We start from the raw sequence: 124028 nt of genomic DNA on the forward strand, positions 1-124028 counted from the left end.
GTAAAATTTGAAAGTGATTATCCATTACATTTATATTGTTTTACTATATATTTTAGACGATTTACGCATCCTAATTTGATTATATTTAGGAGTAGTGTTTTTCCAACTAAACATATTCTAAAAAATTAAGTTTCCAATGTTGGACTAATTTATGCTAAAATATGGAAATTTCTATAAATATTAACTCCAATAGTCATCTATATCATAAGCGTGCGTTCTCTGGACAATGCAAACACATTAACAACATCATAAATATTTTTTGATAATCTCAGTAACATTTTCGAAATATCTTTTTGTCACCTAAATATTAGTATATGACGTTAAACATTTTCGGTATGAAAAGAAGTTCACAAGCACATGTTTCAGATAAAGTTGTCCTCCAAGAATAATTTGTTATTTGCGATTCAAACAAGATAAAGTTTTCCTCCAAGAATAATTTGTTTATTTGGGATTCAAACAAGATAAAATTGTCCTCCAAGAATAATTTGGTAGGTGATATTCAAACATGAAATGTACATAGTATTATTGTTGTGACTTAACGTCGCGACGTTGTGACTTAACGATCGTTAAAACAATACATTGTTTCCTCCATTAGTTTGCAATATACTTACTCTTTTTTATAATATTTTTAATAGTTTTAAAACGAGTAAATATTAAATTAAAAGAGAGAGTTCATTTACGTACTTTTACAAACATTTTTACTCATGCCAGAGACCAACTCTTACTTTATTATTGTTATCATATGTTGAAGAAATATTTACCTTTATGTCCTATCCTAGTGTACTGTCCAAATCTCTTTAATTTCACCTTTTTTAATTGAATGATTAGGTAAGATAGCACTACTAGTCAGTGCCTTTTTGGAATTGATGGAAAGAACATAACCAGATGTTACTCACTTTTTCTTTTTCAAGTTGCTCCGTCTCCTTTCCTCTCTAGTCTCTACTGCTATGTTTTTTAAATAACACTAATCAGATGGACATAAAGTTGACGATTGGACCTAGTTATCTTTTTGCTTCCTTTAGTGAAAAAGTGGAGCGGAATTAAGGGGTATTAACTTTAATTAAAGAAGACTTGAACCTTTTATGTAGCGACTCAATCAGCGATGGATTCAATCATTGAAGTACAAAAGACTAATTTTATATCATGACCAAAAGTTGAGTCCGACCTTAATTTTTGTTTTTTGAACTAAGTTGCCTATTGATCTGAAACTTATAGAAAAGACTGTAATCACAATATTTTATGTTAAATTGATCTGAAAATGTTTGAAATGCATAGCAGGAGAAATTAAATTAACTAGCCATATATTAATAGTACCGTATAGAAAGGTAGCATTAATTTTATATATATATATATATACAATTATTACTTTCCCAGAAAAGAAAAAAGAAAAAAAGTAACAAAAGTGGTGTCAAAATAAAGCTGTAGTTTGAATACGAAGAGATGCCTGCTGACATAGAATGCATCATATACATAAAGTTAGAAGAAATTTCCAAAGATTAGAGAACTTTTTTTAAGGGCTTTTTTCTTATGGAGTATATATTTTTTATTCCTCCTTTGATCCTCTTTCTTTTTTATTTTTTTAAATAAGGTGGAGACTTGCAGAGGTTATTATCTTTTTGCTTTATGTTGGGAAGATGCAATTATTAACTCAATTACTATGTAATGCCATCGGTTAGTTCGAATACGCTCTCTCTATTTTACAAAATAAGATGAATTTTTTTTTTTTTTTTTTTAAGTTATAGATGGGGGCGTCTTGATCTGAAACTATTCAAGAAAAGGTTATATAAATCCTTAACATTTTGAAAACGTTTAACACTCAAATATATGAGAAGCTTATACACATAATTAACTACATATGCGCGTATTTTACATTTTGCTTTTCCTTTGGTATGAAACAAAATTAGAAATTCGGTTTCCATTTAAAAAGGAAAATGATCAAATTCATAGGAGTGAAGTGATAAAAGGAAAATGATCAAATTTATACTCGAATTATTGCGAAGGGTCTAAATTTACCTTTTTGGACGCTGGGGTTGGTATACAAAGCTGGGGTTTAAACTTTGCCACGCTGTGCCACTACTAAAAGGAAATTTTCGACTGGATAGGTCGAAAACGATATCGAGAAGTCAATTTTTGAGGAATTTTTTATCGGACGTTCGTCGGAAATTTCCGGATTTTTCAGTAATATGAGACATGTGACATTACCAGGTGATAAACATTGTAATTAGAGACTAACTAGTCTGTTAGCTAATGCAATTTGAAAATAAGGGTATAAGTGAGCCATTATTTTAACGTCGATTATTCATTTGATCCCAATTATAACGGAAAACAAAACCAAATCATTTCGCATAGTTAAAAGTTAAACTTGAACCTTTCCCTTAAATATATGAATGGTACAGTACAAAATTGCTATTTCGCGTTATATTCTTCTGGTTAGCACTCAATTAATTATAATATTTTAGTAAATAATATGCACTTCTGGCAAAAGTGATATTAAAGGAACCGAACATTTATCCACTGCTTGAGGGTTTAAACCCTTTCTTTTGATAGAGACTAAAAAGTAAAACAGCTGTAATTCTGGGAGATACCGGTGGTTTCTGAAAATGTTTCTTTTTTGTTGAAAACTTTGCATGTCACAACTCCACTTTGGAATTCTAATTTGTCACTGTATCGAGGAAAGGTAGTATCTTCCAGAAGATATCGAGGAATAAGATGATATTGGTTGCTTGGCTAGAAATTAAAGAAGAAGTTGGTTAGGTTGTAATGAGGTAGAATTACACTCAAAAGCACCACCATATTTGGGGAAAATAACTTAGCTGATGATTACACCAAATACTATTTATTTTTAGGGAAAAGGGTCAAAAATGCCTGTTGATAAGTTGGTGGGCTCGAAAAAAGTTCCGGTAAAAATATCATCTTTGTATAAAAAACGTGGATGACTCAAAAATAGACGGCCAAAAAGTTTTCAAATGTGAGCCAACGCCTTGAAGCCATCTGAGATGAAATCTCTGTATTGAAATCATACATGAGTTGGTGAAATTGCCGGGCATTCAAGTTTTAAGTTAGACACCTAACTAAATAAAAAACGCATATGGGTCTCCCCTGTGCTTTTTGGTAGTTTCGGGGATGTAAGGCTAGCTTTCAATGTTAGTGAGAAGAGGAGATCACATATGAGTTTTATTTATATAGTTGGGTCGGTTTAAATGAAGCGGGTTTAAAAATAAAATCGGTTTATTTTGGGGGATTTCGGGATTTTCGTTAAGATAGAGGTATATTTGAAAACTTTAATGACGGGAGGGGTATTTTTTACCCAAATTTATAATAAAGAATATTTTTAGCCCTTTTCCCAAAATAGAGAGGCATTTTTGACCCTTTTCCCTAAGTTTTATCGTTAAATGAAAATTTGAGGTAAAAATGCATATAGGTGATAAAGTATATGTAGAAAAGAATTATATATTCATTTTTTAATTTACAAAACAATGAGTGTAAGTCCTTTACTATTCATGACATGCATTGATGGTTCATTTATTGAACTCATGCATTCCACTTAACTTGATGTAGCTCAAATTATTAAAAAATATTGAGCGGGTGAAACACGTTTTTTCTATCATTCTTTAAAGTAGAAGTATCTGATATATTATATTCGGATCCCTATTATATTTCATAATGGCCACGTTTTTTCTCTCTTTCTTTTTTATTTATTTAAAATAAGTTGATCATGCTCTCTTGACTGGCAGTGGCTATGCATGAGGGTCCTATCTAGTCATGTTATGTTGGGAAGATGCGATTTTCAACTTGCAAAGACGGCCCATAAACAATAGCACTATGTAATACACTCTCTCTTTTGGTTAGTTCGAATACATTCTCTTTTTGCTTTAAAATAAGATGCCTTAATGTTCAAATTCATCATGCTCTAAAATTGTAAAAATAAAAAGTTACTATAAAAATTTAAAAAGTTACGTTAATCATATATACCACAACAGTAACTATTACTCATTCTCAAACTAATTCAAGTAATTAGGTTATATAAATCCTTAAACATTTTACTTTAACACTCAAATATATGAGAAGCTTATACACATACAAACTACATATGCGCGTGTTTTACATTTTGCATGGTAGTTGCCACTTAGAATAGACTGCAGGCATTTTAGTTTTCAAATAGTTGCATAGTATTTAGTCGTCGTTTGGTTGAATTTGGCAAATTTTAGTTAGAATGTCGCAATAGTACTGCTGGCGTATTATATTAAACAACATTGTGGTCTGAAAATAACCGATGCATAACACTTGGCATGTGTCGTACGGACGTATATATGTACATGACGGATTTAAATGATATATTGCGTAAAGATCATCATATCATGTTTATCATGAAGATCTATTTATTGTTATTATAGGTCAATTTTACCTGATAATATAGAAAAAATATTATCAATGCATACAACTTAAACTCCCACAAGCACATATGCTCGCTCGCTATCCTTGCATGCTTCCATAATTAATGTACCATGAAAGCTCATTCTCGCAAGAGAAACTGCAATGGCTAGCTAGGAACAAGCAAAATTTAAAGAAAGGGAGAAACATATTAATTTGTTAGTTCAAGTAATACACATAGTCACAGGCCAGTCTAAATAATTTTTATACCATTATGTTATCTTTACCCGTGTAGCAGGTAATAAATCTGATTTTACTTGTAAATATCTGTGATTGTGTAAAAATTATTTATACAGAAACTTACAATTTATTTGGTTACCTAAAAGGGAAAGAAGGAAGATCTCCCTTGTCACAACCTCCATAACATTCTCTTCAAAGTTCAAACATACAAGCCTATATGCCAAGCTTTTGTCTTCTTACTCTCATCCATATATGTTACACACACCTAAATCCCCTCTTTATTATAGACTGTGCTTCTCCTTTCTTTCACTTAAGAATTTGATATCTTCCTCCACTCCGACAAAGGGTTGATTAGCTAGTTGTGTTCCGAGTCACCAAAATGCAAAACCCCGAAGATCACCACCACTCTGACAAGGAGATTATCGAGAATGATAATAACAACAGTCCGTTAAACGCCAGCACATCTAATGATGACACTTACGTTGAAATTACCCTCGATGTCCACGACGACACCGTGGTAGTCCACAGTGTCAAAAATGCCACTGGGAATAAAGGAGAGGAAGCAGAGCTAGAGGTGCTGGCCAAAAGTCTGCAGAAAAAGCGCAGCTTTGCGGCCTCGATCATCAAAAGCACTTCGATGAGGATGCGGTTGGCTTCTTTCAAGAAACAATCGCGTCCTTCTCGGAGATTTGATAGAACTTCAGTAGCAGCTCAGCATGCTCTCAAAGGCCTCAAGTTTATCAGCAAGACTGATGGTGGCTCTGGATGGGCTGCCGTCGAAAAGCGCTTCCACGAGCTCACCGCCACCTCAGATGGTTTACTTCCTCGGGCACAATTTGGAGCATGCATAGGTAAAAGGATTGAGAGTTTAATTATTCTGCAATGACAACGTATAAGTATTTCATATCAAGTTAAATTATCAACAACTGATTATTCATAGCACGTCTGATATAATAACATATAAAAAATAGAGTAAATATCATGTTGTAACAGCCTAACAGGTCATCATATATATAAAAAAATTATACTGTCAGTGTATATAAGTTAAATCCAAGTATCAACTAAACAAGAGGACAAGAGAAGTATACATGTTTTTGTTCATAATTTCTTGTTTAATAATAGTTTATGTTTTTACTTGTAAATTTAATTTTCTTGAGCTTGTTTAATTATTTGGAAAAAAGGAATATCCTTATGGATTTACAATGATAGGTATGACTAGGGAATCTGAGAAATTTGCACTAGAGCTTTTTGATGCGCTAGCTCGGAGGAGAAATATCACCAGTGATTGCATCAGCAAAGAACAGCTCAAAGAGTTTTGGGACCAAATTGCCAACCAGAGCTTTGATTCTCGGCTTCGAACCTTCTTTGACATGTAAGTATCAAATTCTGACACTACGTGTATTAGTCCAGTACTTGTAAGATCAAATAAATTACTGCTATAACCAATTTTCGGATTCTGAATTTTGTGAGGGATGTAATGCAGGGTTGATAAAAATGCAGATGGTAGAATCACAGAAGAAGAAGTCAGAGAGGTATTTGGAATTCCATATATTTATCTTACTTAGTAGTAAGGTGATCTTAATGGTGTGAGACATTGGAAAAACCGTGTTAGCTTGGTCTAAAGCAAATAGTATCACACTATGTTTAAAGAGTGTGTTTGAGTTGACTTAGCCCAACATGGTCTTCTTTAGCTTGAGCTTACAAGCCGAACTTGACAGATTGATTGACAAAATATATCCTTTTTTTTTTTTTTGCAGATAATTAGCCTAAGCGCATCTGCTAACAAGCTGTCAAATATCCAGAAACAAGCTGAAGAATACGCTGCATTGATCATGGAAGAGTTAGACCCTGACGACTTGGGATACATCATGGTTAGACTAGTTTTAGTCTCAGGTTCTATAATTTCAATTTGAAATTAAACATCCTTTCAACTGTTGATCATCTGATTCGGCAGATTGAGAACTTGGAAACACTTTTATTACAAGCCCCAAATCAGTCAGATGGAGCAAAAGACCTGAAGAGGAACCTAAGTCATATGCTAAGCATGAAGCTTAAGCCAACAGTGGAGACTAATCCCATAAAGAGATGGTATAAGAATTTGAAGTACTTTTTGCTGGACAATTGGCAAAGAGTTTGGGTACTGTTATTATGGATTGTTGTCATGGCTGGCCTATTTGCTTATAAGTATGTCCAGTACAGAAACAGAGCTGCATTTGATGTCATGGGTCACTGTGTTTGTATGGCAAAGGGGGCTGCTGAGATACTTAAGCTCAACATGGCACTGATTTTACTCCCAGTCTGCAGGAACACTATCACCTGGCTTCGAAACAAGACCAAGTTAGCTGCTGCTGTTCCCTTCGATGATAACCTCAATTTTCACAAAGTAAGCTATTCTTGTTTTTCTACTTTTCCAATTTTCCGCTTGATTCATATAGTATATACAATAACGACTATGCTCAATCTCAAGCAAGTTGAGACCGGCTATATGACTCTCCATTTAATCTCGTCTTAATCCAATATTGTCCAAAAGAATTCTGTATTGTGAGAATTTCTTACAAATTGACTAGTTTTACGTCAACTACCAACTTATCGCCACCATCCTCTATCTAGGCTCGATTAGGGGCACAGAATCCCCCTAACTTCTTCATGTGTTTACTTCTTTATATTCTGGATCCCCTCAATGAAAATCCTGGCTACCCAGCTGGGTTTAAGACCGGCAATATGAGCAAGCTCACACAAAAGAAAACTAGCTATTGAATACACTACAAAATAATGAGTAATTCGCGGAGGTTGAAAGTTGAAATTCGCGGAGGTTTTAACCTCCACTATTTGCTAGTGAGGGTTAAAACCCAATTACAACTTTGAACCTCCACAAATTACGCAGTTTTTTTGTAGTGATAATGGTTTTTTTTCCTGAAATTTTGTATTAATTACTTGGTTTTCTTCCCCCTTTGTTTAGACGATGGCAGTGGCAATCGCAATTGGTGTTGGAATACACATACTTGCTCATATGACTTGTGATTTTCCTCGGCTTCTAGATGCTAGCCCTGAAAAGTATAAACCAATGGAGCCATATTTCGGTGATCAGCCAACAAACTATTGGCATTTTTTGAAGGGAGTGGAAGGAGTGACAGGGATTACAATGGTGATTTTGATGGCAATAGCTTTCACTCTAGCAACTCCATGGTTTAGAAGGAATAGAATCAATTTGCCAAGACCCTTGAACAAGCTCACTGGTTTCAATGCCTTCTGGTACTCCCACCACCTCTTTGTCATTGTCTACACTCTCCTCGTAGTCCATGGTATCAAGCTTTACTTGACCAAAGAATGGTACAAGAAGACGGTTAGTCTACTCATCTTTGAATTTTACATTTTAACAATCAGCACTACTTTCATAATGAGTTTTAACATCTATACAATGTCAGTGAAAGAAATTTATATTATTGGATCATCTAAAAGGTAACTACAAGTAACTTCCGTAAACTTATTAATCTAAAACTAAGGCAGGTTGTTAAATTATATTGACTTACCATGCGAGCATATATAAGTTAAATTCTTTGTTAATATAAGAATAATTTCTTCTACAATGAGATTAATTTCCCATTGGCAGACATGGATGTACTTAAGTATACCAATCATACTTTATGCTGGTGAAAGATTACGAAGGGCATTCAGGTCAAGCGTCAAGGATGTTAAAATATTGAAAGTAAGTTGAGTCCAAATCTATACATGCAGAATATAATTTAGTTATTCATGATCGAAGTTGTTGAGACAAATGAGAAATTTACATTATTATACTTAACATGGTGCTAGGTGACTGTGTATGCTGGAAATGTGTTGACGCTCTATGTGTCAAAGCCACAGGGCTTCAAGTATAAAAGTGGGCAATACATGTTTGTCAACTGTGCTGCAGTTTCTCCGTTTGAATGGTAGGTGATGCTTAATAGATGTAATTACTAAGAGCAGTGGCGGAGCTAGGATTTTCACTAAGGAGGTTCAAAAATATAAAAGAGTAAGAAACGAGGAAGCCAGAGGTTCAACATCTACTATTTATACAAAAAAATAATTTTAACGCTTGTGTATACATGGTAATTTTTTGCCGAAGGGGGTTCGGATGAACACCCTGGCCAGCCCCTGACTAAGAGCGTGTTTCTTTCTGTTGTTTTTTAGTTGTACTCTTGTTTCTTTTCTTAGGTGGGGAGGGTGAGGAGAAATGAATCTTCTATCGTCTATCTATATTGATTTGAGTTAAATAATTTATTCAATGACGGTATAAACTATATTTACATCACAATCAAGTAACTTGGTAAAAATGTTAACTTCTCCCTCCGTTTCAATTTATGTTGTTTTAGTTACTAGTAGTCACAATTTTGATCTTCATTTTCTTGTCCTTTGATTCGTGCAACTATATGTTGGTCCTTGTACCACAATTATCGTATTTATCTGTGGTAGCTACTATTTCTTTTTTCTCGATCGCTTTATCAAAGGCTTTTTTCACTTTTCTTTAGTTTCATTTTCGTATTCTTTGTTGTTGTCTTTATCCGACCTTTTCTCATCATGTTTTCTTTTGAGTAGGAGTCTTCCGGAAATGCACCTCTTTATCTTCCTATGGGGAGTAAGGTCTCGCAGTACATTTTACCCTCCCCACCGCTGTGTGGGATTTCACTGGGTATGTTGTTGTTGTTGTAGTTACTATTTGGAGAGTAAAATGATATTTTCTCTGACCATAATTTTTCAAATACTTACAAAATATTTTGGACTGTTAATTATTGTGACTTTAATACTTATGATGTACTTTCTAAATATATCAATTTAATTGCAAAAAAAAAAATTATATATCCAAATTTGCACTGAACATGAATTAATTTAATTCTCGTAATCCGAATCAAACCACATAAATTGAATCAGATGGAGTAATATATACTGATTCTGAGTATATAACTGAAGATACATACTGATCTAGTGTGATCTACACATGTTATATCAGGCACCCATTTTCTATTACTTCAGCGCCTGGGGATGACTATCTCAGTGTCCATATTCGAGCTCTTGGTGATTGGACCAGAAAACTCACAGCTATTTTCTCAGAGGTAAGCGTATTATATTCGAGTATAAACTCATGTTTCCACTATTTTGAAAGTCAATCATTGAACTCTTGCAGTAATCATTCATTTTATTGGTTAATCTTATTAGGTGTGCCAGCCACCGCCAACTGGGAGAAGTGGACTCCTAAGAGCTGACTGCTTGCAAGCAGAGGGAATAAAGTGAGTCTTTTCCATTCTGTAGTCCCCCCCATTACACTCATAATGGATTCATTTTAACAGCTCATTGATTAGTTAAACTTTCACTTTCACTAGCTTATTTGTTTCGGGAAAGCCATAATATTTCAAGTACTTAACAGTACTATAATGTTAGATTAATTTAAATTCCCCACGATCATAAAGGACAAGAATTTTATATACTTATGTTTGATATGCCATATATTATAGAAGTCATTATGGTGTTTAGTTACCGAAAAATATTTTCTTTTTGACCAAGAAAAAATGAAAATGCTTTCCATTACTTACAACTGGAAGTCTATTTCCTTTGCAATTATTCCAAGTCTATTCAATATCATTTGCTTTAATTAACACTTTAACATTATAATCAATCTTTGAAACTTAGAATTTTCATCAAAACATAGTCTAATTTTTCTGATATTATAATTATTATTATCAATCTTTAATAAACATTTTTTTCCAGAAAATTAGTTTTTCACACATCATCTAAATATTGGAAAGTAAGTTGAGTACATTTTCCTTCCTACAAACAACTGTTTTGTCTCCCTTTACGAATAAGAAAGCAAAATCTTCAGGAAGGGTTTGTCTGCGTTGGTAATTAGCTACACATGAATCAAGATTCAATAATTCGTAATCTACCTTTGCTCGCAATCACAAGCTATTACTTAAAAAATCTATTAGCAAAGCTGATTATGATCACGTGTAATCATTTCAGTTTCCCAAAAGTGTTAATTGATGGCCCATATGGAGCACCAGCACAAGACTATAAGAAATATGAGGTGCTTTTGTTGGTAGGTCTAGGAATTGGAGCCACCCCTATGATCAGTATCGTAAAAGACATAGTGAACAACATGAAAGCCATGGAGGAAGAAGAGTATGATTTGGAGAGCACAGGACAAAATAAAAAATCAGGGTCAGGGAGTGGAAGAAACTTCAAGAGCAAGAAGGTATATTTCTATTGGGTTACTAGAGAACAATGTTCATTTGACTGGTTCAAGGTTATAATGAACGATGAAATGGATCCTACTGGAGTGATAGAGATGCATAATTACTGTACAAGTGTTTATGAAGAGGGTGATGCTCGCTCTGCTCTCATCGCTATGATTCAGTCCATCAATCATGCCAAGAACGGCGTAGACGTTGTCTCTGGAACAAGGGTTAAGACTCACTTTGCTAGACCTAATTGGCGGAATGTCTACAAGCGCATTGCTCTTAATCACACTGATGCAAGAGTTGGTATGTACTCGAGACTTCGTATAATAACATACTTTTAAGAATTTCGAAACTATATATAATTCGAACCAAAAGAAATGAGCAAGTCCTCAGTCTTCACTGGTGAATAACTTCATCCACGCATGCCTGCCCAATTATCGATCTTTCACTTGTTGGATGACCTTTCAACTTAGGTGACATTTTTCCATACTAAAGTTGAAAAAGCGCACCGAAGTGATAAGTTTTCTTTTTCTGAAAACAATTGGCACTATAGGAATCACTTTCAAGTTCTAGTCACCCAAAATAACCTGTTTTTGATTTGCAGGGGTTTTCTACTGTGGGGCACCAGCACTGACGAAAGAGCTAAGACAGCTGGCCTTAGATTTTTCCCACAAGACAGACACAAAGTTTGATTTCCATAAAGAAAATTTTTGACCAATAATGGACGAACAGAGGATCAAACCAAACAGATAAGAACGATTTTTTTTAAAGAATCCACGTCCACTACCTTTTGTGTATAGAAAATCTTACAGATTTTGTTAATAGTTGGGTTTTGTATTGTTATACGAATAACAATTTTTTCGATGTAGGTCCATCTACCACTGAATTGGGTTACCAACTCTAATATTAGATTAGTTCTGCATTGTGACTATGCAGGTGGTTGGGCTCAATTTTGTTATTGCTGACCCCAGCAGCATGTATATAGTTTAATAACTTTCCAGTAATAATTGTACTCTAGGCCTCCTTTACATGATTAGAAGTTCTGAATCACAAACTTTATGACTAGCATCTTTTCTCTTGGGGTATTAAGCAATGTAATGACTCGAGTTCCTAAACCAAAAAAAGTCAATTTTAGGTTCAAAACTCTTTATTTTTCGTCAGTTTCCAATGCAGAACCAGCCTTTGGGCTTAGGCATATGCACTTTACAAATACATGTGTTTCTCCAAAGAAAATTAAACAGAACTAAATAGACATAACCAGGAACTTTATTCCTACCTGTTTATTATAAACAACTAAATCTAGATCCCTCAACATTCATGGAGCAAGACTTGCATCAGATCTACATATTTACTATAGTTCGAGAAAACAGAGAAAAAATTTCCATCAACTAGCTGCTAAAGTACGAGGTTTGGAAGTTCTACAAAGTACGTATAAGTTTCCATATATTAAGAAAATACTCAAGCCAACAAGGGTGATTTCATAAGTAAACTTAACCATATTAACATCTTGAAGAGCTAGCCATATCAACATCTTGAAGAGCCCCTGGTGGCTTTCAAGGGAATCCAAAAGAATTGAGGATTATCTTAAGAGTTTAACTTATACAAGTCCCGATTACGGTAGGAGGGACCAGCCCAACATGCATACGTGGAAGGCGCGATACAAGTCCCAGAGACGGCCACCCAGCCATCACGATTACCTATCATCCACGATCCACCTACGACCTACCTACGTCGCTTGCACAATTAGCTCTGGATTAACACAACTACAATGTTTACAACTCCGAGTCACTCAACAGAATCTGGAATTCTAGCAACCATTTCCCACGATTCAAAAAAACTGTTACCTACAATTCAGCAATTGTTTCAACCCTATCAGCTAGTCGTTGAGACCTATTAGTCTTGTATAAATGGGGTCTCCCTCCTTCAACAAAGGATCATCGAACTTCACCCGATTATACTCAATCTCATCTTACTGAGCTCGACTTTTTCTTACAAATATTTTTTAAAGCTTATCTCTTGCTGCTACTTGTAGCAACATCCACGACTTAGCTCGTTTGGAAGTTTATCAACGATTACCATAAAGGTCATTATAACTTTCATTCCCTATTTTATTTTTTTGTCTTTACAATTTATCTTGCATATTATACAGATACTGACTTTTCTTCATAATTGTTAGCATCCAGGATATTATAAAAGAACTTTTAACTTTTCAGATCACTTAAAAGCAAAATACACACACTTCATATAGCAAACAAGAATTGGTTACCTACAACATGGTAAGCTACCTATTAGGCTATTACAACTGATAAAGTATACTAACGGTGTAAAAATCCCTATATTGTCATTCGCCTTTAACAGAATGAGCAAAAAAGTTAGATATATTTATTAGGCTTTTCATGAGTTAAAGAGTTATGAATCCTGCTTTCTAAGTTTTATTCCCTATAGGTTTTCTACGTACCAGTCAGTACTTTAGGGTTACCTTGTTGCCAGGGTATCCAGTAGCTAGGACTAAATTGTAGCATAAAAGAGTTTGAAATCTCCATTTAAGATAGAGAAGTCAAAATTCAGAACTTCCCTAGAAAATGTCCTTATAGTAAATTAATCATCCAAAAACATTACTCCCTCTTTTATTGACATTGTTTGACTGTGTAGAGAGTTAATAAAAAAAAGATTTTTGAAACTTAGGATCTTAAGTATGCTATGACATTTCTGTGGCTATAAAAGCACATTATTAAGGGTAAAATGGGAAGTCTAAAGTTAATTTTTTCCAAATATATATAGAAATTTGTCATTCTTTTTGGAACAATTGAAAAGTAAAGAGTATCACCTTAAATGGAAATCATTCTTTTTGGAACAATTGAAAAGTAAAGAGTATCACCTTAAATGGAACAAAGGGAGAAATAGATTGCGGTCTGAAGATCATTTCCTTACATGGCAGAACATCTTGTGCACATGATGTTATGAACATCTTCCAAAAACACAAACATGCTAGAAAATCAGAATAGCAGAACAACGAAGACAGCGAGAGGACTGACCTCATGGACCATTCGATTTCCTGGTTATCGTTTCCTTTTGGGCCTTTGAAAGTTGGGCTTTATAGGCTGGCTTGCAACAATGTCCTTGTCCACATTATTAACAGCCTCATATGAGATCAGAGGCTTCTTTATAGAAGAACGTGCATCAAGAGGAATACTGCCCGACACTGGGGGAAACTGCTTTCTTTTCAGCTGTTTCGGTACCTCCAGCCTCTCAATGATTCGTGAAGTTTTATCATCTAGTTGCCTTGTACTTTGAGAGGGATATAAAATATGTTGATCCAACTTTGGCTTGGAAACACAAGTGGGAGAACATATCTTAGGTATCTCTGTTACAATTAGCTGTTCCCATTCTTCTGTAATTTGTGAACCAGTTTTCTTATCAGTCGTTCTACTGTCCAGCATGTTGTTTTCTTCGACTGCCACATTGGCAGCCTGCACAGATACTAAATATTCCAGAGAAGAATCTTTCGCAGTAGTGTTTGACACATTGGCTTGGCAGGTATGGCCCTTCGAAAATTAATGTTTAAGGTATAAATCCACAAGACTGCAATGAAGCATTATTCAACGAAGTTATTAAACTAGAAAATGCACATACAGATAACGTTTATAAGATCATCATGGACAGAAAAATTAGTACATCAGAGAGAGCATGCGCTAGCAAAATTCAGAAGCTAGGTGGGATGGCCCTGTGGAGAGAAAAAAAAAAAACAAATTGAACTTAAAATCTTTTTTGGAGATGTCCATTTTCCTGGCAAGACAGATAAGACATCCAGACATAGCAGCGTTTTGATACCATCAGGGAACAGGAAAAAGAAATTCCAAGGAATCCAAAAAAGTTGTAAATCGGATCTATGTCCAATGGATTACACCTAGTAAGATAGGTTTTTGTTCTTTTTATAACCGTGGTGAAAGGTTTTTTGTTTTAGTTCGACCTGCCTTGTTCTACGACTTTTGGAACTATATTATACTCCATGTTGTTAAAAGCTTGTAACTCAGTAGATGACTTGTTAGGTAATCGAATAACAAAACAACTTTTAAAGCGTAAAAAATGGAATTCTCTAGTTTGAGTCATGAGTCACAGACTCACAGTCAACCCGGGTTTGAACACTGGATAAAGGGGTTCATAAAATCTTTATAAAATCAATAAACCAATAGTCACCGTTAGAGAGTTTACACTTTACCAAGCACGTTTAAAAAATGTGATAATGATTGGCAGCGAAGACGTGAATCCAAGCATGAAAAATGAAATTGCAAAATTTTCGAATTGTGCAACACACCTCCTCACGTAAGCTTAAATTGTCAGAGACGGACACACTTATTTATTTATTTTGGATCTGCAACAACTACATCTACTTCTAATGAATTAACAAGAAATGCTCCAGAAACAATTTTCTGAAGCTAAGGGACAGTAAATTTGATTCTACAAGCTAGTCAACAGTTCACCACCTACAAAACTTTAGGCAGTATCCTCAGGATAGCAGAGGATGAAAATGAATACACTCCCATTTTTTAGCACAACCAATGTATAGACAAAATGGTTTTTTCTCTGTACTCCACTCCAACATATATGTGTCTGTGTATTTTGAATGCGTAACAGAGAATGGTAAGACGTTATTTATAATTGGCGATGGAGAAAGAATACCAAGGGAGGACATAAAATAACTGCCCAAACTGTAGGCTTTCTTTGACAAGTAAGTCCAGTTTTTGATGGAAGCCTCTCTCGTGCTGAACTGAATCATAATCTCCAATATCCATCTGGGGGTTGCAAAGAGTGTCAGGACAAAAAACTCAAGAAGAACCAAACGTAAAATCTACTAAATCATGAACGAATCACAAGCTCAACCCTTTCAAAAAATTGCAAGTGGATAAGACATAGAGCCGTATTCAAATTCACAAAACTCAAAACTGCAAATCCTTAAGCGAAAGAAAATGAATTCAAAATTCCAGAATACATCTTTGTGAGATTCTACTTTGAGGAAACCTATTGACATACTTGTAGGTGGATGCTATTTCATCTTCAATCAGTATTAATAAGTCAAATTTGGCAAAGCTCCCAGGAAGAAGGAAGCTTCATGAAATGTATGTCAAGAAACAACTCAAACAATTAAACTAACCTTAAGCAAGAGGCTAGAAGAGAGTTTTCACTATCCTTGGCTACAGTAGCATAAGCAAAATGACTGGTGTCAGCGACAGGCAAGACCTCCTCTGATCCAGCAAGTCGCTGCAATTGACAATTTTAACACAATTATTTGCAGCATCCTGTCAACAAGCCATAAAATTTCTTTAACTGAGATCCCAGTTTCTTCTGGCTGGTAGAAAAACAATATTATTTCTTGTTCCATATCCTTCTTTTAAAGATGATTTATGAAACATAATATCAAAGTCTTATTATCTTCCAAAAGCTGGAGATGGAAGTTAAACTGTTAATGGTATGTAATCAACAGAATAGACGTCTCACCATGAGAACCTTCTTGGCAGCCCATCCATTTTTTCAAATATGTAGGAACTAATCAAAACCACCTTTCTCGTAATATATTTATCATGTCCTCCCCATGAGTATAAAACTCTGTCATTTAGGACATTGGAAAGTTTCAGATCTGCCAGCAGTTACCAGACAAATTGTAACAAGAATGATTAATCTGAATAGTGCTCGCGTATGAAGTAAAACATAAATTTAGTTTCAAACATCCAAAAAGAATGTAAGCATCACCGCTACAACATAGAGCTCCAGAACTGGTGAACTCAGGTGAAAAAAGCATCAGAAGGCAAATTGTTCACAGCATGGTGGAAAGAGGGAAGATTAAAATTGCCTCGTGGACCATATGCTACTTTCAGCTATAAATAAACGTCAAGTGTCAGTTTACCAAACAATAAATAAAACGGAAATTTTCAAAAATATATAGCCCAAAATAAATTATTACACCACGTAATACAATATTATACAACATTATACGTAATGCATCAACCTTGTGTATAAGTGTATAAAAGGTGTTTATACACAAATATGGGCTAAACCGGGTAATAAACTCAAAATATGGGCTACGTGGCGTAAATATTTTCTCCCAGTAGACATAGAACGTAATTTTCGCTAAATAAAAAGCATCAGACATAGTCAAGGACAGATTAGCTCAATCATTATATAGGTAAATTCTGCAATAATACGAATTTCAACTTGTAATCATGTGTAAATACAGAGTACATGGGTGTAAATAGTGTAGAAGTATATACTCACTTCATTGGCGCATGACTACATGAGAGTGAATTTTTGAAGACATAGCACAATCCAATTCGATCAAGCAGGGGGTCTTGATCTCCATGTACAGGTACTAGTTGAAGATGTTTTGCATACTGAAATTGGAGAAGATACCGCTCAGAGATCATGATAAGGATGATATTCGAAGATTATGCAAAAATAAAGGATCGATCAAACTAAGAAATGGAAAGCCATTCTAGAAATTATGTGTGTATTTATGCAACTGCAGCAGGAGGACATGTATATATTACCTTCTAGAGATGGGGAAGTAATGGAGGTGAGATCCAACAAGAAGCAAAGCATCACCATTTTTATGGAACTCTTCGCCCGCGTTTTGTTCATTCCGAGGGTGTCCAACGTGAACGGTAATGCCATAACGAAATAAGCACTTAAAAAGTTTCATGAATGTGTATGAGTAGAAATTAGTATCTATTAAACATAAAATAAAAGCTTTAATTTTTTAGAAAAAATAAAATAAAATAATATAGTACTCCTCTGTCCAAAAAGATTGCCTTCCTTTTTTTTTTTTAGTCCGTTACAAAATATTGGCACCTTTCTATATTTAGAAATAATTTAACTTGTATGAGATAATTTACGACCATACAAATATCTAAGGCTTATCACACAAATATCTAAGGCTTATTTTCGACCACACATTTTAAAAGTCTCACTTTGTTTCTTAGATTTTGTGTTAAGTCAAATTAAGACAATTTTTTTTGAGACGGAGGGAGTAGTTATTTTGGTATAGATTAAAGAGGAAGTGAACTTTTTACAAAATATCTTCATTTTTTTATACATAAGAGATTTGAAAAAAATACATAAGAGATCTGAAAAAGACATTTTCTTCTATTGAAATTTTAAGAGGCCTAGAGATTTTATTTCCGCAGAAAATATAAAATTTGACACATGGCACTTGCTTATTTTTTTGGTTAAGAACACATGTGACGTAATGAAAGTGGCATGCATTAAATTCGGTTGGACAAAGATTTGGTGTATAAAAAAGTTCAAGCGAGATGGAACTTCAGGTCAGTAACATAGGAAACAATACCCACTCTTTCACAAACTACAGAATCTTCAAGTTATTTCCACTAATTTTGCTCGTAAAAGTGCGTCAGAGGGATTTCGTTACAAATTTGAACAACATAGGAGTTTCTTTTTCTCTTTTCGTAGTGGTATCCACTTTTTTCCTTTTTATTTCTTAACGAAGCAGTAGTACTTTTTAAATGTACTTATATTTAATATAGAAATAACAGTTATGTCATCTTAGTTTAAATTTTTTATAAGCAAATTAAAAGCTTGGAGCATAAACTTTTCAAATGAAAATATTGTAGAATTGATTAGAGACCAAACATTAAAGTGGTACTCCTCCTGTTCAAATTAAATAAGTGTTCACTTGGTCATTTTCGCGTCTTTTAAAGAAATACAAACTCCTTAAAAAATTAATATTTTATCCTTAATTATTAAGACTCTTGCTTGTTATTACATTGAGTAAATAGAGACAAATTTTAAAAAATAAAGTAAATAGGAGTAATTTTGTAAGTGAATGCTAATTTTGAACCAAATTAAAAGGCACACTTATTTTGAACCGTAGGAAGCACCGCAAGAGCAAACATATAAAACTTCACACAGAGGAAACAGCAAAGAAACGGAAAGGCATAGTCCTCATGGCTCATTACATGGCTAACTGCGAATGCCACACGTGTCACTCGCTAACCACGTTGACACCACTCTTCTTTCGGTCTTTCCATTATAATAATCCACGTTCCTCGAACTGTTTCTTGTCACTACCCTGTTATTTGCTGCTCCATTTTATTCATCATTCCATTAGGATATTGGATTTTGCCTGCATTTCCAAAAATATGGTACACTCTCCCACTTCTCCCTTTTTATCATCTCTTGCTTAATTAGGAATTGCGTTTCTGCTGTTTCATTTTTGTTTACTTAAATTGGTACAGTACTTTTGACGCATTTACATGCTACTTGCTAATGCACTACTATATGGAGTGTATGTAACTTCTTGTTTAATTACCGCTGCAAGCTAGAGTCCAATTCCTCGTCAATGCATTTGCTAGCTTGTGGATAACATACGTTAGAACTGCTGAATAACTCCTGAATATAGTTTTGTACTTTAAGAACGAAAATACCATACTAGAAGGTGAAGAGTTTTAGGCTGTATTCGGCAAGTAAGTGATTTTTATATATTTTCTGATGTCTGTGCAACAGTGCAAGTAAGCACAAAATGCTGTCCTAAAAATATTCTTATATAGTAACATTTTTATATAAGGTAGGCAAACACTATGGTGGTGGAGTAGTGGGGGTTGGTCGGTTGGAGGTAGGGGCTACGGGGTGTGGGGGTGGAATGGGTTGGGTTGGGTTGTGTTGTGTTATGTTAGAAGATGGGAAGTAGTGGAATGTCACTCATGGGACGAGTTATTTTCCCTGGTTTCATCGGATTAGTCATTTCCTCATTTTGAGAAAATCTTTTACAAAATTTTGACCAACCAATCTGAGCAAATTGAAAATGTTTTTGTCCATGCCAAACGCACCCTTATGAAGAACTTCGTAAGTCGCACCCAGCATGTTGTTGTAAAGATTGAAGCTGAAAATGTGCTTAATTAAAAAATGGTTAAGCAGGTTAATTTGTGTATCTTCTTTAATCAACGAACTATGTGTTTCTTCAGAACTAACATTTCTAAAGCAGGTCAGGATTTATAGAATGTTGTGCAAAATTTTACCACAGAGCACCGGGGGTTATTCCCGGGAATTCACCTCAAGGTAGCACATTCGAATTTGCAGTCCATGATAAAGCTAGTGGTCTCTGTTATATGTTTCCTACTTTCTGTTCAATATTCTTTAATCGATATTGCTCAGGACAGTGGGAAATTGGGTCCTAAAAACTGCGGCGAACACTTGGAACAAGCCAAAAATGAATTTCCAGTATGTAAATGTGGATTCGATATGTTGGATGCTGGCTTTTTCGATGACTGTAAGGTACTGTGGCAGTGTTAAATTCACTTTAACTTTTTTGTTTGCACTCTTGCCATTAATTGGAAAGTAAGAATGGACCATTTTTGTATCTGGTGTAATTTCTTTCAGAAGCTTGAAATACAAAAGGGTGCAAAAGATTATAACATTCCCATAATAAGATCAAACCGGAAGTTGGTTGCTACTGCGAATGGAGGTTTGCGTAACCCTTCTGCTTTAGTTTTCAATTCTGCATGGAAATCCCAAGAAGCAAAGCAAGCAACAGACAAGTTCAACTACCCGGTATCCTCTGGTATTCAAAGGCCAAAAAATGATGAGGATATTGCCTTCATGAGTGTAAGTGCACCCTGTAGTCCCTTTAACTTATAGTGATAACAAAGGAACTATGTGTTTTCCATTTTTAATTTTATTATTTATTACTGTTGTATCAGATTCTTGAACTCGGGCAACTTCTCAGGGCAAAACTGATTACATCAGAGGAACTCACTGGAATTTTTTTGAACAGATTAAAAAGGTATGGTGAATACTTTGCTTCCATTTTTCTGATTTGCATACTATTGAATAGTTTGATTCTCAAAATGACTGCTATGCCGAGTGTCACAGGTACGGTCCTGTCCTTGAATCCGTTATCACAATTACTGAAGAATTAGCTTTTCAACAAGCAAAAGAGGCTGATCAACTTCTTGCAAAAGGCAAATATTTGGGTAATATACAATTAACTTTCTCTGAATTTGAAGGGATTAGATACATTTATTTGATTATGCTCTTTATAGGTCCTCTTCATGGGATTCCGTATGGTCTGAAGGACATTATTGCAGTACCAAACTATCCCACGACGTGGGGTTCCAAATCTTTCAAAGATCAAGTTCTTGATGTTGAAGCTTGGGTCTATAAGAGGTACTGACAAATTAATAAAATATAGAGGCCATGTTCAGAAACCACCCTACATTGTACATGTCTTTGTATAATTTGTAGATATGGTTGATGCAGGCTGAAATCTGCTGGTGCAGTCCTTGTTGCAAAATTAGTCTCTGGTTCTTTAGCATATGATGATATCTGGTTTGGTGGTAGAACAAGAAACCCCTGGAATATTGAAGAATTTTCTACTGGTTCATCAGCTGGGCCAGCGTCCTGCACCTCCGCAGGTATATTGAGTTAGCTTTCTCTAATAGGTATTTCCATGGAGGCAAATAACATTTTCCATTGTAGAAAGTATGATATTTGTTCTGTTAGATACATGGGTGGATTTAGAGTTGTAGTTACAGGCTCGGTAAGAACCTAGTAACTTTGGCCTAGACCTTGTATTTGTGTTAAGAAATTCACTTCGTATGTCTAAATAATCTATCCAGAATTTATTAAGCAAAAAGGGGTTGGGGTCCAGAATTCTTAGACTTAAAATTTGGGATCTGCCTCTAGCTAGATACCTACATTTGTTTCTTTATCTGCACGGGTGAAAGAATGGATGATTTATACTAACTTTCATTTTTTTCAGTGATGCAAATCAATAGAATTTAAAAGATCTTCCATATTGTGCCCAATCCTGAAATTGGTTCTATACATATGGCAGAGAAAAATAAATGCAATAGATAAATTGCGATGGGCAATATCATCCTAGCATGAACTTTCCGTTTTTGAATGGAGCCCCTGAGAAGAGTTAGAATATGCGGTGCCAAATAAGATTTAGTTGGCACAGTATTATTGTTATGACAAAAGAATGTCCATAATGCAGGTACAGTTCCATTTGCAATTGGTTCAGAAACTGTTGGGTCTATTACCTACCCAGCTTCTAGGTGTGGTGTTACTGCATTACGGCCCACTTTTGGAGCTGTTGGTCGTACCGGAGTTATGAGCATATCCGAAAGCTTGGTATCTTATTTCTTCCAAAAAATTTGATTACTTTTCATATTTTTTTATCCTTATTATAGAGGTGTTGACCCTTAAATTTGGTTGTTCATTAGGACAAACTAGGCCCTCTTTGTAGAAGTGCAGCAGATTGTGCAGTCGTTCTTGATGCCATTCTGGGAAAGGACCCAGACGATCTTTCATCCAGAGACATCATGTTAGCCGATCCGTTTTCAGTTGATATCACAAAACTCACTGTTGGGTATCTTGAAGATGCCGACAAGGAAGTAAGTGATTGCTTTTCATTACCAGAAATTCGCTATGTGACTAGTTCAATTTGGTCCTTTATCCTATGTGTATGCAGTGCTGTTTAATTATGTTAATGACAGGTTGTTGATCTACTTAAGTCAAAGGGAGCGAATATGGTTCCATTTAATCTGGATTACACTGTTGATAGTGCTCAAGGCATTGTCAGCTTCACTATGGATATTGAAATGCTAGCGCATTTTGATGAGTGGCAGCGGTCAAACAAGGATGATGAATTTGAAGCTCAAGACCAATGGCCTATTGAACTTCACCGTGCCCGAGTAATATCTGCTGTAGACTATATTCAGGTATATGTCGTGATCTAGAGACATTTATCTAGGTGTTAAAACACTTTGGCCTCGGATAGAGCCTGATCCACTTCACCAATCAAGTTTTTCCTTTAGTGTTAAAGAACGAAGTTGTACTTCACAGGCACAGAGAGGTAGAAGCAAATTGATTCAGGAAGTAAAAGAGAGCTTCAAAGTTGATGCATTTATCGGAGATGTAAGTGACTGGGAGAAAGTTTGTGTAGGCAATCTCGTGGGTATGCCGGTAATGGTGGTTCCAACAGGTTTTAAGAAGATATCGAATGCACCATCCAATGATACTCGCAGGAAGACAACAATAACTACTGGCATTTATGCTCCTCCTGACCATGATCATGTTGTAAGGCTCTAATACTCTCTCTTGTTTTTCTTGGGATTTTCAAGGGACATCTGTCACTATAGGCAAATTTAGGATCTAGAGTCCGCATATTCAGGCGAGAGTGATCTTATTATAATTTATGTGTATACATATGAAAACACATAGTTCGAGTTGAAAGTAATGAGTTCAGTTGAACTCACCCACCTGAATCCGATTCTTTATATTGATGGTGTGTTCCTTTTACTCGCAGGCTTTAGCATTGGCAATGGCATATCAGTCGGTGACTAATTATCATAAGCAGCGTCCTCCAATTGATGACATTGGGCCAAACGATTCGATTTCAAACCCACCTACATCCACTGTACCTGCAAGACAATTACGTGGTTATTAATCTTTGTAGGGTGTTCAATGTCACTCTGCATGTCCTTTAATTATTATAGATGTAACCGCTAGTTGTAATAGTCAGTGTTGAATCATCTTCTCTTAGTGACACATGGAAAAGAATACTTCACTTCCTCTTTTTTTTTTTTTTTTCTGCTAATTGGACCATGCAGGAGCCTTGGTTCATATATATACTAGTTAATTTGCCCGCGCGAAGATAAAGCAAATCAAAGAAAGAATAGATAATGTTATGTATTAATTTTTGTAACTTAAAATTTTTATCTTTACTTTTGTCTGGGTACTCCCACCATAATACTATGTCAATTGTTCTAATAATATTCTCAAAACTGATATCAAATGGAAAAAGAAAATTCAGTCTAGCACACTCAACACCGTTGCTTTTGTCTACACTCCCATTACCGATTGTTTTCATTTCATATATTCCATTGTGTATTATATTGGACATCTTAAGACATAAACTAACATGCATTTGGAGTTAATTCATACATTAATACATATGTTTGGGATATAAAACCTATATTTTTATGTAAAGTATAATTATATAGGTACTTTTATGTAGAATGTGTTATTATACATTACCGATAAAACTTATAAAGAATAAAAAGAGTAAATGAAATTGTTACACTACTAATTGCATCCAAATAAGAAAATTAGACAGGACATGACCTTAGATAGAAAGATTTGGAGATCGAAGATTAGGATAGAAGGTTAGTAGGTAGTTGAGTTTTGTCGCGTTGTGTATGCGCGGGTGGAGGGCTAGCCATTTCCATCTCCTTTTTTTTTTTTTTTTAGTGGTGGTATATAGGTATCGCGTAGAGTATTATCCTTATGTGTGTATTACTATGTGTTGCTCCATTTATTTTCTACCTTGATATTTTGCTGCCTGCATTGACTATGTTTTTAGCCGAGGGTCTATCGGAAACAGCCTCTCTACCCCAAAAAGGTTGAGATAAGGTCTACATACATCCTAACCTCCCCATACCACACTTTATGGGATTACACTAGGTTGTTGTTGTTGTTATTGTGCTTTAAAAAAGATATATTTTTATCATTTCCAGCCAATTCCAATACCACCTCTCACCATTTATCACAAATTAAGTTCAATAAAAACATTACGAAAATTATAATATTCAGATAGGAGTTTGCAAATACGACATCTAATTAATATAACCTCTGATTAATCCAATAAGAGCCAACACCACCTGTAATATGAAAAAAGAAATATATAAAGAAAATATAGAATGGATAATTTGAGTCTGGTGCCAATAAGAAAATAATTTTCCAAGGCAAAAGGAAAAATGTTTACTTTAGCAGAATGTCATGTCCACCACTTTGTTAAACATCTACGTTCCACAAACAATGCCATCTTGCTAATTTCATGCTTTAGCAGAGGGGAAGTTAAAAATAAAGCCACCTCCCCCCACTCCCCAGGCCATGTTTCTATCACGCAGGGAAATGCAATTTATTGAGAACGACCAAAAAGAAAAAAGGAAAGATGCAATTTATAACACATAAACAATTAGGGGTTATGGATTTGAAAAGTCATAACCCCCCCCCCCCCTCCTCCCCCCATAAAGAGGTGTGTAACGGTCCAACGGATGTAATTTTTTTTACAAATAGGATAAATGAAAAAAAAATGAAAAAGATGAAATAAAAAAGTAAAAAAAAAAAAAAAAAAAAAGAAGAAGAAGAAGAAGAAGAAGAGATAAATGGGATTTGTATCTTATGGGAGATGCCAAGTCACTTTTTTTAATTTTTTTATTGCCGAGTAAAATACAAATTTAACGCATAATATAATGAGTTTATTAGAATTAAAAAAACAACTATTTGAACTTGTCAGTCAACTTTGGCTAGAAGAAAGTATAATAATATCAACATTATTTTCAAAAACTTAAATCAAGCCTTTTGCTATTTAAATGCTTTGAGAAATAATGTCAATGAAAGCAATACTTTCAACTAATTCTACACGGTGAGAGAATATTTTTTTCAACATTACTATTCATGGACAATTTATATTCCCATGATCACCCAGGAAAAACAAAGAAAGAAAAAAGAATTCTTACACCCGTGATTACCCAGGAAAAACAAACAAAGAAAAAGAATTCTTACATTATCTAATGAACAAAAGAAAGGAGCACATATGACACGTATTAAGTAAAATGAAGAACTGTAAATATCTAAATAATAATATCTAGAAGCCTAACCAAAGAGATATATTTGACATACTCATAATGTGGTATGATAATAAATATGCTCCTCGTGAAACATACAAGAACAGACTCATGCAGTCGCACTTGAATCCATTTTCATCTCGACATTGCTTTTGGCACATTTGGTAGTACCAGCTAGCTTTTGCAGGCCCTTTGTTTTTATATTCGGTTGGCAATTACCTTTGAGATCAAGAAATCGGTTTTCCCATTTTGAATAGTCGAGATTTAGATGAATGAAGCCCCACTGGATGACGTCGTAACCATTAGCTGCAAAAATACACCATACATGACAAAACCAACAGTTAAGGAGTAATCTCCTAAAACCAACCCTCATCTATTGCTCCGGAAAACAAAAATAGAAGCAAAACAACCCTTTCAAGGGTGAGCACAAATTCTAGAATCTAAGTTGTGACAGAAATTAGAGACAAAGGAACTTTTACGGTATACTAAAAAGGTATATACAGTGAAAGTTAAGGTATACTAAAATGTATGTACGATGAAAATTAAACAGAAATGATTCATAAAGATGAAAAGTTTTACCATAGTCCACAAGACAAAAAAAAATTGTTGCTGAAATATGCCTTCTCTGTTTAGTCCTTCATGAAGTATGTCATAGAAAGAGTTTGCCTAGAGAAAGATATGGTAGCAGAATTAATATAATATCCAAAATCCACACAACTGAATGCTAATACCTACCACTTGGAAAATCACCAAAATTTATAATCGGATTAAACGTTCCCATGCACCATGTCCATTCCATTATGGTTTTACTGTTTTCTATTTAATGGTTGGAAAACAAAAGAGGTATATAACCGAAAAATTAAAGTAGAGTAATGATACTAAATGAAACATTCCATGCACCGATTAGCTCAGGATAAAAAACGTAGATAACTGATGACTAAGCTAATTAACATAGCACATTTAACATAATTAAGAGAGTTTAATGAGTGACTTTGAGGTTTTTTAACATAGCACATAAATAAGAAAAAGATTGAGAAAAGCCCCAAAAATTGAGAAAAAAGATAAATAGAAATGCTAGACATAGAGAGGTGCCACATCACCTTGTCTATACCTAGCTTTATATTATATATAGATTGGTTCCGTTTCTGTAACACTTTTCAGTAAGTGATGGTTTGGTTCTTTTGTGTTTAACAAATATTAGATTTTGTTTCAACTCAAATTTCAATTTTAAATCAAAGAAAGGATCAAGAATATAGAACATGCAATGGTTTGACTTCGACATATCCAGGATGATATGAGTAAAGAATTAAACTAATGGCAGTTCGATGGCACAATTTTCAATAGTTGACAAAACTTTATCTTGGATTCAAAAGGCTGGATGTTTGGTTCTGATTCGTAACTTTTGTAAGTCAACCTTATCAGATGTTAAGACTTTAAAGTGTTGAGACTTGATATGAGATGGAATGTGCATCGGTGCCAACGTACAAAAGGGGTCCTCAACCAACTCCTTTCAAGTAAGAGGTGGTGCTGTATTCCTCTAAAATAGACTAGATGCCACAGCACGGGCCCAACAATATGTGGTCTTTTACTTATTAATGTATTCCTTGTTACTATATCTTTTATTTATTTTTAATTAATCTATTTTAAATAATGATATATTTTCAAAAAATTTGATAACTATCAAGTTTAACTAGTTTTAAAAAATTATTAACTTTAAACCTCTCGTTTTAACTTTTATAAGATTTATTGCCGCAAAAGTATTAGGCCATGGTTAAGAACACAAGTTTTCAAAAGTTTTATGGCTACACAAATATTATGATATGTTTAGTGCCACAACTTTTAGAAGTTCTTTTTATTTCTTTATTAAATTTCGTGTTGAGCCAAATAATGTTAAACAAATTAGAAGGTAAAAACTTAAGCTCACAAAATGTTTACATCAAATAATATTAATTTACGATGATTAAGAGATTTAATGAGGTAAAAAGTATAATAATTAATCATAATTTTAGTGAAAGAAGTATTTTGCAAATACATGCCATACATCTATTGATATGATATAATCATTCGATACAAATAAGTTTTAATCCAAATTAAAAGAGAGACAAAGAGAACATTTTAGTGTTGTCTTGCTTTTGCCATTTTACTCTCTTGATTTTGAAATAAGTTAACCGCTGTAACTTTTATTGCATTAAATTTCAATAAAAAACTTAATCGTCATATACTATAATTTTAGCATGTGATTTATGTCAACTATTGTTACCTTTTGATTGTGAGTATAACTTAAGTTTAACAAAGGTACATTACCTCTAGTTAAGTTAGATTAGTTCATTTGAAGGGGGAAAAAAAAAAAACTCATTTGAATACTATATTATAGCAGTGAAAATATAAAAATGAGGCCATCTATAATGATTAATGACTAATTAATGATTATGCATGAATATTTGTGGGTCCCCTGATATGATGATGTAGAGACATGGATGAGACACTCCAAAATTAGCGTGAAATGATATGATCCTGATTGGCACAAGTCCCTCGAAACCTTTCACAAGTAGCCAACCAAAGAGCTCCAAGTACTCCAAGCCATGTTCATGAAAAGAGGAGCGTTGGAAGAGCTTGAGAAGAGGATTTCAAAAGTACAACATTTGAGAGATAGCTTGGGAGGATCTAGAAGAGGCCACTCCAAAAAGTGGCTAGGAGCGCAAAGTGGCTAGAAATGCAATTCATGGCTAAAAGATGCAAATCTTGGTCTGGTATTCAATTCAAGACTAAGGATGCAAATTAAGGTTATTATCACGACCCAAACTGGAGGGCCATGACGGGCACCTGACCATACTAGTCAAGCACCACCTGACATACATCTATAACATCAACATAAACATAGGTGGGCTGATAGGGCCATCATATGACTCTCAATAAACTCACAAGGAACATGCATGTATCAATCTGTTCTGAAAGACTCATCTGACTGTACATCATCTGACTATACTGGACATCATCTGACTGTACATAACTGTCTACAAAGTCTCTCATCGAATACATAACACAACGTGGATAGGACGGGCATATATATATATATATATATATATATATATATATATATATATATATATATATATATATATATACACACACACATGACCATGCGACTCCTGGCATCTCTGAAACAAATGGAGTGCACCAACCTCATCCGCGGAGCTGATATCCTAATAGATGGATCACCAACCTGTATCTCAGAACCTGCGAGCATAAAACGCAGCCCTCCCAAGCAATATGGGAGTCAGTACGAATAATCTACTGAGTATGTAAGACATGAAAACAGTATATATGTAAGAATCATGAAAGCATCTAAGATTGATGAGTTAATCTGTATATCTGAATGTATCGGTGTGACTGTATATCTAGAAATGTACGTATAATCGTATAATCGGAGTGCCTGCGAGGGCGTATGACATGCATGCTTTCTTTCAAAAATCATATACATGGGTCATAGTATAACTGTTAGTGTTGTGGAACGTACAGCCTGATCCATAGTGTTAGTGATGCGGAACGTGCAGTCCGATCCATATATCATATCGGCCCCTCTGTGGGCATCATCATCATTGTGTACCAACTGATTAGGTGGTAATGCATATATAACTCCTATCCATTTCCCCATACCCCACATACATATAATATACGCGTTATATAGCGCCTTCTGGTCATGGGTCAATGTGCATATGTATAAATGAATGCAATGCATAAGTAAAATGAATAAATAGAACTCTCGGAGTGACATAAAGTCGTACTACCTCCGATAGACATCTTTTGAGCTAATATCATCAATATACGTAATCTCAAGACCCATGAACAGAAGGAATAATCATAAAAAGTGGTACAGGAACATCAAAGACTAGAGTACTCCTAATGCTTCTAAGAGTAGAGTAATATGGAAGCTCATTCATTCGTTCGTTTGTTAATATCATAAGGGTCATGCCAAAATGAAAGAAAGGATAGCCTTAACATACATGCATGATCTCCTCCTTAGTCTATAATTAAGCTCGCAGAATCTCCTCGCTTCTACAACAAGATAAATGATGTCGTCGTCAACAAACAGTGTCGCAACTATCATACTTTACTAATCTTATAACCTATGGAAAATCGTGCAAAGACCTCCCCTGTTATACTATATCCCAAAGGACACCAAGGGTCATCAACAGCCCAACAACAACAACAACAATCAACAATAGCAACAACTACTATATAATCCAATATAAACCTCTTCGATTACTTTAAGAATCATATCGAGCAGCAAGCTCGTTGAACGAATAACAAAGCATCATTCAAACCCAACTCTCCTTTCATAATTCAGTCCACACCCTTCATATCATTATACTTATGTTTACCATATCCTTTTCCACCCAAAACATCATAAAGAAAATCTCTAATCAGTCCATATGTTTTAACTCTTCAACCTTCACTTCTGAGTTGTAGTTTTACTTGTTTTCCTTAGCAACAATAACCACAATATAGTTAGTTTATATTCCAAAATTTCCAGCAATTAGAAACCATATTTACATCTTCAAAACAGTCCAACAACACGACAATAAGTTACTAGCATTTTACGACGAGCGACAAGCTCAGATTGGAACATATAACCCGTATTACCTTTTGTAAGTTCCTGTCTTAACTTAATAATATTCTCAACATGATAATGAAATCATTTATTACAAATTCCAGCCTTATACCATAGGATTATAACAAGAAAACAATCCGCAAAATCAACTACTTCCGAATAGCAATTCTATTCTTAAGTTCATGCTTTTCTCGTCAATTCACCTCAATCAACATCAAAATAATCATAAGTACAACAAAAAAATAATATATACTCACCTTATACAGTAGCCCCAAGCTGAATCCCAAGCTTCCCTTAGCTTATATTCACCTTCAACAACAACCCAATACGATAAAAGTGATTTCCTTTCATTTAGGCTAACTTTCAAGGTGTAACTTGCATCAAATCTTTGTGTTTGGCTCTTGAATCCATGAGAATTGATTATAGAGGGTTTGGGAGAGTTTAGGGGTGAGAAAGGGATAGAAAATAATGCAAAAAATCAGATTTCTCGTTTCTAATATTTCTAATTTTCTTGTTCATTCCGTGTCACTGTTCACCCGCGTTACCAATCATCCTCGTACTGTTCATCCGCGTTACTGTTCATCCAATGGAATTATTTCAGGGACTCGATTTTTCCATCGTTTTTCACGGATGGTCTCATTCTCGAGCTTATATTAACCAACTTACGATATGAACGACGCAAAAATTTTCGGAGGTATAGCAGTTATAATTGCAAGCATTGGACAGTTGGAGCATTGAAGACCCATGTTGGGGCTATTTTCGCAAAGAGCCACTTTAGGGCCTTTGTTGTAATGTCAAGACTATAAATAGGGTACTTAGTTTTCATTTGCTCCTTAGCTTGAATATTGATGAAAAACTCCTTTTGAGAGATTGTTTAGTTATCTTAATATAGATTGTTTGGTTGCTTCTGAATGTGATTTCTTGGATGCTAATTGAATTGCATTTCCATTGGGTTCATAGTGTGTTGCTCATTTGTGGATTTCATTTGGGTAATTCATTGAATTTAAATAGTTTAGGTTCCTTGGTTGAATTTCAATTAGGAGGGTTTAAGTTTAGAATATCTAAGTTTGCCTAAGAATCCATTACTAAGTGGGTCTAACTTTTATCTTCTAACTTCTCATCCTCAATTCTTCATCTATCATTTTATTTCCTTTTGTTGTTCTTGAATTTCTTAGAGTTTCAATTAGGTTTCTATCACAGTAGGCATAAGCAGTTAACTAAAATGACTAAAATGCCATAAAAAAAATAAGTTAATCAAACTAAGCTAACATGTCGATCCCATAGCCAAGCTAATATGTTGATCTCATAGCCTTTAACTCACTCTTCTATAAAGTAAAAATTAAAAGAGGAACGAAACGATTTTATAAATTTAATAATTGCAGAGCATGCAAAAAACGTGATTTTCAGTTTGTACAGTTAATCGAACAAATTTCTAAACCACTAAAACTGATCTTGTATGGATGGTCTTGTTGTAGAATAGAGTCACACCCACGGAGTTCGTTTGGTGACCGTTAAGGAAAATGGTAAAAGCGAGTCAAAAAATAATACTTATTTGATAATCCAACGAAATGACATGTTGATATTAAACATAAATCTCTTTTTCACAAAACGAGAAACTCGATTAATGGATCCATTTTAGCTGCTTGTGTTGTCAAATTTTCTGTCAGTGTCTCACACACCGTTGTGCTCTGAGGCTATAAGCAGTAGAGACATCAAAGAAGTGAACACTAAGTCCACGACGAGGGCACAGATAAACTTAAAAACAATCAACAACAGCCTATAAGCAATTTCAACAAGAATCGTTTAATTCAAAAAATATGGAAGAATAGCCTAGTGATATGGATCTGTGTCATTGTACATCGTCATACATTTGCTTGTTCCGAGGAAAAATCTCAAAAATTGGCGACATATTTGCTCGCCTGGCCATTAGGCAATAAGGGGAAAATGAAGTAAAATGTAATAAAGGGAAACAAAAGAAGAGCATAACACCTAATTCAAACGTCTAAGTCCGTCTAGCAGTCACTAGTCCCTCTTTCCCATCCCTAATCTTCACGTCTAGTCCTCCTACGAGCAGCTGCGGCAGCATCCTCATTCTTCTCTTTTTTCTCCTCCGTGGCTCCTTGGCTGTTTGAACTTGATGCCTCAGCGCCATCACTTTTCTTAGCCTTTCCAGTAGCTGTTGCCTGCACAAGCAAGAAGTATTCTTTTATCAAACATACCCAACGAAAAGAGTTCCATTCTTTTCTTTTCTTCCTTATGGGGAGGGGGCCCTGATTTGGGTTCAGACTTACAGGTAGCTGCTTCTTTCCACCAAAGGTGAGCTTCAAGAGAACTGTGAAAATGACAATTATGATTGATATGACTGCACCAACTATGAGATTGGGCTGTTTCTCGGCCTTTTCAAGAAAATCCTACAAGAAAATCCCTGTATTAGTCGCACATACAAAAAATGAAACAACATGCAATGTCAGCACACCGGGTCATTCACTCACCAGTACTTTGGACTTGCGTTCGCCCAAGAAGGGAATTTCAGCCACCTTGTAGAGGAGATCAAATACCATTTTCTGCAAAGTGTTCCAAATATATGTCGGATTAAGTGACCGAATAAATAGAAAAATCAAGAACAACGGAATGTATCTTGAAGAAAGTGTAATCAATTACCTGGAATCCATTGAGCCCACCAGAGATCGCTGCTTCCTCAGCCTTCTGTTTCTCTTTCTCTACATCAAACTTGGTCTTCCATGCAGTGTTCCTGTATGAGTTTGCAACTTTCTCATCACTTGTTATCAAGACATTGTCAAATAATATACCATCTTGCATTGTCCAGATTTCAATGCCAATTGCTGCAATAGGCTCAAAATTGGGCCTATCGAGTTCGAAGTAGTTGGGATTTGGAATATCCCTTGGCTTCCAAATACCCTTGTAATTGGGGTTGTCAATCAGTGGAGCATGCCATTTTCCCTTGTAAGCTGGATTGCTCTTCATTGGTCTTTTCCATTCTCCACACCCAGGGGCTTCTTCACACTTTGGGTTGTCAATTTTTGGAGCTTCCCATTCACCATCTTCCTCATCAACCCAATCTTCAGGCTTTGTTGCCTCAGGATCATCGATCTCTTCAGGCTCATCATCCAACCATCCCTCAGGCTTCTCAGCTTCCTCATCTTCAATTTCCATTGGTGCATCCTCATCCCAATCATCTGGTTTCTTAGCATCTGGGTCTGGAATTTTTGCCCTCTCATCCCAATCCTCGGGCTTCTTATCATCTGGATCTGGAATGGTCTTCACAGGAACAAGAGGTGGCTCAAAATCATCATTTGAAAGGAAGTTAGCCTTCTTCTTCTCTTCCCCGTCAATTAGGATCAGCAAAGCATTGTCTGGTCTCAGTACAGCAGTGTAAACATGGGTTAGTTTGTCAGAAGGTACAGATGGTGGAAACTTAAGGTGGTGCTCAATGTACTCCCCGCTCTTAGGATTCTTATGTTTCAAGATGAAGTGAACCTTGTCAGTGGCTCCACATTTATCTGGTCCAAACATTATAGTATAGGGAGACTCGTTATTGAATTCCTTAGGGATCCATCCTGCCTCCTGGGGGCGGAGGTATTTAAGATAAGCACCACCACACTCAAGTCCTTCCTGGAAGCGAACTTCATATTGAAGAACCACAGTTCCATCTTTAAGGTCGACAACATCGTCAAGCTCCTTGACAATAGCATATTTCCTTGCCTTCTCACTCACAAGAAGCCCATGGTCATCATGTCCTTCACTCTTGGCATGTTTCCACACACCTGAGACAAAATTACAACTCAATATAAACACTTGAAACTACACTTGAAACTTTGACAATCAAAGATTGGCTCGGTATTGTAGACATAAAGACATTGCACAAGGATATCAGGCACACTCTACAGTGAGAAATTTATCTTAACAGTTAAAGATTGAGTTAACATTATAGGCATAAATACATTGCACAAATATACAAGATTGGCTAATGTGACACAGATCGAGGAATCCTACATTGCTTCGAAACAAACGGATTTAGGCCCATATCTATTGCTGGGAAGCATAGAATATACATTAGTATTTCAACTCTAAAACATGGTTCAATATTTAGCAGGGTGGCGCATATATATTACACCTTCATAGAAATTAATGGATTTCGAATAATAGAATATAACTACACAAAGCATCTTATCGCCTTCTTTGCCATGATTCTGTAGGTATAGACTGATGTCACAAGCAACATAATAAAGATGTTCTATTGAACATCCATCCCTTCTTTTTTGAGTTGTATAAGCATTGAACACATTAATCAGCATATCCCTTTAAGTTTCTATTTGATATTTTGGTATCATTTCACTATCTCCACCCTCAACCAAGACTAGAACATAAGCAGAGCACGCATTCATCCGCAAAAATTCAAAAATTATCATTAACAATTTAAATCATGAGTTTAGCAACGAGTGCCCAAACGAAGAAAAAGAAGAAGAGAACACTCCATCCTTCTCATCTTATATTTCATTTTGGATGACATATGACAGATTTGCTTATATACACTTCCACAATTTTCGACAATTCAAATTGCAAAGTTTGATATTTGATGTGATTTTGCTTAATCAATTAAACTTTTCATTCCAATATGCTAATAGGATATACAAGTCAAATTCCAAAGAAATACTAAACAGATCCAGACAAAAACTTACCATTATAGTCCTCCTTCTCAGACACAATCCAACGCCCATCAAATGCCTTATCGAATGACTCGTAAAATTTCTACAATCACCAAAACAAAGCAACCAATTCTTAGCCAACACATACATCGTTAAAATTAAATGATCCACCAGACACACTATTGCAAACAGAGGTGAATTTATAGGCTAAAATACGGGTCACATGAACCATGGTCTCTCAGTATTTTACGTATATATTTTCCAAAGTTGGTCTAATATTATCCGCCGGCACCCATGCGGCTAAAATGGTGCAATGTACTAGGGATCAATTCTCACTTAATATATTTTGTCCTTATTTTTTTTTTCAGTGATATATCATCGCCTCTGATCGCAAAGACAAAGATAAATATACATGTAAGAAGAGATATTTCTCTTACCACATCTGAAGAGGCGTATAGTTGAGACACAAAGCAACCGGCCAATAGCAACAATGTATATTGGATCAAGATCCTCCGATTCCGCTCTTCCATAACCAAAAATGGAGTATTTAGTGATGAAATTATTATTCTAAGAATAGCAGAGATCTACAAATGGATATGAAACCCAATTGAGTATAGATCAAGAGGAGAAGAAGAACAAGTCTCCAGAAACAGAGTGAAATTTGCGGGACTATAAATAGATCCTGAGAAATGTCGCATCGAGTTGTTGTAGCAAATTGTTCTTTCTGCCACGTGAACTGGACCAATCAATATTTGCCACGTTAGTAGTTGTTAACTATAATATGTTAACTATAATTGCATATGAATTCATTAATTGTTAACTATATTATTATGTTATTAAAAGAATGTTTTTTGTGATGAGTTACCATATTAACACGTAAAAAAGTTTTGCACTTCAATTTGGTGGCTCAAAATTTTCCTTACAATCTAAGTTAATGAAAAAATTATTGCACCTACCTTGATGATTAAAAGTAATTTCACAAGATTCAATGTTAAATTTTCGCAAAATACTACTCCCTCCATTTAACTGGATAAGGAATTTAAGAAATAAGGTATTTACCATTTGACTGGATAAGGAATTTAAGAAATAAATAAAGACTTGAAATTTGTGCTTCGAAACAATTCGTAGATATTTGTGTGGCTGTAAATCATCATTAAAGTTAAATTATTTCAAATATAGAAATGTGATTTTCAACAACAACAACATACCCAGTAAAATCTCACAAACTGAAGTCTGGGAAGGTAGGGAGGCTACCTTACCCTTACCTTGGGAAGGTAGGGAGGTTGTTTCCTGTAGACCCTCGGCATAAGAACAAGCAATTCAAAACTTTCGAAAGGATAAATTAAAAAAGAAAAGTGTGTCATATAAATTGAGATACGAAGGGTAGTACTATTCTTTAAGATATAAAAAACAGACGTGTTATTGAAGCTAAGATGGAACGACCATCAAAGTTGATGTGGTATTCAGAAATGCAGCACATCTAATTCATTTATATTTCTTCTTCTAACGTTATAAAATTAAGTAATTTACTAATAATGATGGAGAAGACTTCGCCTTCAAGAACGTAAGAACTTCCAATACTTTCAAGATACAACAATTATGCTTTGATGTCCTCGTTGAGCATGTAATGTATGTTTCATGATGTGTTTTAATATATTATTATAATGTCATGCGGTGCAAATCTATAGGGAGGGTATGAGTTTACGTATATAATATTATACTTTTTAAAAATTACTTAAATATATATGTGCACGTCCAGGTTCAAAATTTATTTGGTGCAATAATTATTGAACACACCTTTACAAATTAAGTCGGGGATTTAAATAAACATCTATCTAATTGCTCTTTCTTTTTTTCTCTTTTTTTTAAAAAAAAAAAAAAAAAATTGAGCCAAAGATTTAAATCTCACGCCTGTCTTGTTATTTTTCTTTTCTTTTCTAAAAGAGTTGATCCACTCACTGGGATAGCCATGTCTTAATTACGTTCCCTTTTGTTTTTTTAATTAGAAAAAGTTCTTTGTTCCGGTTTGTTTTCCAGAATCCCAAAATACATTGAAATCCTTAATTCTCCTTTTATTGTCGTTCGTCAAATCCTCTTTTTTGAGATTAAGATTTTCAAAATACTCTAACATTGGATGAAAATTTAAAGAAGAAGTAGAAGTAGTAGTAGTAGTAGTATGAGGAAGATGCTGAAAATGTGAGGCTCAAGTAATTTTTTCAAAAGAAAAAATGAATACAACATTTAAAGTTTCATTCGCTCTTTCGTGAAAGACAAATATATTGAGAGTCCGGCGCCAAAATGACACTTTTTTTATCCAAAAATTCCAAAAGGGATTGTGGAATTTTTGATAGACCAAAACGGGTTAATCGTGGACTGCTACGTGATTTACCCATTTTCATTAATAATTTCCGTCTACGTTTCTATCCGTGAAGTTAAAAAAAATAAAAAAATAAAGGACAAATCGTGTACTGGTCCACGATTTGCCAAAATTTCTTTTTGCAAATTGATTTTGGCAAATCGTGTACCAATCCAAGTAATAAGCAAAGAAGGAAAATTGATTTTGGCAAAACAAGTGTCCTCAGCAACCATAAGCAAAAGTTAGTTTTTCGGTGGAATTATTAGTGAAGGTGGGGGGGGGGGGGGGGGGTTCGGAACAGGTGAAAAGCATTTGGACATTAATTGATTAATATTTTATATTAATTAATTTAGAAAAGAATATGACATATATTATTTACAAAACGATTATAGATATAGGTGAATAGCATCTAATAGCCTTAGTTATGTAAATGGACATAAAGCACAATTAAGATTTTGTGAATGCAAGACATAAAAAATCTTTACAAATTCCTAAACATATTTTTCAGATTTTAAAATTCTACGTTTCATGTTTTATTTGAAGTTGAAATAATAAGCTAATTTAACAAATAAACACTTGCTATTTGATATAACCGTTTAAAATTATTTCAAATATTGAACAAGATCTAAGGATATAACCGTTTAAAATTATTTCAAATTATTTGGATGTGTGGGCACACTAGGAGCGACAAGATTGCGAATGAAGTCATCCGAGACAAGGTTGGAGTAGCCTCAGTGGAAGACAAGATGCGGGAAGCGAGGCTGAGATGGTTTGGGCATGTGATGCGGAGAGATGCAAATGCCCCAGTGCGGAGGTGCGAGAGGCTGGCTAGCGACGGTTTCAGAAGAGGTAGAGGTAGGCCGAAGAAGTATTGGGGAGAGGTGATTAGACAGGACATGGCGCATTTCCTGCTTACCGAGGACATGACCTTAGATAGGAGGGTATGGATGACTCATATTAGGGTAGAAGGCTAGTAGGTGGTCGCGTTTATCCTTTCTTACGAGTAGTTATATTACTCTATAGTTTCTTGTCTCTTGATTTCTGCGAGTATTTGTTGGTTTATAATGGCTTATTTACATTCATTGTTTTCATTTTCATAACTGCTTTGATTTGTTTGCCCGTATCCGACCTTTCATATGCCTTTTCTTGAGCCGATGGTCTTCCGGAAACAACCTCCCTACCTAAGGTAGGGGTAAGGTCTGCGTAAACTCTACCCTCCTCAGACCCCACGTTGTGGGATTCGCTGGGTATGTTGTTGTTGTTGTTGTTGATCTAAGGCCAAACGAGGATGCATCATTCACTAAAGTAGTATACCTACACGGCTTCTTTTGCATTTTTTTTGTTTTGCGTTTTTTCTGTGCATGTGGGAATAATTATGAATTTGGTCACCAAATTATTCCGCTAACTATTTTAACCTTTAAATTAATCCAAAATCAAAATTTGTGGGAACAAGCAGCATCTCATTGTCAATATTGCGAAGTGGGGAATTGGACTCTAGTTCAGAGTTACGCAAAACCAGTGTAATTCTATTTAATTTCATCCGCATACTCTCTTCATCTCAAATTATTTGTCGTGGTTTTCAAAAATAATTGCCTCAAATTATTTTGTGAAGTTCAAGAAGAAATTGATTATTTTTCTCATTTTACTCTTAGTAATAATTGTTCTTGAAAACTACAAACACCTCAATTACAGTATACATATTTAATAAAAAGAAAAATTATATCTTACGACATAAATAAGGGTAAAATAATTATTTTTTTTTAAAATTTTTAACTAGCATGTAAAAGAGAGACACGATAAATAATTTGAGTGAAAGGAAGTACCATTTATTGTACCTTTCGAAAGCGACTTACGTTATTGCGTTAATTTGTCGTTGCATTTAAATGCAAGAGTTGTGATAAAATTCCTTCTTTGCTTATTACTTGGACTGGTACACGAATTGGCAAAATCAATTTTGCAAATCGTGTGCCTGTACACGATTTGCAAAAAGAATTTTGGCAAATCGTGGACAAGTACACAATTTGTTCTTTATTTTTTAAAAAAAAAAACTTCACAGACATAAACGTAGACGGAAATAGTTTATGAAAAATGGGTAAATCGTGTAGCAGTCCACGATTAACCCGTTTTGGTCTATCAGAAATTCCACAACTCCTTTTGGAACTTTTGGATAAAAAAATGTCATTTCTACGCCGGACTCGATATATTGACATGCCAACTTTAGAGATTCACGAAATATATATGTCAGCATTAGTGAAAGACAAATATCTTATATTGGGTGTGTTGTTTTTATTTTGGGTATGTTGTTGTTATTGATACTCATTTAAAAAGGACTAAAATATTGGAAGCCTTGGAGGTTCTTGAAATCTTCTCCAATTAACGCGATCCTTTTCAACACTTCGTTCATGGAACAAACTAAAATTAGAACTGCCACTGTTATCTAAAAGAGGTGAACTCATTCATATATGAGATCACAACTTCTGCTTATCTTATCTATCACTACTCAAATGGCCATATAAAGCCCAGTTTGGCCAATTACATTCACAATATCTATTAGTTGTACACAACGTTAAAAGCTTTGAAGAAACTTGGCGCTCAATTATTGATTGACATTCATCGATTGAGGAAGAGGAAGGAAAGGGAGAAGGAAGTAAATTAAAAATAATTAAGCTAATTTACCCTTATAATGTAAAGTATGTTTATATAACAACAGCATACTTTGACATGTGAGATGAAGAAAATAAAAACGTGCTTATTCACTAGCTAACAGGAGAGTCAAGAAAATACATGTGGCGACTAACATATACATACTGTTAATAACAGTCGAACATGTGAATTTTTTTAACAAACAAGCCTTTGTTACTGACATGGACTTTCAATCACGAGTTCACTGTACACTAATAAGACCAACGATCACATCCAAATTGAGCAAACCTCAGTGTGCGTGTGGGTTTGGATCAACTCCCACGGATTTCAATGTCACAGCTCGAGGCTTCCTGCAAAATAAGCATTAGCAATCAGAGCAACAGTGACCAGAGCAATGCAAGAAATTCTAGAAAAAGAGCTATGTATAGCACGACATTACACATAGCCTTGCAAATGCGCAATAACTTCAATCTTTCAAGTTCTTAGAGAAAGCCGCTGCTAAGGTTACAAAGTTACGAATTAGGAATATATCTATTAGCGACGTTGAAATTTTAATAATTTTCACGAATATAATAATGTTCAAATTCAAAAATATTGGAGCTCAGTTGAATACTTGAATCACCGGAACGATAGATTCAAATCTTTGCACACGATAGATTCAAGTCTTGGCACATGCAGTGTACGTAGCAATCCTATTAATTCCCTCTAGACATTTCTTTTTCCTTGTTTTGTTTTGTTTGGTGGAATAAACGGCTACATAGCAAGCTGTGAGTCTCAGAGCTATCCTGAATTTCCAACACCTCAGAAAACTAGTCGAGAATTATTTGTTACTTTCAGGGGGTTCGGGGCAGGATTAGCTACTATAGCACTCCATTGAATCTCAATCTGTATGACCATCTTTTCTTTAATAGTACTCCCTCTGTCCCCATTTAACTATCTTAAATTGACTGAGATGCAATGTAAGAAACAAAAAGATTTTTTTCTGAATTTTGTGATCTTAAATTGAAAAGATGTGTGCCTTTTAAATCTCGTGTCTCAAATTATGCATAATGTTGAAATTTGAAAAACTTACTAAATATATAAAGAAGCACACTTTTTGATACAGATTAAAAAGAAAAGTCACACTTAAATGGAGAAGGATTATTAAATCCAAAACTTCCCGAACTGCCAGAGATTTGGTTAAAGCATCGTTTGCTTCGAAATAGGGATATCTAATCCCGATAAATCCATGTTCAGGACCAAACGAGCCCTAAAATTATTAATTCTCGATTTATACCTTTTAAAGAATTCCAGTTCATCTAGATGTTCCAGATATCCCAGATATCAAACTGACTATTCTTCAATCACTAAAAACTGCACAGCATTGATCAAACAACTTCCCACGAAAGATAACAGAGTATTTCAAATGCTACTACTATTTCTTTTTTATATTATTGAAGTACCTGGCGAGAACATCCCCACGCATGGGATCATGCATAACAGATTGATCATCAAAATCCTGAACATGAGCTATATGTCTGAACCATGATTTCTTTAGGAACTTATCGGCTTCTTCCAGCACAAGGTCAGGCTCATCCACCTCCGCTACAATTTCTCTCCTTGATTTCTTCACACACACAGGGGCGAATTTACCTTATGCCGAGGGGTGTCCCGTGACACTGCTTCGTTGGAAAATTTTACTAAATATGCGTATATATAACCAAAACACAGAACCAAAAACCTATTAATTAAATTTAATGACACTGCTTGGTACAAAGAATTGCGTAGCTCATTTGGTTAGGCGCTTGAGTTTTAAGCTTGAGGTCGCGAGAACGAATCTTTGCAGCTCCACTTCGTGCTTAATTTTTTTTCCTCTCCTCACTGGTTACAAACAAATACATGTACTGCTAACTGTTGTAGAGGATCGACCCATAACCTCTTGGGAATTATCAAAACAATGAACCAATTAGTCCAAAATTGAGTTTGTGGTCTAATTTGAGAATAAACTATTTGGAATATGTTGCTGCTTCCAATGTTAAATGTTGTACTGTTTGTTTTCCTTTACTTTTCTTTTTACCTTCTTTCTCGCAGGGCAATGTAATTGATTAAGAACAATTTGCGAAATCAACAAAATAAGGAATGGTTTAGTATCGTTTAATTCCCTATATATGAAAAGTACGACTATTTAATATATTTCTAATGAGGTTATTTTGAATACATTTACGAAAAATCAAAACTCATTGAGAGAGTTGTAGTGATATACATGAATTGTTACCATATATATATATATATATATATATATATATATATAATAGTATTTTGTTTATTTATTAATTATAAAATGTGGCTAACTTTTAGCTTTAAAACTCCTTCTTTGTGACACACACATTAGGTGATCGCCTCAGCTGGTGCACAATTGTTTCTAACCCTAAAAATATTTGAAGCGCTATCATTCCTAGTGCCACATACACCGGACAATACTCCAACTTCATTCTCCTGTTTTCAAGTTCTAGAATTTCTAAGTCTTATGTACTGATAGGGTAAAAACATGAACAATCATAAAATAAATACCCTTAAATCTCTATAGTAAGCATTAAATAATAACGTAATAAGAATGATAAATGACTAACTTGCTACCATAAATTAAAAATCGTTGCACAATTGGTGTATATAACCTAAACCTCAAGTTAAAAGTATATATCTAATTACATTTTTAATGACGTCTTTACTATATATATTTATAATATAAGCAATTAGTCGTATGGGCTATTTTTGTAGGTTAATCCTTTTGCCTATGTAGTGATGAATTAGCGGGAAAATAAAGAATTACCGATGAATTATCAAAAATTCTGTCAGCTACAGATATTATATTAGCAACAGATTAACAGCCACAAATTTCATAGTCAATTCGTGTTTTTTAGTGAATGTTTTTTATGATTCTTTACAAAGTGATATGGTGGCTAACATTTCACCTTGGCTTAGCATCTGGATGATTGACATAAGCAGTATGGGCGTATGACCTCAATTTAGGAGTAGTAGATGTCGCAAAAGTAGAATTTCCTCTCAGTCGAGTGGCCATATTTTTCCACAAACTCTGCGACGTTAAATAATTAAGACTGTCAAGCCATGCATCGTGTACTTCAAAAGACGCACACTAGATAAAAACTGGAAAAGAAAAAAAAAACATTACTTACTGAAGTTCTCAATGCCATGATTGAATAAATAATTGGAGAAAGTAGAGACTATGGGACGACGCTTAGAGGCTAAGAAAAAGGGGAATTTAATAGTAAGTCGGCTAAATTTTGCTGTTACGAACGAACTGTTTCCAATATTTGATTAAGGATTTTGTGCTCATCATATATTGACTTTATAAATAAATGAAGCAAACCCCTAATTGAGGAGACACGATGGCATGACCATGTGGCTCGTGCTCATCACCTCCAGTGCACCATCAGTCCAGTGCCTCCAGTGCACTTTTAATTTAGTGACATATGTCCATTTTTGGATTTAGTGATCAGTATTTATTTAACAAAAACAACCCTACTAACCGCGGTTAACAACTGGTGTCATTAAAGATCAATCTCTATATAATACTGGGGGGGGTTAAAGTTACGGTAATGAATTTCATAACCACTTTGACAGATTAAGAGTTACCGGAAGTATTTCAATGTCACTAAAGGTGATTAGCATGTTAAAAATCAAGTTCTAAAATCATAATGTTTGTCTTTTGCTTGCAAGTCTCAGGAGCACCATAATTTTGTGCGTAAATTGATGCTGTCAATAAGGAAAGGAGTCTCACATAATTATGGGGGTTAACTATGGTTAGAAAGGTTGTTTTATTTACATAAATACTGACCGCTAGATCTAAAAATGGACAGATGTCACTAAACTAAAAGTGCACTGGAGGCACTGCAGTGATGGTGCACTGGAGGTGAGCCGCTCCCGGCAAAAACAGGGCCAATTTGCAAGAACGATATGATTCAGCATCCTCTGCCTGGAATTATCCAGCCGCCGTACGTAGGTCATTTCCATTACACAAATTGTTGCTTCTTCGTCTAACATTCCACTAGTCAACATTAATTAAGAAGAATGGAATTGATATTAGAAAAATTGTCATTAAGGTTTAGAGATATATATGTTGCGTTACTGCTTTGGGGTATACCATCCGCACAGACAATTGGAATTGTCTCTGATTTTGGACAAAATTAGTACTGGTAATAAAAGGAAAGAGTCCGGCGGCAAAATGACACATTTTTATAGCCTAAAGATCAAAATGGCGTGTTAATATTTTTTTATACCCAAATGGTTTTTTTGTTGCACTATCAACGAAATGTTAAAAAAATTTAACGTCTTCACATTCATTAAGAATGACGGAGACATTAAATTTTTTTAACATTTCGTTGGTTGTGCAACAAAAAACCCATTTGGGTGTAAAAAAATATTGACATGCCATTTTGGACTTTAAGTTATAAAAACGTGTTATTTTGGCACCGGACTCTAAAAGAAAATACGATTATGCACAGGAAAGAAAGTGATCAGCAACAAATTTTTAAATAAAACAAAACTAATTAATCTCAAAGTTGTTGACAGAGCCACAGTGTAAGTTAAGGGCGTGTAAATTTTAGTTCAAACTCTGTATTTGTATTACAAAATTTAATTAATATGTAAAATAATTTATTCAAAATTCAGTAAGTAAACTAAAATGTGATTCAAAATTATTCTAGCTCCGCCTCTACTAACGTAAATATATCAAACATAAGGGAGTGAGTGCAATTATAAGACTAGGAGAGGGTATCTATTACTGGAGTGAACAGATGCTGATTGAATGTTATATGGACGAAGGAAGTACTTATACTATCAACCATTTTATTTTACTTTCAAGAAAGTGCAGGTGAAGTTAGCAGATACTAATGAATTTGGAGGCTTCAGTTTTTTGTCCTACAATGTTTGCAAGGGCCTAACCAAGTTAAGAATACTACAGATTTAATTAAATAGAGAAACAGATAGCAAGACGAATATATTTAAGTGACATTTCACAGCAATGTATGGTTGACTACTACGAATAATAGCTGACTTTAATTTGCTACTAATCAGCTAGAAATTTAATCCCTAGCTAAACCTTGCTTTTTTTTTCTTTTTTTTTTTTTTTTAATAAAATACTTTGATGTCACATTCAAATTAACGAAAATATGTTTTGGTGCCAAAATTTCCCTCCCCCCCCCCCCCCCTTCCCCCACCCACAAAATTAGTTGTTTAGATTTAGCCGTGTTAAAGAAATGATAGACCTAACTCGACCCAAAAGCTAGCTCATAAGGAGATAATTGTTCAAACCATGTAAGAAGACTACTATGCATACCCTTAACCAATGGGGGACTTAACACTCCTCACATGTACAGAATTTGACAACTGGAGCGTAAAAATCATAAAATGTCCAACATTGCAAAACACAATAACGGCAATTATATTTGTGGACCTGACTCCGATACCATGAGAAGAAATAACTTGAGTTTAACTCAACCCAAAGTTAGCTCATGAAGAAAGAACTGCCAAATGAAATAAAGAGATCGCAATTCAGTAAAAGATTAGCTTGGAATTAGAGATTTTCTAGCTAAATCCGTCATTTGATGAACTATTAAAGTAAAACAGTACAATACTCAATGGATAGTAGCTATGGGGCTCCACGAGATTCTTCCAAACCTTTGAGGTTTCAAAGTGTGTGGCTAAAAGAAGTGCACGGTGCAAAGTGATCGCAATCTATAAAGAGAAAACATATCTTACTGTACATTATACTCTGCTTTTGAAGGCTGCTAAACATATCTATATCTTAATGTAGTTTATACTCTACTTTTGAAGGCTGCTAACTTGCTACAACTGTTTTCACCTTCAACATTTTCCACATTAATTAATCCTTTGAGTTGTACTTTTTGAGGAGGCCACTCCACTTCTCTCCACCTGTCACCTAACTCTATTGGCCCCCCAAATCCCAATTAGTGTTTTCAGAGGCATTTTCGGAACGAGTTGCGGAGCGGAAAGTGCCAAAAATTCTTCGGGATGCAAATAAAAAATGTAGATCTATAGGGCGTACGCCCTAGAATTTGGGGTGAAAGTTCCGGGCGCAAAAGCGTAAGCCCCGTGCTTTAAATTTAATTTTTATTATTTTAAAAGTAATTTTGCTATAGATTATGGCTTTTATATTGATGTAATGATATTTATACTTTATGTATCATGTTATGGCTTTTATATTGGTGTAATGATATTTATACTTTATGTTATCATGTTGTCATGTTATAGTGATTTTTCTTAAAATATATAAATAAATAAAGCAACTCTCGTAGAAAATAACATTGTCATAAATAGTTTTTTTTTAGATGATTATATCTGAAATTGATATGATAGAGATTTCATAGCACTATATTCCTAAAGCACTATGTTTTCATGCTCTTACACTTTTTGCCCTTCTCCTTCTTTGGATATATAAATAAAACTCTATGCAAATATTAGTTAGGGGTAAGAAAGACTAATAGATCTTGAGACTGATAATGAAGTGAATGAAGATTTCATTTTAAAGACCACTTTTTTGAGTGGATTGCCATTCTTTTCGGGTGGTCTTTAATTTTTTCCCCTCAAATTGCTGGTCTTTAATTTTTGCCCTTCGCTTAAAAAGGGCCGAAAATATCCCGAGGTTCTGAGTTCAAATCCCCGCTCAGTCAAAAAAAATTCGCAAGGCAATGCTTTGGGAAAAATCTGCCTTATGCGGCATAGTTGCCTTAAGGCATAACTAAAGTTATGCCGGATCCGGTATAGATTGCCTTAAAGCATAACTAAAAGTCTGCCTTATAAGGCAAACTTATGCCGGATCCGGCATAAACTTTTTTCTTTTTTTTTTGATGACATGGGAACCCGCAGCCGCTACCCCGCCCGGTGCGCGCGGGGGTAAACCCGGCCGTGCAATAGCTCGCAAACCACACAGAAGAGGTAACCCGCACTAGGCAAGCCCAATGCGACGAGCTCGACCCAAAAGGCAAATCCCCTACTGTCGTAGGCAGGGGGTTTCGAACCTGAGACCTTCATTATGAAAGCCCCATGCTCAACCAACTGAGCCACCCTTGCGGGTGATCCGACATAACTTTAGTTATGCCTTAAGACAACATCTGCCGGAGAGACAACCTATGCCGTCTCCGGCAAATGTTGCCGTGGCATAACTAAAAGTCTGATTATAAGGCAACCTCTGCCAGATCCAGCAAAACTTTAGTCATGCCTTGAGGCAACCTATGCCGCATAAGGCACACTTTTCCAAAAGCCTTGTCTTGCGAATTTTTTTTATTTTTATGCCTGAGCAGAGGTTCAAACCCAGAACCTCAGGATAATCTAGGCGAAGGGCAAAATTTTAAAACCAGTAATTTGAGGGGCAAAAATTAAAGACCACCCCGAATAAGGACCATTCCTGTGAATTGCCCTTTAAAGATTATCTAGATTATTATCATTTTTTGTGTTGTTACCTTTCTCAAATAATAATTAAAATAATATTTTTTATATTATTGGTGATTTATTTGAATTTGTTTGCAGAATTTTAATGAAAACTTTACATTTGCTTATTTTTCGTAATAAAATTATAAAATTGAAGATACATCTAACATACGTCCCGTGTCTCGAGACTTCCGCCGCGCTTCGTGCTCGCCTCGCTTCCCTGCCTCGCGTCCCCGCCTCTTAAAACACTGATCCCAATTGGTGTTTTCTTTAATCTTTTGCTTTTTCTCCACATGGAGAGTGAATAGATTTCCGTGTCTTTAAGTAAAATCTTATAAATCTGTCTTTCAAAGAAACAATATACATTTCTTTCATATGGTGGATAAGCAGGACGACCTAATATAAACAGTTTAATGCTAGGAGAGTGGACCCCTACAGAATTGACGTTTCTCTGTTATGCTGAGAAAGTCTTGGCTTCCACTGTCTATATATCTGGACTCTTGAGACACCAAAAGAAACCATATCTCAAGCTAAGAAGCACAAAAAAGATGTGGAGAAAGAAGAGAAAGAAGTTTGACAAAACGAAGGATGATAATGAAGATGACAACAACTATTTCTGAGAACACACGTATTCTTCAATGCATCTAATCTGAGTGGATGTCAAGGACTCACAGGCAAGTCATAGAGGCAAAGGGAAGGTTATGCCTTTCTTCCAGATATATATAATTTTTCTTTGTTGTTGTGTTTTGGGTTCCTGTTTTTCATATACATTCCACGGTTCAGCTGGATTTTGAAGTTCCATTTTATATATGTAATGTATGCTTATTTTGGGTTAAAGTACTCTCTCTAAACAGTGCTTGTTGCCTTACTGCTTTAGGCAGAGTGGTTTCATTGAAAAGGTTTCTTTTAAAGATGCGTATGGCGTATGCTGAAATCCTATTCAAGAAGTAGAAAATGAATAATATGCAAAATCATGCATCAGCCTTAATGATCCTTTTTGTTAACGAACTCACCTAACATCTGTATCCATAAACAAATTTAACTGCGTTTATGCAATCTAGAAGGACTTAGAAAATATTCGTGAACTGCTAACAAGATGGTAAGGTAAAACCGGTTCAGTTGAACAGATACTTCAATCGCAAGAATTCATTTGACTGATCTACTCTATATACTTATTCCGTTATACTCAATGCTATAAAGTTGTGCATAGTTGAGATGAGTACATATAACAATTCCAGGTAAAAAAGTATCAACATTTCCAGGAATTTTGACGCGTGGGTCGAGTCAAGTTCCTAATGGACTCGAGGTATTCTTGGCACGCTTCACCAGTAACAAGTTACAAACATCATGCTTGCATCTTACAAGGGAGACTCAAAGCATGTTACTCCACTTAATTTTACTCAATCGACCTTCGACCACGCGCTTCAACAAAATCAGAAGAAGACATAGTTCTAGCATTAAACATGAATACCACACATGAATGCGCAAACAAAGATTAGTTACTTCAAAAAGTGGCATGACTAATAAGATAGCCAAAGTATTATCATAGTCAAAACATCATCAAACGAAATACTGAGCGAAAGAAAAGTTCTCTTGACCAACTCATTCTCTAAAAACTAGTTTAAAATATATCTAAGGTCGAAAGCACCAGCATCAACCCACGACCATCATAGCCTTCTCTTTAACCCTAAAAGAGCATCCCTCAGTAAGCTTTGCCCTCCCACCCGTTGGCTGGCATAGCACTTGCTGGCAGTTGGGGCATGTAACCACAGTTTGTGAGTGGCTGAAAATTGTTGTTCTGAAAAAGTTTGACAAAATTATTAGTACATAGTCGTATACTGACACTTACAAAAAGAGGCTATTAACCACTAATTTTCAGTTACTTACATTTGGAAGCAGCCTTGGCATTTGACATCCTGCAACAGTATATAAAAGTTATACAAGCAATTGGACAAAGGACAAAACATGAATTATACATAGGTGTCAAAGGAAATCTAAAATACCAGTAATTAATAGTAGTATATTACCAGAAAAGTAGAATCAGGTGATGGGACCAAACGCTTAAGCTTGTGTTTTTGCTTCTCAAGCTCAGCAGGAGGGTGAAGCAAGTCCATGTCGTTTGAAATCTTTGGAACGCCCTAATAAAGAAAAACAGGAAAAGAACATGAAACCATAATTGCCAACTAACACAACATCAAAATCTTAAAGAGCTTCAAATAGTCGCTCACCATTTTGCCTTAGAGCTTTTGTAAGATCACAGATGTTGCAAGAATCTGTTGATCAATAGAAAGTAAAATAATTAAGAGACATTACCACTTTACACATTCATAAAGAAATTGCCATCGCGAACAGAGGGGTCTCGGAAAATAAATCATGTCATGACAAAACAACAACACTTATCAACACATAAGTGTGCTTGAATCAACTATATGAATCTAATACAAGTGTTTAGCTATATTCTATTCCATATATGAGTTGGAAATCCCTCGTCCATTTTTGACACCCCTAATCCTGAAATTGTGAATTATTCGCATCTTATCAATGGATATAAGTTATAACCCTTTTGGTATGAATAGTTCAACGGTCGTAGAGCATGTCCAACGAATTCAATGCTCATAGGATTACTGGATTGAATTGGCTACATGAAGCTCTATATAGGCAGAGCAAAGTTACACATTATACCAAATAGTCTCCTTACTTAGCAAATGCTGCATATTAATTTGGTTCATGACCAATTTTCAATACTCTTTTTCTCTCCCATCAAATAATTAATCAAAAGCATTGCTTCCCACTAGCTTTCTAAGATACAAACAAGGACTGGCTCCACAAAATTATTGCACTACAGGTATATTCTGCTTACACACTATTAAACCTTAGGAGTCAACACTAAATACATTCATATATTCCTATTAATCACGCATGTAGAGTATCAGAGAAGGACGCTCAAAGAGAAGTACATATGGATATATGTATACTGTGATGCATATGTAACATGAAGACATGCATAAACAAACACCGATAAAAAAAAAAGGTCAATATTTCATCGATAAGGACAAGATGAATACAAACAAACAAGTTAAAAAACGAATAGTATTTCAAAAAAGAAGATAATTCTCACAGATGATCAGAATCCGAGAGTTACCTCCAAATACAGTCGCAAAAACCCTAAGCTCTGTTCCTTTTTTGCCTCTGTGGTAGAAAAGGCTAAATTTATACTACTAGCTTTCACCTATTGGGCCTCTAAAATATTTCGGCCCAATATAATAATAAATATATATAGTAAGTAAATCTTCTTAATTTATTTATTTAACGAGTAAATAAGCAAAAAGAATTCCTAATACGTATGCATGCCCAGTCCAATCCAAACTGCAGGAAAATAAAATAGAAAGATATTTATTAATATAAATAGTCGCTCACTTAGAAAAATATAGTCTGTTAAAATTATTAAAAAACTTGATTGAGCGGCCAATTTGCGTAACTTCCTGAAAATAAAACAAGTCTGGTGACTTAGACACGATGACTGAGCAACCAGATGTGAACAAAATTAGAAAAAAAAAAAAACAAATTCTACCCATAACATTTATATCAACTTTTGGTCTGAATACAGATAAAACGAGTAGCTTTGTAGATGATCCTTGTAGAACAGGGACTGCCAATATCTATTAGCATTTGCTTCAACTTTTTTTTTTTTTTTTAAGAAGAAGAAGGGCTTCTACTAAATATTATTTTATTATTATTATTATTATTCGAAAAACTGTTTAGAGCAAAAATGTATTGCAGAAAATGAGAGTACTTTGAGTAGCTTTTCACTTTTTTGGTAACGGTTAAGGTTCAAATATGCCCCTAACGTTTGCGAAATTGTACATATTTGCCCGTCGTTAAAAGGTTGGTGCAAAGATGCCTTAACGGTTTTTTTTTTTTACCATACATGCCCTTGAGTTAACGGAAAACATTGGAGAGCATATTTGTTCAGTTTCGCAAACGTTAGGGGCATATTTGAGCCTTTGAAATTCCTCAATATTATGGCACAAATAGTTCTCAGATTTTTTTTGTATTGCACTTTATGCTAGCCAATGATTTATTACAACTGCATTTTGAAACTCCACACTTATCGTACAACCCCTCACTTTTCTCTATTATTCTTTCACTTGTTTATGAAATGTCGGAAGCTTCGAGTTCTTCAAATAGCTGTGGAAGGGTTTGTGAATGTGGAGTTGTGGAAGGGTTTGTGGACGTGAAGTTACTACACTCCATCTCACTTATGGACTTCAAATAATTCTACTAAATTTCGATTACACGTGAAATTCGCGAAAGGGCCAAACCACATTGAATGTTATGTAAGAAACCGTATAAATGCTTAAAATGTGATACTTTTTCTATTATTATTATTATTATCAAATTGTTTAGCACTGTGGGAGACATTTTTCATGTGTCATAAGTCTAATGTAAGTTATCTCTTTTTTTATGTTTATGTTTTATTGAAGCAATTGTTGCATCCATTATCGTGTAGATATTGGGACTGAGAAGACGAAAAATATCCAGAAAGAATTATCCAGATCATCAACAAATTGAAAAATAAAAATGGTATATCATTAGTAAAAAAAAAAAAAAAAAAAATCTTTTGAAAAGGGAAAATGGTCATCAACAAATTGAAAAATAAAAATGGTATTATCATTAGTAAAAAAAATCTTTTGAAAAGGGGAAATGGTGTTCTTGTTTGTGAAAACAGTCTTTAAAGATGATTGTAATTGTATCTGCTCTTTTAGCTGTATAATTTTGATGTAGTGCAATGGTGGATGGATTGTAATTACAAATGTTTTTTTATATTTTGAAATGCAATGATATTTTTTACCATAATATTCAGGAATTTCAAAGGCTCAAATATGCCCCTAACGTTTGCGAAACTGAACAAATATGCCCTCCAATATTTTCAGTTAACTCAAGGGTATGTATGGCCAAAAAAAAAAAAAAACGTTAGGAGCATCTTTGCACCAACCTTTTAACGACGGGCAAATGTATACAATTTCGCAAACATGAGGGGCATATTTGAACCTTAACCGTTTTGGAAAAGTAAAAACTTCATTATATGTGCTTATAGTTGAGAAACAGTTTATAACAAACACGTTGTCCCAACAAAAGAAAACGTTTCGTCTTTACCAACACCAATAATTTGATTGGCACGTCAGCACGTGTTTGTAAAACTAGAATATCAGCTAGGATTAATTAAAAGCCTTAGGATCTTATTAAATTATTGTAAGATTTAAACATGCACATAAGAAAACTATTCGCAGTGCTAACTAAAACTTAGAGAACATTAGAAATAAAACAAGTTCATTTTAAAAAATCTTATAGTAACAAAGTCTGTAATCTGTATAACAATGGAGCTTGAAAGACATCACGTCACTGATATTGTTACTCCTATTTCTTTATAAGCTCATTTTTAGGTTAATTTTTCTTGAATTTGTAACATAAGAGCTACATATCGAGAATATGCACATATTGTTAAAACAAACGAATTGGCAAAGTAGTACTAGGATTGTAAGCAGGGGCGGATCCAGCTCTTCAGATACTAGTTTTTAGAGACTCGGTAACTTTTGCTCATACCCTGTATATGTAATAAAAAATCCATTAAAATTTTATAAATATTTAATTGTGAACCCAATTATTGCTGTTTAATTTGAGATTATTGTAGGAACTCATAAACTTCAAATCCTGAATCCACATCAACTACAGTCACAATTGATTGAGATGATTTTTACAGTGATCTCACTGTTTTTCAATTCCATTTCAATCTGGATAAGTTCCAACTTCCAACAAGTCTACAACTCAAGGACTGCAATCAGACAACACTAGTCGCTGCTAGGGGTAGTTTTATATTGTTCATCAGCTGAAAGAACTAGTCCTATTAAGCTATTATATTACTTGAAGAAAACAAGATAACTAATGCCAGAATTTTTTTCCTGGGAAAATACAAAAAGGTAGTTTATTTAACTTATAGTATATTTTACTATGTTGTGTTTAGCCAACTTAAATACGTTTATTCAGGACCCCTTTTGTGAGGGCTGGTTTCAGAGAGCAAAAAAAAGTCTCTTTGTAGTCACAACTCGCAACCAATTGAAGTTCTTTGTCATTTTGTCATTACTATTACAATGGTTTCATTTGCATCAAGGCCTACATAAAATAAGTGCAGAGAGCACAATGAGTTGAACCTCACTCGCATATAATCCATACAGCAAAAACCTTATGGTCTGTGCCTTACTGTATTCATTTTGCATTTACTTGGCAAAAGTGTAGAAAGGACATTCCTACAACTCCGACATACATTGTAAAGGAGGACTATTCTCAATTGCCAACGTAGTCACTTGTCAGTTGAATCTACAAAAATAAACTCTATAACTATAAACCCCGCCGATATCCAATGGGAAGTCAAAAATCAAGTGTATGACTTTTATAATCATATCACCAATGAGCTAAATAATATTATTTAATGTCACATTATCATCATCATCTTCTTCTTCATCAGCCTCAGCACTTTGAACCTTAATCTGTCGCTGACTCTATGTCTGCTAATCAAGATCTAGACTCTTTTTCATTGATTCGTACACCATATAGGTTATGCTTGCTGCAGGCACAACTTTTAGAAGATTTGGGAAAAGCCCTTTGTAGAATCCCCTGAAGCCTTCACGCTGAACCGTTTTCCGGAACACATCAGACATACCTTTGTATTCAGAATCAGCTTGCATTCTAGCAAGAATAAAAGTTGTAAAAATAACGGCACATCACATGATAAACCAGAAAGCTATACCATCCAAATAGAAAAGAAAAAAAAAAAACAGTTGTTGGATCGAAGAATCAAACTGTAGATTTACCTGGTCCGAATAACCTGCAATGGATAAACACATGTTGCTCCAAGGGATCCTGAAATTGTCCCACAGCCCAGTTGCACAAGAGGGCCGGCTTCTGCATCACATGCACAATTCTTACGAAAATTACTTTTCATTGTCTTGGGAGAAAATAGGTATAGTCAGACCTCTCTATACAATTTGTTCCAATATTTGTTGGTTGCTATAATGAAATGCTGTTATAGAGAACACATAATTTAACATAACATGAAAGATCGGTTCCACAGAAAACATAGTTGTTATAGTTAAATGTTGTTATAGAGGAGGGTAACTGTTATAGAGAGGTCTGACTGTAGTAGCAGTTTAAAAGGCACAAGTTAAAGTTGTACCACTATCATGAAGAATGTGAATCTTTGACCAATCCTTTAAAGTTTCATATGCAGCTAAATCAATGCCTGCATAAGGGATGATTCCAAGTAGAGATGGTACCAATCCTCTATAAAATGCTCGAGGTCCCTCCTTGACCAAAATATCTTTTGATAAGTTTCGCAGATTAGGAACGTTTCCACTCTCACATGAATAAGTCTGTAACCGAGTTTTAACGAGATCCATGGGATAGATAGCAGTCTGTGCTATTGCACCAGCCATTCCACCAGCCACAAGACGCCCCGAAGTTCCTATGTCTCTCTGGTCTACATCACCTTTGGCATGACCAATAGCCGTTTTCAAGGTTTCAAAAGCGTAAAATTTAATTGCACTTTCAGGTGCAACCTTCATCACGTTTAACCCATTTCCTCGGAAAAACGCAAATAAACGACCTTCCTTCCATATTTTTTTGACTGCAGGACCAATTGAAGCACGAGCCGTTTGCACTTGTAAAATGACCTTAAGGCGATCAAGAGGTGCTGTGGCAGTACGAGAAGCAGCTCCTGCAACTCCCCCTGCAATTAGGTATTTGGATGCATGAACATGCTTACTGATGCCTTCCGGAATGACTGCCTGCTCCCCAATATCTACAAGACATACCCTCTCCAAGTATTGATAAATGTTCTCAATGGTGGCCTCATGTGGATAGAGTAGAAGAAAATCTCTCCATTCCTCAAAAGTGATAATTCCATTATTATCCTTGTCCACGTGTTCCATAAAACGTGCAAGTTCATCATCATCTAATTCTATTCCTGCAAGAAAGAAACTGCCCTAGCTTATAAGAGGAAGACAGCTCAAGAAATGGAAATGAGTATGGAAAACTCTTTTAGCCAGAAACAAAAATAGATTCTAAAAGATGAAAATCATATAGCAAAATAATTGAGGGATAACAGAGGAGAAATTAGTATGTAGATAATAAATGGATACTCCAATTTTTTATGCAAACCCATTAATGGGCCATCATTTTGGCAGCTTTATCGAGTAAGCATGAAACTGGAAACAGATACTTTCCGCAGACACAGAAAAATGGACCTTAGTAGATGACAGGAAAACCAAAGTAAACTGAAAAGCCCTAAGATTTGTGAACCACGGCCAATCAGTAGAGTAACCAGGAAAGAACATACAATTATTTTCCAAGTTCCAATATTTAGATTCTTGAAAAGGATAACACTAAGTACAGGACAAAGTATCAACGGTGTCATACACATATCTGATTATAATAAAGCAGCATTACTGAATCTGCAGCATAAAGGAAAATGGAGAAAAAGAAAAATGGACAAAAACAAGAAAAATGATACGGGAAAGCACCATCTGAAGGACTTAATTATCAGGCACCTTACCCTATTTCTTGCATGAGAAATCTCTCAATTTCCCACAATCAATCGGAACCTCATACGTGCTATAATATCCAAAGACAACACTTTGTTCTACCCTGCATATTCAAGGCCGATTAAACTTCAACAGAAGTCCCATTTGCATTGAATTTTTTTCAGGTCATCTTGTTTGGTATGGAAATAATCTTATATTCTTATTTTTTTTTAAAAACAACCAAAAAGCTTTGCAAGAAACAAAATTAAATTAAGTTGATTTTCATTATTTTCAAAAAACAATGAAAGCAAAGTATACATATAGGCAAAATAACCAGTTGAAAATCTTTATTGGTACACTGACAGTAGTCCCATATTTATCGCGTGTCTTTTAGTTTGTCTAGAGATTTGTGATTCAGTTCTGAGAGTTGAAGAATCTCGAGTATTTGAGAACAGAGACAAATTATTAAGTATTAGAGTTAAACAGCCCCAAATGAAGCGGAATGGATATCAAGCAAGGGATAGTTGTGTTGTTTTGTTCATTATTTTCAAAAACCAATCCACACACAACTGATTTCCCTGACGCTTATAGGAGTAGTTTAAGAAAAAAAAAACACTATCCAAACACCACTTCTTGACCTGATTATGCTGGGCCCCAGCTTCATTACAATAACTGTAAACTCAAACTCATTTAAACGTAATTCTTTGTCTAGAGCAGGGAGAAAGAAAGAGTTGAAAGAACTAATGCCAAGAACAGGTTTCCTCAACTGTGAGCAGCTTGTCTTAAACATCATATAGCTATAAGCATATGAATTATGAATTATTGCATCATATTCATCCTCAAGTGGCCAACTTTTTAACCACATAATGTAAAAGAGTATAAGCCTTGACAATCTACTCTGCATATAATTCCAAATCTAAGAATTGAAAAAATCCCGCGAGAAACATTCTATAAATGGCCATATCAGAATTAAAATTAAGAACTAGAAAAATTATTTTAGTCACAGGCACCAGAAAATAAAGGGCAAGAGCATCTTCAAAATCAGACTACAAGTGGTGAAGAAGTAGTAGCTACATCGAAGAGAAATCAAAATCCATCTGAGCTTGGAGAAGTGAGCACCTCGGTGTGTCATAATAATACTATACTACTACTATTCTTCCAAACAGTTAAACATAAACATCTTGTTCATTTGATAGTAAAAATATCGAAAAACTAAAATAGCATAATGCACCAATTTGGTATGAAGTGATTTTATCCCACGAAAAAGTGGGGTAACATGGGTTATATTGATGATCAAGTGATAAGGAATAATGAGTCAAACAAACCCATATTTAGTTGATCCTATGCAGATAACTTTCCCTCATATGCGTCACCAAGATAATTATTCCAAAACAAAAGGCTTTAAATACCATCTCGCTGGAGAAATTGGCAATCACTAGTCAAAGAGAATGTCACATGACTTCAGAATTTGTATCTACTGGATAAGTGACTAATGGAGATTCAGTGTAGAGGAGAATAGATTGAGGTGGCCTCTGATTGCAACCGCACACAGAGACAAAGCTCAAAGATGGTGGACGGGAACAACTTTGGGAAACAACTCTCCTATGCATTATGTGGTCTTTAGGAGATACTACGAGGGGAATTCACTTGTTGATTGTTGTACAGATTTTAAAGCATAGTTGCTTAAACAACTTTTTATATAGATGATGTAAATGGCTTAGTGAATTTTATTACTCCCTTCCTCCCAATTTATATGAGGGTGTATGACTGGGCACGAAGTTTAAGAAAGAAAGGGAGACTTTTGAATCTTGTGGTCTAAAACAAGCCAAAGAAATTTTTGTGGCTAGAAATCATTTCATTAAGGATAAAATTGAAATTTTAGAGTTAAATTGTTGCTAAATATAGAAAGGCGTCATTCTTTTTGGACTGACTAAAAAGGAAAGAATGTCATATAAGTTGGCACAGAGGAATTAATTTGCAAAACTCCGTATACATGTAACCATTAGAACTGTGGTAGCAACCTTCTGGAGCCTTTTATACTTTAGAGATTAAAGTACTCTATTCATCAAAATACAAATAAATAAACTGAGAACTGACAAACCAGACTAGTATATCAGTATTCTATAATTTTATTCATAAAGAAAAAATTCAAAAGCTTGAGTTTGTATCAACCAATCACTACTTCTCCTAGGTAAAGAGACACTCAACAATTCAGCCACAAATTTCAGCAAAAAGCCAAGATTCAAACCACAATCTCCACAGCCCCAGAATCATCCACAAAATATTTGAATATCCAGACCAGGAAAAAATTATCAGATCAGGAACTTATTAAGCAAATAACTTAATTTGAGATGCAAATTTATCATGAAAGTTTTACTTTCCGTTTCTCAACAACTAGTATCAGGGTGAGAAGACAATTCTAGAAAAGGATTGAAGCATGAGAGTATTATTGGTACGTACAAGAATAGAATAGATACACATATATTCTCTCTATACATATGGGTAGTAATGCCTAATGTCACTATTCATACATACGGATAGCTATTCATGTACAGGCACTGTTCACAGTATCTGTTTTGAAAATTTAAGTGGAAAGGAAAGATAATAGCCCTCTATGCCTAACCATAAGTGAGTTTATGATGGATAGAAGGCGATGATATCCCTATACGTCTGTATGATGATTTGACATACATTCTCAACATGCAACTAGGGGACACGTATTCGGACGTGCCACATAGATTGCGGAGAAAATGTTGAGAGTAAGCTTCCTAGCGGAGAAGCTCGAGTACTAAAACAAGAGAAAGTTCCCCATTACAGCTAGGTGGAAGGAAGCTTCGTGCATCAGGTACATGAGGAAAGTTTCCTCTTTCATGTGGTAAAATCTCTCAAGGACTTTTTGATACTTGAGACTACCAAGTGCATGATTATCTGACACACCAATGTTGGTGCAACAAGTGCAAAACTCAAAAGGATTTTCGACGTAATATCTGGGTTTCGTTCATTTTTTCATTCTCATTAAGTAACTGTGGTTATTCTTCCTGTGGGTATGTCTGGACAACAAGAGGTATAGAATAGAACATACATTTAAGCACAAACTTCCAACAAGTCCAGTTTGGCAACTGATCACTTAACCTCAATTTGTATAGCAAAGCCATTTAAGGTTTAAACTTCAAAAAATGAATCTGAACAAACAATTAGAACTTATCAAACTAGTTCAGAGACCTCAATGGTGCAAATTCTCATAAGATAGATGTTATATTCCTTTTATGAACCACAATAGACAGTTGTACTGTACATCCACACCACTTACCCTCCCAATGATCAAAAACCAATATCATACTTAACTACATTAATCAATGAAACAGGAATTAAAATATTGAACAAGTAACAGTAATGTACCAGCATTTACAAGAGCATCCCATAGTTCCTCAGGCAATATACACCCACTATGCTCCACATCAATATCCTGAAAAATCCTATACAGTTCCATTTCTTTATCATCCATATATTTCCTAAACTCCTGATAATCAACCCTTCCATCCTTATTAGCATCACAAGCCTTCAACAATTCTTTAGCAAACTTGTACTCTGATGGAATTTGCATAGCAGACAAACCCTTTTCGATTTTCGCGTAATCCAAATACCCCACATTATCAGAATCAAAAAAACTAAACAAACTTCTAATTCTTGATTCCCTTTCTTCCTTGGTCTCACCTAATGCTGATAAAACATGGTCCAAGGAAACCGGACCGGGTTTCTTAACCTGGTTGCAACATTTAGACCGGTCCTTTGTTGCCATTGCTGGAAAATTCACATGCTCTACAGCCTCTCCAGCCACTGACATGTCAAATATTGAGTTTTTTTCCACAGCATATGCTAAAAGAATGATTTTTTTTCACAGCATAGGCAAAAAGATTGAATTTTTTTCACACCATAGGCAGAAATGTTGTTTTTTTTTTTTTTCACAGTATAAGCAAAAAGATTGAATTTTCTTCACACCATAGGCAAAAGGATTGACATTTTTTCACAGCATAGGCAAAAAGATTGAATTTTTTTCACACCATAGGCAAAAAGATTGGGTTTTTTTCACAGCATAGGCAAAAAGATTGAATTTTTTTCACACCATAGGAAAAAGATTTGAGTTTTTTTCACAGCATATGCAAAAAGATTGATTCTTTTTTTTTTATTGATCTTCTGCTGACAGATCTAATAGGAGAAAAAAAAAAAGCTACTTTGAAGAAGAGGGTATCTTACCTGTGAGATTGCTTACAGTGGTAAAAAAAGGAATTAGATATGTGTCATTGGAAGAGGAGAGAAGAAGAGAATATTTGTGGAGGATCTTTCTTTGAGACAGACCCGATGAATAGACCCGATTTTACTTCGGGTCAAAATCGAAGTTTCTTTATGGTGGTTGTGTTTTGTGACTAATTTAAGATTAAGACTAATAAATAAGAATTATATTGCATTTTATCAAGTCAAACAATCAAACAAAAAAGGAAAAAGCAAATGGCCGATTTCACAGGAATGTACAAAACGGTCAATTCTGATAAATGGTAACTGAAACGTCTTCCTTTTAATTTTCCAAAGAGTGTGGAAGGGGATACCGCTTGATGATGCTTTTCTTTTCATTCCAATTAATTATGACTTATGATTATTTTTTTGGAAACCTCTTACGAAAAAAAAAAAATTAAAAATAGTTAAGATTGAAATTGTATTTAAACATCAGCGGAAAAGAGTAAAGATTGATTTTACATAATGTACAAATAATAAGAAGAAAAATTACTCCCTCCGAATCAAAAAAAGAGTTCACTATCATTTGCACACCCCTTAAAAAATACTAACTCTCAGACAAAAATAGGTAATTTAACTAAATTACTCCTAATTAAATAGGCATTGGGATTTGATCATAAAATACTTAATAGGGGCAAATATGAAAAAATAAGGTTAATTAACTTTTCTTGATTTCTTTTTAATTTTTTTTTTTTTATCAGAAAAAAAGCTAAGTAATTTTTTTTTATTAAAAAAAAAAAGACTAAATGAACTCTTTTTTTTTTATCAGGAGGGAGTATCATTTTAGAGTGAAGAGTGAAAATGAAAAGAATACCAATCACCTTCAGTTTCAATTTTTTTTTTACAGCACTAACAAATCCATGTTTTATTTATCTAAAATATAAATAAAAAATTAAAGCGTATTCTACGGATGTTGCATCTTGGTATTATCTTAGATTCTGAAAAATTGTGTATGCATTTTGATGTCAAGATACATTTCCACTCGTGAACAATTTGTGCTCTGAACCATATCAAAACTTTCTAGATTAAAAGCTAATACTAGCTTTATTTTCTTTTCTCTTTTCACAAAAAGAGAAGATCAATAAGAAAAAGCTGAATGGCCGAAATTTGGTACAAAGTGGGCAGTCGTGAAGGAAACGCAGCAAGCGTGGACCAATGGCAGGATGTCGGATGGTGTACCACGTGTTAATTGCTTTTAGGTGAAATAAAGACCACATATGGTCGTTACAACTCATTCCTAATTCCTCCCTCGTCTCAATTTATGTGTCACCTTTCGAAATTGATATTCAAATAAATTTTTTCTTTAATTGTATTTCTTTCATACATTTTTTAAAGATTTTAAATTGTCAATAATTGTGACTTATATAGTCTTTTATGTAGTTTTCAAGTATGTAAATTTTACTTCAGAAGACTTGAAGATTCCATGTCCGAATTTATAATCAAAATTAAATTTTTTACTCGTAAAATTTGAATTGTGCCATGTAAATTGAGACAGAAAAATATTAAATAGGAGTGTTAGATATCTTATTAGCACCTTTTTTTTTTCTTTTCCAATTGTGATGTTCGAAAGGATTTGCGCGCACTTTCGCGGATTCATTATGGTGTTCGAACTAGTTACGCACATTTTCGCTAACTCACTAGCTTGTTATATATTAGCGTCCAGGATGCTGAGTACCAGATTTTAACCGATAAACAAAATCATCTAATGTTCTTTAGTGTCTGTTAAGATTAGACCTAACCCTGATGACTTTTGACATTTTATTAACCACTAGGTCACTGTATTGTCAAATTTCCATTGGAACTGGTCAAGGACATAGAGCATCTGAAATATGTTGGCTGCAAAAGGATGAACAAACGCAGACTTGATGACGACCTCATTTTTATGTCTGATCAATAAAGGCATTTAGACACGTATCTGTTATTTATTTGATACTAATAATTATTTATTTGATGCTAATAATATGGTAGTCTGTAGGCAGACGAAAGGTGGCAAGTAACAACTAACAAGTTTGCCACAACACAGACTGTGAATACTACGTTACTATTAATAATATATATATTAATCTATTTTATGGGGAACAAAAGGTACTAAGAATTAAATATATCAAGACGATAAAGTGTCACTAATTAATCAGAATAATTTATCAGCATGATTAAGGGCAACAATTATCTATATTCTATTCCTTGATTAAGTTTTCACCTTGAGGAAGTCTCCCCTCTGCATAGTCATTTCTCATTGTCATATGTATTGTACATGTAAAATAATTTTAAGAAACAAAGCTATGGCTGGAAAATATAATTAACAAACGCCATCTGTTGTTGCAAAAATCAGTAGCTTATGTACATATGACCATACAGAACATACAAAAGCGACTAATACAGTATTAGCAGACTCGATCTCTCCATTTGCGTTTAGTTCTTGATTAGATCTTCCCGTGGATAGCGTCTTATCTTGCACCCTGCCCAAAGACTGGTTACGTCTGTTCCTCCTTGAAGGCGCATGCGATTGCATTAGCTTTGGACGCTTTACAACTCAATAAAATTATTCCTTAAACAAACGGTATCCAATATGTAGATATATACCATATGTTACATGTAGCTACGAAACTAAGACACATACCAAAGCACACCATAGACTTAAAACACCTTCAGTTGAACTGCCTAAAAACTTTGCATCCAACTAGAGTTGAAACAGCTTACATAATAATCTATACCGGTCACCAGCGATCAGCTGAAACTAGAACCTCACATTAGAGGATAGATTCATACCCTTCTTCTCTTCGCTCTGACGTTGATAAGTTACAATTGCAGCAACAAGTGCTGCAATTCCAAACACTGCTACGGCCCAAGCATTATGTAATATTACAATATCACCGACCTGCAGAAACAAGAAACAATAAGTTTAGGATCCTTCGTGGAACTTGAGAGAAGACCATTCAACTAATAAAATGAATGTGTAGAATACGTAGACCCCTTAAGCTTGACAAAAAATTTCATCTGGACACCGTAACCAGGAGGGATGACCTATTGAACACGTGATATAAGCTGAGAATGTGCCTATTGAACTCATCATTGATTGTAAGCCAAAACATTGACCTGACCTGAACAAGTACATCCAACCTTTCGTCTTCATTCATAATCAAGAAAGACGGGATCTAAAGGCACACAATTCTTGATTTGTTTAGAATTCTGAAGGTAAACGCGTGAGGGCACACCCAAAACCAACCAGCTTCTACCATTTCACCCAGGCCCCGAGACCCACCTACTCCAGCACTACCCACCCCTCCTTCACCCGCACCCAAAAAGAAAAATATCAACTTCTTTGCTCTGACGAAGTACCGGCGGAGCCAAGACTTGAAGGTTTTATGGGTTCGGGATTCTAGTCCTTTTGAGTTGGGTTCTAGATTAATAATTTATGCATATTAAACGAATTTCTTAAGACAAATACAATGTTGGAACCAAATCAAATAGGTTATTCGAACCCGCTTCTTACACTCTAACTCCACCCCGAGAAGAAGTGGCTGCTTAGACAACTTCTTCCTCAAATGTTATAGCCCCACATCCCTCCTACCGTACCAACTATCTACATGTACAGACCATATTGACTTTCAGCTATTAGACATAAATTGCTACATCAGACCTGAAAGCTTTCAGACAAGAACATGAAGCAAGATCTTACGTTGTCTCTAGAATGCAGGATAGAGCTTGGTTTTGGTAACGGTTCAGCAACCAATATATAGAAGAGGCCCATAACTCCTGCACGCCTTTGATCACTGCTATAGTTTGATAGTAAAGTCAGAGTCTCTCCCTTGGATATCTTGACAGAGCCAGGTGTAGGATAACAAGTGGACATCCCAACAATATAACCGGCTTCATTTCCTGGTTCGTTTCCTTTTCCATAGATTGGAAGTGATGAGCATATAACCCGTTCATCCTGAACCAATTTTTTAGTGGAGAAACAAGAAACGGTAAGCAGCAGATCACGCTTTCCTTTGATGTATTGAAACACCAACTTCAAATAGATATGCTACAAATCATTACCCTTACCTTCTTCACTAACCGTATTACTGAAGTTAATTGAGGATTTTATTGTTAATACACCCATACAGATATATACCATACATAGAGAAAGAAGGGAGGAAGCAGTGCTGCGTAGCTCAATACAACCGTTTTAATTAGTAGAAAAGGAACTTAGTAGCCAGGGTCTCATATCCTTGTGAGCTCCATGTGTAATTTCCTTGTTCCAAGAAGATCGAATAAGGACTACCATCCACTAATCAACTCACAATGGAGTGTGGATTTGTATTTCAAGGAAGGCAACACCATATCAACTAATTTTTGTAAGTTACCCTACTAGAACTTCCCTACAAGTTATGCAGTTCGAAGAGGAGAAACCATTCACATATATTTCTCAGAATAGACTTTTAAGTAAATTATCATCTCAACCGCACAACAAGAAAGAGACATTGAAGAGGAAACAAAGCAACTTTCTACAATTGTTAGGATCTAGATAACAACTGGAATCAACAAAATGAGTCCATAATAGTTTGACGCTTGTAACCAACTTTGCCTTAAGCTCTACCAATTGGCTTCCTTCAGGTCCTTAATCCGTAGACTGATTTTCAAGGAAACTTGACTGTTGGGTCCGGAAAAGCTATACAAGCATGTGTTACTTTCTTATGCCAGGAGAAAAGGAGATCAAAGAAGTATGGGACTGATACATGAAGGATCAAATTATAGAGACGGTGGATCGTAAGAGATGGAAGAAAAGGAAACCTCGGAGACCCAAAGACCGGGAAGTCCGCACCGTGCAGCGTAAACATAAACAATAATTTGATTGTTTTCATCACCTCAAATACATTTGAAGCAGGACGTGTTGATATTGTGTAACCTCTCTAAGATACAATCCATCAAAGTTACAAGTATCACCAAGAAAAAGTTTATCCTAGGTAGATGAATTACGAAAATAAGAAGTCATGGAATAAACTAAAGAAACAAATTTTAACATCTCAACTACCTCTCCAAGGAGGGTCGAACCAGCCCCACCTGCATGCTGGTGAGCAACTCCATAAATAACATCTCCACCATTAGGCAAAGTTACACTTACTTTTTTTGTATGGATGCATCCACTATTAGCAACAGCAGCAGAACATGACTCGACTTCATATTCAATCTGTATCAAGAAGTTCAACCAAATTATTGGCTTCAAATATCTAGGGGATAAAGGCTTCAAAAACTATGCAACTTATGAATGCAATTACCATTCATATTTCACATCATATTAGATAATCTGCAGAACGTAATAACATAGGCAAATAGTTGCATAATTCCTAGCTCCAGATGCATCTTTCCTGGCATTGTTAAAATGTTATACACAGAAGCATCAATTAGTATTACTCTTTTTTTATAAGTAATATTGCTCTCTTATTTCATTCATCAATTGGTGGATTGAGTGATTGAAAGCAAATAACCAAATTAGAAATTTTCATTACCTGACAGTGATGTCTTGAAATAGGTCCTGTTGATTCCCGCTTTTTCCATGTATCAGTGACATCAAGTATATAGATATTAACAGGGATAATGAAAGCATGCCAATCAACATATTTGATTGTGTACTTCAGGTACAAACTTCTTTTTGGACCCTGAAGCCCTTCTCTTGTTCTGCATCTTGTTTCATCATGACAACATCTCATGCCTCCAATGTAATTCGGTTCTATATCTCGGTCATACTCATCCTTTGTAACATTATAAAGATCACATCTGCATTCTGTGCATCCCAACCTATCTTCGGAGCCTCGGGTCTCAATTGCATGTATGTTAAGCAACCATCTCTCTTCATATCCAGGAGGTACTTCTACTGGATTACCAACTTCTATCCCATAAGGGTCTGGAACATATGTTACTGTTTTACGAGTTTCAGACCCAAGGCCAAAATATTGAGAAAGATCCCTCTCACATAGTCCTGAGTTCCTCACTACAATAAAATCCGATTGGTCAAACCCCAGATCGCTTGGGTACTTTGACATCTCCAAACCTTTTCGTTGATAGTATCTTACAACAAGCCAATGGTGGAGATATGTTTCGTGAAGGGGGACCGGATTCCTTGACTCATCAACTACTTCAGCATCGAAACTTTTGATAGCAATATGGCCTTTAGGGAAATCGATGTTGTAGTAAAATTTGTTAACAACTAATCCAGGTTCGAGCACAAAATTTGGTGATAGGAAACTGGCAGTTTTCACCTTGTTTTCATTTCTTAGTCGAGTCTGTAAACTTGGCCCAATTTCTGTTAGCAGCAGGACTGCCAGCACAAGCAACTGGCACTTTGAATTGAATGTCATCTTTTTCACTTTCCCAACTCACTTCTTGTTAATATATCTGGCGAACATCATTTCAACAAGTTAAAAGTCCACAGGTTTAAGTTCTAGAAGTTTCTGTAAGTTAAAAAGGTCTTGTTAGTTTTATCATCTGACCAAACAATAGTTCCTAGACAGATTACTTCATTCATGGACATTTGTCTATTATCTTGTTATCGCTGATTAAACAAAAATTGAAGAAAACATTAGACAGGCCAGTCGATGCTAGGTATATGCAAAGGGTGTCTTTGGTTCGAGACTATTTCCCACCAACATAGAGAAATTGGAGAAGTCATTTTCTTTACAAATATCCTCACTCTAACTCCATATCACTTGCTTCAATCAACAATTTTGGCATTAAATGTCCCTCTCTAATATGAAAATTTTCCATTATAGAAACTATCATACCACCTACAAGCCCAACACAAAATGGCACTAACATTAAACTTTTTCCATATAAATTTATTTTTCATACAAAACATTTTTCCATAACCGTGGTGTCCGCACCAACTTGCGCACACCTCAACTTATTTCATGGTACCTACTATCTCCCACCAACACAGTTCCCGCCAACACAGGTACCAAGTAGCTCTAGCCACAAGCTTGGCCAGATAAAAACTAAACTACAACCTCATAATTCTCAACTTACTTCATTGACCGCTAGGCCACATCTTGACTAATTGTCCATGGAAAACATGGAGTCGAAAACATGTTCATCCATACCAAACACATCAAAAGGAAACATAACGAGATGACAGATAAACTTAGTCAGCATGATATTCATATTCCTTTTATCTGTCAAGAACAATGATTGAATGCAAAGCTCAGAGAAAAACTCACCTGATAAGATGCTGTGTAGCGCAAAAAAAGAACCCCAAAAGCACGAATTTTTCTCTTCGAAATGCATACGTAGATTTCTCAATCCAAAGTTGAAACAAGAATTTTGAACTTTTTTTTTTTTTTTTTTGGATATATATAGAAGTTCCAGAGCTAAGACGGCGACAAGCCGACAACTGACTCCATTCACAGGAATAAACGTGTCACTTGGAAATAGCCCTGAGTTAGTGACATTATTTTCCATGTCTTAACGGCAAGGGAATGAGAGGAAGACAAATATGAATTGTCGTTATATACGTTTGTTTTATTCCCTCTCCTCTCCAGTATGTAAAATTTTGACAAAACAAAATTTATCTTAATGTCGTGAATACAATGAATGTAAATATTGATTTATTACCGTTGCAATTTTCTGAAGTAGCTTACAAACAGCTTTTGAAGAAATAAATTAACTTATAAGCAGTTTGCAAATAGCTTCCTGAATAAACTACACTTCACCAAAAGCTTTGCAAGTAACACCTATCCTTCTACAAATGAAAAATTAACCGATAATTTTCTATATAATTATATAAAGCCGGCACATAGACCCTGTGACGTGATACTCTCCTAAGCCAGGATTGCTACTTATCTAATTTTCTATATTTTTGCATCAGTTCCCTTAATTTCCAATTTTTACATGTTTAATTGAAGTGCCTGTTCGGTCCTAAATGTGACTGTTGGTTGTCCTAATAAAAGTGACTTCTCGTCGTTTACCCAACTTTTCAAACCACATTAACTATTATGGTAATTTATTTTTCTCAATCCTCTTATTTATTCCCCTCACTCCTCCTCTTCTTTTCACTAATCCTCTCCATCATGTCTCTTCCTCTTATTTCCCATAGTTTAATACATTTTCTAATCAATCTTATTTGTTTCTGGAATTAAATCCATGTATATGATAAAGTAAGTACTCTCTTTTGTTCTTCCAGCAATCTGAGGCAATATTCTTTATTTTCTGCTGGGTTTTGTTCTATTTTCCTCCGTTCTTATATGCTGTTTTTGTTTAATTTTGGGTCTAGTAGTTGTGTTTTGATGCTATTATGAGTTCAAGGTTGCTCTGTCTGATTGTGTTGGTGTTTTTATCTCTCCCTACTCCGGCCAATATAAAAAAGTTTACAAAACAGAGGAGTTTAATAAATTGTGAGTTAAGAACCTGATATTGTCTACACGGTAAGTTGACTTGACTTTTATCTTTGTGTCTATCTTCATTTATTCTGATTAGTGGCATGGTTTATTGTTGTATCCTTTAATTAGTGCTTATATTTTGTTCTTCACTATTGTTAACTCATTTTTATCTGAGGCTGCAAGCTTTTGGTCACATTCTGTTGTTTAATACAAGATTATAGCATTTTCCTTGCTTTTTTCTTTTCAGCCGACTTTTTTTTTTTTGGTTCTGCTATAGGCTAATGTTATAATGGATGAATCTATATCCATAATATAATTTAAAGTTGGTCTATAAGGAAATTATGTAGAGGTTCTCTTTGATCAAGAAAGTCATTTATCTATTTTCTTATTTTGATGTTTTAATTTTTATTTTTCTTTATTAAATATTTAACCTCTCTTTAACCGTTGTTCTATTCGAAACCTCATTCGGGATCTCAAAACAATACGATGTTCAAGAAATCACATCCTTCGTACTGAGTAAATCAATCTACTTGGCTCACTTGGCACTTATAATCACATCCCCTACCCAACACCACCCCCCCCCCGGCCACATCTCTCTCATAGTTCTTTAGCCAATAATCCTCCTTTTTGGCCCTTTCTCCTCCTATCTCTTTTCCACTCAATTCTCTCCATTCTTCGTTTTTGGGCCTTTTCCAATTTCTCCTCATTTATTTGTCATGTTAAAGAAAACTCCAAAGCCACTATCAATTATGTTGTAAACTGAAACTATTTCTTTAAATGACACTAGATTCTACAAATTCTCATAGATCATAAGTCTTAACTATACAATTACACCAATTAGAATTCTACAAATGTTACAAACAGTTTCTAATCCTTCACATCCTTTATATGCACATCCACACACCTCGAACATAAACAAACAATGATCAAATGCATAGAATTTTGTTTTTATATATAGTTAAATGCACCATATAAGTGTTTCGTGGGTCTGATCAGTCTGACTCACATTTTCTTTCCCCATCTGCTTCTAAATTTTTCTTTATCTTCTCTTTGAATTTTTGGAGGTAATGTTTTTGTTGTGAATAACATGATGAAGTCATGTTTGTTGGCTAATTTTTTTTGAATTCTTGGAGGTAATTTTTTTGTTGTGGAATAATATGATGAAAGTCATGTTTGTTGGCTGAATTTTATTGAGTTGGAATCTGCGGTGCTTATTATTATAATAATTAAGGAAAAGAGCAACACACTCCCACATTTTTTTTCAATCTCTCATTGTGTCCAAACATCCGGCAATTTCGACTTTTTCTTGTTCTCTTATTTAAAGCATTTACATTGTAATCGCAGAATTAAATTAAAAATAAAATTGAAAGAGGTTCACGCCGTAATTGTCAAATTACGTTAGTTAAAGGAGGTGTATTAGTCGCTTTCTATTTTTAAGTCTCCAAATTTGTAGTTCCTGAGATGTGAGCTCTGACATTGTTTATCACCTTATTTCTTTTCTCACAATTAACTCTTGGTTTATGTACAATGATATTTGTTGTAGTTATTCACTGTTTTTGCAAAATTACTAGGATGACGAGGTCGAAGTTTATCTCAAAAAATGTTTATACTTGTGATTTAATCAATTTATTATTAAGTTTTGTATGTGTACCGATGCAAAGGTTATTTCTATATTGACTAAATTTATAGAAGGACTAATCGAAAATTTCAACGCGAAGCGCGAGCAATAACACTAGTTAATTTTATATAACAAAGAAAAATACAGGATTTCTCTTCCTCTCCAGGTTGTTTCTCTATCTCCATTATTGCCTAGTATTTTTGTTATTTCATAGTAACACTTGAAATATTTAAATTCATTTTGATATTCAATTAGTAAAATATTCAAATGATGTTAAGAGGGAAATGAATACTTTTTTTGTGATTAGAATATTGACATCTTAAAAAAAATACAGCTATGCTCTACGCGCATGTTAGCTAACGTACACCAGAACGGGTAAACCATGGGGAAAGGGAAGAAGAAGACTCAAAATTCTCAGGCTAAAGGGCAAGGAAAAGGGCGAGGCTGTCCCAGAAAACTTCCATTAACTATGATTGTGAGCCCAGTAGGAGCTCAAGTACACGTATCAACCAGTAAAGGTGAAACATCGGGGTCCAAAGAAACCCCAATCCAAGCTGTGGCGAGTACTGCGATAGCTGAGGTGGAGGTTTCCTCAACAACAGCGGTAGCTAAACGGTTACAACTCACCCCTCCCCATGGAGGTTTCCTCAACAACAGCGGTAGCTAAACGGTTACAACTCACCCCTCCCCAATCTGGTGTAAGCAATGGAACAATTGAATTTGGTGGCGATAACATAATACCTACTAGGTTTGATAATACGGCAAGAGGAAAAGGCAAAATTGACCCTGTGGATGCAATTGCTGATTGAGAACAATAGCCTACTTGGGTCAATTTATTTAAGAACAATCGATCAACTACGACCGGTATGGCTATAAGCTATGTACCCCCTCAGATTGTGGACGGGAAATTGGTGGCGCAATTAGACAGGGCTGAAGTTCAGCCTGAGATTCAGAAATGGCAGTGTGCTCTAATTGCCTATTTCCTTGGGGATACACCTAGGTACAATGTCATGAACAGGTATATCTCGACCACTTGGAATAGTGTAGCAGAACCAGATGTATTCTATCACGATGATGGTTATTATGTGGTTAAGTTTCAATCTATTGAGGATATGCATACAATTTACTATGGTGGCCCGTACGCCCTCAATAATCGACCTATCATCCTGAAACCTTGGAAACCTGATTTTGACTTTAGTGTAGAATTCCCCTCTGAAATTTCTCTATGGGTTGTGTTTCCAAAGCTTCCTATGTGCTATTGGGCTGGTGGGTCTTTGTGCAAAATTGCTAGGCTGGTCGGTACTCCTATCTTTGCGGATGAATGCACATCAAAACAAACTCGGATATCGTATGCTAGGATGCTTATAGAGGTCAATGTAACTAAACCTCTACCTACTGAGATTGTGATCTTAGATCCTAATGGAGAACAATTCATTCAAGAGGTGGGGGCATGATTGGCAACCCGAATTCTATGATCAATGTCTGATGGTGGGGCATAAATGTGCTTCTCAAACTCAACCTAGACCTCATGTGGCTGCTCAACAGATCAAGCCTGCTAGAAGAAAGAGGAGGCCAAATGTTGTTACACAAACATGGAAACAGAAGGGACCAATTCAGATAAAGGAGCAACAGCCTGCCCCCAAGACTACCGGAATGAGTACTGGATAACAACTTGCTCCTAATGTGAGTACTGAAGTGGTTATTGGGCAACAACCTGGTCCAAATATGACAACTGGAGTGATTACTATGTAGCAGCAAACTCCAAAACAACAAACACCAACTATCCTGAGTCCCCAAACACAAAAAAAAGCCTGATCCAACAACTAGTAACCTTGTGTTTAATATGAGTAACTTCCCAGTACTGAGTAAGTCTCCATCTCCTAGTAAGTTTACAGTGGGGCAAGTTCTATGTGGTACCAATGCTGATCTTCCTAGGTCCCCTGAAGCAGGGCTACCTTTAGTTACTCCATGACTTGGTTGTGTTAGAATATTCGAAGGGTGAATAAAAGATACGAGCAAAAAGAACTAAGACAATATATTCATAATAAGGGTGTCAACCTTGTGTGTTTAGTTGAAACCAGAGTCAAAGTCCATAAAGTATCTACAATAGTAAATAACATTACCTATAGATGGGACAGTGTCCATAACTATGCTAAAGCTCTGAATGGTAGGATATGGATTCTCTGGGATCCCAGTTGCTATAAAGTTCACTTGCTTGTAGAAGATTTTCAATTCATTCATTGTCTAGTGAAAAGCGGATCAGATGGGCTTTCATGGCATATCACAGTAGTTTATGGATTTAATTGCTTGGAATAAAGAAAATCTTTGTGGAAAGGGTACAACAGATACCTAGTGGGATCATGGGCCCTTGGCTCATCTAGAGAGATTTTAATGTTGTATTATCTCCAAGTGACAGATTCTTGGGTAATCCTGTCACCTCAGCTAAGGTTCAAGACTTTTCTGAGTGTATTCAAAATGTGGATTTGACTGAGCTAGCTTGGAAAGGAGAATTCTACTCATGGTCTAATAAGCAATCTGGGGTAGATAGAATTTGGAGTAGGATTGATAAGGCATTTGGAAACTTTGATTGGATTTGATTGGATTATGTAATGGGGGCATGTACACACTGGTTATGATGTACGTATGATATCTGACCATTCTCCCATGGTATTAAGGTTGTTACCAGCCCCTATATCAGGCAAATTACTATTTCGATTCTTTAATATTTGGGCTGACCATATGGAGTTTCAGGCACTAGCGACAAGAGGATGGAGGAACACTTTAGATAACTGGAAAATGAGAGCTATTTGGCTTAAGCTTAAAACACTTAAACCTCAATTTAAAGAGTTGAATATTAAGTAATATAAGGTGGTAAGACACAACATTGCAATATCCAGAATAAAACTAAAAGAGGTGCAAACAGCCTTGGCTCCCAATTGCTCGGATAGGTTAGTTGCTCAGGAAAGATCCATACCACAGCAACTGGAGAAGTGGTCTATGGTGGAGGAGAGTATCATGAAACAAAAATCCAGGGCTACCTGGATTAAGCTTGGTGACAGTAGCACAAAATACTTTTCAGCAGTAATGAAAGAGAGACTCAAAGAAAACTTATCTGTGAGCTGATGTCACTGAATGGTCAGAAACTGTATGAGCCTAAAGTCATTGAACTGGAGATCATTGCATTTTATAAGAGTTTGATGGGGTCATCAGCAGCTTCCTTGCCTGCAGTAGATAAAAGAATCATGCAACAAGGTCCTTGTCTAACTCATGATCAACAGGTGGAGATGTGTAAAGAGGTGACTGACCAAGAGATATGGGAGGGACTTAATGGGATTGCTGATGATAAAGCTCCTGGTATTAATGGATATACTGCTTTGTTCTTCAAGAAGACATGGGGAGTTATTAAAGAGGATATATGTCGTCATCAAAGACTTCTTTAGAACTGGAAAATTATACAAGGCTATTAATTGTTCTACCATCACTTTGATCCCAAAAATAACTAATCCAGTAACAGTCAAAGACTATAGGCCTATTGCTTGCTGCACAATTCTATATAAGATCTGTCACACCCTTAATCTGATAGGGTGTGATGGGCACCCGACCCTTACCTAGGGCCGAGCGAACCCGCAGACTTTCGTAATACACATAATCATACTGGGCCCGCAGAACGTGTCAAAATGCAGAAGGGAAATTTTCAAAAAAACATCATACTTTTCGTCTTTTTCAAATCAAATAAAATCTGTAGTTATGGCGAATCTGTAACATAATGCATACTGATATATCGGCTTACATAGCCGATTACAAAACAAATACGCAAGATAATGCATAATAATATATCGGCTTACGTAGCCGCTTACAAAACCGACATATCACACACACGACACCGTTAACGCAAAGTCTCTACCAACATCTCGGATACCATACAAACGCACTCGGACTCGGCGGCACTCACGAGGAAATGGAGCTCGCCAATCCGGTGAACGTCCTCCGCTAACATCATTTACTTATTCGGGGTACCGCGCGGCATGAAACGCACCCCGAAGAAAGGGGGTCGATTTTAATATATACGAGTATGCAAAGCGAAATACGAAAACGGAGTCATAATCGAAGTAAAGTGCACCGAACGCGAGCATAATAAGCCGAATACCAAGGTACTTACATCCGACCTCCAAATCATACATAAGCGGTACAAAAAGGCAAATAGGATAATCGAATGTCAAAATGCTTCGCTTTCTTTTGAAAAACATTTACGCTCGTATATACGGAAAATCAAACGTACTACGTACGGGCCGACATTAACCGATTGCGAGGAACGTACGGCCCGATCCATATATAACATAATAATCATAAACGTACCGTCATATTATCACACATCATATCACATATCATATTGTATCATCAGATCATCACATATCATATCATCAAATCATCACATATCACATACCGCATATACACACATACTGCGGTCAGGAACCCAGCGGTAATATCACATATACACATATACCGCGGCCAGGAACCCAGCGGTAATATCACATATACACATATACCGCGGCCAGGAACCCAAATATAATATCACATATACACATATACCGCGGCCGGAACCCAAATAAATGTAACAACGAACGCACGAACGAATCGTGAGTAACCAAATACGCTTTAAAACATTTTCAAAGACTTAATAGGTTAATCAAAACGAACCATCGATTATAAGCCACAACGGTAGTCAAATCGATTTTCTTCCGAATACCACCCGGAACATATCAAACCGAACTTCAGAAATCATAGTCAATCGGAATCATAAGTATACGAATCAACATTTCAGACTCAACAAACAAATATATAATCATACTCAGGGGTCGAACAGGTAGTCATATTAAGTTTTTTTCAAAAAGTCGTTAGTACTACACAAAGAAAAGTCGCGGGACCCACGGACGAGCGTCAACCCAATCCGGGTCCGCCTACGAAAATCATAGTCATCCTATGTTATCGAATCATTTTTACAAGATCATTCTGAGATAATTACTGGTAGAATATAGGAGGTTATGCCCTACATCATATGTGAGTCACAGTCAGGGTTCATCCTTGGCAGGAGGATCTTTGATAACATTATATTGGCTCATGAACTGGTCAAAGCTTACACTAGAAAACATATCTCAGCCAAGTGTATGATTAAGATTGACATGCAGAAGGCCTATGACTCTATGGAATGGGTTTATATGGAGCAAATATTGGAGATGCTAGGGTTTCCTACAAGATTTAGGGGTTGGTTGATGCAATGTGTGACAACTGTTAACTACACTAATTTAGTTAATGGTACTCCTACTACACCATTTGATGCTGCTAAGGGACTGAGGCAAGGAGATCCCATCTCCCCCTTTTTATTTGCTATTGTTATGGAATACCTTAGTAGGAACCTCAACACCCTGAAATTTGATAAGGCCTTTAAGTTCCACCCTAAATGTGCAAGACTAGGTATTACACACCTTAGCTTTACTGATGATCTCTTATTATTCTCAAGAGGTGACTTGAACTCTAGTGCTGCTTTGCACAAGGCTTTTATTACATTCTCTCAAGCATCAGATCTTCAGGCTAACCTGAACAAAAGCTCAGTCTACTTTGGTGGAGTGACAACAATAGTCCAGGATGACATCTTACAGCATTTGGGATACACTACTGGGGTTCTACCTTTTAAATACTTAGGCATACCACTATCAACTAAGAAACTAATTGTTCTTCAATGACAACCTCTTATAGACAAGATCACCAAGAGAGTGACTTCTTGGATTGCTAAGAAACTATCTTATGCAAGGAGGGTACATTTAGTTCAGAGTGTACTGTTTGGTATTCAAGCCTATTGGGCCCAACTATTTATATTACCTGTCAAAGTGGTCAAAGCTTTAGAGGCATATTGTAGAAGCTATGTGTGGTCGGGTATTAATACAATCACTAAGAAAGCCTTGGTCTCCTGGGAGAAAGTTTGCACACCCAAAGCATCTGGAGGACCGAATCTCACAAACTTACAGATGTGGAATCATGCTGCTATCATCAAGTTATGTTGGGACCTGGCTAGCAAACAAGACAGACTTTGGATAAAATGGATTCATGCATATTATGTTAAAAATCAGGAGTTTGCAACTATGGTTATCCCTGGTCATGCTAGTTGGATGGTTAGATTTTTACTTCCAGAAGTTACTTAGATATGGCAAATGTTGATGTTCAACCTGGCAAAAGCTTCATTAGAACTATGTACTTGTTGATGCTAGGTGATCTGGAAAGGGTCAGATGAAAGTGCTTGATTTTCCAAAATGCTGCAAGACTAAAATCTGTATTTACTATGTGGCTGACCTTACATGGACGACTACTTACATCTGATAGGCTCATTAAATGGGCATTGGATGAGGAACCACTGTGTATCCTGTGCCAGCAGCGTCATGAGGATAGAAATCACTTGTTTGTTGGTTGCACCTTTGCTATCCAGTTATGGAGCAGATTGTTTAGCTGGATTCAGAGACAGTTCTCACCTGCACAAACATGGGAGAATCATCTAACTTGGGTATTGCAATGTGGTAAAGGGAAGTCTCACAGAGCAAGGATTTTTAGAATGGTCTATACTGAAGGCATTCATTCAATCTGGATTGCAGGCAATCAAAGACTCTTTTGAGAAGAGAAGTAGAGATGTTCCAAGTATTGCACGTGAGATTGCCTATATCTGTAATGTTAGAGCTCGTGCTGGACTATCCTCTACTATTCAGAGTTATCAGTTTTGAGCTAATATGTACAGTCCCTCTATATATGTAGGCTAGAGTCTTGTAATGTTTTTTTTTTTTTTTTTTGTTCTCTTTGAAATAGTTAGCTTTGATGGCTCAACTACGATGCTGTAATGGTCCTTATTTGGTGATTAATAAAACTGTTGATTACCAAAAAAAATAAATATATATTGACATCTTAAATGTCTCAATAAAAGACAAATAGTAATATTATTATATACCACAAATAGTACTATTAACTAAACATGTTTGATAACTTTATTTTATTGAACAAAAAAACATTACAGTCAAACACAATAATGAAATAACACAAAAATAGCTATGGCAACAGATTGTTTAGCCACGGTTCTTAAACCGTTGTTGTAGATGTCATATGGCAACGGTTAAAACCGTTGCCAAAAGGTTTTGAGGACACCGGTACAAGTTAATAATTAAACCGTTGCCACTGTACAAAACCGTCGCTATAGGGTTACCTATAGCAACACATTTGTTAACCGTTGCTGTTAATGTTATCTGTGACAGCTATTTTTATCTATTGGAACGGTTTTAATTCCCTCCGCCCTTTAATTTCCCCGCTCTATTTTTTGCTTAACCCGCCAAAATCATTTCTTTTCTTTTCTTTTTACATTTATTTGCTAAATCAAAACTAATATGTCTTCTCTTTCATCGATGAACGTATCAAACAAAAAAATCCTCTCCATTAACGATTCTCCATCGAACTCCTCTCCGTCGAACTCCTCATTTCATCTTCTCTTGTTTATATTGTTGTTTGGTCTTTTTCAACTGAAATTTCAAAATATTAGTGTAGTTAATTTCTAGGGTTGAAGTGCTAAATGGTTAGAAGAAGTGGTTGTTTGAGAAATCGAGAAGACATATTTGAGACATCATTAGTCAAGAAATTGTAAGTTCTTTGCCGATTATTTTTGAATTTCTTCTTTAATCTCTTATTTTTTCTTTAATCTGTGAGGTGTGGGTAGTGTATTTGATATAAGCTAAGTTTAGAAAACTCGTATAAAGGCTAAAAAATAGAACCCCTTTTGTGATATTCAGCAAACAATTAATTTGGGTCCTTTATCGAAGTGGGTTTGAAATAATTTTAAGCCTTTTGGTTGGGTCTTTGCTTTGCTTGGTTCTACAATATCACTTTTCTTCCCTATTTTTGTTGTCAAAAGAAAAAGCTGAGATTTGGCTTTTTTCCTTTGACTTTCTCTGCAATTTCACTCTTGTTGGGTGCATTTTATAGTGGCGATTTCATGTAGTGTGGTGAAATTGTTTTCTCTGGACCTGATGTTGGATCTAAACTTGTTTCTTCTTGTAATTTTTTGTATAACTTTAATCGACCATATCTTGAGTGACTAAAAATTACCATGGAAGTGGCTATAAGGTATAGAAAGTTTATCTTTTTCTCGACATGGTGTTTTCGAATGGCTGAAAAGATACATTTAAAAAGCGATTATTCTGCTTTCTGCTTCGTAAATATAGTTACGAGAGAAAATTTTATTGGTTTCGATTAGTAGAATAATGTATTTTTGGAACAATATTCATGTGATTAAATTCAAAGGAGAAGGCATTAAGTCAAATAGTAAATGAAGAAATCTCTTTAGGTACGGGGAAGTGGAAGACAAAGGAGAAACGTTTATGCAATATTGTGTTCGTCCAAATAAAAAAGGTTCATATAGTGTATTTTATTGCTATTCTAGATCCTAAAATTTGAAATAAGCCACCGCCACATGCAAATAAGCCTACATATTGTCATATAACTTGACCTATTGGTTTGTTGTTGATGATGTGAAAAGAATTCAATGGTCTTGGCTAACGGAAAAAGAAAGTTTTTTCTTTAAGGATTTTGATTGTTCTCCCGAGAATCCCAAGTGTTCTTCAACGACACTTTATCACGTCGTAAACGACGGTTCGACATCGCGAGCACGGTTTTTTCTTTAAGGGTGTTGATCGTTCTCCCGAGAATCCCAAGTGTTCTTCTACGACACTTTGGTCACTTCGTAGACGACCGGTTTGACATCGCGAGCCCGTGAATCGCTAGTGTGAGGTAAGGGCTTTTGATTTCTTCATGTCCCTTCATCTTTTTCTTCGTTTTCATTAAAATTGTGATTTTGGTTTGTTCAAATTATTGAGTTTTTGTCTCAATATTTTTACAATATCTGGTTGCTTATTTTCCTATTATATCATTTAAAGTAGATAAGAAATGGATGGAACTACTTCAATTTAGTAAATATCTAGTGAAATGTGTGAGCTTTACTATTTTCGAATAGCTAAATCATGGTTATTAAGGTTATTACTGATTTCCTGAAGTTAATGCTATGTCTAAGGTTGGAGTGTTCCAATTTAGGACTTGATGATGTCTTGAGTTGGTGCTACAAAAGCCTAAACTATGTATGTGGTAAAAAAACAAAAACTTGATAAAATGAGTTAATGATAGAATTCTCGCATGCAATGTTGTGTCCTGCTCGCTCATCTTATTGATCACACCGGTGTAAAAAAGCTGCAAGAACTCATCTTATTGCACCGCATTCCATCGGTACTTGTGTCAATCAAATTGTTTCCCAAGCTTGGCCCCTTGATGCACAACTTGACCAACTATCCTCTCAAGAAATTACTCGGTATCTTAGTGTAATTCTTTTGCTTGATGATGTGTTGTAGAAAACCAGCAACAATAAGAGGAGACTGTTAGAAGCTGCAACTTGCTACACTCCCAGGATTGCCTCTCATTGTGTGACTCTGCATTATTTCTTTGTTGTTTCCATGCAAAAGTCATTTATCCATATTCCACATGAAAAACAGCAACCATTTGAATCCTGCACAACTTAACTATAATGTAGCTCTTTTGCTTCAATGAAATTTGCCCCCTCGGAGGAAACTAGCACCGGTGCAAATTTTCAACTACCGCATACTCCCTAAAGCCAATACCATTTCCACATATTGTCAATTCTTCAAAGGGATGAGCATATAATGCTAATACCACACACCGAAGAAGAGTCAATACATAGATCCCGTATGACCATACTTTAGTTTATCTAACTAGTAACAAGAACCCCACTTGAGACTTTTTTTTTTAAAAAAACCAAAGTAGGTGTTTTGTGACTTGTATTACCAACTTGCTAAGACTCGTTTCTTTGAAGTGAAATTTTCTTGTGAGCTCTGCATTTTGCTATCAATACCAATACAAACCAACACTAGCTGCATTTTTGATGAACCTGCATATCTGCAAATTAAAAAACCAGTAAAACCAGTCACACTCTTAATCTGCAGACTACAGTTGTTTATTTTTGTGCCAACTCTATACCCTATATCATTTCCTGAATCTGTGTAAATTCTTGCAAATAATGCCCCATAAGGTCCTTAATCAAAAAATTTTGCCCCATAAGGCAAAACTAAATTATGCCTTGAGGAAAAGTTACCCCCTGCTCTCCTCCCAAAGACTTTAGTTTTTCCTTAAGGAAGTTATGCCGGAGGGGGCAGACTTTGCCTTGAGACTTTTTTTTTTTTTTTTTTTAACTTTTCAAGGCAAATAGTAGCAACTCATTTAGCCAGATTAAGTAGCATAGTGCAGCATCCAAGTGTTTCAATCCTCTGAATTTCCAATCTGCATGATTTCCAATTAAGACCAATTTAAGGTTTAATTTTTTGCTTATCTGTTTCAGTTTTTTTTTACTGTAATTTTATAAACTGCTAAACTCAAGATTTTGTGTGGTCGATAGGAACTTGTAAGTATCATTACTTTTATATAAGAAGTTGCTTATTTGAGCTGGACTTTGTGAAGTTAACTAGTGGACTGGTAGGCTAAAATGCTGCTATATTAGAGTTGCAACAAGAATAATAAGTTCATTTAGCTATTTACTGTTTCTTTTTTTAAGGCCTGAGTGTTACTATAACAAAATGGTTAGCTATAATGGTTATGTCAGTGTGAGCTTGCTTATATTGTGCTAGTAAATAACCCGGATAAAGGAGGAGGGTGGTGGTAGCCAACCCGCGTAAAACTTGCGAGATTAAATGGTATCACTTTATCAAAAAGTGGCATTTACAGTGAGTAAAAAGAAATACTCTTCCACATAAAAAACTCAGATTTTGTACTTACGTGGAGAAAGATTGTGAACAAGGAACACCTAGTTAGGAAGTTTAATTTATTCTACGAATCGGACCTTTTTAGATCTGTACCACCCCAATTTCCTTGACTTGATTTAAGTGCATCTATGTTCAAAGCTTTGCTCTACCTAAATCCTGACTTCACTGAACATGTCTAGAATTTTATCTTTATTTTTTTATTACTTGTTGCTAAAGGGATCTGGTGATCTTGACTTCAGTTTCTAAGCTTAGCATGAATCTTAATTTTGGTGATTTGCTTGTGATATGTAGGATTAAATGGATAATGGAGATAAAAGTTGGATGAGTCACCTAAGATGGACAGAAGAGTATGTTGATGGAGTGAATTATTTTCTTGATAAGGCATTTGAAAGAGCTTCTCAAGGAAATGAGATATTATGTCCTTGCAAGAAGTGCATGAATCGCTATTGGCATTACAGAAATGTGGTGGAGGATCACTTGGTTGTTCATGGTTTTGTTGATAATTACACCAAATGGGTTTTTCATGGAGAAGGGGTTTCATCGAGAAATACACCGCATCCAATAAATGACGATGAAGGTTCTAACTTGCGTGACGACATTGATGGACTACTTCATGATACATTTAGAAATGTAGAGGGTGAGTCAGGGCATGAAGAAGGAGTGCGACACGGTTTATCTATGCAGATGCAAAGAAATTTTTTAAATTATTGGAGGAAGGGAAACAAGACTTATATCCGGGTTGTGAAAATTTCAATAAATTGAGTTTCACCATTCGGTTGTACTTATTTAAATCATTACATGGTTTGAGTAATGTAGCATTCTCAGACTTGTTAGATTTGATAAGAGAGGCATTTCCCTTTGCTCAGATACCAGAGTCTTTCAATAAGGCTAGACAAGTGATTAAAGATTTGGGTCTTCATTACGAAAAAATACATGCATGCCCTAATGACTGCATGTTATTTTGGAAGGACAATGAGAAAGCGAAAATCGCTTCCGTCGTGGAACTTCTAGATGGAAGAGTGTTGGTGATGCCTCGACTAATTCACGCTCTAAAATTCTGCGAAGGTTTTAAGGTACTTCCCCTTAAAGCCTAGGCTTCGAGAGGATATTCATGTGTTCGAAACAAACATTGTTGCAATGAGATGGCACGCTAATGAACGACCCAATGATGGAAATTTAAGGCATCCTGGCGATGGGGGGAAGCATGGAAGGATTTTGATCGTTTGTACCCAGACTTCTCTCGAGATCCTCGTAATGTTAGATTGGGTCTGTCAAGTGATGGTTTCAACCCGTTTAGAACCATGAGTATTTCTCATAGCTCGTGGCCTGTTATGTTGATGAACTATAATTTATCACCATGGATTTGCATGAAGCCGGAGTATATTATGTTGTCAATGATCATTCCAGGTCCATCATCTCCAGGAAATGATATAGATGTGTATCTACAACCACTAATTGCAGAATTGAAGGAACTATGGGAACCTGGGATAGAAACATATGATGCTGAAACCGACCAAACATTCCGAATGCGTGCAGCCTTATTGTGGACAGTTAGTGATTTTCCAGCATTAGCAATGCTTTCAGGATGGAGCACCAAGGGAAAATTGGCATGCCCCACTTGTAATTATGACACATGCTCTCAATATCTCAAACATAGTCGTAAGATGTGCTACTTGGGTCATCGTAGATTTTTGCCTTCTGATCATCCATTGCGAAAAGATAAAAAGTCATTTGATGGTAAGGAGGAGCATAGACCTGCACCTACAGCTTTGTCGGGTATAGAAGTGCTTGAAGAGCTGCATGAATTCAACAATGTATTTGGAAAGGGCAAAAAAAAAAAAGGCCTCGAGATAATAAGGGTCCGTGGAAAAAAAGATCTATTTTTTTTGAATTGCCATATTGGGCACATAACAAATTGAGGCACAACCTTGATGTGATGCACATAGAAAAGAATATATGTGACAGTTTGCTTGGGACTTTACTGGAGATAGATGGAAAGTCAAAGGATCATGTAAATTCTCGCTATGACTTACAAGAAATGGGGATACGAAAGGAGCTACAACCAATAGAAGATAATGATGGAAATGTAAGTTTGGCTCAAGCTTGTTTCTCCATGAAGCCCGAACAGAAAAGGTTGTTTTGCACCGTCTTGAAAAATGCCAAATTACCAAAAGGGTGTGCTTCTAATATATCACATCGTGTGCAAGTGAAGGAGATGAAAATATCGGGGTACAAGAGTCATGATGCTCATTTTATAATGCATTACCTGCTCCAGGTTGCCGTTAGAAAAGTGCTGCCCAAGATTGTTTCATTAACCTTGATTAGATTGGGCAATTTCTTTAGAGCTATATGTAGTAAGGTTATAAGTAGAAGAGATCTTGAGAAATTGGATTAAAAATTGTTGAAATAATATGTGACCTGGAAAGGATTTTTCATCCAAAGATTTTTTGATATAATGCCACATTTACCTATTCATTTAGTGAATGAAATTAAGCTTGGGGGTCCGACTCATCTTCGCTGGATGTATCCCAATGAGAGGCACCTATGTAAGTTGAAGACGTTCGTTCGTAATCGATCTTGTGCAGAAGCATCAATAGCAGAGGGTTTTTTGGCTGAAGAGTGCTTGACCTTTTGTTCAAGATACCTACGCGATGGTGTGAAGACAAGATTCGGTAGGTACGAGACGAGGATGATGAATGTGCTCGAATTTGTCACCTATATTCCCTAAGATAGGTCATCCAATTGGAATTGAGAAGAAAAAGGATTCGACTTTTATGATGGATCCACGCGTTACGTTATGAGGCACATCGGTATGCCTTATTCAACACTGGAGATGAACAAGTTGAAAAGTTTATCGAGTAAGATCAAATACATAACAATTACTTATATTTTAAACTTCATTCATTTCGTTATGATAACGCCTGTTAAGCTCAATTTATAAAGTCCTAAATATTAAATTTCAAATATTCATGATTGCAGGGAACATAAGAATGTAATGAGTAATCATACTAGATCAAACGCATGGGCAAGAGCAAGGAATCATAGTCGGGAATTCAGCGGTTGGTTTGAAGAGAAAGTTAAAAATGTTGAAGTACCCGATTATCTAATATGGCTATCTAGAATGCCTAATGTGGTGGGCAAGAGATACACTTTGCATATTTCATTAATGGATACCGATTTCATACAAAAAGTCGGGATGCCCCACGAAAGACTCAAAATAGTGGAGTGACGCTAGCGCAAAGAACAACGGATAGTTTTGCTAGTTCTAGGGACCAAAATCCCATAGATGGAGAGGTTATTTATTATGGAGTTATTCAAGATATCATTGAGATTGATTATTATGGCCATTTTAGTGTTGTACTGTTTAGATGTGATTGGTTTCATAATGAAGTAGATGAATATGGGTTAACTCGAGTATACTTCAACAAGTTATGCTGTAAAGATGATCCTTTTGTGTTGGCATCACAAGTTCATCAAGTTTTTATGTGGCGGATCCAGTTGAGAAAGATGTTTATTATGCAAGGAATAAAGTCCCTGTTGATTTGTATGATCTAGAGAAAGAGAATTGTCCTAATATAGGAGACACATTTTGGAGGGAGCCTAATGATGACACTGGTCCCTCAACTAGATTAGATGACGGTGACGTTAGATGGTCAAGAGAAGATGTGCCCGCTGATGTCGTTGATATTCCATCTAATGCACAACATTCAGAAGATACAATTATGGAAACATCGGAAGAGGAGGATGAGTTCGATGATGCTGATTGGGATTCCATGGAGGAAAATGATTAGACAATAAAGTTCTGAACTCTTTTTATATATGCTCATCATTGTTTCATTTTTTATTTTGAGCGTCTGATAAATGCCTTTTTTCATACATATTTTATGATCTTTTCTTGAATTTCTACAAGAATATCCCTTCTTAATGCAAGAAAATCATGTTTCTGTTTGACTGTTAATTTGCCTATTTAGTGTGAACTTTTATCTATTTCTACTTAGATTAATGCCCTGCCTACTTATAGTAGAACTCGAGTTCATAGTCCTAGTTTGTGTCACAATAGTACTAGATAATATAATCCTACTGCCATTCTATTGATTTCGTTTACGCAAGATCAAGCTTTGTTTCGTTTACGAAGACCGACATTCTCGCTAACCAATTTTATATTTCATATTCTAAAACTTGCGAGACTTGAGTAATCATGAATCAAGACGGGAGTTCAAGAAAAAGCAAGAGAGTTAAGAACTCAAACTTCATTCCACCTGGATCAGTTGCATCTTTGCTAAGCCAAAGGGTTTTGAATCACAAGCACAAGCAAAACTCAAAATACATTCCAGAACCTCATGTTAATAAGTCAAATGAAAAGGATTACAAGCACAAGCAGAACTCAAACTACATTCTAGGCCGGATGCGAAGTGGAACAAGTGCGGCAAGTGTGTCCCGATTCTACTTGTCTTGCGGACAAAACAATGACATGAGCAAGTCTTGTTGGATTCCACCACTCCCCGAATCACGAGAAGCACAAGAACAAGTGCAACAAACCTCACAACTTTCCGGCATTCTGCATTACAAGCGATTCTTGAACAAATCCAACAAGATCCACATGATTCTACTAATCTTCAAGCAAATGACCAATCTGGCGAAGGAGGCAAGATTTTACAGATTTAAACTACATGCACTTGAAATTAGAATTAGTCTTTAGCTTATAAAATCTGATAGTTGTATTGTCTGGATTTAGTTTTAGAATTAATTTTTATCTTACTAAAAATAGTTCATAAGCAAGCGGTGCTTATGTTCTAAAATTACTAAATTTGAAATAGGTCCCACCAATTGTCTGCATAACTATAAATTGTTTGGTTCATATTATTACAGGCCCTTCCACTCAAAAAAGAAAAAGAGGTGGAACACAAATGCAAAGTGTACATGGACGGAGTGAGCGCAAACTGATCGTGCTAAATGAGTTACACCAACCCATTGGTCCTACTGAAGCAATTGTGAAAGAGTTGGGTAGCTTCCTCGGCACATTGGCAAGGAATGGGACCTTCTGTCCTCTGAATGTGTTTAAATGGAAGAAATTGAAGACACATGATGATATGTGGAACTATACCATGGTTTGAATTTCTCAATGTTCCAATTTTTACTTGAAAATATTTCGATTTTTTTTGCACTAACCCAATTGCACCAAATTGTAGGAGAAATATGACATTCCTAAAGTTGCGAAAGAATGGGCTTTGCGAACAATTCAACTTGCTTGGAGAAAGTATAAGAATGGGTTGAAGAAGAAACACTACTATCGCTATGCCAATGACGAAATTCGAATGGCAAAAAGGCCTAAAGAAGTTTCAGAATCTCAATTTAAGGCTCTCCTCGAATATTGGAACTCCGATGCGGCTCAAGTAAGATATAAATCATAGACAACTTTCTTTTCTTTAAATTAGTTCCTTAAGGAAAAATTTTGCCCCATAAGGCAAAACTAAATTATGCCTTGAGGAAAAGTTATGCCCCTCCGCATAACTTTAGTTTTCCTTAAGGAAGTTATGCGGAGGGGCGACTTTGCCTTGAGACTTTTTTTTTTTTTTTTTAAACTTTTCAAGGCACACTTTTAGTTAAGGCATACTTTTGGTTATACCTTAATTAAAAGTCTGCCCCATAAGGCATAATTCCTTAAGGAAAAGTTTTGCCCAATAAGGCAAAACTAAATTATGCCTTGAGGAAAAGTTATGCCCCCTCCGCATAACTTTAGTTTTTCCTTAACGAAGTTATGCCGGAGGGCGTACTTTGCCTTGAGACATTTTTTTTTTTTTAAAAAAACTTTTCAAGGCACACTTTTAGTTAAGGCATACTTTTGGTTATACCTTAATTAAAAGTACGCATAAGGTATAATTCCTTAAGGAAAAGTTTTGCCCCATAAGGCAAAACTAAATTATGCCTTGAGAAAAAGTTATGCCCCTCCGGCATAACTTTAGTTTTTCCTTAAGGAAGTTATGCGGAGGGGCGTACTTTGCCTTGAGACTTTTTTTTTTAAAAACCACCTTATTTGCACAAGTCGTCCACCTACTATTCGAATAATAAACCAGTTTTTGACCAATCTTGCTAAGAAAATTGTTTCTTTGAAGTGAAATTTTAACATTAATCTAGCTCGCACCCGCTGAAATTTTGTACGTGTCCCAAGTACGGTCCCTTTGGTGCACAAATTGGCAATGCAAAAACCGAAGATAGTCTTTGACTGCTACCCGATTCTTTGCATATCTGTCTTTGAAAAAACCAGCAAGAGTCTTGCATGTATGGCCTTGTCTTGTGTCCTTGTATGTTGTCTCTGGTATATCTTGCATTTTGCTATCAATACCAATACAAACCAACACTAGCTGCATTTTTGATGAACCTGCATATCTGCAAATTAAAAAACCGAAAAACCGGTACACTCTTAATCAGACTACGGCTTGTTTATTTTTGTGCCAACTCTATACTCTATATCATTTCCGATCAGTGTAAATTCTTGCAAATAATGCCCCATAAGGCATAGTTCCTTAAGGAAAAATTTTGCCCCATAAGGCAAAACTAAATTATGCCTTGAGGAAAAGTTATGCCCCTCCGCATAACTTTAGTTTTTCCTTAAGGAAGTTATGCCGGAGAGCGACTTTGCCTTGAGACTTTTTTTTTTTTTTTTTTTTAACTTTTCAAGGCACACTTTTAGTTAAGGCATACTTTTGGTTATACCTTAATTAAAAGTCGGCCCCATAAGGCATAATTCCTTAAGGAAAAGTTTTGCCCCATAAGGCAAAACTAAATTATGCCTTGAGGAAAAAAAATGCCCCTCCGCATAACTTTAGTTTTTCCTTAGGAAGTTATGCCGAGGGGGCGACTTTGCCTTGAGACTTTTTTTTTTTTTTTTTTTTTTTTTTTAACTTTTCAAGGCACACTTTTAGTTAAGGCATACTTTTGGTTATACCTTAATTAAAAGTTCATAAGGCATAATTCCTTAAGGAAAAGTTTTGCCCAATAAGGCAAAACTAAATTATGCCTCGAGGAAAGTTATGCCCCTCCGCATACCTTTAGTTTTTCCTTAAGGAAGTTATGCGGAGGGGCAAGACTTTGCCTTGAGACTTTTTTTTTTAAAAACCACCTTATTTGCACAAGTCACATCCAAATACTATTCTCTAATAAACCGAAGTGACCAATCTTGCTAAGAAAATTGTTTCTTTGAAGTGAAATTTTGCAATCTCGCGCACCCGCTGAAATTTTGTATGTGTCCCAATTCCGGTCCCTTTGGTGCACAAATTGAATGCAATGCAAAAAACCGGAATAGTCTTTGCGCTACCGATTCTTTGCCGTCGCAGTCTGTCTTTGAAAAAAACCGGTAGGAGTCTTGCATGTATGGCCTTGTCTTGTGTCCTTGTATGTTGTCTCGGTATATCTTGCATTTTTGTCCGGACCTTCGAGGTGTAATAGCAATAATACAAAGTTATACACGCTTCGATACCATCACAAAGCCCATCCATCAACAACCACCTTATTTGCACAAGTTGTCCACCTTTTGTGCAACTAATTAAGTAGCATACTATGATGTACCTCTTCATATCCCATTAGACTAGGATCATGAGTATACAAGTTAGTCATGAGACCCAAACCATGTCCCCACAAGCACCATACCCGAATCACCAATATTTCGATTTCCTTATTTTTCCATCTACTCACTTCCTTTATTCCAATAACCAAAAGATCAAAAGTTGCTCCATCCCTTCATTATTAGAAAACAACATCCACCAGAATTCCCTCAAAAACATGATGCAGGTGTCATCACATACTGTAGTCATCATCAACTCACTGCATTTATGATGTGAAAAACTAGACCCGCTAGCTCGATTATTTTCAAAATGTATTGAAGGTCTTAGTATAATTTTTTAATTCCTCGAGTTTGTGTAATTTTAAGCATATTGTACGACATGTCTCTCTTTCTCCGTTTTGGTTGATATTGATTTTTTCTGTATTTAAATTGTAGTATAAAATTGGTATCCATTTATAATAAGTTGTATCTTTGTATTATGTGCGTGTGCGTTTGAAGGGTAGTGACATTATTCATTCTCTTTTGTAGGTGTCGAAAATGAAGAAAGGGAAGGAGACAATGAACACGTTGATCTTACTTGAGAAGATCTTTTATGAAGCTTGTACATGTTCTAACAATCTTTTTGCTATCGAACATGTTGAAACTTATCCTAAATCTTGAAATGTAAAACTTAACTATGCATTTTGGGTTGAACATTTTGCTTGTACGGTATGTTGGATTAGGAATGTTGGATATATATTTTGGACTATGAATTAATGTTGGACATTTTGGATTATGATGAATGTTGATATTTTGGATTATGAAAAATTGTGCTTTCGATTTATTGAATTTGTAATGTGTGTATATATATATATATATATATAAATCAGTGGCCACCGTTTCGTATAAACCGTTGCAATAGGTCATGAGAACCGTTGCAATAGGATTTTCCAAAAATAATTGCAAGATTTTTGTACCAAAAAAGGCCGTTGCAATAGACAAAAACCGTTGCAATAAATAAAAAGTATGTTGCAATAACCTCTACAAAACTCGTTGCAATAGCCTCAAAAGTCGTTGCTTAAAGGTCTATGGGGACGATGGAAACCGTTCCAACTAACACACAAAACTCGTTGCATCGAAAGGGGAGCAACCGTTCTGTAGAGATATGGCTATAGCAACGTGTTTTACCAACCGCTGAAACCGTTGCCATAGATGTATCGGCACGCGAGCAGATGGAACGCACCTTAAACCGTTGCTATAAATCTCTTGCAACGGTTCATCTATCTATAGCAACGGTTTTCTCGGCGTTGCCATAAGACTATTTTCCAGTAGTGATAATTGTAGAGAAAGAGAGAAGAGGGGAGAGTTCTTATTTCTCTTGTTAGGGATTAAATACAATGAAGAGAACCTCTCTATTTATAGGAGAGAATTGACTTGGTGCCAAAGTCACAAACCCTAGCAAACCCTAAAATTCCTCCTAAAGATAGACATCACAATATTATAATAATATTTATAACACTCCCCTTGATGTCTATTTCGATAGATAATATGCCTCATTAAAACCTTACTAGAAAATACCCAGTGGGAAAAAATCTAGTGAAGGAAAAAGAGTACACATTTCTAATAATACGCTATTTGGTTGCTTCATTAAAAACCTTACAAGAAAAAATCCAGTAGGACAAAAATCTTGAAAGGAAAAAAGAGTACAACGCGTATTAACTCCCCCTGATGAGAACTTCAATCCAAAACTTGAATCTTCACATCTTCACTTGAGAGTTGCATTTGCTATAGACTTGGTTGCGGGATTGGTAGAGACTTGGTGAATAAATCACCATATTAACGCTCGAACAAATCTCTTGTACGTTGATATCACCATTCTTCTAGAGCTCGTGTGTGAAGAACAACTTTGATGAAGCATGACTTGTGCTTTTATGAATCCTCTCTTTAGTTGGGCTATGTATGCTGCTGCATCTTCAATCTTTGGATAGAGTTGCAATGATATGTGATATTATTGAAATCACTGCAAGTGTATTCCTGACTTGCTTTATAAACAGATGCTATCTTTACATGACTAGACTTCATGTAGAACAACATCGTATGACTATAATCCTCCATAGTCATAGCAAAATATATAAATGAATCAATTGCATAAAGATATGGCACTTCAGACCAAAAATTCTCGCAAGTTTCTCATTTCAACTTCTTTCAAATAATCTATTTCTTTTGAAAACTCTTCAAGAGTTTCAATAATTCTCAAGTCATCAACTTGCACTAACCAATATGACAGCTTTTTACTTTCACAAAGACGTAAGGATAAATAGAGTCATTTGTGCCCTTAGTCAAAATATTCATTAAGATGATAAAATCGCTACACCTTGCTTAACTTAATTCATATAAGAATTATGAATAAATTTCTACAACTTGTATATGCTTTTTGCATTTAAAATTCTTCAGAATTTTCATATAATTTTGTCAAGTAATTCATATAGGTCATGACAACATCTATTTCTATTTAAACATGTGACATCTTCTCGGTGTCCGAATAACAGTCCAATAAGCTTTACGCTTACCAAGATGCGTCATTTCACTTGATAATAATTTCGTTAGCATGCTTTAATAGACGTAGAATTTAGATCCTCACAATCTTTTACAATATAGTGCTATATTGTACCAAAGATATCATCGATGATATATCATTTGTATCGGTTCGCAATGTGACATAACTTATTGAGATCTCATCACTTCCATTATTTTTTAGGTACCTAAACGTCTCATGAGGTTTCATGAAGTGTTATGTCGTAGGCTCTTCAAGAGCACATTGCCTCCTTATAATGATCATTGATCATTTGCTCCTCTTTCTTTTCCATGATTATTGCGTTTGGAACCGATTAGTCTACCACACTTCATGTATGCTATAGACTCGTCCTTCGTGGACATAAATTTAATAGGAGCATTTTGCAAAATGAAGTTAGAAATTAATTTTGGGTTAGCAAATGCTTCTAGCATTTGAGTAGAATTATCTTTTGAATGAGGATCATACTAATGATATATAATTTATCACATATTCCTCACCGTTATTCTTCCCCTTATGTTAGAAAAACTAACATACACCCCATTTTCTTTGGGGGAATCCATCTTTATGCATCATGGTAGATTAATTAATCGTATACCACATATAAAAAACTGTTAGATGGAAATATCGTGTTCCTAACCCCGAACCAATTGTGAGGGAAAATTTATCATAATTTAGCACATGAAGCATTGTTCTCATAAGCAATGGTTTAGCTTTTTATCGAGGCATTCAATGCCAAACCAACTTGGTACAAACTAGCATTAACAAGATGAATTATCTTGATTACATAATCTGAAAATTACGTTCTCAACTCAATCGTTTTTGAGAAAGTAACTTTGCATATGTCAAACTGCAGGTTGACAATAAACGCACATGTGACTCTCTTATCGATGCATCTATTTAAGACATCACATAATAGGTGAACGGGCCCATATTCACCTTTTATATTTTTTCAGAATTTAAGGAACTCAATCTCAACTTTAGCCAGTATAATCAACTTATCATGAGAACAAGCAACAACAATAAATTATTGAAGAATCTTCTAGTTCTTCAATATATGTCAAATACTCAATCTGCACATCATATTTGAATCGGGATGATCAAATCGCTCATGCCGATTAATAAAATTATTTATACTAGTAAACTTCAAGTTTACCATGTCATGTGCTATTTGTTTTAGTAAACTTCGGTTTACTATGACATGAATTTTATATCAATATAAACTATATATTTATTGTTCATGTGATTCATCATGCTTATATTTGTAGTACAAATCGGGCAAACTTTCATAAATATATTTCTTACCCGTAGTAACTTGAAGATATTCAATCTTCCAATCCTTTGTAGTATTGATCATTTTTATCGCAAGAACTTCGGGTTTACTACAACTTGTATTTCGATCATAACAACTTTTTTATATTGCGATACAAGAAGAATGACATAATAATAGATAAACTCTTCAGGAGCTTTCAATTTGCTTTCCATAATCATATATTGTTTGGACACTACTAGGTCATGATTCTTGTGCACAAATAATTAAGCTCTTCCGGAGACCTTGGTCACTAATTTTGCACTACCAAATATTGCTTAGACACTCGCCGTGTCACGAAAGAGAACTTGATGATCTTTAAAACTGATGTCATGTAAGAATAAAGTAAACAAATTTACTTTTAAAGATAATAAATTCATAAATAACTAGCAATAAACATTATGCTCTAAACTTCAATATTTCAAACATCTCCTTCAGGAGATTGTGCTCGCTATTAACATCTAAATATTTTGTATCTTAATATATAAGTGACCACATAAAATTACATCCTTGATCAAGAAAATATATGAATTTGTTATTTCCTTCAGAAAATAAATAACAACTAACCAATGCTATATCAATGTGGTTATAATAGAAAATATTCTACAAAATCCCATGGAATGACACGTTATAAAGGTATCCAAGATAATTTGACATACGACAGTGATGCACGTAAAAATATCAATGACCTTCATACCACAAAATAACATCTATATCCTTTGTTATTTTATCTCTTCAGGAGGTGTGTTGTGGTATTTCTTCATTCACTTCGGGGAATGAAACTTGGTCATTTAGATGAGCTTTATACATAATTTTTAGCGGCTCATTATTTTACTCAAGCACAATAAACATATGAAAATATTACGAGCATATAATTAACACCATCGTCTATAAGCAAATTCATAATAACAATTGTGGATAAGCAAATTATAATAAACTTCAAGCATATCCATAGTAATAAAATTGCACAAGCATATTTTGATCTCATCAATAAACTTATATATATGCTACTGTTTGTTGAAAATAAGAATTTCCGTATGTAATATCCGTTTTTTTTTTTCAATTCTTAAAAGTCTCGTTATCCATAGTAGTTATCCATAGTTTTAACCTATACGCTTAGTGCCACAAAATAGTAGACTTAAGTTAATCATATGCCTCGTATCAACTCAAAATTAACTAGAAATAGGCGTAAAATACGTCGCAAAAGATTTGCATCAAATTGAAACCGGTCTAACAACTTTAAATAGACTTTCCGTTAGTATATGAATGGTCATGTGAAGTGTTATACTTGCTATAGGAAAAAGCACATGTCATATTTATACAAGTCCGTAAACTAACAAAACGTTTTAACTAGATTAAAATAATATGAAATTACGTAAGGGCTTCTGATGGTAAGCACGTATAGGCAAACAAGAAGTCAGTGGTTAATCATACCTTGCGGATAGAAGGGATTGAAACGTAACTTTGGCGGAGATAATATACTACTTCTGGAGTAAATTTCAAAGTTTTGCTACTTCGATTAAATTTCAGATTTACTATGTCAAGCAAAGTTTAATGTTTTACTGCTTCAGGAGTAAAGTCCAAAATTAGCTACTTCCGGAGAAGATTTTAGAGTTTGCTACTTCGGGAGCAGATTTGTTTACTTCAGGAATAAAACATAGAATATTTAGAATATCTTTTCTAATTATTCCACCTCTTCTGGAGGTGGGGCGTAATATTTTCACAACCAAGAGCACGTCTGTATTTATAATCTTTACTAAACATCGTCACATTCACTTCAGGGAATGGATCTGTATTTGTAATATTTATCAATAGTTCTATTCTCTAGGAATGGAACATAATCATCTGAACGTGTCTTAACCATATCAATTTGTGAAAGTTCAAAATCTCTTTTAAGATATTGCTACTTCAGGAGCAAATCGAGACACATATAATGTTAAGATTTTTTTTTTCTTTCTCTAACATATCTTCGCTTTAATCATGCTTATATAAATATTATCACTTCCGTGGTTAAAAAATTTAATTACAATGAAGCACGTGAATTATAATCACTTCGTATGTCATATCACACATAAAAATCTGATTTATAGACAACAAACATATGAGAAAAATAACACAGATAATAAGGACGATGTCGCAGTAAGCCCTTGAACAGTGTTATTGTATAAAACCTGACGCCCATGTAATAGTACAATTTTAATAGTATTAATTATTAATAATAAATAATAAAAGTAGGTCAAGACCCAATCGCTAAATTTGCAACTTTCATTAGCCACCGACGATGAATTGCATCAAAGGGGTCTTTTTATCCAAAGTTTGATCTAATCAATGGCGTAATTTTCTATGCTCGGGTAAAATAAACTTAATAGCCAAACCGGCTACACCCATTTACCGTTTTCGTGATAATTGATTAACATAAACAATTAAAAAAATCCATGAAGCCTTAAATTTGTTTTTGTTCTAGACTATAACCGTCGAACAATTCAAAAGGTTTTATTTTGCGTAATTACATGTATGCATATTTTAGATTATCTATTTAGATGCAAGCATTGCTCATGATGTTAATTATTCAAAAATATGCACATCAAAATCATTTTACAAAAAATTAGTGCTTACAAGAACAATGGACAATGCATATAAACGTTCTAGAATATAGTTCAAGAAATACCTGTCGAAACGTGAATATCCTCTAACAAATCGTTCTCTAGTTCTGTCTTCCATTAGTTAGAGACTCGTGCTGATAACGTGTTATAAAATAATAAAGTAAAGAACAAGAATAATTGTAGAGAAAGAGAGAAGAGGGGAGAGTTCTTATTTCTCTCTGTTTAGGATTAAATACAATGAAGAGAACCTCTCTATTTATGTGAGACCGATTACTTGCAAAGTCACAAACCCCAAGAAACCCTAAAATTCCTCCTAAAGATAGACATCACAATATTATAATAATATTTATAACAAAAATATTGATAATAAGCACATTTTGTGTATTTTTTTTTTTAAGTTTTGCTTTTATTTTTTCGAGAGCTATAAAAAAAAAGAGTACCGAAAAAGAAAAATAGAAAAGGGAACAGATAGCAGTGTATATGAATGCGAGGGTTTACCGAAGCAAAAATAATAATAATAATAATGGGTAAAAAGGAGAGAGCACAGGAAAGAAGAGAGAAGAGACGCCAAGAAATCTCTCTTCTCCGTACTATTCCTTATACTGATCACCAAAGGTCAGTTTTTTTTTTTGTTTCTTTTCTACAATTTTCAATTCTTTATATTTGTCTAAGATCCATCAAGAATGTACCTGGGACAACACTATTCCTGTCTAATTGGGCTGTCCTTTGATCCATAAAAATGTTTTCTTGACATTCTGTCCTTAATTGGGTCGAAAATACCCCTGCCCAAATTATGGTTTTCTGCATTTGATTCAGAGGAAAGAAAATAAATTACCAGTCAAAGGGTTTAATTGTTAAGTGCTTAAAGGCTTTATTTTGCCCCGTAGCTTAAGCCTAGGATTTTAGAAAAATCAAGATGGTGTCTTTCTTTTTTTTTTTTTTTTTTTTTAAAGATTAGATAAATTAATAAGAGAGGAAACAGTGTGTAGTTGATGAAACAGTCTCTAGCATCTTCAATTTTAGAGTACTTATTAAAAAAAGCATCTTATGGTTTTGGGGATGGTTTCATTTGATGTGCATTGGACACTTGTTGGGAGCATAAAGAACATGTGCTGAAGCACCTTAACTTCCAATATACTGCTTTGTAGTAAGTAGTCTTTATGTAATATGCTCTATGCGGAAGGTTGTTAGAAGGGAGAAGTGCTTCGGTAAGCTCGAAACCTTAGGAAGGTTTATCCAGATAGATGTGCATGAGATACAGAAATGCATTAGATGACAAACTCAAAAGAAGCGCATTGTCGCATATAATTAGGATCTGGATAAACGTTTTGGGTGAAGATTGTTCAGTGTGTTTCTTATGATTATTGGGCAAACAGCTGTGCACTCCAAATGTTGCAGTGTCGGGCTCTAATAAAGTGACCATATGATTCTGTAAATGTATGTTCTTTGCTACCACAAAATTAGAAATGCAAAGATGTGAAGGTGTTTTAGCAACCTCATTCGAAGAATAGAAACCTAAACCTGTTATGCTTGGTGCATTTATTTTTGCATGTTTGCTCTAGCATTTTTAAATGGTAATCAATGACATTGTTGATTGTATAATCAGCTTAATAACAGATTTAGAAAAAGAACTATGAAGATAATTTGATTCGGCGTAAAATTGGTTTTCTTCCATTCTCCACAAGCTGGCCTTGTACTTCATATATGCACCAGATTATAAGAGTTCCTATGAATCATAACATAAACTAACCATATCATGGGAAAATGATCAGTTCTTTTATTCACTTGCCAATCAGTCTTGGTAATTGTACTAAGATGATGCTCCAAAGTGTTTTGATACTCTTTTGACTAATTGTTCCTATCAGTTTTGGGAAGTTCTAGATTATCACTATTTCAACAGCATAACTATCGAGATGGAATATGGTTCATCCTGTCAAAATTGGTTTACCTTAGGTTGTTGATTTTGTGCATTACACTTATAGACGGCGTATGGTTTTCAGATGGTGGTCATCTGACACTATTGCTGTCGTGACTGGTGCAAATAGAGGAATTGGATTTGAAATTGCTCGTCAACTGGCATCACAAGGCCTAACGGTAGTTCTTACATCACGGGATACTCGTGTTGGTGAAGAAGCTGTGAAAGTTATGCAAGAAGGAGGTTTGAATGTGGTAATTCATCAATTGGACATTGTGGACCCAGCATCAGTTCAAACATTTTCTGATTGGATAAAAGAAAAATATGGCGGTTTAGATATATTGGTACTACATCTACTTTATTTTCTCATTATCGGCTACCATTGGTAGCATGTACAACCAGATTAGTTTTCAAATAATTTACTGCTTTTTAATTGATGCATGATTAACAATCTTTTTGTAATCACTTTTACCTGTTCAGTTGCAAACCTATTCCTTTCGGCTAATGATATGAAAGTGTTCAGATCAATAATGCAGGAGTCAATTTCAATTTTGGCACAGATAATTCAGTGGAATTTGCGGAAACCATTATCCGGACCAACTACTTTGGCACCAAAAATATGATTAAAGCTATGATTCCATTAATGAGGCCTTCTCCTTTGGGCGCCCGCATTGTTAATGTGACCTCACGATTGGGAAGACTTAATGGCAGACGGAATGCAAGTGCCTTATTGTTTCCTTTTCATTCTTATTCTTCTTCTCACTCTTATTGTCCTTGTCCATCTTGCTCCCTCTTTTAGCAATTCCTCAAGGTTCCCGAAGTGGAATCTATTTCTTCTGGATGATTTTTTATTATGTTTCATGTGATGGCATGACAGTTAGATTAAGTGCATAAAATATCATACATGGTCTACGTAAGCTTCCCATTTATGTATGAACAGATGTTGTGAGTTATAGGTTTTCTCTGTGTAAACCATCAGTGTCTTCTGTTCTCAAACACTACTCATGTCCGGTAAGCTTCCCTTTTATGTATGAACAGAGATGTTGTGAGTCAGAGGCGGATCCAGGATTTAAACTCTATGGGTTCAATCCTGAGATTCCTAGCATTAAACCCATTATATTTTTAAAGTTATGGGTTCATATCTACTATTTATTACAATTTTAGTAAATTTTTATACATAAATTTATGCTCCGCGTCGAAAGTTAGGGGTTCAATTGAACCCCCATCTAACATGCTAGATACGCCTCTGTTGTGAGTTATAGGTTTTCTCTGTGTAAACCACCAGTGTCTTCTGTTCTCAAACACTAATGTTTCGTCTCAACAAAATGAATCCTTAATTTTGAGCTTCATATACGCCTACTTAGGGGTTTGGGGAGGGGTTGCAAGAATATTCCTTTTCGTTCGTTTACTTCGAAATCAAGTTTGCTCGATAATTCACCCTGATTGGATGCTTCATAGGAGATATTTGTTAGTTATCAAAAGCAACAACTACTTGAGGTCTCTAATATGCAAATAAGCTTTTATCTTCACATCTCAAAATGATCTACTTTTGCTTGATGCCCACCAGAGAATAGCAAATGTCAGCTTGAGACAACAACTGGAGGATGTGGATTCCCTGTCAGAGGAACTGATCGATAGTACCATGAACACATTTTTGGAACAAGTGAAAGATGGAACATGGGAATCTGGGGGATGGCCACAAGTGTTTACTGACTACTCATTGTCAAAGCTTGCTGCTAATGCTTACACCAGGCTAATGGCGAGGATACTTTCAGACCGGCCAGAGGGTCATAAGATGTATATGAATTGCTATTGCCCTGGTTGGGTGAAGACTGCCATGACTGCGTGGGCTGGGCATACATCTCCTGAAGTCGCTGCTGATACTGCAGTCTGGCTTGCTCTTATCTCAGACCAGTTTGTGAATGGTAAGTTCTTTGCTGAGAGACGTGAGATAAACTTCTAAAAGTGGGCATTGAAGACTAATTCAAGAATCAGCTCAGTTTCTTTTGCTTTTCAACGAGACTGTGATTGAGTACAGATAGAAGCAATAGAGTACTGCTCCATAGAGATTATGTTACAATGCGTGTGCTCACTGATCAAGTGCCTACTGAAAATTGATATTGCTTATGGGAAACAATACATTTCAGTATAAGTTGTTAAAATTGATTACATAATCATCAAACTCTGGTGGATGCGTTAAATTGGAGAAGAGCTGAAAGGGTGGTCTGGTTTTCTAGTAATCACATCCTGGATAGATCATTTGCATGTGTTTTCGTGTACCATTTGTAACTTTATTTCAACTACACTTGATCTTAGCCAAAAGGCCGAGAAATGTATATTGTTACTTTGTTGCAACTATGAGTTGGTCCAGCAACCTTTTCTATTGATTTGTTTAAGGAGCTTGACTTCTATCATGAAAGGATCTATAATTTGGTCACTTCAAGATTAGGAGATGGAAATCTATTTAAAGGGATCCATGTAGGATTGAGATTCTGAGATATACTTGAATTCGTGCTGTATCTTTTATGTAAATGTAAAATTGCTTGTAACCATTTCAAAGGAGTTTACATGCTTGTAAATTTTTTTAAAACATTATATAGAATCATGAGTGTGAAAAAAGATACTCCTATACACTAGGAACACTAAGCAAAACAAGTTGTCTTTTTTCCACGGTTCCTACTTGACCTGGTCTGATATCAAATTCATCGTGTACTCTACGATTTCTTTTCTGTCTGCAAGTAAAAGAATTAACATTTAGAAAGTAAAATAATTTGACATCACGTTTTTTGTTTTCAATTTTGAAGTGCTACAAAGAATTAAAATTTAGACAGGTGACATACTTTTATTATATAGAAAAAAAAAGGCCTTTCATAAAAATTGAGACAGGAAGTATTTATCAAGAAGATTACCTATCTAATCATCATATTATATCTATATCTATCTATCTATATTATTTTAAAAGCATGAATACAAATGTTAGTTGATCAAAATATCCTTTAAATATTGAACGATTTTTATACCTTTAGCTATTTCATTAATTAATTTGGACAAGACATACAAGGAAAGGATACAGGTGGAATGACACATATTAGGATAAAAAATTGTATCCTACTAGGACTTTAACTCATGGTACACATGCATTAGGATAAAAAATACGAATATTAAAAATCTAAATATTGATGGATCAAATTATGCTGGAAAAATTGATGATTTTTTTGGCCTTCAAAGTTAATATTTGTTCAGTATATAAATCCATGATGGTGGATAAAATTAGCGTATTTAGGACTATTATAATATATATATATAGGACGCCAAAGTCAACTAATATTAGCCGTTTAACTTTTTTGTTGGAATATGAATCCCACTACTAATTTGAAGAGAGTGTTGTTTTAACTTTCGGCTATTCCAATTGTTATGCCATACGAATTTTCTAAAGTATCAAATCCATACTAATTTCACTTGGACACGAACACTTTAATCTATATAAAACGTTTCATCAGCATATTGCACTCACGGTTGCCGCTTGAAACACTTAAAAAAAAAAAAAAAAACCATCGTACGATTGGATATGCATCACATATATGTAAATTGCATATAACCTACCGATTTTTTCTCTTTAAGATTTTGGCGTTCGTATTACTTTTCCCTTGTAATGCTGATCGGATTTATTAAAGTTTTTAATTTATCTTTGTGTTATAGATGATCCTACTGGAAATTGTTCCTATCTTTACGTGTAGACCATTGATCTCAGGTAATTTCAAAATTCCTTCTCCTATGTCTCACAAGTTATGTGGTAAGCATCTATAGAATCAAATTTGCTGGATGATCATGAGTTGTTTTAGGATTTAACTATGGATACCATGCAATAAGTTTACTTTTCTGGTAACAAGTACATTCAACAAATCTTGTATATTCACAAATCTTACGTTATATACCATAGGTGTATTGTCAAATATCACTTTTACTGTGTATTGGAGGACGAGGGAGGAACTAGAATTTAAGGTTAATTTGTGACATCTTCTGAGTTTCAATTTGTGTATTTGGAGGATGTGGGAAAACTATGATTCTTTGTAGAGTGGGATCATAGGAAAACTATGAGTTCTCATCTATGATGAGTGAAACCGTTTATCCTATAATTTGCGTGAATTATTTATATGCGAAATGCTAACACGTATCTTTTTATCAAAATATATTTTACTTCTTCCACAAATAAATGATTGATATTCTTTTAATTTTTCTTAATAACGATTTTCAGTATATAATGAAAATAAATACAGTATATGGTTACTAGCTCAATTCCTGTTGTTGGTTTTTTTTTTTAGTCATAACAAATTTTTCCACATAGTAAAAACATAAAAGATATATACCAAAAACAACATTTTAATAATATTTTTGTACCTCATAAAATAAATAATACTCCCTCTGGTTACTTATTCCTAAAAATTAAAAAGAGTTTTGAAATTATGATTTTCTTTTCTTAGGTTGACACAATTATCGTGGGGATGTGAGAATGCGCCAAGGCCAAATACGGGAAAAAAGAATTAAATACCATCTTGATTTTGTGAAAAAAATTATTTTGGACCAACTTTTAGAGGCTAAAACATCAATTATTTTAGATCGGAGGGAGTATATAATTTCAAATAACATTACCTAAAATTTGTTATGACTTATAGAGGATAACGTGCGAGGCACGTTCAGAGAGACTAGTACTATTTTAAAAGCATGAATATAAATGTTGGTTGACCAAAATATCCTTCAAATATTGAACGACTTTTATACCCTCAGTGAGATCTATCCTATTTATTATTGAACTACTATTTTCCTATTACCACTAACGTTAAGAATCCTATTTTTATTGAACTACCTAATAGAACATTTATTACTACTAACTAATAAAGTTACTAATCGTATCTCTTATTGTACGTCTATTACTACTAACTTACTACCAATTTGATCTCCTTTTTTTTTTTTTTTTTTTCTTCTATGAATTGTACTCCCGATTTAATTAGATTAATTTCGTTTAATAGCAATTTTCAACACTTTTATATCTTAAATGATAACAAATAAAAATATGGTCACTTAATATCTAATATTGGATTATCTTAGTCGTAACATGTTTTCTATATGGGGAAAAAAAAAGAAAAAAAATAAATACCGAGAACATCAATTTCAAAGAGTATTAAGTAGATACAACCTATACTATTAGTAAGATTTTTGTAACTTATAAAATAAATATTTACAATAACAAATAATATTATCTAATATTTTTTCTATAATTTAGACTGAATGGGAATAACGTGCAACTGCACGTTCGTAGAGACTAGTATTATTTTAAAAGCATGAATATAAATGTTGGTTGATCAAAATATCCTTTAAATATTGAACGACTTTAATACCCTTAAGATCTAATCTTATTTTTTATTAAACATACTTTTTATACCAAACAAAACTTACTATCCTATTTCTACTAGGAATATTATTTACATACGTTAGGAATATTATTATACAATTACTACTAGGCACTTTATGCAAAAAAAATATTATAGGAATGAACTCGCTTTTTTTTTTTTTTTTTTTTGAGGAAATTGATCTCCTTTTCTTTTTCAATTTGAATTGTACTCCCAACTTAATTTGATATGGGAGTCAAATACTTCTATAGAACAATCCAGTATTCCACATTCTTCATAGTAAACTTTTTAAGGAGTGTTAAATTTTAAGCTTTGGTATGCGCTTCAGAAAGAAGATAAGAAAATTCAGCTAACTTCTTGAAAGGTATTATTTCTTCCCATTAGATCTTCTAACTCTTTGTTACTATCGGTTAGACATTCTAATCCTTTGTTAGTATTTATTAATATATATTTACTGCTAGCACAAGTTGCCTCTTCTCATAAAAAATTATTAATTTTTTCTTTAAATAAACTGAATAACCGTATTAGATAATAAAAATTAATTCATATTTAGAGTAGATATTATTTTACAATTTTTTTTTTTAGTTATTACAGGAATTTTGAGATAATATAGCATAAACCCCCAAAACAAATTGCGTTAGCACAACCCAGAAGATAGGGTCATGTGTTCTGAGATTTTTGTTATCAAGAAATAATTTAAGACTCATATACTTTAAATTGCTAACTACTATTTAATGGCAACAACTATAAGGAAATAACTGGTATATCATCTGCTAGCCAATTACTAATTTGATTCATTAAATATTATTTTTTCAAGTAGCTTATCGGTAGAGAAAATAAAAGAATGCTTTAAAAGCTCCTATAATTAGAAAAATCAAAGAACTCATCTTTTAAGGTTCTAACAAACTATGTAAAATTTGGATATTAGGTGACCACACCACAAGCAAGTAAATTAATTAATTTAACAATCGACAAGGGGTATCCGTGCAACGCTCGAACATAGAGACTAGTTATTTTAAAAGCGTGAATATAAATGTTGATTGACCAAAATATTTTTTAAGTATTGAACGACTTTTATACCCTTAATTAAATCTAATCCTAATTCTTTTCTATTTTTCATTGTACAAAAATGTAAAATACTTCATTAGTTGTATAATCCAAATCAAAATGTAAATGGTGTATTCTTATCTAAAAAAACAAATGGTAACATAGCAATTTCAACTCCATTAATAATCAAATTCTTGGACACTTCATTTGATTAACAGTAAAAAGATCTAGATTTTGTTTTAATAATTCCAATCCTATTCATACTCAAACTCTCCTGTACGTAGGATATATAATTTATATATCTTCGTTCTTTTTCTCGTGCAATGCTAAAAAATATATTTTTATTTTTAATTTCTACCTAGAATACCCAAGTTATTATGTATAAAAAGAGCTACACACCTACGTACACTAAAATATATTTATCTCTGATGCATTTCTAAAACACAATGGTTCGATTATACTAGGATCATTGAAGGTGCATCTAATGGTACGAGGTGTGATGGTTTGATAGGTTATCGAATGTGTATTATTTCTATTTTAATAGTTTGTAAGGATTAAATATTTCTCACTATATATTGTAAACTTGAAAGGTTGGTGTTATTATAAAATTGAGAATGTTAAATTGTCTAATAATATCCTTTACCTAACTATTAAAATTAATGTCTAATAACATTTTTGTAATATAATGCAATTACAAGTAATATTACCTAACATTTTTTGTGTGATAAATCGTCAGGGAATAATGTGCAACACACATTTGCAGAGACTAGTTATACTAAAAGTGGGAAGCTCCTATCTCCGAAGTTGAATTACGATTTTGCCCCTGCAGCAAATCAAAATTTAATAAAACATCTAATTATTATTATTATTATTATTATTATTATTATTATTATTATTATTATTATTATTATTATTATTATTTATCCATCTATCTATATCTATATCTATCTATATTATTTTAAAAGCATGAATACAAATATTGATTGACTAAAATATCCTTCAAATATTAAACGACCTTTTTACCCTTATAGATTAAGTATATTGTAACATTAAAAACTTTGCCAATTAGTAGGATGAGTTTGCATCGGATTCCGATTCTAATCCCAATCATGTTGATTCCAAATCAAAGTCTAATCATTGTAGAAACTTTAACATGCACTAACCGTAAATAAGAAGTTTTCTAACAAATTTAAAACATTAGATGTCGAACATTAGCATTACTTAATCGTAGATCCAAGAACTATAAGAATTCTTAAGCCAAAAATTAAGTCACTTGATTTTGAGAGTCCTAATTAGAATTTAATATAAAAAATTTAAGAGACTTATAATCTTTAAAAATCTTTTATATTCGAGCAGTCAAGGAAAGAGCCCGCTTCTAACCCTTTTGATACTGCCATTAATGGCCAAATTTAGTGTTACGAAGGGAAATCTGGCTGAAGGTGTCTGAATTGATCTATTACATTTAATATTTTATTAAGCTAACTAGCTATTTTAGAGTGTCATGTCATAGTTTCAGTATAAAATATAAGAATTTAGCTGAGATTCACTTTTTAGTTAACTTGGCCAAAGTTGGATGACTTTTATTTAACAATTTTTTTTTAAAAAGGATTTTTGTATAATAAACTTTAATTAAGTTGGATGATTTTTATGTAACAAAAAATAGAAAAGTATTGTGCAGATGGTAAATTTTAATTAAGTTGGATGAATTTTAGGTAACAAAAATAGAAATGTAACTTTTATGTGATAACTTAATTAAGTAGGATGATTTTTTTTGTAACAAAAAACAAAAAACTTTAAGTTTGATGACATTTGTGTGATAAATTTTAAGATGGATGACATTTATGTAATAAAAATTTAAAAAGTGATTTTGTGTAACTAAGTTGATTGACTGTCGATTAGGATATTATTGTGGGAATCAATATGGATATGCTTAAATAAAATAGGAGGAGGAAAAAACACAAAAATAGCTATCTAAAATTGATTGATTATCTTTTGCAAGTCAGTGGGTATAAAAATTTATGTTAAAATAAAAAAATAATTAAAATTATTTGTTCGTCTAAACATTTCATCATAAAAACTATCATGAAGTTAGAAAAATTTACGGCGACGACTTGATTTTCTTTTGTTGAATATTGTATCTTACTTTGGTGATTAGCTTAAATTTTCTATATAAATATTAACTAAATATTCATAAAATTGAAAGATATTCTTATAATTTAATTTTGTTTAGAAACAATTTTAAACACTTTTATATTTGTAATTGACAACAGATAAATATAGGCTTAATACATAAGCCCTTTAAAGTTGTTAGGATATTCCATTTAGACACTCGAACTAAATCATGTTTCAATTAAACACCTCAACTCCTAAAAAAGTGTTCCAATTTAATACTTACGATACCAACAACAACATACCCAATGTAATCCCACAAGTAGAGTTTGGAAAGGTAGAGTGTATGCAGACCTTACCCTTATTATTGGAGGTATAGAGATTGTTTCATGGTAGACCCTCAGCTCAAAGAAAAGCAAAGCAAAGTAGTGCGGAAAAAGAAATAATAGAAGTAAAAGGCCATGGAAAAATACTATATAAAGCATGACAAAAAAGCTGAAAAAGGAACATTAAAATAACTACCACAAAATCATACGATAGAAAGTACAAGAAACAAAATATAGTAACAAAAATAAAAGAATAAGAAACTGCAAGAGTAATACTTCCAGTTCCAATTGTACAATTTTTTTTGCGTGTGTTTTTATCCGTCTATTAGGTAGTTACGTTAATCTCTAATGTTAAAGTATCTTAGTCATAACATGTTTTCCATGTAGGGAAAAAAAAAGAAAAATATATATACCAAAAGAAAATCATTTTTAAAGAAATATTAAGTAGATATAATCTTATACTATAATAGTAACATTTTTGTACCTTATAAAATAAATGTATGTATTTATAAATAATTTTTTTTGCGATGATTGAGGCTGACAGGAAATAACGTGCAAAGCATGAATATAAATGTTGGTTGACCAAAATATCTTTCAAGTATTGAACGACTTTTATACCCTTAAAATTTTCTGTGAAAAGTAATATCACATTGGATAAAATTGTAATATTAATTTTTCCTAATATCTAGGACTTCGAACTCAACTAAAAAATTAAAATTTTAAATCCAGCGTAATTATATTAGGATTTTTCTAGATATCTTAGCTTGAATTTTGATTTCCAGTAAAGAATTGTTATTTGACTACAATTTTAAAACTATAATCCTAAATCTCAACGCTATCAAGAATAGAGATAAGTTGTTATCATCCTGAAATCTAAACAAAAAATAAGACTGAGTAGTAGATTGGTTTTACGTTGAGTCATTAAAGATATAAATGATAATATAAATAACCAACTACTGTTTTCTATCTTATTTTTTGCCGAACTCAATGTAGATAGAGCAATATATATAACATACATTCGATCAAATGAAAAAAACAATCTTTTAACATCGTTAAATTAAGTTCCTAAATGGTACTTTCTCCGTTTCAATTTATAAGTCTTGATTCAGAATACGAGGGTCAAACTAATTAATTTTTTATGTGAATTTGATATAGAATCTTAAATCTCTTTCAAATAAGTTAGAAACTACATAAAGTGTACTATAAATTACAATAGTTAACAATTCAAAATATTTAAAAAGCATATGAAAATAACAAGGTCATAGAATTTTTTTTTTTTTTTTTTTTAATACATTCCAAATAGTAACTAATAAGACATAAATTGAAACAAATGGAATAATTAAGTAATAACTATCAGTATAATTTTAAGTAGGAAAATGCGGCAATTTGATAGAGATCACTACAACATTATGCATCTTTAGCTATAAAATCTCAGCTACTAATTTGTAGCAAGTCCTTTTGCATGGACTTATAATACCAATTACCAATTAAGCGTCCTGTTTGTTTAAAGTTACAAAGGTATAAGAAAACAATATAAGTTATGCATTTGAATAAAAAATTTAGTCTTTGGGTAAAGCTAATGCACCAGATTCCACCTTAAGCTAAATGTTGCACTTGAGTTGTTTCTTCTCTGCTTAGCTATTCTCTTTTGTTTGCTAATTAAAATAGCTTATATAGCTCCATCTAGGCTTAGGCAAAAAGCCGCGCCCCTATAATTCTGTGAAACTTTGATGGATCAATATGTTATTAAACGTATTTCTCATCAAACCTTGAATTTTTGAGAAAAAATGACCAATATTTTAATTTTGTTTGGTAATTTTTTCCATACTTTTATTTTTGTAATGACGTAAATAAAAAATATGGTCAATCAATCCCTGGTGTAGATTATTTCTTTCGATGAATATTTCCAACATGGATAAAAGAACTCGTAACAAAAATAATATATGGTTACAAATAACTAAACATAATATTTTTTTTTCCTCTCATGATTAACAGGAAATAACGCGCAACGCACATTCATAGAGACTAGTTATATTAAAAGCATGAACCCCTAAACTTAAAAGTTAAATTACTAAAATACCCTTCTTAATAACCTAACTATTTTACTTATTAAAATAAAAAAGGAAAACTAATCCTACGAATTTCCAAAAGAAAATTAACGAATTACTATGTTTATGTTCCCATCACACGCTGCCAATTTTGTGCACTATGCTCTCTTTTCCTCATCACTCATGTCTTATGTATGTTTAATATTTTCAAAAAGGTATTCTATACTTGCCAACAATTATTGATTTTAATACCCTTTTAAATATCTAAAGACCATAATTGTTTAAAAATGTACCCAACTTTAAAAGTTCATGAAAAGATGGCATATTGGTCACAATGCTCGACAAAATCAGCACTGGTTTGGCACAACCGTTCAAATAATTTACAAATTAGTGAACGTGCTTACCAATTCCTTCAGAAGGTAAGTCTTTCATTCATTTTTTAGTTTATTAATTCTCTTTTATATGGTCTTTTGTCAATCTCCTATCCATTTTGTCCATCAGTAAGATAAATGGTAATTTGATATTAAGAACTTCCATTATAGTTAAATCAAAATTGAGTTTTAGGTTTCGTTTTAATCTTCCATGAATGAATTGATAGCAGATTGTATCTTTTCTTCTATGTTAGTATTTCTCTAGATTTTGAGTTAATTTACTATTATTTTTACGAGTATTTTATAGTGGTTGGATAATCATTTAAAGTTCTATTCAAATCATGTATATATCGACGATGACTCATGTTGTCGCTTAAGGATTCTTATTAGGGAAAAGGGTCAAAAATACCCCTCTACTTTATTTTAATAGCTAAAAATATCTTCCGTTATAATTTTGGGTTATTTATGCCCACAGAAAAAAAATTACCATGGCGTTAGAAAAATAGGTCTACTAAAAAAAATAGGTACACTTTTTTTAAAGTCACGTGACATTTTTTTTAATTTAAAAAAAAAAACCTAAATGATTTTTGTAAAAAACTCCCGTCAGCAAAAAGGATATATTTGCACCATTTTGTAACATCAAGGGTATATATACACCACTTTTGTAAGGTATATCTGCTCTAAATCGCAAAGTTGAGGGGTATATTTGCACCTTTGCCCTTTATTCAAATAACCTGATTTCATAAAAAATAACCCTCTCCTATTTTATCCGCCTCTACCCACCTCCTAAAATAACTCATTCTTCTTCTCTAAGAAAATTCGGCGAACCAGCCATCTCTGACGAACCACGGAATCAATGAACTGCCATGGAGAAGGAGACAATGTTGTTGGTTTACATTGCTGGTGAAGATGGCGAGCGGCGCCGTCTCTTTTGTTTTTGTGTTGTTGAATCATAGTTAAGAAATGTTTCCACCTTGAACAATTAAAATAGCCAAAAGAATCAGACTCGGAGTTGTGTCATACATGTCAACTACAAATATTTTCACAAAAGTATTATTCACAACCTCAATATTATGATTCGGCATATCTGCCTAAGGAACCAACGCAACTCTTCCATCCCTAGAGGGCAACTTGACTGTGGTTTTCACACAAACCAATTTTACAAAACACTGCATAGTTTCCCATGACATAGATCTTTAGCGTCGAGCACAAGAGTGATGACATGATCTCTTATTCTTTTGTAATATATCATTTCTATAAAGACACCACATCAAAATATCTGCGTTCAATTTCTACAAGTTTCGAAAAAAACAGAGACGGTGCCGCTCGCCATCTTCACCACCAATATTGTCTCCTTCTCCGTGGTAGTTCATCGATTATGTGGTTCGCCAGATTTTCTCATAGAAGAAGAATGGGTTATTTTAGGAAGTGGATTGGGGCAGGAAAAATAGGGGAGTAGGTTATTGTTACACCTCGAAAAATTTCATGTCGTTGTGCGGCAAATAGACTAACGCAGGGTAAGAAGTATATGATGTCCCTACAAGTAAGAAAGGGTACTTAGTGATTCTAATTAAGATTCCAAAGGCATTTGAGGCAAGAGGAGAAAGTTCGTTGAGGAAGGCAAAGTATGAGTCATGTTTTGGAAGGGTTTTTGCGAAGTACCGAGCTAATGTCGATTTAGTAATGTCTCGAGGAGAGGCTATAAGGCTCCTTAGATGGTTAGTGAAGTATTAAACAAGTGCTAAGAAGGTTCCATAAGGATTGGAAGTTAAACGAAACAACGAGAGCAATTTCAGAAATTTTGAGTTGTACGACCACTTATACGGTCCGTATAAGGGACCGTATAACCTGTCCAGAGAGGGGTCTTTCACTGGAGGTATTATACGGCCACTTATATGGACCGTATAAGTTATACGAACCGTATAAGGGTCCGTATAATCCTCGTCGGGTAGCTCCTAATTTTTATAAAAAGAGACCCCCAAGTCCTCATTTTTCATTTCATCCATTCTCCACACCTCTCAAGAGCTATAGAACATCCTATACACCACACCAACATAAATTCAAGAGAGATCAAACATCAAACGCCAATAATCAAGGAAATCAAGTACATGGATGCTCACTAGGGTTGATACAAGCCAAGAACTTCTTTAGTGTTGAAGTTGAGGTTTTTCTCTAGTGGAATATCTTCATCCAAAGACCATTCCTACATATTCAAAGGTGAGTTTTGCACTTATTTCATGTTATTAGAGGTATTGAGTGGTTGAAAGACTTGGATTAAAGGAGAATATAGAATATGAGCTCAAATATGGAAACAGTGGTATCGTGAGCAGTAAGTTCAATTGAGTTATGATTCTTAGTATGAAATGAGTATAATCTTGTTATGAATGATGTTAAGGATGTTGATAAAGCATTATATGTGAATGAATGCGACGTTGGGTGATAACTATGGTTAGGGATGACCTTGAGAGGGAATTTTGATAATTGAATAATGTCTAGCTTAACAAAATTTATTGATTATGATATTATGGATGTTGTTATTGATGTTTGGGAGCTGTTATATTATATGGAGAACGTTGTAGAAACAAAGGAAGTGCTGCCCAATTTTCGTTAGCCCTTAGTCGCCTTAGTTTAGCTTCAAGTATGTTTCCGATTATCTAATTTTAGTACGAATTCTCTTGAATGTAGAGTTGTGAGTATCGAAGGGGAGCACTTAGTCGGTAAAGTTAGAGCGACATAAAGGTATGTGAGGCCAGTCCCTTCTTTTTCTAAGGCATGATTCCTATAATATGACTCCCTTTATCTTTCCATGACTTTCTCATATTCCGGAAATTATAAGTCTATGATTATTAAGAGCTACTCATAAGATAATGATAAGAGACGTGTTATGAATGTGATAATGATGACAATGAATCTGAATCTAGAGACCCTAAAGCTCATGATGTGATATTCTTATGAAGCTAATGATCCTTATATGATTCCTTGATGTTGTTCATTGTTGTTAGACTCACCTTATAATGCTAGTTCCTTCAAGGTGAGACATGATGATCATGATTACTCCATAATGGCATCAGGGGTTCTCGACCTTAAGTCACCCCGATAGAGTTGTAGCTTTTACTTGAGTTCTTATGCATGCCTTATGATAAGTATATAATAATGAGATTACACCATGCTACATACGGCCGGCGTAATCGCTAAGGCGGGCGGCATATACACCATGTCTAGATGGCATGTGCGTACACAACTAGTGGGGCGGGTAGGATGTTTACCTCGGATGCGGGAGGCCCGGACGCGGGCTAATGATGATCACACCGTACCTAGATGGTCGGGTAGTTACATACATATGCTTGCATGATATGATATTGCTATTATATGAGTTAGCATGCATGACTCCGCCTTAATAGGAAATCAGTTACAGGTTACCCCTTTACCTTATAGTCTTGCATCTCTTTATCATGTTATTGTGCATGCCTTACATACTCAGTACATTATTCGTACTGACGTCCTTTCTTTTTGAACGCTGTGTTCATGCCCACGGTAGGCGAGGCGACCGTATTCTTAGAGCTATTCGACAGAGTCACGGGGAGCACTCCACTACTCCGGAGGTGCCATTTGTTGATACATCCTTTTGTGTACATATTTGGGTACGACGGGGTCCTGTCCCGTCCTTATGTCTCAGTACTCTAATAGAAGCTCGTAAATACGTACGCGTGGGTAATAGTTGTCTCATTGATACATCAGTGTATATTTTTGGATATCATTTTTGCAGCAGTGAGGGCTTATGTATATATATGTATTGCCTTGGAGATTATGTGTGTCCAGGATGGGTATGATTATTAGCATAATGAGTGGTGCTCGGTAGTCAGTTCCGGGTACCCGTCATGGCCCCCCTAGTCGGGTCGTGATAGTTATTTTTTATGAAATCGGGTTATTTGAATCAATTTGGGATTTCCGTCAAGTGAAGGGTATATTTGTTAACTTTCATAACGGCAGAAGATAAATGACCCAAAATTGTAACGAAGGATATTTTTATCCATTAAAACAAAGTAAAGAGATATTTTTGACCCTTTCCCTTTTTATTAATGTACATTGAGAACTCAAACCAATTCCAATCAAGTTATACTTGGTTTTATTTTTATCGTGTTGATATCATTTTACAAATCATATACTACATGACATAGTATTGATATTATTTTATAAAAATGTGTACTACATGACTCGATATACACGTCGAATAATTCTACATGAAAGAATAAAGTACAATTCGTAATCGCAAGTAAATTATTGTATTATATACATGTAAAGATCAATACATAAAATTTTATAAATACAGCATAGACTGGTAAACAAAAAATTCAATTTTAACTAAGTAATAAAGATAATACCAATTTAATTAACTGTATCAAGCTAACTATAATGATGACTGAAGTAAGAAATACGTTTTTCTTCCCATAATTCAAATTTCACCACTTAAGGATATCCTCTCAAATCATTCAGAAGTAATTTTCAGCGTATTTATGCTTTGGAGTGACAATAAATAAAGTTCAAGATCAAATAATTTCTATATTGGCTTATAATTTTTTCTACATGCTCTTACATGGACAACTGTATTGACGATTCACTTTCAAGAACGATATCAATGTTCACAACAAAACTAATGAAAAATGTCAGAATAAAAAATATACCAACTGTATCAAGCTATAAAAAAGTACTCCCTCTATTTCAAATTATGTGAATCTTTTCGGAGTACGAAGGCCAAACGTTATAACTTTATCCATAAACTTTGACATAGATTTTGCAAGTTTGTAAAACTAAAATTTATATATTTAGAAACTACATAAAAAGTACTATAAATTACGGTTATTTATAATTCAAATAATTTAGAAAAATTGTAAGGAAAATGTAATCAAAGAACCACCTCGTAGACTCTCCAATTAGTAATAGTTTCACATAAATTAGAACAGAGGGAGTATTAATTAGGTGAGACATGACCATATCACATGTTTGAACCAAATAACATCAAGATATCTCACTACACATTGTACTTACATAACTAATATTCAACTTAGTCAGTTCAAACTACACTTAACCATTTTATTTTCAACAATCAAGTAGGTCGAATGTGCTCACCATTCATCAATTTTAGCTTGGATTCTTGCCTTCAAATTTAGTGTAACTCATCACACACAAATTATGATATTATTTACACCATTTATAAACGTTTGAACTTATTTAGCATTAGATACACGTGCAACGCACGTATGGAGAAACTAGTTATATTAAACCGTATGAATGCAAAGAAATGTTCTATTATCCCACATTTATGGCACATTATCATCTGTATTAAATGGTAAGTTATTGCTTGTAGTTATTGTTGGGAAAACCACAAAATAAACTAGTATAATAATTATAATAATAAATATTATTTATTTAGCATAACAACACTTGAAGATATAATATTACTATAATAGTATTTTAAATAACCAATACTTGGAAAATAAATATTACTACGATAATATATTTAATAAATAAGACTTGAGTCGTGTTAGGCACTGTCCTAAGAAACTATTTCAGCAATGTGAAATGTTTCCTCAGGATTAAACAAATACTTTTCTAACTTAATTAGAGGATACATGAATCAGTAAAATTTAATTAATACCAGCAAGTTAGACCAGAGAAAAATATTACTTAAAATATTTGGACAAAAAACAGAGAAGAGAAAGTGGAGTAGTGATAGTTAATAATAACACTTGAAGAGGAGAAAGGAGTTGGTTTCTACGGATGAGCAAGTTGAGAGGCTATTTATTGGTACAAAAATTATATCGGAAATTGACAAGTGTCTTAGCCACTCATCAATGGCTTGTGCCACCAATAGACACCTGGATATACATTTGTCACTTATTTGTCAACAAATGAGATGACTAATAGTAATATAGATAGCACGTGTATATGGCCTCAATTTTAGCCAACAAAATCTTTTGAAATAACTAATTATTTTTATCAACATATTTTAGCCTTCCACAAACAGAAGAAGTAAAATGGAACGTGGGAGCCCCTCCCCTTTTTCGGGAAGGAAAGTAATCCCTTTGCCTTCCTAAACCAGTCTAAAGCAACTTTTGGTTTATCCTTTATTTAATACTCTCTCTGTTCACTTTTACTTATCTAGTATTCTAAAAATAAATTTTCATTTTTATTTGTAACTTTTAGCATATTAAGAGAAGACAATTTATTTTTTCTTGTTTTACCCATAGTATTAATTGTTCATTTCAAATCATTTTTCAAATTCAATAAAAATATACATCAATTAATATGAGTACATTAATAAATTATGTACTCCATTTATTATTTCTTAAATAACGTAAAAAGTCCAAAGTGGACAAGTAAAAGTAAACGGAGGGAGTAATTTTTGATTAAAAAAATTCTGCATGCATTTCAGTAGTGTAACATTAACTTTTGAAGAGTGTAAAAGTTAATGCTATTCAAGTGAGTTAATATATTAGAAACTATTAATATGTGAGCCCATAGAAAAATTGGTGTCACAGACATGAGTTCATAGTTGGTATGCAATTCAAAATCTCAATGTAAGGAGTGATTTGGATAGCAGAAACAACAAGAAATGGCTAATTTTTCTATGTGGATTTGTACCGGTAAGAATCCTAAGTAATTCAGTTGTGTCTAATATCTTATTTCTTCTTCTTCTTCTTTTTATTCAGGAATATACAAATTATCATACTTACAGGAGATTCTTCAGATATATAATTGTAAGTGAATTTTTACATTCAAATCTTCCTCTTTTTGAACTGCTTTTGTGCTTTCTTAATTTCTTCTTCTTTTTTCATCTTTAATTTAGAGATACATATTGTAGAAAGCTAATCAAAATTTAAATTTAGTAAGTATCTTGAAGGTAAACGAAATCTCACACGGTATTGACAAATAAGCGTATAAAAGGTGAGTCTTTCATAATTGTTTACAGGTATGTCTTCTTCGTTGTTGAATTTTTTTTTTTTTTCACTTTTTTCTATCCATTCTGTGCTTTTAATTTTTTTTTTTTTTTGATATTTTGAATAGCATGAAAATTTCATGTTATCTTACTCGACTATTACTGAGAGGCTACAAAAATTGGTGCAATAATACAAAAAGGTATTATAAAAATATATAGGAAACTAAATGTTATGTCTAATTTTGCAGTACTAAGAGCTATATTAAATTATTTTCTATATAGATTGTTTAATACAGTTTAAAATATATAATACAGTAGATGTTGATTTTAAGAAGTGAAAGGTGTATATTTATAACTTTAAATATGTGAGTTAAGAAAATGTCGAACAAGTAGTCATGCTACAATTTTTTTTTTTTTTTTCATTTTATAGATTAATTTTGCATACATACAAAAAGTTTATCCATGTTGTGTCGATTATGTTTATAAATATATCATTCAATTATTGTGACAATATCATTGTCTGTTTATTTTGGTGCCTCGGATTCTTCATCGGTGGTCTTTATTTTGCATGTCAACCTAATTTATTCTTCCACAATGTGTGATACGATTCGGCTTGCGATAAACACCGAATGAAACAACAAATGCAGAAATTATGATAGGTAGAAATTTAGAGATGAGATTTAGAAGAAAGAAGGGATTTAATCAACTATAATTGTGACTAATCAACATAGGATTTGATACCTACACCTATTAATCAACAATCTAAGATGAATTCAATCCAAGGAAGAAGATACTTAAACTCATACATGGAAATCTAATCCTAGATTATCCAAGAGAGATTCAAGATAAGAGTTAAGGGAATCCACCCACTAATCCTAATACTAGCTAATTCTAACTAAACTAGCTCGATACAAGGAGAAAACACACTTATAGAAAACACACTTATAAGATTTTCATCATAAATCTCAAGCTTATTCAAAAGCTACTGTAATGAAATAACTAAGGGGTCGTTTGGTACACAGTATTAGCTGGGATATCCCAACACTAAATGTGGGATTAATTTTGTACCATGTTTGGTAGAAGATATAAATTTATCCTGGTATAAATTTATACCTTTGTACCAAACAAAGTATGAAGTGCATTCCAAACTTAAAGATGAGATATCCCATCCTATCCTATTAATCCTGGGATAATTTTGTCTACATACCAAAAGACCCCTAAATGTAGTATTTATACTACTAAGCTAAAGAAGACTAAGCTAGTTATTACAAAAATACCTTTAATGAAGCAAGAGCATTGTGATAACGACAGCACCGTCATTACATCAAGACCCTTCACGAGGAGTCAAGCAAAGGAACTTGATGATGATAGATACCTTGAAGAACCCTTTGGAGATACCTACCAAATATTACAATATCATACAATGGAAGGTAGATCAAGATTTGAAGGATGAAGGCATATTACATATTTAGGCCTACTTAAAGGGTATTTTGGACATTTGATGTATTATTTAGCCCTAGTATAATACTTCACTACCTAGCTTATTTTGACTAGATTATGTTGATGAATATTTGTGAGCTTATTGTTGCCTTTGAACTTTGCCCTAGGATTTGCAAGAGGCAACCTTCCTCTTGAGGAATTCTAATAGTTTAGGTGCTTTTATTGAATGTATTAGAGGTAATTAGGATTTTAATCCTAATTGTTGCCAGTATTTCTTCAATATTTGGGTCTAGCTTTTTATCTTTGCTTGCTTCCTATTTTCAATTCCTTGTACTTTTAACTTAGTTGCTATCATTTGGTATTAGAGCTAGGATAGTGATTATTCTTATAATCACTGTTTTCCCAAATCAAATTAAAAAAAAAAAAATCTGAAAAAAAAATGAAAAATCTGGAAAAAAAAAAAAGACAAGGTTGAAAATCGAATCTTGTTAAAGAAAATCTGATTGGAAGTTACTTGTTTGGAGTTGCTGCTTGTTGCTTGGTTGGAGTTGTTTAAGCACTAATTCTTTGAGTTGATTTGGGGAGAAAATTAAACTCCATTGCTAGGAATATGGAGAAAGCTATGAAGAACACCAAGTGGGTTTCTTTAAATTTTAAATTCTTGATTGTTTGATCAAATTAATGGATGAACTTTGTTCTACTTGGTGTTAGGAAGCTTCCTTTCACATTTGGGTTTGTATGGATCAGATTTGAGGAAGTTGGTGTGATTATTTTTTTTTTAAAGCAATTTTCAAAGAACATCTTGAAGGAATGTAACCAATTTTCCATCCCATTTAAAATCTAGACTTTTCTAGCTAGTTTACTTAAGTATTAGTTCATACTTATTGTTAAACTAGTTCTTTTGTGTGCTTTATTTTCATTTCGTGCTAATTTTTTTTTTGGTGCTTTTCTCTTTTATTTCCGTTGTCAATTTCTTGGCTCAAGTCCGACTTTGCTCACTTGTCCGTTCTTGTTTAAAGATTAATTCCACTCCATCCCGAAGACAGAAGGGCTTATTGTGAAGACTTGGATACTAGTTTGAAGGCAACTTTGAGTTTCACCTTTTGAGTGGGAAAAGACTTGAGTGAGTGAGATCAAAAGAGAGAATTAAAAGTCAATATTCAAGAGTGATACACAGTGATTGAGTGACATACAAATTGAGTGAAACACTAAGGGAGTGACTTGGTGATGCCTTGCTTTGCTAACTTTTTTGCTCATTTTGTAGGTATGACTAATAGTGATGAATATACCGCTAATCCAAGAGGTGAGTTAACTCTCAACGATATTGCGGGGCTTATACAAACTCTTTCTACACAATATGGAGAGTTGAGTGGAAGAATGGGAGTCATGGATGAATGGTTTGCAAGTTTGCAACAAAGTGTGCAAAACAATGACGTGAGAGCAAATCCTTTGGTTGGTGGAACTATTCCATACCAACAAGGAGTTGGGACTAGCATGTCACCATCTTCTTCATCTACTCCTTTAGATCCTTGCGTTCAACAAATGATTTATGCTCAATATACTAGTATGCAAAGAGAAATTCCATTTCAAGGTTATCCATCCCAATCGCAACCCCCATATCAAATACTACCACAATCTTCACATGTACCACCCCAACAATACCAACCACCACCTCAACAATATCACACACCTCTACAACCACTTAACCCACAACATCAACAACCCCAACATCCACCTCAAGTACAACAAGAGAGGGTTAATCAACAAAATCCTCAACCATTTCAACATGAATACATCAATCTTGATGAGGCTCAAGAATTTGCTAGACAAGAGATGAATTGGCATGGTAGACATAATTATGGAAATCAAGAGAATAACCATGGCAATCTGAGGGCTTATGAGAGAAATGCAAGGGGGAACTTTGATGACCAAGAAAGAGGGTTGAACACTATCAAGGTGACTTTGCCAAAATTCAAGGGAAGTAGTGACCCGGTAGAGTTCTTAGAGTGGATATTACAAAGTGAAGGCATCTTTCAAGTGAACAACATTTCAAATGCTATAAAAGTCAAGTATGCCATTACTCAATTTGAAGGTTTTGCTACTACTTGTTAGGAAACTCACAAGAGAACAAGAGAGAAAGATGGACGTCTTCCACTTGAAGATTGGAGAGAGATGAAAGTTCTAATGAAGAAGAGATTTGTGCCAGAATACTACAATGAGAAGCTTCCAAAAAAATTCAACACTTTGCAACAAGGCAACAAAAGTGTGAATGAGTATTATGAAGAATTTGAAAGGATAAGATTGAGGGCCGACATTGAAGATAATAATGATCCTAATATCCCAAGATTTGTAGTGGGTTTGAACAAGGAGACTTTTTCTCCTATGAGGTTGCATAGATACTTGGAGTTAGAAGAAGCTTTTCATGCAGCCTTGAAAGTTGAGGAAGGGATCCAAGAAGATAAAATCTACAATCCAAAGGTTCCTACTACTTCATGGAACAAAAGAAAAGATTCTTGGAAGCCTTCAAGTTCATGGGATAAGTCTAAGGAACAAAAGCAAGATTTCAAGAATCAAGTTGACAAGCACAAGCCTAAGTTGGAGAGCAAAGAAGGTGGTAATAAATCTAAATTTAATTCTCCTTCTTCTATTAAATGCGTTAAATGTCAAGGCTATGGTCACAAGATAAATGAGTGTCCCAATCGAAGAACCATCCTTGCTATGGATGATGGAGGGTACTTGACCGAGGGTAGTGACAATGAAGAAGACCATGAACCTTGTGATGATGACTTTGTAGGAGATTCGGATGACCACCAAGGAGAATATGATACGGCCTTAGTAGTGAGAAGAATTATGCAAGTTCAAGTAAAGGATGACTTGGACCAAAGAGAGAATTTGTTTCATGCCAAGTGCAAGATCATGGATTCCACTTGTTTTTTAATCATTGATGGTGGGAGCTCTACAAATGTAGCAAGTGCGTACTTGGTTGAACACTTGAAATTGCCAATTAGAAAGCATCACACACCATATCGACTTCAATGGTTAAATAATTGTGGAGAATTGAAGGTCACCAAACAAGTTCTAATTAAATTTAGTATTGGCAAGTACCATGATGAAATCATTTGTGATGTGGCACCTATGCAAGCTTGTCATCTACTACTTGGTCTACCTTGGCAATTTGATAGAGGAGCTAAGCATGATGGAAGGTCCAATAAATATTCCTTTGTCATGAATGGGCAAAAACACATTCTTAATCCCTTAACATCATTGCAAGTAAATGAGGGATACAAAAAGATGAGGGAACTAAGAGAGAGGATTACAAGAGAGGATAAGAGAGCAAATAATGAGGGGAGTAAGGGAGAGAAAAATGGAAATTTAAGAGAGGAAAAAGAAGTTAATGAGAAAGAATTGTCACAAAACAAAAGAGAAAAAGAGAAAGGGAGTTTGTTAGCATCTTATCATGAGATCTCTAAAGAAATAGAAGATGATTATCCTATAGTACTTTTGGTACATAGAGAGAATTTTTTTTTTTTGCTACTAATGAAAAAACTAACTCTTTACCTAGTGTTTTTTCTTCTCTCTTGCAAAGTTATGAAGATGTCTTTCCCGGGGAGCTACCTAGAGATATGCCACCATTGAGAGGAATTGAACATCACATTGATTTCATTCCGGGCTCACAACTTCCAAATCAAGCGGCTTATAGAAACAACCCCAAGGCTACTAAAGAGTTGCAAAAGCAAGTTGATGGACTACTTGATAAAGGCTTGGTTAGAGAGAGTCTTAGTCCTTGTGCGGTGCCCGTGATCTTGGTACCGAAGAAAGATAGTACATGGAGGATGTGCATTGATTGTAGAGCTATCAATCGAATCATGGTAAAGTATCGTTACCCTATACCTAGGCTTGATGACTTACTTGATGAATTGAGTGGCTCTAAATTCTTTTCTAAGATTGACTTAAGAAGTGGATACCATCAAATTAGAATGCAACCGGGAGATGAGTGGAAAACTGCTTTTAAAACTAAGTTTGAGTTGTATGAATGGTTGGTTATGCCATTTGGGCTTACCAATGCACCTAGCACCTTTATAAGACTTATGAGCCATGTAATGAAACCATTTATTGGAAAGTTTGTTGCTGTTTATTTTGATGATATTTTGGTGTATAGTAAATCACAAGAAGAGCATGTTGACATCTAAAGTGCATTTTTGATGTTCTAAGGCATGAAAAGTTATATGCTAATTTGACAAAGTTACTTTTTGTGTTGATAAAGTTGTTTTTCTTGGATTTGTGGTTAGTTCTAAAGGTGTTGAGGTAGATGATTCCAAAGTTGAAGCCATTAGGAGGGAGTTGGCCCACACCTTAGACCATAGGTGATGTTAGGAGCTTCCATGGGTTGGCTAGTTTCTATAGAAGGTTTGCTAGAAATTTTAGCACTATCGCCGCACCTCTAAGCAAAGAGATCAAGAAGAATGTAGCATTTATTTGGGGCGAAGAGCAAGAAAAGGCCTTTGGGAAGTTGAAAGAGAAACTTAGCAATGCACCACTTCTTCAATTACCTAACTTTGACAAGACTTTTGAGATTGAGTGTGATGCTAGTGGGGTAGGCATAGGAGCAATTTTGATGCAAGATCAACAACCTATAACTTACTTTAGTGAAAAGCTTAGAGGGGTGAGTGAGAATTATTCTACCTATGACAGGGAGTTGTATGCTTTAGTTCGGGCTTTGGATAATTGACAGCATTACCTTTGGCATAGTGAGTTTGTAATCCACACCGATCATGAATCTTTGAAGCATCTTAGAACCTATCATAAGTTGAACTAGCGACATGCAAAGTGGGTAGAGTTTGTGGAACAATTTCCTTATGTAATCCGTTACAAGAAAGGGAAAGAAAATGTGGTAGCGGATGCCCTTTCTAAGAGATATGCTTTGGTAAACTCTTTGTCATCTAGGTTGATGGGTTTTGAGAGTTTAAAAGAGCTTGATCCTAGTGACCATGACTTTAAGGAAATCTATCCTAAGTGTGATCACATTGAGGCATATAGGAGACCCTTTAAGCCTGATGATGCATTTCTTGATGAACATGAGAAGCAAAAAAGGCTAAGGAATTAACCCAAGTGGAAAAGCAAAAAAAGTTTCATAAGCATAAAGGTTTCTTGTATAAAGTTGGATGATTGTGTGTGCCTATCTCTTCTTGGAGGGAGTTACTTGTTAGGGAGGCTCACAGTCGAGGTATGATTGGACATTTTAGAGTACCCAAGACTTTTGAGATTTTAAGAGAACACTTTTATTGGCCTAAGATGAAACTTGATGTAGAAAAAGTATGTGAGCTATGCATTGAGTGTAAGCAAGCTAAGTCTCGGGTACATCCTTATGGTTTGTACACTCCATTGCCTATTTCTAGTGCCCCTTGGTTACATATTTCCATGTATTTTGTACTTGGATTACCTAGGACTAGGAAAGGTAGAGATAGCATTTTTGTGGTAGTTTATAGATTTTCAAAGATGGCTCATTTTATACCTTGCCTTAAAAGTGATGATGCTTCACATGTTGCTATATTATATGTTAACTATGTGCTTAAATTGCATGGAGTTCCTCAGACTATCATTAGTGATAGGGACTCAAAGTTTCTTAGTCATTTTTGGAGAAGTTTGTGGGGTAAGCTTGGCACTAAATTATTATTTTCTACTTCTTGTCACGCTCACACCAATGGCCAAACCGAGGTTGTCAATAGGAGTTTAGGAAATATGCTTAGGGCCATGGTTAAGGGAAAGCTTACTTCTTGGGAGGATCATTTACCATTGATTGAGTTTGAATATAATAGATCTATTCATTCTTCTATTGGTATGTCTCCTTTTGAATGTGTTTATCGTTTTAACCCACTATCTACTTTGGATCTAACCCCTTTATCTCAAGAAGTTGTTGTGAGTTTAGATGCTAAAGTAAGAGTCGAGGCTATGAAGAAAGTGCATGAAAAAGCTAGGACAACTCGAGAAGATGAGCCAAAAAGCGGCTCGTACGGCCAACAAATGAAGAAAAAAGATGATCTTTGAACCCGGTGATTGGGTTTGGGTACACTTTATAAAGGAAAGATTCCCTCACAAAAGGAAGAATAAGTTGTTACCAAGAGGAGATGGACCCTTCCAAGTTCTTGAAAGAATTAATGAAAATGCTTATAAAATTGATCTTCCTAATGATTTTCAAGTTCACAATGTTTTCAATGTTAGTGACTTGATCCGTTTTGATGTGGGTGCACATTCAAATTTGAGGCCGAATTTTTCTCAAGAAGGGGAGGATGATGATGATAACACCATCATTACTTCAAGACCCTTCACGAGGAGTCAAGAAAAGGAACTTTAAGATATTGGAAGACACTTGATGATGATAGATACCTTGAAGAACCCTTTGGAGATACCTACCGAATATTACAATATCATACAATGGAAGGTAGATCAAGATTTGAGGATGAAGGCATATTACATATTTAGGCCTACTTAAAGGGTATTTTGGACATTTGATGTATTATTTAGCCCTAGTATAAATACTTCACTACCTATGATATAATAATAAAAAGGAAAAACAATCCAAGATACTCATCAAAAGTATACTCAAGAGCCTCTCGCTTCATAAATAGACCTTGCAAGTATTGTAGTTCCCGGGCTTGGCTCCTTGTGAATAGCCTTGAGACAAATGGGCTTGCATCATTCTCCCCATCTTGAAGAGAATTTGTCCTCAAATTTAAGGGGTTACCTACACACATCTAACAAGAAGACAACGTGCCTCCATTATAAAATTCATTAGTACTAGAGAGATCCGCAAGGATCATCCCACAATGACAATCATCATAAGCAAACAAGTAGTAGAGGAAAGTGTCTCTTAGCTCAAAATTAATTGTAAAATCCCCATTGGACACATATGGGGATCTAGCAAGAAAAGTATCTACCAAAGCAATACCATCATCATAGATATCATCGAGGTCACGCATAACATCAAAATCAAGCTTATCGATTGACATCGGCTACTCAAGGATGACACTATGCTCTTAGCATGAAGATAGCTTTCCTCACTAGTGTTCTCATCGAAAATGGGTCACTTGAATAAAGGCAAGCATGAATATCATCATCATAAATGGGAGGAGAATCATACAAGGACTCATTATCAATAACAACATTGTGAGAGTAATCTTTAGTTGGGTTTCGTAAATAATTGAGCAAATCAAATTCTTCCTCAACCAAAGGGTCACCCTTTTTCAAGAGAGAAAGGTCCACATCAACAAGGGAATAGTTATCACAACCTTCATCCAAACTTATGTTCTTAACGGCATTCATGAAATAGAACAAAGAATGAATTTTAATCATGCTATTTTTCTTTTCAATGAATTTTGATCATGCTATTTTTCTTTTCAAGCAAAATACTCTTTCTACTATTTCCACCACATGACATTGCACTTGCATCCTTCAAACTCAACTCAAAGTTACTTGTACTACTAGAGTCAATGCCTTTACAAGATAAGGGATCAAGACAACTACATTCACTT

General features: G+C 34.6%; 11 protein-coding genes across 23 annotated transcripts; 5 read left to right on the forward strand and 6 right to left on the reverse strand.

Moving 5' to 3' along the window:
* Positions 1 to 4636: 4636 nt before the first annotated feature.
* On the forward strand, positions 4637 to 11773 carry LOC132052284 (respiratory burst oxidase homolog protein D-like). Of its 2 annotated transcripts, XM_059443757.1 has the most exons (12): positions 4759 to 5462; positions 5821 to 5983; positions 6095 to 6143; positions 6369 to 6482; positions 6566 to 6994; positions 7571 to 7954; positions 8222 to 8317; positions 8425 to 8540; positions 9599 to 9701; positions 9805 to 9875; positions 10606 to 11126; positions 11428 to 11773. In XM_059443757.1, exons 1-12 carry the CDS (start codon positions 4991 to 4993, stop codon positions 11535 to 11537), a joined length of 2628 nt encoding a protein of 875 aa, XP_059299740.1. In that variant the 5' UTR covers positions 4759 to 4990; the 3' UTR covers positions 11538 to 11773. The 2 variants fall into 2 exon arrangements, with proteins under 2 accessions (XP_059299741.1, XP_059299740.1); XM_059443758.1 differs by lacking the exon at positions 11428 to 11773 and having other exon boundaries at positions 4637 to 5462; positions 10686 to 10908.
* A 56-nt stretch (positions 11774 to 11829) lies between these two features.
* LOC132052285 (uncharacterized) lies at positions 11830 to 16808 on the reverse strand. Of its 2 annotated transcripts, none has more exons than XR_009413971.1 (3): positions 15976 to 16312; positions 13702 to 14405; positions 11830 to 13650 (listed from the first exon to the last, which is right to left on the reverse strand). XR_009413971.1 is itself a non-coding variant. In XM_059443759.1 (3 exons), exons 1-3 carry the CDS (start codon positions 16320 to 16322, stop codon positions 15331 to 15333), a joined length of 396 nt encoding a protein of 131 aa, XP_059299742.1. In that variant the 5' UTR covers positions 16323 to 16808; the 3' UTR covers positions 15314 to 15330. The 2 variants fall into 2 exon arrangements, 1 of the variants encoding a protein (XP_059299742.1); XM_059443759.1 differs by lacking the exons at positions 11830 to 13650; positions 13702 to 14405 and adding exons at positions 15314 to 15616; positions 16320 to 16808 and having other exon boundaries at positions 15976 to 16082.
* Positions 16809 to 18864: 2056 nt separating this feature from the next.
* On the forward strand, positions 18865 to 23467 carry LOC132052286 (uncharacterized). 7 transcript variants are annotated; one of them, XM_059443763.1, is made up of 13 exons: positions 18892 to 18976; positions 19816 to 19889; positions 19991 to 20105; positions 20211 to 20435; positions 20531 to 20613; positions 20703 to 20803; positions 20873 to 20996; positions 21090 to 21244; positions 21829 to 21965; positions 22058 to 22228; positions 22331 to 22555; positions 22680 to 22913; positions 23143 to 23467. In XM_059443763.1, the coding sequence occupies exons 1-13, from the start codon at positions 18974 to 18976 to the stop codon at positions 23281 to 23283; spliced, it is 1788 nt and encodes a 595-aa protein (XP_059299746.1). In that variant the 5' UTR covers positions 18892 to 18973; the 3' UTR covers positions 23284 to 23467. The 7 variants fall into 7 exon arrangements, with proteins under 7 accessions (XP_059299747.1, XP_059299748.1, XP_059299746.1 ...); XM_059443762.1 differs by having other exon boundaries at positions 18959 to 18976; positions 19813 to 19889; XM_059443761.1 differs by lacking the exon at positions 18892 to 18976 and adding an exon at positions 19472 to 19748.
* Positions 23468 to 31859: 8392 nt separating this feature from the next.
* Positions 31860 to 35399, reverse strand: LOC132052288 (calnexin homolog). Its single transcript, XM_059443767.1, has 6 exons — positions 35182 to 35399; positions 34778 to 34847; positions 32739 to 33862; positions 32570 to 32641; positions 32369 to 32488; positions 31860 to 32260 (listed from the first exon to the last, which is right to left on the reverse strand). The coding sequence occupies exons 1-6, from the start codon at positions 35272 to 35274 to the stop codon at positions 32120 to 32122; spliced, it is 1620 nt and encodes a 539-aa protein (XP_059299750.1). The 5' UTR covers positions 35275 to 35399; the 3' UTR covers positions 31860 to 32119.
* A 4599-nt stretch (positions 35400 to 39998) lies between these two features.
* On the reverse strand, positions 39999 to 43056 carry LOC132053930 (uncharacterized). The gene is made up of 5 exons (XM_059446023.1): positions 42917 to 43056; positions 42695 to 42816; positions 42106 to 42218; positions 41186 to 41375; positions 39999 to 40093 (listed from the first exon to the last, which is right to left on the reverse strand). Exons 1-5 carry the CDS (start codon positions 42932 to 42934, stop codon positions 40033 to 40035), a joined length of 504 nt encoding a protein of 167 aa, XP_059302006.1. The 5' UTR covers positions 42935 to 43056; the 3' UTR covers positions 39999 to 40032.
* Positions 43057 to 48688: 5632 nt separating this feature from the next.
* On the reverse strand, positions 48689 to 50433 carry LOC132052289 (small ribosomal subunit protein eS27w-like). Its single transcript, XM_059443769.1, has 5 exons — positions 50332 to 50433; positions 49418 to 49462; positions 49217 to 49327; positions 49077 to 49105; positions 48689 to 48987 (listed from the first exon to the last, which is right to left on the reverse strand). The coding sequence occupies exons 2-5, from the start codon at positions 49418 to 49420 to the stop codon at positions 48843 to 48845; spliced, it is 288 nt and encodes a 95-aa protein (XP_059299752.1). The 5' UTR covers positions 49421 to 49462; positions 50332 to 50433; the 3' UTR covers positions 48689 to 48842.
* A 2984-nt stretch (positions 50434 to 53417) lies between these two features.
* On the reverse strand, positions 53418 to 60184 carry LOC132052290 (calcium-dependent mitochondrial ATP-magnesium/phosphate carrier protein 2-like). 3 transcript variants are annotated; one of them, XM_059443770.1, is made up of 4 exons: positions 59165 to 60184; positions 54421 to 55209; positions 54059 to 54149; positions 53418 to 53933 (listed from the first exon to the last, which is right to left on the reverse strand). In XM_059443770.1, exons 1-4 carry the CDS (start codon positions 59607 to 59609, stop codon positions 53756 to 53758), a joined length of 1503 nt encoding a protein of 500 aa, XP_059299753.1. In that variant the 5' UTR covers positions 59610 to 60184; the 3' UTR covers positions 53418 to 53755. The 3 variants fall into 3 exon arrangements, with proteins under 3 accessions (XP_059299753.1, XP_059299754.1, XP_059299755.1); XM_059443771.1 differs by having other exon boundaries at positions 54421 to 55223; positions 59165 to 59324; XM_059443772.1 differs by lacking the exon at positions 59165 to 60184 and adding an exon at positions 55798 to 55826 and having other exon boundaries at positions 54421 to 55223.
* A 2409-nt stretch (positions 60185 to 62593) lies between these two features.
* On the reverse strand, positions 62594 to 66674 carry LOC132052292 (uncharacterized). Of its 3 annotated transcripts, none has more exons than XM_059443775.1 (4): positions 65548 to 66674; positions 65163 to 65228; positions 63735 to 63989; positions 62597 to 62933 (listed from the first exon to the last, which is right to left on the reverse strand). In XM_059443775.1, exons 1-4 carry the CDS (start codon positions 66394 to 66396, stop codon positions 62793 to 62795), a joined length of 1311 nt encoding a protein of 436 aa, XP_059299758.1. In that variant the 5' UTR covers positions 66397 to 66674; the 3' UTR covers positions 62597 to 62792. The 3 variants fall into 3 exon arrangements, with proteins under 3 accessions (XP_059299759.1, XP_059299758.1, XP_059299757.1); XM_059443774.1 differs by having other exon boundaries at positions 62598 to 62933; positions 65073 to 65228; XM_059443776.1 differs by lacking the exon at positions 63735 to 63989 and having other exon boundaries at positions 62594 to 62933; positions 65073 to 65228.
* Positions 66675 to 75069: 8395 nt separating this feature from the next.
* On the forward strand, positions 75070 to 76794 carry LOC132053931 (uncharacterized). Its single transcript, XM_059446024.1, has 5 exons — positions 75070 to 75705; positions 75787 to 76194; positions 76291 to 76304; positions 76403 to 76580; positions 76669 to 76794. The coding sequence occupies exons 1-5, from the start codon at positions 75070 to 75072 to the stop codon at positions 76792 to 76794; spliced, it is 1362 nt and encodes a 453-aa protein (XP_059302007.1).
* Positions 76795 to 85072: 8278 nt separating this feature from the next.
* Positions 85073 to 89095, forward strand: LOC132053932 (uncharacterized). The gene is made up of 4 exons (XM_059446025.1): positions 85073 to 85304; positions 85744 to 85982; positions 86064 to 86267; positions 88964 to 89095. Exons 1-4 carry the CDS (start codon positions 85073 to 85075, stop codon positions 89093 to 89095), a joined length of 807 nt encoding a protein of 268 aa, XP_059302008.1.
* A 6322-nt stretch (positions 89096 to 95417) lies between these two features.
* On the forward strand, positions 95418 to 99196 carry LOC132052293 (uncharacterized). Its single transcript, XM_059443777.1, has 4 exons — positions 95418 to 95513; positions 96899 to 97157; positions 97337 to 97531; positions 98381 to 99196. Exons 1-4 carry the CDS (start codon positions 95422 to 95424, stop codon positions 98774 to 98776), a joined length of 942 nt encoding a protein of 313 aa, XP_059299760.1. The 5' UTR covers positions 95418 to 95421; the 3' UTR covers positions 98777 to 99196.
* Positions 99197 to 124028: the final 24832 nt, after the last annotated feature.

The sequence above is a fragment of the Lycium ferocissimum genome, chromosome 4 (genome assembly GCF_029784015.1).
Source record: "Lycium ferocissimum isolate CSIRO_LF1 chromosome 4, AGI_CSIRO_Lferr_CH_V1, whole genome shotgun sequence".
NCBI classification, from domain to species: domain Eukaryota; kingdom Viridiplantae; phylum Streptophyta; class Magnoliopsida; order Solanales; family Solanaceae; genus Lycium; species Lycium ferocissimum.

Excerpts from the sequence above, each read along its gene's own strand:
- LOC132052284 (XM_059443757.1), top strand. The coding sequence starts at position 4,991 with ATGCAAAACCCCGAAGATCACCACCACTCTGACAAGGAGATTATCGAG. Across the intron at positions 5,984-6,094 it reads CTTCGAACCTTCTTTGACAT|GGTTGATAAAAATGCAGATG; the intron begins GTAAGTATCAAA and ends GATGTAATGCAG. Across the intron at positions 7,955-8,221 it reads AAGAATGGTACAAGAAGACG|ACATGGATGTACTTAAGTAT; the intron begins GTTAGTCTACTC and ends TCCCATTGGCAG.
- LOC132052285 (XM_059443759.1), bottom strand. Across the intron at positions 15,617-15,975 it reads CTTCTAGCCTCTTGCTTAAG|ATGGATATTGGAGATTATGA; the intron begins GTTAGTTTAATT and ends TGCAACCCCCAG.
- LOC132052286 (XM_059443760.1), top strand. The coding sequence starts at position 19,720 with ATGTGCTTAATTAAAAAATGGTTAAGCAGGTTAATTTGTGTATCTTCT. Across the intron at positions 21,245-21,828 it reads AGCGTCCTGCACCTCCGCAG|GTACAGTTCCATTTGCAATT; the intron begins GTATATTGAGTT and ends TCCATAATGCAG. Across the intron at positions 21,966-22,057 it reads TGAGCATATCCGAAAGCTTG|GACAAACTAGGCCCTCTTTG; the intron begins GTATCTTATTTC and ends GTTGTTCATTAG.
- LOC132052288 (XM_059443767.1), bottom strand. The coding sequence starts at position 35,274 with ATGGAAGAGCGGAATCGGAGGATCTTGATCCAATATACATTGTTGCTA. Across the intron at positions 32,489-32,569 it reads AACGCAAGTCCAAAGTACTG|GATTTTCTTGAAAAGGCCGA; the intron begins GTGAGTGAATGA and ends ATTTTCTTGTAG. Across the intron at positions 32,261-32,368 it reads GTGGAAAGAAGCAGCTACCT|GCAACAGCTACTGGAAAGGC; the intron begins GTAAGTCTGAAC and ends TTGCTTGTGCAG.
- LOC132053930 (XM_059446023.1), bottom strand. Across the intron at positions 42,219-42,694 it reads CATCCAGATGCTAAGCCAAG|GAGAATGAAGTTGGAGTATT; the intron begins GTGAAATGTTAG and ends ACTTGAAAACAG. Across the intron at positions 40,094-41,185 it reads CGTGGGGATGTTCTCGCCAG|GAAGCCTCGAGCTGTGACAT; the intron begins GTACTTCAATAA and ends CTTATTTTGCAG.
- LOC132052289 (XM_059443769.1), bottom strand. Across the intron at positions 49,106-49,216 it reads CACCTGATTCTACTTTTCTG|GATGTCAAATGCCAAGGCTG; the intron begins GTAATATACTAC and ends ATACTGTTGCAG. Across the intron at positions 48,988-49,076 it reads TGCCAAGGCTGCTTCCAAAT|AACAACAATTTTCAGCCACT; the intron begins GTAAGTAACTGA and ends AAACTTTTTCAG.
- LOC132052290 (XM_059443770.1), bottom strand. The coding sequence starts at position 59,609 with ATGTCAGTGGCTGGAGAGGCTGTAGAGCATGTGAATTTTCCAGCAATG. Across the intron at positions 54,150-54,420 it reads TCACATTCTTCATGATAGTG|AAGCCGGCCCTCTTGTGCAA; the intron begins GTACAACTTTAA and ends CATGTGATGCAG. Across the intron at positions 53,934-54,058 it reads TTGCAGGTTATTCGGACCAG|AATGCAAGCTGATTCTGAAT; the intron begins GTAAATCTACAG and ends TATTCTTGCTAG.
- LOC132052292 (XM_059443774.1), bottom strand. The coding sequence starts at position 66,396 with ATGACATTCAATTCAAAGTGCCAGTTGCTTGTGCTGGCAGTCCTGCTG. Across the intron at positions 65,229-65,547 it reads TTTCAAGACATCACTGTCAG|ATTGAATATGAAGTCGAGTC; the intron begins GTAATGAAAATT and ends TTCTTGATACAG. Across the intron at positions 63,990-65,072 it reads GTTCGACCCTCCTTGGAGAG|GATGAACGGGTTATATGCTC; the intron begins GTAGTTGAGATG and ends AAATTGGTTCAG.
- LOC132053931 (XM_059446024.1), top strand. The coding sequence starts at position 75,070 with ATGCCCTACATCATATGTGAGTCACAGTCAGGGTTCATCCTTGGCAGG. Across the intron at positions 75,706-75,786 it reads ATTTGGGATACACTACTGGG|ATCACCAAGAGAGTGACTTC; the intron begins GTTCTACCTTTT and ends CTTATAGACAAG. Across the intron at positions 76,581-76,668 it reads GGGAGAATCATCTAACTTGG|GCAATCAAAGACTCTTTTGA; the intron begins GTATTGCAATGT and ends TCTGGATTGCAG.
- LOC132053932 (XM_059446025.1), top strand. The coding sequence starts at position 85,073 with ATGAATCAAGACGGGAGTTCAAGAAAAAGCAAGAGAGTTAAGAACTCA. Across the intron at positions 85,305-85,743 it reads AAGTGGAACAAGTGCGGCAA|GCCCTTCCACTCAAAAAAGA; the intron begins GTGTGTCCCGAT and ends ATATTATTACAG. Across the intron at positions 85,983-86,063 it reads ATATGTGGAACTATACCATG|GAGAAATATGACATTCCTAA; the intron begins GTTTGAATTTCT and ends ACCAAATTGTAG.
- LOC132052293 (XM_059443777.1), top strand. The coding sequence starts at position 95,422 with ATGGGTAAAAAGGAGAGAGCACAGGAAAGAAGAGAGAAGAGACGCCAA. Across the intron at positions 95,514-96,898 it reads CCTTATACTGATCACCAAAG|ATGGTGGTCATCTGACACTA; the intron begins GTCAGTTTTTTT and ends TATGGTTTTCAG. Across the intron at positions 97,158-97,336 it reads ATGGCGGTTTAGATATATTG|ATCAATAATGCAGGAGTCAA; the intron begins GTACTACATCTA and ends GAAAGTGTTCAG.